Genomic DNA, 144,179 nt, shown 5'->3' with positions numbered 1-144,179 from the left:
TGGGCTTCCCCTTTCAGCGCTGTTGTCATATTCCCTCTCACCATCTACCACGCGTTCCCCAGCAGGAAGAACCATGTGGCCCAATGTGCCTTCTAAACCTGGGCAGGTGGGGACTTTGCTCCACCCCACCTGTCTTCAGATTGGGGCTGCCACAGTGCCTGAGTGCCCACAGCCCAGAGAGGCCGACCCCACACACAGCATGCTGTAGGACACCTGCGCTCTCCACAGGAGAATCTGGGGACCACAGAGCAGGCTTGAAGCCAAAGCCAAGCTGGGGATGTGGACTTGGCCCCCCGCCTGGGATCTGTGTGGGATTTGTACAATAAAGCATTTTTATTCAAAAAAAAGAAAAAATCAAAAGAAGCAGAGTAGAATGATGGTTGCCAGGTGTTGGGGTGGTGGGGGGGGGTGAGGGAAATGAGAAGAGACCGGTGAAGAGTACAAACTTGGTTATAAAGTGAATAAGTTCTGTGGGTCTAATGTATAGCGTGGTGACTATAGTTGATCAGACTGTACTGTATATTTTGAAATTTGCTAAGAGAGTAGATCTTAAGTGTTCTCACAAGCACACACAAAAAAGATAAATATATAACGTGATGGAGGTGATGGACATGTTAACTTGATTGTGGGAATTCTTTCACGATGTATATGGATATGAAATCATCACATTGTACCCTTTAAATATATTACAATTTTATTTGTCCATTATACCTCAGTAAAGCTGAAAACAAAAAGGAATGAAATATGATACATGCTATAGTGTGGATGAACCTTGAATACGTAACACTGAGTGAAAGAAATCAGACACAGAGGGTCACATATTGTATGATTCCATTTATATGAAATATCCAGAAGAATTAAATCCAGAGATAGAACACAATGGTGGTTGACAGAGGCTGGGGAGAGGAAGGAATGGGGAGAAGCTGTTTAATGGACAGGGGTTTTACTCTGGAGTGATGGAAATGTTTTGGAACTAGATAGAGGTGGTGGTTTCACAACATTGTGATTGTGCTGAATGCCACCAAATTGTTCACTTTAAAATGATTCTTTTTATGTTATGTGAATTTGACGTTCATAACTTATTTTTAAAGAGCACTTATTAGACAAAAATAGTAGATGGCATATGTAATCAAGCTTTAGATGTGAATTGCCAATTAGTTGAGCTCTAATTAAGCTTTGTAATAACTAACACAATTTATTTTCTCCAGAAATCTTGATGGAAAGACTTTCAAAAGATTAGATCCACAGTGAATGACAGTCATCATTGCCAAAATATTAACATAACAAGAAAAGTTGCTAATTTGTTTGCAATTTACTGAAGAAACCAACATTGTCAAGATAGTGGGGAGGATTTGTTGATGCTGAATCTCTGCCACATTTGTACAGGGAAGCCTTAAAGCACCTTTATCTTTTAAACAAAATAAAAATTGCTTTTTGATTCAACACTGCTAGCCTAACAAGTGGGAAATTTCTATTTTAAATTCAGCTGAAGATGAGAATTATATCTAAGTGTATAATGAATGAGAGCTATTTAGAAACATGAATGTAAATGTTCTGTGGCTTATGGTCAGTCCTTTGTTTTCAACAGCTGATGCATTTGGCTTCTCTAGCTTGTATTTGTATTCTGATTGTGAAGATTATTTCTGAATCTTTGTTTCACATATTGCAATGCCATTTGACCTTGGAAAACCTGGAAGATAAGATTACTTTGGGTTTGGTTTTCTTTTGTTTGAATGCAAATCAAAATGACATGGAAACATCACAAGCATTTTTGCAATTTGCACTTTAACAGGAAAAAATCAAACATTAGTTTCTTCCTTTGGATTTCAATAGGAGGCAACGTGATATGGAGTTAGGGAGTCAGGACGACTTAGATTTGAACCCGGGTCCTGCCCTTAAAAACTTACATTGCAGTGCCCATAATAGGTAGCTATAATTATTACCATTATCCAAAAAAGCAGAGGTTTGAAAGAGAAGAAAAGGGAAGTATATGAGAAAGGAAGGAGAAGAGAAGATTAGGAAAAGGAAGAGGAAAGTGAGGAAAGAATAAATTAGAATTTCAAGAGAATCTAATTGGTGATTTATGCTGAAATGGAAAGCAAGAATCCTGAATCTTTGCCCTGGTTATTCCTCTGATTTTACTATTTGTTCTTCCTTTTCTTTGCTTTCCTCTCTTTGGGGTTGTTACTTAAAATGTCTCATCAGTTTCCATCTCCTCTTGGGTAATACTCTATGAATACACAGAATTCATTAATGGGATAAAGGAATAACAAAGCAGTGAGATAAACAAGATTTGTGAGGTCAAATTTTAACTTGATCTGAACATAATGGAAATCTAGTGTTTCAAGCCCAAAGACTTGACAACTTTACTTTTCCTAATGCATCCTTTTTCTGACTATTAAAGTCACTATTAATACATGATCCCCACAGAAAGTTTAGAAACACAAGAAAGTGCTAGGAAAAAAATAAAATCACAGTAAACATCCCCACCCTGAGATAACACCGGTAGTATTTTATTTTTTTCTTTCCAGTCTTTTTTTTCTAGTCTGTGGTCTCAGTCTGTAATGTAATATTGTCCTCTGATGTTTTAGTTTTCATTACATCATGAGCACTTTCCATGTCATTTTTTCCAAAAATACCGTTTCTATTGTGTAGATGTATCTTAGTTCCATTTAACATTAATAAAACACTAATGTTAAACCTTCTGCCCCAACGAGCACCCTGACCCCAAACACTTCCCCTCAGAATCATAGCGGAGCTGTAAAAGAAAGGTAACCTGGGCCTTAAGATTTAAGTGTTGTCCTGTGTATCTTAGTTTTACAAGTAAAAATTCAAGGTGTATCTGAAAAATCTAAAAACTTGGAAAAGATTGAGAAATAAGACAGTCTTTTTCCCAAGTATTTTTTTACTCTTCATATTGTATTACACCTCTCATTTCCACATCAACTTCCATACAAGTGTAAAGAAAGCTTTTCCCCTCAAGTTCTTTTTCGACTTGAATTTGTTGCTTGCTTTAGCAAAGGCAAGGCCATGCCCTCCAGGAGACAAAGAGATCATTCTGGCCACAGACATGCTCAGGCCTTGACTTTTCCTTAGTCAGAAAGGCAATTTGCCCACAAAATTAACTAAGTCATGTCTCAGCTGACTGCAAGTCAATGGTTTTCCCTCAAATTTGGTCCAACTTACCCCAGACCTGACATAAAAATTAAAAAAGAAAATGAAAACCAATTCAGGTGCTACCCTGAGCATTTGGGGTTTTATTTATTTCAAAAAAGAAAGTATGAAATGCACAGTTTCTTTTTAATTTTCTGGAGACAAGAATTAGGGAGAGGCATCTTAAATATTTCAACTCCCTTAAATATTTTAACCTCCTCATAAATGCTATGCACTAAATAAATATTTGTTGATATGAGCGAATGAATGAATAAATTTTAGCATTTAATAATGTAGACTTCAGAAACCAGGGAACAGGAGTCAACTCTTGTGAGCCTCAGTGCTGCGGAAAGAGGTGGCAATAGAAACATGTTGGAGTCCTGCCGTCTCTGTTTTCTAGTTTTGTTTTGTGCAGGTCACTCAGACATTTTTTTTTCCTGCATGAGAAGTAAAAATCTGGCTGAGCCTTAGTTTCCCCATCTGTTTACAAAATTACATTGTAACCATTTGTCTTCACAGATGGGGGTGATGAGTTGAGATAATCGTGATTATTCATGTATGCTGTAAACAGCAGAGTAAATGGAGAGCAACAGACCTCAGACCACATTTAGCCACGCCAGTTTGGGCAAGTGACTCAAATTCAATAAGCCTGTTTTCTTACCAGTGAAATGCGGATAATACAAACTTAGGAAACAGCAGCTTTAAAATGTGATAATATGTGTAACATGCGTTGCAGAGGCCTGGCTTCTAACAGTAGAAGCCAGGCCTCTGCAACGCATGTTACACATATTATCCCCTTCTGCTTCACAACAGAAGCTTATTTGGGGACTGTCCTTCAGGCTCATCATGGTACATGTAGCCCAAGACAGGAAGTATCGAACCAAAAATCTGGCCTCTTCAGAGTTCTTCCGGTTTCCGGGCTCCAGCACTTCTTCCAGTGCTGTGCCCTCTGATCTTTTCCAGCCATTAAATACTCTTTTCCTGGGGAATTAAAATTGTTTAAACTTGTCAAGAATTTTTAGATGTAGATTAAGTTGTAATTATGTTTCAGGAACTCTTGATGCTACAATTTAAAAAGTTAAGGGAAAATACTTGTTTGTATTTCATTTTTTTCCCTTTTTTTCCCCTCCGCTGATTTCTTAAAAATAGAACAACTTTCACTATTCATGACATAGATATCAGGCAGAATGATATTGGGAAACCCCTAGTATTTAACAGCAGACATTTAGCAGGTGTTAATGATGAACTTTTGTGTTCAAACATTAATAGTTTTAATAAGTAGTTTAAGGAGTCAACTTCACAATTAGTTTTGCTTTGTTAATTAAATGATTACCACCCGATAATATAATTTTAAGAACATATTTTATTAATGAAAGTGTAATGAACAAAAACCAATTATGCTGAAGTTGCTACAGTGATTTAAGTTTATTTGAAATATTTTTGCTTCCATTTACATCCTTGCAAAGTGAATTTTTATGTTTTTCAAAATAAAGTGGAATTGAGCCCCTAGACACACCCTCCCCCAAGGAGCTCACCCATTTTGAAGCCATGTAAATTGTTTAATATATAGTGAGAGACTATGGCCCCCAAAGTCTTGCAACAGTTAATTCATGTACCATACAAAGAATAGTCTTTGTGATAGTTTATTTCCAGCTAGCAGCCATTAATTTTTCCCCTCCTGGTACCATTCCCCCATCATACAGTGAAATCTATTTTTTATGTCATTCCCCCATGTAAAAGTAGAATCTATTCCCTTCCTCCCCTTGAAACTGTGCTGGATTGAGAGACCTGATTGACCAATAGAATGCAGAGGAATGATGCTCTGGGACTTTTGAAGCTAAGTAATTGGAAGCCTTACAGCTTGGTATATACTTTTGCTTTCTCTTAAAATGCTCTGTAGGTAGCCAGCTACCACTTGAGAAGTTTCACTCCTGTGGCACCACTAATGTAATAAGCCCAAGCAACTTGGAGAGGCCCTGGAGTGTGAGAAGCTATATGGAGAATGAGAGGTACCCAGGAGCACTGAGAAGCCAATTATGTGAGTGAAAAAGCCATGTTGGGAACAGGTCTTCAAGCCACAGCCACCCCAGTTGATGCCACAGGGAAGAGAGGAACTGCCCAATGAAGCCTTTCCCAAAATCCTAACTTACAAAATTTTGAACAAAATAAAATGGTTGTTTAAGCTAATAAATTTTGGCATTGTTTGTTACTCAGTGATAACTGCAATACAAAAAACTAATCTTCTCTTAGAAATCTGGTGTCATTGATCCATCGACAGTTCACAAATACTTTTTTTCCCATTGTGTGACATTGGTATGAGCTGATCTACTTACACTCACGTAGTTTCGATTGTGATCAGTCACAAACATTTATGAGACAACTGGGCAGAGTTCAAGATGCAGATTCTGGATGGGGAAGATGGAGAAATTAAACAACTCATATAGTAGTAAAACCTCCAACCCTGGCTTCATGTAGCTCAATAAACTTCCAAGGAATAATGGAAAAAATGTGCAGGATTCAGCCTGTTGGGTCAATTTCATAAGGATATATTTCTTATATTAACATTAGAACTAGATTAACATTAATGTTAATCTAATTAACATTAGATTCCTTCCTTCCACCAACTTGCAGGAAGAAATCGAGTGGAACAGTTAAGAAAATGTTGCCTTAAATAAGGTGAATAATACAAATGCAGTCTAACTAAGCATAAGCTCTATCTATGATTATTTGGGTTATTAAATAATTTGCCCTACAATCACCTTTAGCAAGATAACTGAAAATTTTTAATTACAAGCCCTGAACTTAAAAACTCAATAGTTGTAAAACACAGGGACTTGTGACAAAGACTTGACAATGGAAAATAAAGTCTGAAATAATTTCCTTCTAAAAGTGAAAATTTTTGATACATCACATTGTGGTGATGAATAAAAATGTAGGTTTTTGTTTAAGAAACCAACATGAACAAGCTAGAGGAATTCAAATTATTTTAATAAAATATATGTTCTTCACTGTAGTTTTTAGAAATGAAAGATGAGAGGATTGAAACCAAAAATACGACCACAGAGAAAATATAAAAACTCTGCTCCCAGGTAATGCTCAGATGAAAATAACATACATGCTCATGTCTCATAAATGTATCTTTTTATCCCAATTTAATATTAAATTATTTATGCTTTTCTATTTCCTTTGTATTGAATTTTTTAGCCCTAGTTGGAGACAATAAATCAGAAATTAAAAGACATTGAGTTTTAGACTTTTTACAGACTGACATGTCATTGATTAATGTAAATATTTAGTTTAGAAAGCTCTAAAAAGTTACAACTTTATTTAGAAAACAAGGGAAACTGTGCACAGTTACAATTTGTACCTTTTATTACTACTGTCTTGCGATCAATTATCCTGTCAATATTTTTGCTTTTTTTCATAAGGGAACTAGATATGGTGTTTTTATTTTATTTTTCTGATAATCTCTTTTCATTATTCTATTATACTTCAAAGGGCATTTGACAGCATTTCAGAGACATATTCAGAATAGATAAGCCTGTGTCATTAGCACCAAGACATGGCCCACCCAAGAGCCTGTAGGCCCCAGTGCTGGGACACAGCAGGCTAAACAACAAACAAGGTGGAACACAGTCCCTCCCATCAACAGACAGGCTGCCTAAAGACTTCCTGAGCCCACAGTACCTCCAGACATACCCCTAGACACAGCCCTGCCCACAAGAGGGCCAAGATCCAGCTCCACCCACCAATGGGAAGGCACCAGCCCCTCTCACTAGGAAGCTTGCATAAGCCTGTGAGCCAACCTCACCCACCAGGGGACAGACACCAAGAGCAAGAAAACTAAAATCCCACATCCTGTGTAACCGAGTCCACAAACACAGGTCAGAACCTACTTTGTGACCAGCTGGTCCCTGGCCCTTGGGTGACAGAAGAGGAGTGTATTGCTGGGACACGTAGGACACCCCTACAGAGGGCCACTTCTCCAATGTCAAGAAACATAATTAACTTTCCACATACATAAAAGTACAAATAGAAATTTAGACAAAATGGGACATCAGGGGAACATGTTCAAGACAAAGGAACAATATAAAACCCCAGAAGAAGAACTAAGTGACATGGAGATAGGCAATCGACCTGAGAAAGAGTTCAGAGTAATGATTGTAAAGATAACCCAAGAACTCGTGAAAAGAATGGATGCACAGGGTGAGAAGTTACAAGAAGTTTTTAACAAAGAGTTAGAAAATATAAAGAACATCCAAACACAGTTGAAGAATACAATAAATGAAATGAAAAAATACACTAGAAGGAATCAATTGCAGAATAAATGAGGCAGAAGAACAGATAAGTGAGCTAGAAGACAGAGTGGTGGAAATCACTGCCACAGAACAGAAGAAAGAAAAAAGAATGAAAGAAACAAGGACAGTTTTAGAGACCACTGGGACAAAGTCAGACACACAAATATTCACATTATAGGGGTCCCAGAAAGAGAAGAGAGAAGGAAAGAGCCTGAGAAAATATTTGAAGACACAATACCTGAAAACTTCCATAACATGGGAAAGAAAACAGTTACCCAAGTCCAGGAAGCTCAGAGTCCCATACAGGATTAACCCAAGGAGGAACATGCTGAGGCACATACTACTCAAACAGACAAAAATTAAAGATATAGAAAAAATATTAAAAGCAATGAGGGAAAAGTAACAAATAACATACCAGGGAATCCCCATAAGGGTATCAGCTGATTTTTCATCAGAAACTCTTCAGGCCAGAAGGGAGTGGCATGATATATTTAAAGTGATGAAAGGGAAAAACCTACAACCAAGAATACTCTACCCAACAAGGCTCTTATTCAGATTCAACAGAGAAATCAAAAGCTTTAGATACAAGCAAAAGGTAAAACAATTCAGTATCACTAAATCAGCTTTACAACAAATGCTAAAGGAACTGCTCTAGGCAGAAAGAAAAAGCCACAACTAGAAAAAAGAATTACAACCTGGGAAACCTCACTGGTAAAGCAAACATACAGTAAAGGTAAGAAATAATCCACACACAAATATGATATCTAAACCAGTAATCGTGAGAGGAGGAGAGTACAAATGCAGGATATTTGAAATGCATTTGAAATTAAGAGATCAGCAACTTAATCATACAATCATGTATCTGTGTGTATATGTGTGTATGTGTGTGTGTGTGTGTGTATATATATATATACACACACATATATATACAGTTTGTGTACATATATATATATATATATATATATATATGTACACACACACACTGCTATATCCAAATCTCATGGTAACTGCAAACCAAAAATCTGTAATAGATATATACACAAAAAAGAAAAAGGAATCCAAACACAACACTAAAGAAAGTCATCAAATCACAAGAGAAGAGAACAAAAGAGGAAAGGAAAACCTACAAAAACAAATCCAAAACAATTAACAAGATGGCAATAAGGACATACATATCAATAATTACCTTAAGTAGAAATGGATTAAATGCTCCAACCAAAAGACATACATTGGCTGAATGGGTACAAAAACATATATGCTGTCTACAAGTGACTCACTTCAGATCTAAAGACACATAAGACTGAGAGTGAGTGGATGGAAAAAGGTATTCCATGCAAACGGAAATCAAAAGAAGTTGAAGTAGCAATACTCATATCAGACAGATAGACTTTAAAACAAATACTGTTACAAGAAACAAAGAAGGGAACTACATAATGACAAAGGGATCTATCCAATAAGAAGATATAACAATTTAAATATATATGCACCCAACATAGGAGCACCTCAATATATAAGGCAAATGTTAACTGACATAAAAGAAGAAATCAACACTAACACAATAATAGTGGGGGACTTTAACACCCCACTTACATCAATGGACAGATCATCCAGACAGAAAATCAATAAGTAAACACGGTCCTTAAATGACACGTTAGACCAGAAGGACTTAATTGACATTTAGAGAGCATTCCACCTAAAAGCAGCAGAATACACATTCCTTCTCAAGTGCACATGGACCATTCTCCAGAATAAATCAAATGTTGGACCACAAAGCAAGCCTTGATAACTTTTAAAAAATGGAAATCCTATCAAGCATCATTTCCAACTACAACATTATGAGATTAGAAATCAACTACAGGAAAAAACTGCAAAAGACACAAACATATGGAGGCTAAACAATATGCTAACTAAACAACAAATGGGTCACTGAAGAAATCAAAGAAATGAAAAAAAAAACCTAGAAACAAATGAAAACAAAAATATGAAGATCCAAAACCTATGGGACACAGCAAAAGCAGTTCTAAAAGGGAAGTTTATAGCAATGCAATCTTACCTCAGGAAATAAGAATATCTCAAATAAACAACCTAACCTTACACCTAAAGGAACTAGAGAAAGAAGAACAAAACACAAAGGTAGTAGAAGGAAAGAAATAATAAAGATCAGAGCAGAAATAAATGAAATAGAGATGAAGAAAATAGAAAAGATCAATGAAACTAAAAGCTGGTTCTTTGAGAAGATAACCAAAATTGATAAACCTTTAGGCAGACTCATCAAGGAAAAGAAAAAGGGAGAGGACCCAAATCAATAAAATTAGAAATAAAAAAGGAGAAGTTACAACTGACACCACAGAAATACAAAGGGCCATAAGAGACTACTACAAGCAACTATATGCCAACAAAATGGACAACCTAGAAGAAACAGAAAAATTCTTAGAAAGATACAATCTCCCAAGATTGAACCAGGAAGAAATAGAAAATATGAACAGACCAACTACGAGTACTGAAATTGGATCTGTGTTTTAAAAACTCCCAACAAACAAAAGTCCAGGACCAAATGGCTTCACAGGAGAATTATATCAAACATTTAGAGAAGAGTTAACACCCATCCTTCTCAAACTATTACAAAAAAAATTGCAGGGGAAGAACTTCCAAACTCATTCCATGAGGCTGCCATCACCCTGATACCAAAACCAGATAAAGATACCACAAAAAAAAAAAAAAGAAAAGAAAATTACAGGCCAGTATCACTAATGAATATAAACACAAAAATCCTCAACAAAATACTAGCAAACCAAATCCAACAGTACGATAAAAGGATTATACACCATGATCAAGTGGGATTTATCCCAGAGATGCAAGGATTTTTCAATGTCCACAAGTCAATCAGTGTGATACATCACATTAACAAATTGAAGAATAAAAACATATGATCATCTCAATAGGTGCAGAAAAAGCTTTTGGTAAAATTCAACATCTATTTATGATAAAAACTCTCCAGAACGTAGGCATAGCAAGAACCTACCTCAACATAATAAAGGTCATATATGACAAACCCACAGCTAACATCATACTCAGATGTGAAAAGCCGAAAACATTTCCTCTAAGATCAGGAACAAGACGAGGATGTCCACTCACACCACTTTTATTCAACATTGTTTTGGAAGTGCTAGCCACAGCAATCAGCGAAGAAAAAGAAATAAAAGGAATCCAACTTGGAAAAGAAGAAGTAAAACTGTCACTCTTTGAAGATGACATGATACTACGCATAGAAAATGTATTTAAAGATGCTGCCGGAAAACTACTATAGCTTATCAATGAATTTGGTAAAGTAGCAGGATAGAAAATTAGTGCACAGAAATCTGCTGCATTTGTATACACTAACAACGAAAGATCAGACGGAGAAATTAAGGAAACAGTCCCATTTACCATTGCATCAAAAAGGATAAAACATTGAGGAAAAAACCTACCTAAAGAAAAAGACCTGTACTCCAAAAACTATAAGACAATGACAAAAGAAATCGAAGATGACACAAACAGATGGAAAGATATACCATGTTCTTGGATAGGAAGATACAATATTGTGAATATGACTATACTACCCAAGGCAATCTACAGATTCAATGCAATCCCTATCAAATTACCAATGGCATTTTTCATGGAACTAGAACAAAAAATTTTACAATTTGTATGGAAACACAAAAGACCACAAATAGACAAAGCAATCTGGAGAAAGAAAAATGGAGCTGAAGGAATCAGGCTCCCTGAATTCAGACTATACTACAAAGCTACAGTAATCAAGACAGTATGGTACTGGCACAAAAACAGAAATATAAATCAATGGAACAAGGTAGAAAGTCCAGAGATAAACCCATGCCCCTATGGTCACCTAATCTATGACAAAGGAGGCAGGAATCTATAATGGAGAAAAGACAGTCTCTTCAATAAATTGTGTTGGGAAAACTGGACAGCTACATGTAAAAAAATGAAATTAGAACACTCCCTAACACCATACACAAAAATAAATTCAAAATGGATTAAAGACCTAAATGTAAGGCCAGACACTATAAAACTCTTAGGAGGAAAACACTATAAAACTCTTAGAGGAAAACTCTTAGAGGAAAACATAGGCAGAACACTCTCTGATATAAATCACAGCAAGATCTTTTTTGATCCACCTCCTAGAGTAAAGGAAATAAAAGTAAAAACAAACAAATGTGACCTAATTAAACTTAAAAGCTTTTGCACAGCAAAGGAAATCATAAATAAAATGAAAAGACAACCCACAGAATGGGAGAAAATATTTGCCAATGAAGTGACCAGCAAGGGATTAATCTCCAAAATATACAAACTGCTCATGTAATTCAATATCAAAAAAAAAAACAACAACCCAATCAACAAATGGACAGAAGATCTAAATAGACATTTCTGCAAAGAAGACATACAGATGGCCAAAAAGCACATGAAAAGATCATCAACATCACTAATTATTAGAGAAATGCAAATCAAGACTACAATGGTCAGAATGGCCATCATCAAAAAGTCTACAAACAATAAATGCTAGAGAAGGTGTGGAGAAAAGGGAACCCTCCTACACTGTTGTTGGGAATGTAAACTGGTGCAGCCACTATGGAGAACAGTATGGAGCTACCATATGATAGAGCTACCATATGATCCAGCAATCCTACTCCTGGGCATATATCCAGAGAAAACCATAATTTGAAAAGTTATGTGCACACCAATGTTCATTGCAGCACTACTTACAATAGCCAGGACGTGGAAGTAACCTAAATATCCATCAATGGATGAATGGATAAAGAAAATGTGGTATATATATACAATGGAATATTACTCAGCCATAAAGAAGAACAAAATAATGCCATTTGAGGCAACATGGATGGACTTAGTGATTGTCATACTGAGTGAAGTAAGTCAGACAAAGACAAATATCATATCACTTATATGTGGAATCTAAAAACATGATACAAATAAGCTTATTTACAAAATAGAAATAGACTCATAGGCATAGAACGCAGACTTATGTTTACCAAAGGGGAAGAGAGGGGGGTTATATTAGGAGTTTGGGATTAAAATATATACACCACATATAAAATAGATAACCAACAGGACCTACCATATACTCAATATCTTGTAATAACCTATAATACAAGAGAATGTAAAGAAAGAATATATATATTCTTATATATATATATGAGTTCACATATGTATATATATGTAATTGAATCACTTTGCTGTACACCTTTAACACAACATTGTACATCAATTATATTTCAATAAAATTTTTTTAATTAAAAAAAATGAAAGCTGAATCCTTAGGTGCCAAAACTTCCCTATGAGTTTGAACTTTCAAAATAAAGAAAAAAGAGAATAGATAAGCCTGGGCTTGATGAGATGGGTTAATTTAAATATCTGAAATTTGCCTTTTTCTAGTCACCTCACAGTCATTCTTACATCTTCCAACCAAGCTTGAAAATTAAACAATTGTTTTAATCCACTGTGTTTGCAGATAGTAAAGAGATCCTCCAAGCTTCCTTTTATACTTTTAAACATATTTTTTACTTCTGCCTCCAAAATCTTAAGTTAAACCATTTGGACACTGTGCTTATTGGTTTAAATACTTTAGGACTTGGTATAGGTGCTGTTTGTCACTACAGATACCTTCTCTGTCATGTGTGAAGCACAAGGGAGAATGAGCATATAACTTGTTTTGAAAATCGTTCTGAGGGTAGCTCCACTTCAAAAGCTTCGGGTCCAACTTTGAAGTTTGCTCCACTTCAAAAGCTTTGCCTTGAAGTGTGTTATGGAGAGAAATACACACCAAGACATCCTGAATTTTAAGGTTTATTGAGAATTACTTCCTGTGGAGAAAAATAAAAGCAAGATAATAAATGAGGGGAAATCAATCTGAAAAAAAACTTGAAGAGATGTAGAAATAGAATTTTTATTTATAAAAAAAGCTTTATTTTGCAAAAGTTTTAGCACACTTTTTCTTCTTGGTTTATTCTATTAGAAACTTTAAAAGATTGTTCATTCCAAATAAAATAATATTGTAAATATTTGACTATTTTTAAATCCAATAAAATTTAAAATAGCATTAAATAGAGACCACCATATAGAGTCAAGGGTAACAAAGAATAATGCTATTTGTCTTTGTCATGTAAAAACAGTTTAAAGTATCACTTCCTGAAAAGAGGAACAGAAGAAATGTAGTATAAAAGATACATGTTGTTTGCATTTATTTAGAAGTTACAATTAAACTATGATAGTCCCTTAAGGACAGGGGTGTTTTGTTCACTGATGTGTCACTTTCACTAGGTTAATGCCAGCCACATTATGAGTACTCAAAAATCATTTACTAAGTAAATGAATCAATTACTAATAAACCAGAGAGGATACAGAGAAAAGATAGCAGTGTTCTCAGGAATAGAATGTGAATGTTTACTGCTCACAGATTATTAAAATCAGAAATTATCTAAACCTTTGCTCCTCAAAGTGTGGTCCACAGACCAGCAGCATCAGCATCACCTGAGAGTTTGTTAAGATGTGCAGATTCTTAGAGCCCATCCAGATGTATTGAATGAGATCTGCATTTAAGAAAACTGCAGGTGATCCACATGCACAATAAAGTTGAAAAAGCCCAGACTTAGATGACTTTGGTGTCCACAGCAGAGTCATATCTCAGGACACAGGGAGCAAGTGTGCTAACTTACCACAGGATGGGACTGAAATAAGAGGCCTTGGGGAAATGCTTCGCACAGCTGATATGACAAAGAAGAGTCGACCTGAGGAATAGGCACAGCATCCAAAAGGAAATAGAAGTCTCTGAGCATAAACTTCAACAAAGTATGGTTGAAGACCATACTTCCAAATAAGTGGGGGTGGTAGGAGTGGGGGAAGCAGTGGTCCATTCAGACAGGTTTCTTGGAAGTCCAAAAAGGCAGTAAGCACCTTTTGGTTCCTTGGATGGCCCATGTAGGTTACAGAGCCTCAGACACTGGGCTGGAATATAAGAGAAGGACTCTGAGGTTGGAATGAAAAAAGGAAGGAAGGAAGAAAGGAGTAAAGGTGGGAGGGAAAGAAGGAAGGATCCAGAAATGTGTGAGAAGACCAGAAGATAATCTCAGAACAGAAGAAAAGAAGGGGAAAAAACTGTTTCTATAAAGATCTACTATGTGACAGACACTGACCAGATGCTTTGCATAGAGTATATGGTTAAATTCCATTAGATATGTATTATTATCTGAATTTGCAGATGAAAGGAAAAGAAATACTGAGGCTCAGAGAATAGAAAACCATAAATAGTCATTTCAGAGGAATCACATATGACCAAAACATATGAAAAGCTCAGCTTCGTGAGAAATCAGGGAAATGCAAATCAAGACCATTTTATAACTATAGATTTCTAAAAATGAAGAGGCCTGACAGCACCAAGTTTTGTAGCCCATGTGGATTAATAGGTTCTTTTATACATTACTGGTGGGAGTATAAATTGGTATAATCACTTTGGAAAAAATTTCAGCATCATCTCATAAAACTGAAGACATGCATACCCTTCAAACTAGCAATTCCATTCTTAGACATATACTCTTAACTACAGACAATCTTGTGCATGTGAACAAAAAGACTTTTTGCAGCAGCATGAGATAATAATAGCCAAACTGGAAATAATTAAACATACATTGACTGAAGAGTAGATAGATGAATTGTGGTATAGTCATACAGTGGAATAATTTACAGCAATGAAAATTAATGAATTAAATCTGCATCCAGTAATATGGCTAAATCTTTGTAATATTTTATTTAGGGAAATAAGCAAGTTCTAAAAGACTACATATAATATGAAATCTTTAAGCAAATTAAACTAAAAATATTGAAGCATATGTGGTATTAAAACTAAAAAAATAAGTCAAAGGACTGATAAGCACAAAATTCAAGATAGTGACAACAGGAAGGGAAGAAGTAGATGGAGGAAACAGAGAGGAGCATAAATATGAAAGTTGCACCATAGTTCTTGAATTGGATCATGGATTGAAGGGTACAAATTATATTATTAAATAAATGAATCCAAAGGCCAATGATTAAACTATATAATAAACAAGGATGATCATTAACTCAGTGCTGTACACTGACCATCCTAATTTGGAAAAGAAAAAGAAAAGAAGAAAATAATCAAAGAAGGATTAAATTTTTTTGATCAGATTGCAAAAGTCAAGTTTGTTGTGAAGATTACCAAATCATACAATCATATAATATAATCAGAAGTATTTTATTAAAAATCATTTATTTTTACTCGAAAATACATATGTGCATTTAAAAGCATTTTAAAGCATCTTGTTAACTCTAAGATGAAATCAATTTATTTTCAAAATTTTAGCTTCAAGTTAAAGTCTCAAACTTTTTTTTTGCTGTTTACTATGTTTTTTGTTCAAAGTGGTAAACTTTAATTGGTCCTTTCCTAGAACCAATAATCTTAAATTAATATGTATCTTCCATATTGGAAAGAGCTTCCTTATATTTGTCCCAAAATCTGCCCTTTGTAATTTCTCTGTTGGCTCAAGTTCTGTCTTCTGGTATGCTTCTCTACTTATTTGAAACCACCTTGCTTCCAGAGTTCTACCTCCTCCTTTATAAATCTCACTCTGAGTACCCCAACACTCAGTGATTCCTGTCTTTTATGAATCCCTGTCTGCATCAGTAAGTTGATACTCTAAATTTTTTTGATACTTTAAATTTTTAATTGAACTTTATATGCTCGTTCCTGGCCTTCTCAACTACATTATAAGCTACTTGAGGGCTGCAGACTTACATGTTTTATATCTCATAATATTAGAGATTTGGAGTGTCAAACACACACCTTTCCTCCCATCCAAGTCTTCCCAGTAGAGAATGGATGCTGGGAGATGTATAGAGATCTGAAAATCAATTTTGTTAGTGATGACCTAGACTGATAAAGCTGGGTTGGGGAATGTAATTGGAACATGAGGCCACACTGGGAGCTCTTCAAAACAGTTGAGACTGCAAAGCATTTGCAGCCAGAGAAAATGGAAAATGTCAGACTTTCCCTTCTCTGTCCTTCGTCCCTTAAAAAGCCCCTCACAAGGGTCCTATGATGTGGAGAATAGTCATGTAGGACCATCCTGCATGAACACAGGCCACAGGCATTTCCCACGAGAGAGATTTCCCATTGTCAGGCAATAGCACTAACCAGTAAAATTGATTAGTCCATCTAATTACGTGAAAAGAGAAAAAAACTGAAGCATTCACTCCACTAGTCCCCCACCCAGTGGGAAAGGAGTAGCACTCTTCTCTGGTAGAAATACAAGGGAGAACATGGGCATCCTCTGTTGAATGAATGAATGAACTGAAAATGTTCATGGGACAAAAAGCAAATTGTTTGTGATAAGGCATGCCCCTGTGAAAAAGAAATAAGCACAGATATTCAGATGCAAATGATCCCTAAACTACAACCTTATTGGTCCTTTGGACAACAGCTACAAGTCAAGATATTGTACACTGGGCTGTTATTCTACATATGTACAATAATATAAACTGAGTTTTCATGTCTGGAAACATATTTCATACCCAAAGAAATGAATATAAAGCACAAACATGTTTTTACAAACAACTAAATATAAAGCTACATATAAATATTGTGTGGGGGAGGGTTCTCTGACTTGGACTAGGTGAGGCTTTCTCAAATATGTGTCCAAGGATGTGTCTCTTTGCTGATCAATCTCCCTACATGAAACAAAGGCATTCTTCTTTCCTCCAAGGAACTTTGATCTGCATTCAAAATTAAGGTCATCTTTTCTACAATTATCATTGCCCATGCGATGTGCATGAATGCATCCAGAAGCTTTTGAACAGTAATGATAAAAGGGTGAGGGAGTGGAGGAGACGAGATGGCAGTTTCCATATTGACTTCTTTACTGTGACCAATAGAGACAGCAGAACAGCTGTTCATTCTGGGTCACAGTCTTTAGGCTGTCATCCATGAATAAGAGTTAGGATCAGGATTATAAACAGCATAAAAGCAGAAGTGGAGGGACTGTTATGTCGAACTATTTATGAATGCCCTGTGCCAGTAAGTTACTTAAGATGTACTTGTTTGTTCATATCTTAGTCTCTGGGGGTTTTTTAATTAACTAAAATTTAAAATGGTAATTTATACATATTTATGCCTTTCAGTCACCCAGAAATAATGACTCTTAGTTCATCATTTCTAGCAAAGTAATAAACCCCACAATCTATTTGAGGTGGAGAGAGAGGAGTTTCAAATATCTTCAGCAGACAGTGAAGTAGCCATACATATGAAGCCATGGGATGTAAAAATAAGAAATGGTAGCATCTATAGTTCCTTCTAAGTCATTTAGCTTCACTGGGTTAAGCAAACAAATAAATACAGAGCTAGAATCAGAGTTGTATCATTAAGTTTCCCACCCTTCACAGCTTTATGGCCGGCATCTACCATAACGAAAGGAAGAGGAAATTTGCTCAATGACTAAAGTCAACATATAGCTGCATCGAAAGTAAGAATATAGTCACCTATTTGCAGTTCTTAAGCTTTTTGTTTGTTCAATAGATCTCTTCAGCTGGGCTATTTATAGGGTATGCCTCTCCTGAGAGGACAATTCTTTACAGTCTGGCAAAAAGAAAAGCAATCATTATAACCAGCAGTGACAAAATGCTATGTAAACATCAATTTAGTAATTTTCTCCTGTAGATTACCAATTTTATCATAGAAGTCCATTAAGCACTTATGGAAGTAAAAAATATCTGTGTTGCATATTGTAAGGAAAGACAGTGAGGAAAATCACACAGTGTCTCCCTCGAGGAGCTTACAGACTGGTCCAGAAGTGACAGTACAAAAGTAAGACAGCTGGCCTGTCTGGAAACAGAAAGATATTCTAAGAAATAATACCTGGGTTATAGAAGAAATTATACCTGGGTTAAAGAAGAAATTATAAGGGAAATTTTTAAATGCTAAGAACTGAGTAACAATGAAAACACTGCATGTCAGTATCTGTGGGACACCACTAAAGTAGTACTCAAAGAAACTTTATAGTTTAAATAAGAAAATTTTTAAATAAATAAGCTACATGTCCAACTTGCGAAGGTAGAGCAATGGAATAAGCCCAAAAGAACAAGAAGGAAGAAACTGACAGCTATAAGGGATCAATGAATTAGAAAACAAAAGAATCAAGACATGATAAACTACACGAAAATTAGATTCTTTGAAAGGTTTAATAAGACGGAAAAAGTTCTGAAAACTAGATGGGGAAAAAAAGGATTTAAATAAGATACATAATGAATGGGGAAAATGACACTATATATCAAAATGTCAAAAGATACTTTAAAATAATAAAGAGATAACATGAAAAAGTATACATTGATAATCTAGAAGAAAGAGACATAATTTTGGAAAAAACATAAAATGCTCAACTTAGAAGAAATAGAAAACTTGAACAGATCCAGAAGATTGTACAAGTGAATTCCACCCAACATTAAAGTAACAGATGACCTACTACAGGGAAAAAAGCTGTTTCGAAAAACAGTAAGTAAAGTAGTCCACTTTATCTTATGAGGTTAAAATAATCTTGATTCCAAAATTGAAATATAAAGACAAGAAGAAATTAAGAATATAGGACTATTTCATGTAAGAATGTAGGTGCAAAAACATACTAAATAAAATATTAACTGAATACAATGGTTTGTTTTAAAATACAGTAATACATCATAATCAAATGAAGTTCAGCACAAGAACACAGATAGTTAATGTGATTCAGCACATTAATCAATGTGATTCACCACATTAATAAATTATGGAAGAAAATTCACATGATCATCACAATCAATCCAGAAAAGTTTCTGATATAATTTTTAAAATTAATTTTTAATCATCAGAAATTAGTAATAGAATAGAACTCCCTTGACCTTATAAAGACTATTTACCAAAAACCTCAGTAAATATCATGGTTAAAAAGAAACTTTAGATGAATTTTTAAGATAAAGAACTAGACAGGAATGTCCTTAGTATAGTAGAGGAGTTTTGTTAGCCACAGTGGCTAGTACAGCATCTGGCGTAAAATACATGCTTAATAAATATTTGTAGAATGAATGACCATTGGTACTCCAAAGTCTTGGCCAGCACACTAAAACAAGAAAAAAAGAGTTCTTATAAGGACTGGGAGAAATGATACAGTTTAGCATTATTTGCATATGGTTTCATCTTTTTTTTTTTTTTTTTTTTTTTTTTGCCTTACACGGGCCTCTCACTGTTGTGGCCTCTCCCGTTGCGGAGCACAGGCTCCGGACGCGCAGGCTCAGCGGCCATGGCTCACGGGCCTAGCTGTTCCGCGGCATGTGGGATCTTCCCAGACCGGGGCACGAACCCGTGTCCCCTGCATCGGCAGGCAGACTCCCAACCACTGCACCAGCAGGGAAGCCCTGGTTTCATCTTTTACAAAGAAATCTCAAGCAAATCAATGTAACACACCAACTAATTGTTTAATAGAACTAATAAAAATTCAGCAACATCAATCTATACAAATTGTGTTCTCCTATGCCAGCAGTATCAAATTATGAAATACAGTGGAAAATAAGCTACATATCAGTTAGCCTTTGTTCAGGTACGTATACCAAAAAAACCCACTTATAACAATTAGGAGTTGATTTTTCTCACAAATTTGGTGGTAGATGGATGCTTGTATTTGTTTCAGGGATGCAGTAATATCAGGGAGAATGTCTCTGCAACACTCTTGTATTTTCCCTCATGGGTGCAAGAGGGCTGCTGAGGCTTCAGGCATTGTACCCACATTTAAGGCAGACTGAAAGGGGAAACGCTGTGCATCCACCTCTTTTTTCATGAAAGCAAATTCTTTCACAGGAACCCTCCCTACAACAGACTCCAACTTACACTTCATTAGCAGAACAGTGTCACAGGACCACCATTTTTTTTTTAATTGAAGTACAGTTGATTTATAATGTTGCATTAGTTTTAAGTGTACAGCAAAGTGATTCAGTTATATATATACACACATATATATTCTTTTTCAGATTCTTTTCCATTATGGGTTATTACAAAATATTGACTATAGTTCCCTGTGCTATACAGTAGGTCTTTGTTGGTTATCTATTTTATATATAATAGTGTGTATATGTTAGTCCAAAGCTCCTAATTTATCCCTCCCCCCTTTCCCCTTTGGTAACCATAAGTTTGCTTTCTATGTTTGTGGGTCTATTCCTGTTTTGTAAATAAGTTCATTTACATCATTTTCTTACGTTCCACATATAAACAATTATCATACGATATTTGTCTTTGTCTGGCTTACTTAATATGATAATCTCAGGTCCATCCATGTTGCTGCAGATGGAATTATTTCATTCTTTTTTATGGCTGTGTAATATTCCATTCTTCTGCCCATTCATCTGTCAGTGGATATTTAGGTTGCTTCCATGTCTTAGCTATTGTAAATAGTGCTGCAGTGAACAATAGGGTGCATGTATCTTTTTGAATTATTATAGTTTTCTCCAGATATATGCCCAGGAGTGGAATTGCTGGATCATATGAAGAACATTCTCTAACATCATATACAAAAATAAACTCAAAATGGATTAAAGACCTACCAGATACTATAAAAATCCTAGAGGAAAACATAGAACACACTTTGACATAAATCACAGCAATATCTTTTTGGATCTGTCTCCTAGAGTAGTAGAAATGAAAACAAAAATAAACAAATGGGCTCTAATTAAAGTTAAAAGCTTTTGCACAGCAAAGGAAACCATAAACAAAACAAAAAGACAACCTACAGAATGGGATAAAATATTTGCAAACAATGCAATGAAAAAGGGATTAATCTCCAAAATATACAAACAGCTCATACAGCTCAATATCAAAAAAATAATAATAATAACAACCCCCTCAAAAAAGTGGGCAGAAGATCTAAATAGACATTTCTCCAAAGAAGACATAAAAATGGCCTAAAGGCACATGAAAAGATTCTCAACATCAGTAATTATTACAGAAATGCAAATCAAAACTACAATGAGATATCACCTCTCTCACTTGATATAAAAAATTATATCAATCATTTTTTCCAAACACAACAGTATGAAACTAGAAATCAACCACAGGATGAAAAGTGGGAAAAACAAAAACACATGGAAACTAAACAACATGCTACTTAAAAACCAATGGTTAATGAAGAAATCAAAGGTGAAATCAGGAAAAATCTCAAGACAAATGAAAGTAAAAATACAACTTTCCAAAATCTATGGGATAAAGCAAAAGCAGTTCAAAGTCTACTTTAAGATATAAGAAAAATCTCAAACAACCTAATCTACCATCTAAAGGAATTAGAAAAAGAAGAACAAACAAGGCTCAAAGCAGAAAGAAGGAAATAATAAAATCAGAGAGGAAATAAATAGAGACAAAAAAGAAAACTAGAAAAGATCAGTGAAGCTAAGAGCTGGTTTTTTAAAAGATAAACAAAATTGATAAGCATTTAGCCATGCTCATTAAGAAAAAAAAAAGAGAGAGAGGATCCAAATAAAATGTTTAAAAGATGAAGGAAGAGAAATTACAACCAGTATCCCAGAGATACAAACAATAATAAGAGAATATTACAGTTATATGCCAACAAATTGCACAACCTAGAAGAAATGCATAAATTTTTAGAAACATACAATCTTTCAAGACTAAATCAGGAAGAAATAGACAATCTGAACAGACTTATCACTAATAATGATATTGAATTAGTAATCAAAAAACTCCCAGCAAACAAAAGTCAGAACCAGACAGCTTCACAGAGGAATTCTACCAAACATATAAAGAAGGGCTAACACCTATCCTTCTTAAATTATTCCAAAATACTGAAGAGGAGGGAACACTCCCAAATTTATTCTATAAGGCCACAATTACCCTGATGTTGAAACCAAAGGCATTACAAAAAAATTACAAATCAACATTTCTGATGAATATAGATGTAAAAATCCATAACAAAATATTAGCAAACTGAATTCAACAATATATAAAAAGGACTGTACAGTATGATCAAGTGGCATTTATTCCAGGCATGCAAGAATGTTTCAGTATCAGCAAGTCAATCAACTGATACACCACATTAACAAAATGAAGGGGGAAAATTACATGATCATCTCAATAGATGCAGAAAAAAGCAATTGACAAAATTCAACATCCATTCATGACAAAATCTCTCATCAAAGTTTTTATGGAGGGAACATATCTTAACATAATAGAGACCATTTATGACAAAACCACAACTAACCTCATACTCAATATTGAAAACCTGAAAGCTTTTCCTCTAAAGTAAGGAACAAGAAAAGGACGCCCACTCTCACCACTTCTATTTAATATAATATTGGGAGTCCTAGCCACAGCAATCAGACAAGAAAAAAAATAAAAAGCATCCAAATTGGAAGGGAAGATGTAAAACTATCACTGTTTGCAGATGACATGATACTATATATAGAAGACCCTAACATCTCCATCAGAAAACTCTTAGAACTAATAAATAAATTCAGTAAAGTTGCAGAAACAAGGTTAATATACAGAAATCTATGGCTTTTCTATACACTAATATTGAACAATCAGAAAGAGAAAGCCAGAAAACAATCCCATTTAAAATTGCATCAAAAAGAATAAAATACTTAGGAATAAACTTAACCAAGGAGATGTAAGACCTATACTCTGATAACTATAAAACATAGATGAAGGAAATTGAAGATGATACAAAGAAATGGAAAGATACCCTTTGTTCATGAATTGGAAGAATTAATATTGTTAAAATGTCCATACAAACCAAAGAAATCTACAGATTTAATGCAATCCCTATCAAAATACCCATGACATTTTTTTGCAGAACTAGAGCAAAAAATCCTAAAATTTATATGGAACCATAAAAGACCCTGAATAGCCAAAACAATCCTTAGAGAAAAAGAACAAAGCTGGAGGGACTTCCTTGGTGGCACAGTGGTTAAGAATCTGCCTGCCAATGCAGGGGACACCAGTTCGAGCCCTGGTCCAGGAAGATCCCACATGCCGCGGAGCAACTAAGCCCATGCACCACAACTACTGAGCCTGTGCTCTAGAGCCCGCAAGCCAAAACTACTGAGCTTGTGTGCTGCAACCACTGAAGCCCGCGCACCTAGAGCCCATGCTCTGCAACAAGAGAAGCCACCGCAATAAGAAGCCCACACACCACAATTAAGAGTAGCCCCCACTTGCTGCAACTAGAGAAAGCCCATGCACAGCAACGAAGACCCAACACAGCCACAAATAAATAAATAAATACATTTATTAAAAAAAAAAAGAATAAAGCTGGAGTTATCACAGTCCCTGACTTCAGACTATACTACATAGCTACAGTCATCAAAACAGCATGGTACTGGCACAAAAACAGACACATAGATCAATGGAACAGAATAGAGAGTGCAGAAATAAACCCACACACTTAAGGTCAATTAACCTACAGCAAAGGAGATAAGAATATACAATGGAGAAAAGACAGTCTCTTCAAAAAGTGGTGCTGGGAAAACTGGACAGCTACATGTAAAACAATGAAATTAGAACACTTTCTCACACATATACAAAAATAAACTCAGGAACTTCCCTGGTGGTGCGGTGGTTGAGAATCCGCCTGCCAATGCAGGGGACACAGGTTCGCTCCCTGGTCCGGGAAGATCCCACATGCCGCGGAGAAACTAAGCCCATGCACCACAACTACTGAGCCTGCGCTCTAGAGCCTGCGTGCTGCAACTCCTCTGAACCCGTGTGCTGCAACTACTGAAGCCCGCGTGCCTAGAGCCTGTGCTCTGCAGCAAGAGAAGCCACCGCAGTGTGAAGCCTATGCACTGCAATGAAGAGTAGCCCCCGCTCCCTGCAACTAGAGAAAGCCCACGAGCAGCAATGAAGACCTAACGTAGCCAAAAAAAAAGAAAGAAAACCTCAAAATGGATTAAAGACTTAAATGTAAGACCGGAAACTATAAAACTCCTAGGAGAAAACATAGACAGAACACGTTTTGACATAAATCATGAAAATATTATTCTGGATCAGTCTCCTAAGGCAAAGGAAACAAAAGCAAAAACAAATAAGTGGGGCTTAACTAAACTTAAAAGCTTTTGTACAGCAAAGGAAATCATCGACAAAATGAAAAGGCAACCTACTGAACGGAAGAAAATATTTGCAAATTATATGATCAGTAAGGGGATAATATCCATACAACTCAATATCAGAAAAACAAACAACCCAATTAAAAATGGGCAGAACACCTGAGTAGATATTTTTCCAAAGACATACAGATGGTCAGTAGGCACATGAAAAGATGCTCAATATCATAAAATACTTACAACTTGAGATGGTGGCAGGATCAAGGGAAAATATAACAGAAAACTTGACATGTTTAGAGGCAGAGGAGGTGGGACAAGCAGAGAAGGTAAAAGTGAAGACCTAAAAGAGACTGGGGATTACACACTGTGTAATCAAGTGGGAGGACACACAAAATGGAATCATGAGCTCAGATATCAGTTTGGACTTAGCAAGGACAAGGGACAATTTTTACCTAGAAAAGAAGTGCACAAAGGTCTAATATCTATACATAGGGATTTTAGAGGTGGCAAGGAGGAAAACTAAGACGTGTAAGTGATACAGAGCTCAATTTTATCTATAAAATTGAAGCCAAGGTTATTTGTCAAGAAAGAGATGGGCAGAGATTAGTTGAAAACATTAAAAAAGCAGAAAATCTTTTTGAAATCTTACTGTCTACTGAGAATATTTCATCAGCCCTGTCTTGATATTTGAAAATGATTATTATATATGGAAAAATATTGAGAGGCTGAAATCCCTCACCATGGTTAGTAAACTGCAGTTTGCCAAGCTGACTTTGCAAACAACCACTTCATTCATTCAATCTGCATCATATGTACTGCAATTTGCATAACTGCTATCTGGCCAGTAGAGTTGGATGCCCATGTCAGACAGTGGGGAAGAAGCTGTCTTTCTTTATTTTACTGAGTTTGTGTTTGCCTATGGAGAGGAATGATTAGGAAAATATGTTCAGTAGGATGATGAATGTTTGCACTTTTGACAACATGGTTGAGACCTCTAAGAAATAAATCAGAAATCTGCTCTCAAAGAAATGTATTTGCAACCAATTTGATTTTATCTAAAATAATTATAATAATGTATTTGAATCTTAGTAGTGATAGCTTCCTCAAGATTTCCTAATAATATTCATGTGCATTTAACCATTTTCCAATAACCAAATCAGTAGCAGAGGACCTCTCTGAAATGCATGTGATGTGGTTGTAAAGTTATTCAAATTGTGGTGGAATCAGGCTGACTACTTTTTTGAAGATTTGCCATAACTTTTTTTCTAGTATTATCTTTTTATACATAGACAATATCAGCATCCTGATGTTTGGTTTTGCATTATTTTACATGATAGGTTTGTGGTAGTGAAATGTGTACGGTGTATGAAAATGGAATCACAATCGACATACTTTGAAAGTGCACTAAATCCAAAAAATAATCTTGGATTCTTTGCGAAGTCTCAATTAGTATAGAATTGATCTTTCCAGTGGTTGTTCAAATTTAATTTGAATGATATACGGTAGGCAGTGAATAGTCTCTTAAGGAAAAATAAGTTGAAATCTTTTAAATCAGTTAATCTTTTTGACAGAAAGGAACTTTGTAGAAAGAAATGAGTGCCTGTAATGATCCATGCTCCCTCCCCACCCCAGACTCACTTCAGAATTGTTTTCCTTTTTAATACCTTCTCTTCCATATTAGTGTTGCTTTTCAACTGGTTGTTGCTATCTGGGTGTTCTCTTAAAAGTCAGCTCCAGGCATTATTTTAGAGTCACTCAGAGACAGCCAAAGGTATAAATTCAACCCCTTTCTACTGGACATTGTGACACATTTCTTTGAGATTTTATAACTGTATGTTAACATTTTATTTTATTTACTGTGTGCAGTAGTTGCTCTCCATGTATGTTTCCTAGTGAACAAGGGAAGCTCCTTGAGAATAACTCCAAAATTCTATCCGGTTTCATGTCTTTCATGCATTCCCTCTTTAACTAGAGTGAACATGCACAGAGACAATTAACTGCACACAGTAAAAGAAACAAATGACTGTGTTTTGTGCTACTTTTCCTTTTATCTCCCTATTGTGTATAGTCAGTGCTCCATATTCAGGAGCACTTTGTAGTCTGTGATGCACTTCTTCTTAATAATACACCAAAGATATTATATTTGGCAAAAAACAACTAACAGAAATTTAGGTCCAGAAGGTTGTATAATTTTTAAAACTTACATGGGCTGCTTGTGCCAGCAACTAGAACAGCTAATTCTAGAAACCCAGCTACATTTCAAATAGAGAACTGTGGTTTTGTCCCTTGCTGATCTATGTTAGTTCATAAATCCAAACCAGTTCTCAAGTGATACAGTAAGTACAGCACATAGATCTGTCTATGAAAAAAAAAATCAGAGCTTTCTGGGAATTATTAAAGTGCCAAATAAATATAAACAGTCATACACCAGAATAGGAATAGATACGATGCACTGCTCCTTTTATTGTAGTTCTGTATCTTTCCATGATTACTTTTTCTGTTTTCCATGCTATGTTTTCATGCTGTTTCAGCACCATTTGTAGATCCCTATCATGCTAGGAATGACTGGTTCTTCTTCATCTGGGCTGATTGACTCTCACACCTCTGAACACATCTGCACACAGTTGCTGGTGAGGGTGGAGTGGAGGTGAAGGTTTGAGAGTTGGCCTAGAAGTAAAGTTCAACATTTTAAAATTTTCTCTCCTGTGGTTCAGAAGAGTTGAATTTGTGTTTCCTGTATCATGTGATCCAGCACACTACACCTACTTTCCCCAACCTCACCCCTACTCACCCATCACAATCTAGGATTTTGCTATTCTAAAATGTTTTGCCTAATATATGTGGTCACATTAGGCAATTTGTGTTGATTGAGTCATATGAAATTGTTAATATTTTACCAATAAAAATGGCCAAATGGTTCCAAACTAAAAATCTCTATTCAAATACCATATTCCAGTACAGTGAGACATACTGTTTGTTTAAGAAATGTTCCCTTTCAGCTATATCACCACTTTTCCACAATTCAGTAATTATCATTACTTTTATTTTATACCACATCATGACATAAAGATATTTGATTGGTATTTCAGATTCTATAACTTGAGATGAAAACTTTCCAGCCAACTGTGGCTAATCCAGTCATCTGCTTGTCTTTATTAGTCCTACCCATCTTTCATCTTGCACTAGCAACTGTTTCAGAAAATAGACAGGTAGATGCAAACATGAATCAAGGTAGTCTTCCTGATAGTTTATAGTTTGAGTAACTTTTTATTATGAACAATGCTGAAATTAGGTTTAGAGGTTAATCCAGTGCCTATGTCCCCTTTCCTTGGAGAAATTGAATGCCAACTGCAGATATAATGGTGAAATAGATATCTACATTACCATCCATAAAATTTCCCAAACCTTCCACAGTTATTTTCATCCAGTCAAATAATACAGTATATGTGATTATGTGAGGCCAGTAACACAAAACCAAGCAATGTAATCCTCTAAAATACTTTTCTGGGGAAACTAGATATGCTACGAATTCTCAAGAGCATTGTGTTGCAAAATTAATACTACATAATAAAAGCACATAAGCAGCTGAAGGCATCTTGGGAAACAGGAAAAGTAAGCCATTACCCTAAAAGGAAACCTATATTTAGAAAATATTTCTTTCTTTATTGGGGCCTAGTAATTTGATGCATTTAGTAAATTTGATGCCTAGTAATTTGATGCATTTAGGGTTCTATTATACCCTAAAAAGACCATTTAGCTCTCACAGAGACTACTTATCTTACTTAGAGTACTAAGAATTCTACATCTAAAAAAAGGAATTCTTATCTAAGTACTTTCGGTGTTTTAATTTTGTGTCTCTTTTGTGAATTGCACAAAAATAGCAAAAATGTAATAGAACAGATTTTGTACATCTCTAGTTTTAAAAGAATCTCTAACATCTCCATGATATTCCTTGTAAAATTTGATTTATAATTTTTTTTAACAATTAGAGACGTCACAGTAGGATGAAAAAATTTCCAGAATTGCATATACTTTTAAAGTTCCTTATTAGCACAGGAAACCATTGACTGACTGATATTTCACTAAATTTTTTTCATCAGGGCTTTTACATTTTGAACCTTAACACTCGTAGCATCCCTATAATTCCATCATTTTTCTTCAAATTGAACTCATTGTTATCAAATTTCATATACCAGTTGTTAGCCAGTCATATTTCTTTCTATTTTAATTGTCTACTTTTCTCTCACCCATTTTAAAAAAAAACAGTCTCCTTAAAAATTCCTGTGGACAATATGGTCAAAGACTTCAAAAGCAAAATTAAAAGAAAAGTTACATCTGAGAGAAAATACATGCAATCCAAGTAAGAGAAAAAGTGTAAATATTTGGATATTAGAAGAAATCCTAAAAATCGATGAGGAATGCTTCCACATCTGGACAGATGGAATGGATGTACTTTTCCTTATTTCTCTCGCCAAGAAAAACTAAAAACCCTGGACATTATATATAAAACAAACATATATAAATATGAATATATGTTTATATAAGCTATATAAATATGAACATATTTAAACATATATTTATATTATATATAAAACAAACATAAGAAAACTCTGAAAGATGGAGAGAAGATGGCAGATTGGCTAAGGACCTTGGGACCCAAGGAACAACCCATTGATGAGTTCTGTGGGTTTTCTTTTTGCCTCAGATATACCAGACTTTGAGCTGAAGAAGCTACCAACTCAGAAATGACAACAGGCACAGACCAAAGAAGTCTCAACAAAAGTCTGCTGTCTCTAGTCAAAGAATCAGGAGAGGGGAAAGCCTAGCAATAGAGAAACATTTTAGATAATAAACATTCTACTCTACCAAACAACACAGAAAACACTATAACCCCACTCCTACCCATGCCAGCAAAGGGTAAAGGGGGAGCCCAGAATTCCACCTTAGCAAGGCTGTAACAAGGCACCCAAACATTTCTCCACTGGGATGGCATCAAAGGAGGTCCAGTAGAGACCCAGGACTTTCACTATCACCCAGTGTTAATAAGACCACCACACCATGGTGTCAATGGAGACCATGTGGAGAGGAAGAACTTTCATTCTCACCCAACAGTAATGAGGAGGCAGCTCCCTCACATGTCAATGGAGGCTGAGTGGGAAAACTGGACTTTCACTTCCAACTGGCAACAACAAGGCAAATTTCTCCTTTCCCTACCAGAATAGCATCAGGCAAAACCAGTGAAAACAAAATATTTAAATAAGATCCAGAGTCTCATAACATAATACAAAAATGTCTAAGTTTCAATTGAAAAATCACTTGAGGAATATCTCAAACTGAATAAGAAAAAGAAAATCAACAGATGTCATCACCAAGATGACAGAGAGGTTAAAAGTATCTGAAAAAAAATTTAAAACATTCATGATAAAGATGCTACAATAAGCAATTATAAACACACTTGAAACAAATGAAAAAAGAAAACCTCAGCAAATAAATAGAACATCTCATCAATGGAATATAAAGATGATATAAAGAAGAGCTGTGTGGAAATTTTAGAACTGAAGAATACAAATAACAAAATTAAAAGTTCAGCTGGATAAACAACAAGGTACTACTGTACAGCACAGGGAACTATATTCAATATCCTGAGATTAAACAATAATGGAAAAGAATATGAAAAAGAATGTATATATATGTATAACTGAATCACTTTGCTGTACAGCAGAAATTAACACAACATTGTAAATCAACTGTAAATCAACTATACTTCATTAATTTTTTTTTTTTTTTTTTGCGGTATGCGGGCCTCTCACTGCTGTGGCCTCTCCCATTGTGGAGCACAGGCTCTGGACACACAGGCTCAGCGGCCATGGCCCACAGGCCCAGCCGCTCCGTGGCATGTGGGATCCTCCCAGACCAGGGCACGAACCCGTGTCCCCTGCATCGGCAGGCGGACTCTCAACCACTGTGCCACCAGGGAAGCCCCTCATTAAATTTTTTAATTCAATAAATAAAATCAACAGCAGAATGTTGAAGACAGAAAGGATACAGTGAATTGGAAGATAGAACAATATAAATTACTCAATCTGAAAAAAGAAAGAGAAAATAGGCTAAACAATGAACAATGCTTGAGGGACTTGTGAGACTATAACAAAATATCCAATATCCATGTCCTTGTAGTCCTAGATGGAGAGTAAAAAGAGGATGAGGCTGAAAAGTATGGGGAAAAAAAATAGCTGAAAACTTCTTATTTGGCAAGAGACATAAACTGACAGAATCAAGAATCTGAATGAAACTCAAACAAGATAAGTCCCCCCCAAAATTCACACCAAACCACATCATTATTAAAATTCTTAAAACAAAAGACAGAGAAAATATCTCAAGAGCAGCCAAAGAAAACAATACCTATCTATAGAAGAAAAACAATTAGAAGGAGATCTGATTTCTTATCAGAAACCATGAAAAACAGAAGGAAGTTGTACGATATTTTTCGGGTGCTGAAAAAACCCTATCACCAAGAATCCCATACTCAATTAAATATTCTTCAAGAATGAAGGGAAAACCAAGACATTCTCAGACAAAGGGACACTTAAGATAATTTGTCGTCAGCAGAAGTACCCTAAAAGAATGGCTAAAAGAAATCCTTAAGCAAAAAGGAAACAATACAAGAAGAAACCTTGGTAGGTCATAAAGAAGGAAAGAGCACAATAAGTAAAAATATGAGTAAATACAGTAGGCTTTCCTTCTCTTCTTCAATTTTTAAAATTTGGTTAACAATTGAAGCAAAAATTGTAACATTGTCTTATGTGGTACTACCTGTAATACGGCAGTCCCCAACCTTTTCGGCACCAGGGACTGGTTTCATGGAAGACAGTTTTTCCATGGACCCAGGGGGCGCGGGATGGTTCAGGTGGTAATGTGAGTGGGGGGAATGGTTCAGGCAATAACGTGAGTGATGGGGAGTGGTGGGGAGTGGCAGATGAAGTTTCACTCACTCACCCGCTGCTCACCTCCTGCTGTGCAGCCCAGTTCCTAACAGGCCGTGGCCGGGAATTGGGGAGCCCTGCTGTAATAGAAGAAATATTTAAGGCAATTATATTACAAATGAGGAGGATAAAAGGACATAAAAGGGAACACGTTCTCATATTTCACTCAAACTAGTAAAATGATGACACCAGTCAATGAAGTAAGTTATGTATATACAATGCAATACCTAGAGCAACCAGTGAAAAAGGTCTATGAAAAGATACACTCAAGAATGTTACAGATAAGTTAAAATGAATTCTAGAAAATGTTCAAGTAAACCACAGGAAGTCAGGAAAAAGAAAACACAGAAGTGAAAAATGTAAAGAACAAACAGGAAAAAAATGGCAGACAAACCCTAAAATATCAATAATTATATTAAACATAAATGGTCTAAACATTCTTAAATAGACTGGCTGAGCAGATTAACAGACTCACAGACTTAGAGAACAAACTTATTATTACCAGGCAGGATGGGTGGGGGTAGGGATAAATTGAGAGTTTGGGCTTGACAGGTACACACTGCTATATTTAAAATAGATAACCAACAAGTACCTACTGTATAGCACAGGGAAATCTGCTCAATATTCTGTAATAACCTAAATGGGAAAAGAATTTGAAAAAGAATAGATACTTATATATGTATAACTGAATTTCTTTGCTGTACACTCGAAAGTAACACAACATTGTTAATGAATGATACTCCAATATAAAATAAAATTTTTTAATAAATAAAATATTATGGTCTATAGGAAGGTTTAATTGAAGCTGTCAATACTTTAAATTTTGTAACAATAAACTAAATCTTTGACGAGAAAAAAAGACCCAACTCAATGTCATCTAAAAGAAACCTCAAATATAATGTATATAGACTGGTTGAAAGTAAAAGGACAGATAAACATAAATCAAATAAGGGCAGGAATGGCTATATTAATATCATATAAAATATATTTTAGAATGAAGAAAATTACCAGGGACACTGAGAGACATTATATATTGATAAAAGGGTCAATTTACCAAGAAGACATAGCAGTCTTAAATGTGTATGTGACAAACTATAAAAATGCAAAATATGTGAAGCAAAAACTGATAGAACTGAAAGGAAAATAGACAAACCAACAATTATTGTTGGAGATTTCAACACCCCTCTCTCAACAATTGATAGAAGAACTAGACAGAAAATCAGAAAGTATACAGAAGAACTCAATAATACCATCAATGAACAGGATCTAATGACATTTTTACTCCACCCAACAATAGAATATACATTCTTTTCAAGCTTCCATGAAACCAAGATAGACTCAACCCTTAAAGAATTAAAATCATACAGGGTGTGTTCTCTGGCCGCAGTGGAATCAAACTAGAAATCAATAAAAGATAAGACTAAAATCTCTAAACACTTGGAAATTAAACACTTACAAATAATCCATAAGTCAAAAAGGAAATATTAAGGGAAATCAAAAAGTACATTGAACTGAATGAAAAGAAAAATACAATGTATCAAATTGGTGGGTCACAGCTAAAGCAGCACTGAGAGAGAAATTTATAGCACTAAATCATCAATTAGAAAAAAAAGGAAAAACCTCAAATCAATCATCTAAGCCTTGACCTCAACAACCTAGGAAAAGAGCAAAATAAATTCAAAGCAAGAAGAAAAAAGAAAATAATAAAGATAAGAGGAGAAATCAATAAAATTGAAATTACAAAAACAACAGAGAAAAGCAGTTAACCAAAGAGCTGATTCTTTGAGAAGATCAGTAAAATTGACAATCCTCTAATAAGATAGACAAAGAGAAAAAGAAAGAAAACACAAACTACCAATCATAAATAAAGCAGGAGATATCACTGCAGACTGTGCAGACATCAAAAATGTAATAGGGGAATACTATGGACAACTCTCAACACCTAAATCTGACAATTTAGATGAAATGAAATAATTCCTCAAAAATCACTAGCTAGCACAACTCACTCAATATGAGATAGACTATTTTAATAGCCCTGTAATTATTAAGGAAATTGAATTTGTAACTTAAAAACTCCACAAAAAGAAATCTCTAGGCCCACATTGTTTCACTGGAGAATCCTATCAAGTGTATAAAGTAAAATATAACACCAATTCTCCCGAAGGTCTTCTAGAAGATAGAAGAGGAAAGAATGCTTCTCAATTCATTTTATGAAGCTAGTATTACCCCAATAACAAAACCAGACAACAGAGCAAAGAAAGGAAAACTACAGACCAATATCCCTCATGAATACAGATACAAAAATCTTTAACAAAACATTATCAAGTAAAATTCAGCAATATATAAAAAGAATTATAAAACATGGCCAAACGAAATTAATTCTAGGGATACAAGGCAGATTCAAATATTCAAAAATCAATCAGTGCAATCTACCATATTAGTAGGCTAAGAAGTCAATAATTATATCATTTGATATAGAAAAAGCATTTGACAAAATGCAACACTCACTTATGATAAAAATTATCAAAAATAGAACTAGAGGGAAACTTCCCTAACTTGACAAGAGCATCTATAAAGAAACCTATTGTTAACATTATACTTAACAGTGAAAGACTGAATATTTCCCCTAAGATTGGGAACAAGGCAAGAATGTCTGCTGTCACCATTGTTTTCAACATAGCACTTGGGAGTTCTAGCCAGCTCAATAAGACAAGAAAAGGAAACTAAAAGTGTGTATATCAGAAAGTAAGAAGTAAAACTCTCCCTTTTTGCAAATGACATAGCTTTCTACATAGTACACCCCAAGGGATCTACAAAACAAGCAAACAAACAAAACAAAACTAGAAATAATAAGTTAATTTAACCAGGTCACAGGATACAAGATAAATGTACAAAAATTGATTATGTTTCTATACACTAGTAATGAATCCAGAGACACTAAAATTAAAATGTAATACCATTTACTGTCACTCCAAGAAACTTAAATACATAGGTGTAAATCTAAGAAAACAGGCTTTGAAAACTACAAAACACTGATGATTGAAATCAAAGAACTAAGTAAATGAACACACTGTGTTCATGGATTAGAAGACTCAAAGATGTCAGTTCCCCTTCAAATTGATCTACAGGTTTAAAGCAATTTCTACCAAAATCCCAACAATATTTTTGTAGCCATAGAAGTTATTCTAAAATTTACAGGGACACAGCAAAGGAAACCATAAACAAAATGAAAAGACAACCTACAGAATGGGAGAAAATATTTGCAAATGACATGACCAACATGGGATTAATCTCTAAAATATACAAACAGCTCATACAGCTCAATATCAAAAAAACAAACAACCCTATCAAAAACTGGGCAGAAGACCTAAATAGACATTTCTCCAAAGGAAACATACAAATGGCCAACAAGCACGTGAAAAGATGCTCCACATCACTAATTATTAGAGAAATGCAAATCAAAACTATAATGGGGTATCACCTTACACCAGTCAGAACGGCCATCATCAAAAAGTCTACACATAATAAATGCTGAGAGGGTGTGGAGAAAAAGGAACAGTCCTACACTGTTGGAATGTAAAGTGGTGCAGCCACTATGGAGAACATTATAGAGGTTCCTTCAAAAGCTAAAAATAGAACTACCATATGATCCAGCAATCCCACTCCTGGGCATATATCCAGAAGAGATGAAAAATCTAATTCAAAAAGATACATGCACCCCAATGATCATTGCAGCACTATTTACAATAGCCAACCAATGGAAGCAACCTAAATGTCCATTGACAGATGAATGGATAAAGATGTGGTATATATATGTACAATGGAATATTACTCAGCCATAAAAAAGAATGAAATAGTGTCATTTGCAGCAACATGGATGGACCTAGAGATTATCATATTAAGTGAAGTCAGACAGAGAAAGATGAATAGCATATGGCATCACTTATATGTGGAACCTTAAAAAATTATACAAATGAACTTTTTATAAAACAGAAATAGACTCACAGACATAGAAAACAAACATATGATTATCAAAGGGGAAAGGGGGGAGAGATAACTGGGAATTTGGGATTAACAGGCACACACTACTATATATAAAATAGATAAACGAGGAGCTACTATATATCACAGGGCAATATATATTGATAATTCAGGCTGGTCACCCTTGGGTCCATTCGCTTTCTGCCAGTTTACAACATCCAGGTGCTACAGACCATGGCTCTGCAACAGAAGAAAATTTTGGGTGAAGGGGGGAAGGTTTACTAGGAAAGGCTCGTCAGGAGAGGAGAGTAACTGAGCAGCTGAGCTTTCTTCTCAAACACCTTGACCAGGCATTTCACCATACTGAGATATGGAAAGAAAGCCCCCTTTTCTCTATCACATTCCTCCATCTCCTGAGTTCTGGCTCCCTGAATGTAGAGAACTCCCGGTGACCAAATGTGGAAAGAGAGAAAGGGTCATACAGGAAATGAACCCAGGATGAAGAGGCAACCCAAGGGCTTGCCCTGCCTGAAGCCACGGGACTCCCTGACAGTTGGGATAGTTTCTCTGACACTCTACAGCCCACAGTTCAGAAGTGCATCCTGGGGAGATCAAAGAAAGCACAACAACCCCAGGCTTCTGGTGAGCAGCAGAAACATGTGATTGTCATGAGCAAACTAGTGACCGCAGATTTGGAGTCCTGCTAAATATATTATGTACTTCAATTTCCATAAGCACTAACAAAAAAATCTAAATTCTAGCTTAATTATTTAGCTTCCCTGAGAAAACAAAAAATGACATCACATCAAGTATATATAGTCAAAGAGAATAACTGTCTTTAAAAAATGGACCCAGAGAATGTCCTCAAAATGTTTAATCATGAAGACTGATTATAATGGGGAGTTGCTGAGTGCTACTCTCCCCAGGGCACAGAGTTCCCAGACTATTCTGAATAGAGGCTTAATCTTGTAGGTAGAATGTCTTTATTCAACTTCTTTTGCCCCCTGCTAAAATGAATGGGTACACAATTTAAACAAAGAAATAAATGTCAATGGAAGAAATTCTAAATAAAAAGCTAGCTTTTTATCCAGTTATCATAGAACTAACAAGAAATCTGCATTTCTAAAGTAATCCAAATATCATTTCCAGTAAACCAAACGTTGAGAATCTTATGTTAATGTTTTGCAGATTTAAAACTGAGAGATTTATTTGTGTAAGGAGAGAGTATTCCAGAAGTTGAGTTTGGCTGAAATAACACCAGCACCTTTGATTTTGATGGTGCTGTCAGAACTAAGAGTTCAAAGTGCCCTTCACAGGGAGATGCTTCATGTGCAAGTAAGTCCAGAGATTACTGAGATTCAAACCACTCCTCACGTTTGCAATCTGATTTGTGTTATATACTAGGAACTATTTGCAGTGAGTGCTACTTGAAATAAGCAGGGAATAGAAATATTTTTTATTAATCTAATACTGAGATTTGGGGGGGAGGTATTTATTTCCTCATAATGGGATTACATCCAACAGTTACGTGCTAGTCACAACACTGACTGCAAAAAATACTGTCTTACATGCAATTTCTAAAAGTTTACTTCGAAAGTGCGGAGTCCTTGCCCACTGTTTTTCTATGGCTATAGTTACTGTTACTAGCAACAATATTAATAATGGCTGCCTTTTTGGGCATTTATGATAGCCAAATAATATCACATATCTAAAATCATGTAATCCTCACAACAGCCCTGTGAGGTTGGTATTATGATACCCATTTTAAATATAGAGAAATCAAGCCTTGGAGAAATTGAATAACTCCTCAATATCACAGAGTTTTATAAGTGGAAGAGGCAAGATCTGATCCTGATCTGTCTGCTTCCACAGCCTGTGCTTGAACCGCTAAGCTAGACCACTATTTTGAATGTTCTCTCCCCAGATCTATGTGACGCAGGGACTAGGGAGCACCTCTCAGCACCAGGGCATTAGGGCCTTCGCATTCCCTGAACCACATTACACTGGTGGGTTCTCTCTGGATTGCAGCGGAACGATTCCCCTTTCTTAACTGAATGTTTCCTAAAAACATTTAACTTACCAATTAGATAATGCATCACCTTTATGGAGTTAATAATCACAGCAAACAATTTTAAAGTATCTGCCAGTCCCTTTTCTAAACACTATAAATATTTAAATATCACCTAATAATTGGTACTCTTGTTGTCCCAACTTTACAGCTAAGGAAAAGAACTTTCCTGAGAGCACACGACTAGTAAGCGGCAGAGCCACATTCACCCCAGGCAGCACTGAGCATCCCCTAACATTTCTGAGCAGGAGCTGTATGCTCAGTTCTGTCCTGGGCTCCAAGGAGGCTACTATGAACCAAGCAGAATGACCTCCTGAAGCTAATTAGTCTGGTGTGGGAGACAGAAATGAATCCTGTCAATACATGTATGATTACAAACTGTAATAAATATATGAAGGAAATGAAGCAGGAGCTAAGAGAGCATAACAGGGGCCCATCTGAGGCTGGGCAGGCCGAGCAGGCCTCTGTGGGAAGCTCCATCTAAGCTGAGACCTGAAATGGAAGAGGAGCCAGGCGCGTGAATGCTGCAAGCCCAGAAGGCAGCATGCGGGGGCAAGACCGAAGGAGGGACGACACCCACTCATTTCTTTATCATTTTACAACTGTAAGAACATGCTAAACTATGGCTTGTTCTATCTGTTTGTTCTCTCCATAGGTTGACAGCAAAATAATAGATCCCAGACATCCCCACTGGAATTGCAAAGAGGGTACCCAGCCATCCCTTTGTCAATCCCTAATCTATCACCCATCTTGAGGCTCCAACAGGGTTGGAGCTGAAAAGGTTGAGAGCAAGAATTTCTCTGGAGAAGCTGTCATTTTGCTCTGCAACCACTCCCTTGCCCTCTCTCTTCCACAAAAGGGAAGAAGAGGGATCTTTTACCCCCATGCTTTGAGATCTACTGGGGATATACCAGGAGACTACTCAATGCACTGCTGTCTGACTCAGCTGAAATATCTAAAGTCATGCTAACGAGAAACATTCAGAGGAAGTGGCAGCACTGGAAGCAAACTGCACTTCACACAGGCAAAGATGTAGGAGAGATTCTCTTCAAACATATGTGGGTCTCGTGGGAGCCAGACTGGAGCCATCTTCCAAAAGACCTTGCTCTCAAGAGGTTTACCACAGAGAGTCTTGTAGGGTGGAAGGCCCAACGCTCCAGGTCTGAGAGTTTGTGTTGTTAAGTGGCCAACCACATCCCACATCACAGGACTGGTCATTATCGAAGATTCCCACCAGTGGAGTTTCCTAGAAACCCACAACATGTATCCCAAGGGAAAGATCTAGGTTTACATTTGCCAAACCTCATGAACACCAAGGACAGATTGTAAAAATATCAATCTCTGGATACTGTGTGTTTCCTTAATGCCTTCTTCCCAATTCAGAAGGAGTAAGAAGCCTGGACTAGTGAGCAGGGTTTAGAAAAGGTAAGGATATGGAACAGAGGCATCCATGCTCCCCTCCCCAGCACAGGATTCAGAAACTGGGGATGGGGAAACACTTTAAATATGACTAAAAGTCTGAATCTTAGCTTTTTATGGAACTGGGTCATTTAAAGCATTGAAATAAAACTGTCCCTGTGACAGGAAGTGTCCCACAGCCTTTTCATTATTCAACTCTAACTAGAAAAGCTATGGACCTGGTTAAGACTTTATCTAGGAGAAAGGCAAAAAATGTAGACTTCACTACACAGGGCTGAAGACCCCTGGACGGATTACAAAGAAAATTGTTTTTAATCATTCAGCAAGTATGAGGAATGTTTTCAATGTGCCATGTATGATTCCGTACTTGGAAATAGCAGTGAACAGAGCAAATATCTACATTCTATTGGGGTGGGAGAGGGGAGGTATGATGAGAGACAACAGTAAATGTGATAAATAGGTAAATTATATATTATGTTAGAAGTGGTTAATGTTATGTATAATTTGATTGAGCTAAGGGCATTAAGAATGCTGAGGGAGGGGTAGCTTGTAATTTTAAACTGAGTGTTTATTGTTAAGTCTTATTGAGTGAGCAATACTTGAGAAAGGAGACTTAAAGCAAAAGTCAGATCTTGTCACTCCTCTGGTCAAAACCCTGCAATGGCTCCTACACTTTGGCCACTGGGTCAAGAAACTATAAATGGGAAGAGAGAGCTGCTAGGAGGCCACTGCAGTAATCAAAGTGGGAGATCATGGTGGCTAACAGCAGCAGTGGGAGAGGTGAGAAGTGGTCAGATTCTGGAGATATTTCCAGAGAGAAATCCTAACTGGTAGATGTGAAATGTGGGGAAGGGGGGAGCAGGGGAGAAGGAAAGTTTCGGTTGATTCCAAGGTTTTTGGCCTTAGCAGATGGAATTTTGGAATTACCCAAACCTGACACAGGGAAGACTACTGGTAGAATAGATTTGGGGTTAAAAGACAGTCTTGGGCACTGTTAAGTCTGAGCTGTCCATGGCACCATCAAGTGAAAAGCTGCCTAGATGATTGGGTACATAGATCTGAAGTCCCAGAAAGAGGTGTGGGCTGGAGCTCCAAATCTGGGAGTAGAGACCAAGAATTGTCTATAACTTGTAATAAGGGTCACAGTATAAGAGAAAAAGCAACCCATTGTAAACCAGCATGAGTGAAGTGTCCAGAACCCAAATAGAAAAGAAAAAAAAAAAAATAATGAATTTGCATAAAGCCAGAACAGAGATTTCTGCCAAATCTCATTATTCAAAGAAATCCTGCATAGATATTATTTGGTAATTTGGAAAGTCTTTTTCAATAATTGCTATTTTTCTAAAGATGTTCGGGGTCCCTTTGTCTAGATTTTTATTTGTTGAATTTCTTAAAATGAGAAACACCGTGTATCTTCCATACTTGGGAGAAGGGCACACTGCCTAGGGTAAGGGTGGCTTGAAAATGTGACAGAACCTCTCTACTCTCAATATAGAAAATGCCCTCCTATTAAACTGCCCTCTCTCGTGTCATCTATTCATCTTTCCTCTTAGTCGACATAGTAATCTGTCAATCACATAATCATATGGCTGGCCCTGGAAAGGTAAGCAGCACACTGGCCCAATTCTCTTCCCAAGGAGCACACAGGGCACCAGCTGAGACTCAGCCTGCTTGACCAGGAGAGCCTCTTGATCATACCATCCTGATAAGCCTTCATCAGAGCCCAGTTCGTTCTGTAGCTCTTGGCAACATAACTGGCATGACATTTTTCTGGTGGAAGAAAAGAAATAAATGTCAAAATCACTGTTACCAATAAAGCCAAATCTAGTGACTTTTCTCCCTTAAGAGTTGGGGTGAAGTCCTTCTCCAGCAATTTATTTAAAATTTAGAGTACCATATATCTCTTAAATACAGACAAAATTATTTTTTATAGAAGGGTGTTAATTTCTTTAAGCCAACCAGTCAGTTAAGAATATTTTTGGAGTCCCCTCTGTCTGTAAAGTATTATTTAGTTATCTATGATTTTAGAACTCAGAGCTATCGAATACATTCCTGCCATTGTTCCTTGGTGAACCCTCTAACCACAATAAAAAGGGAAATTTAGTGTCCCTCCCCATAGCCCAGACAAAGAAAATTACAACTAGAGATCAGAGGAGCAGACTAAATGGCACTCTGACCCAAAGGTTTGAAAAGAATGTAAAAATGCTATTATGAAAAATAAGGGGGCAAGAGAAATCACGGTGCAATGTCAAACTGCTAAGTATAGTCCTGGGATGATTATGTTCCCGTGAAGAATGGACCTAGGACACAGAAGTATAGATAGTCAGATCAGTTGAGTTCCGGACTGAAGGCCAGAACCAGACAATTCAGTCTGGTCAGTCTGGACAAACAGTCCTATGGCTCTAACACAGTGAGTAATTAGGGTACAGAAAACAATGGAATGGACACTGAAAAAACAGAAGTGAGAATAAACATAGCCCAACAAAGAAAAACATTTGTAATATACTTAAACTCAGAAGATTTCACTTTGACTTATAAGGCAGTAGAACTAGTTCCAAATCAGGCTGGGAGAGTTGTTTATTTTGCTTTGCTCGAGTCTGATCTAATGATCCTCCTGACTTTAAATGTTCCTAAATTATTCCCCAGACTTGGTTAGATTTTGTACTGTGGCTATAGTTTAGACAGCAGAGGCTGATTTATTTAGAGTTCAATCAACCCAGCTCTCAATTTGCCAGCATCCTGGTCCACTGTCAGTACAGTGAGTATTGAAATTCATACTCCCACCTCTAAAATATTTCAAGGTGATAGCATCCCTTCAGATTTATCAAAGTACATTTTCAGGCCTAAGTTAACTGTATTGACTTCTTTTTCCTTTTTCATTTCTTTCTTTCTTTGATTTTTATTTTTTTAGCCATACATAGTATCTTTCTATTACCCAGAACATTCAACTGACTAGAACACCTCTTTCTCTAGAACTGTGCTGTGCAATAGAGCTTTCTGCAGTGAGGAACATGCTCTGTATCTGTATTGTCCAATACAGTAGCTACTAGCCACATATGACTATTGAGCACTTGACGTATGGCTGGTGTGGCTAAGGAACTAAATTTTTGATTTAATCATTTTAATTACTTTAAATTAAATTTGAGTTTTAAAGAATCACATATAACTAGTGGTAACTATATTATTGGACAGTGCTGCTATAGAATAACAGAGGAGGTGTTATATATTACTAGCTTATAGACAAATACTGCCTCTGTGTGCAAATGCGTCTGCAAAACACAGTGGTTCTTTCCATACTCTAAGCAGAAGAAACCTATCTTTTATTATATGGCCTGTGGTAAGCCATAGGCAGACCTGATGTGGGACTGCTGACAAAGTAAGAAGGAGTATTAGTTGCACCAAAAACTGGATGCCTTGACACAAAGGGAATGTATCGTCTCACAGTTTTGGAGGCAAGAAGTCCAATATCAAGATGTTGGCAGGGCCATGCTGTCTCTTACAGCTCTAGGGGATAATCCTTTCTAGCCTCTTCTGGCTTCTGTCGTTTGCCAGCAATCCTTGATATTCCTTGGCTTGTATATGCATACTTCGCCTTGTGTATCTTCACATTGTTTTCCCTCTGTGTCTGTCTCTATGTCCTAATTCCTCCTTTTTATAAGGATACTAGTCACAGGGATAGAGCCCACCCTAATGACCTCATTCTAACTTGAAAACCTCTGTAAAGACCCTATTTCTAAGTGTGGTCACATTCTGAGGCCTCTGGGGTTAGGACTTCAACATATCTTTTCCAGGGGGACACAGTTGAACACAAAACAGTCAGTAAAGCAATAATTTCCTCGTATGGAAGTAGGCAGATCCCCGAATGCTAACAAGCCCCCTCTTTCATTCTAATCCTTGAAAGACAACAGGAACAGGTCAGAGGTCCAGGCAGCCTCCCATTTCCACATAAACAGTATTGAGCACATGACTCTGAGCAGGAGATATTGAGAAGCCTCATCTGCTCATGTTTAACCTTCCCTAGTGTCTTCTCTGTTTGGCTGTGTGCAAGTTTGGCAGTAGACTGAGGAGAAAGTGACTTTGAATGGAACCCAAGGCATCATTTCCCCAGCCTTCGAACCAGACCAGCTCTGTGGTCTGGCCTGCACAGTGCCGCTCTCAGAACTCACCACTATTCACAGCTTCCAGGAAGTTTACATAAGGAAGGCCTTTCCTTTAAAAAAAAAAAAAAAAGTGTACTTGCCCTTCTCTCCTTTTGTCTTTCTCCTCAGTTCTCTCTGCTAAGTCAGTCTGATGTGTCTACTGCTCTTTTTTTTTAAGCAGCATCCTTCCACTACTGGATGTGGTGTTTCATCTTATACCTGATCCTTTAGGAAAGTTGTTAGGTACCAGCCAAGAGCAAAGGGCACAAATGTCCCCCAGATGAAATTTGATCCAGGCAGCAGCTCAGAGAAAGCCATAGGCCTTCATGAACTGGCCTGGGGAAAATGTTCCTGGTGAAGCTGGAGACCTGTGCATGCTGGGAGGGCTGAGGGGGAAGAGGAGGACGTGCATTGAGCAAGCAAGTCCAAAAGCCACAAAGGGAAGGGAGATAGATATGAAGGTACTGGAGAGACGAGGTTTGCCAAGGTAGCTCAGTAAGGACTTTGAAACACAGAACAAGAACAAGGACCTGAGGTGAGATGCTGAGGAAATCACTATGTTAGCATGAGGAGAGGGAGGTGAAAAGCAAAAAAAGAGAGAAGACCATTCAATCAGCATCTCCAAGGACTGAGTAAGATACTGTCAAGCAGAATTTGATAATACTTCATCAGTGGTTAGTTGAGTTGAGTTAGAGAGTAAGCTCCTTGAGGGCAATAAGAAGAGACTATCTTATGAGTCTTATATCAGCACCTAGTATAGTCCGTGGTACATGGAAGTTGTCCAATAAATATTAAATAAACGAAAAAGCAAATGAATTTTGGAATTACTGTATGATGTCAAAGTGTCGGAAAGACAGGCTCAGATACTATTCTGAGAAGTTAGTTGAGAAGTGGAGATGCATAGCTTAAGAAAGATATTAGGAAGTAAGCGATAAAACATGAAGAACAAAGATACTCCCTAGTAGTATTGAATAAATAAATGAAGAAAATGGAGAAATGAATGAATAGGTCAGAAACAACTGAGGTTTCTTACCCGAGACATTGGTGTTATAATGCACCAGCTATTAAGATAGAAACCTGAGTATAAAGTTTCATATGATGACAAAGGATGGCGTGTGATCACACTGCAGGTGTGTTTTATTTCACCCACACAGGGTTAAAGAATAGTTTTTTAAAAGGAGATTTCCAATGAACACAAAATCCATTGCACTGCAGCTAACAGTGGCGTGGCTGCGCGGGCTTAGCACAGCCTGTACCACTCTCTATTGTAGCTTCATAGAGTCCACTTTACCCATGTGGGAAGGGATGATAATCTACCAGTACAGTTTAGCCCCATGAGTTGTTAGACTATTAAATACACTGGTAAGTCAGCACTATCCTGTGCCTTCTAAACGTATCCCTGCCTCTGCAGCTGTCCCATCACCACTCCCTGAGGATCCTTCAGATCTCCCCAAGATCCAGGAAATAAAGGAGAAAGGCCAGCTGTCACAAGGAACCTACTGCACCCTGCTCCACCTCTGTGGTCAGCGTCTGTTCTGATTGGTAAATGTGGGTACCGTATCCGTGAAACGTTATTAATAGCACCCCTACATGTGGGTCACCTGCCTACCCCCTGCAGACATTCGTTTGCCGCCTCTCTCAAACCTTAGTCACCTCTCCGTCTCATCAACAGGTGCTCATTTGAAGTTCCTGTCTTTCTTCTGCTGCCGAATATATCTTAATATATTCAGCTTGTTGACATCCTTATGTAACCTTTAGAACATGGCTTTTTTAATAGCCTCATTCCCATGGAAAGCCCTAAATAACTTCTATGCTCAACCTCTCAGCTTAGTCACTCTTCTAATCCTCTGCATTGCTCATTGTCAATTTCCATGATCTCTTCCCAGGAAACTCTGCCTTTATTCCTTTCTCTGGGGCTCCACCCACCCCATGGTTGCCGTTTATTACTGGATTTGAATACTAAATGTTTGGGTACTCTTTGTTTACCTAAAATTTAGACAAAATAAAACAAGAAGAGGAAGCTTTTATTACAGAAAAATATTCCATAGATTAAAAAGTTACTGTCACTATCCTAATGAAACTCGAATAATCAGCAGCTAAGAGAGAAAATCAGAAACATAACTTTTCGGTCCAATTTTCTAAGTGTTTCTGCATAAGCCAAGAAAATATCTGAAGTACTAGGAGCTCCATCTTAACACTGGACTCCTGTGGTGGCCAGAATTTGGCTGCCTTTCAAAATAATAAGCATTTGGTTCAGAAAGCTGTTTAAAGGAAATAAAAAGGCATAAAATCTCAATCATCCAATATGGTTTGTATTAGAATAAATTGATTACCCAAAACCTAACGTGATTAGCGCTTTGCCAAGTGGCTGGCAAGCAACCACTGTTGACATAGTCCACATTCTAATCAGTTACTTGTAACAAGTGATTATTTAATAACCATTCACATTCATCTTTGCTCCTTCAGCCAAATGGAGGAGGAGAAGAAAGAGAAGAACCCTCAGAGGGAATGAAAAGAGTTCCAAGCTTTTTTTTTTTTTCTCTTTGTAAGTACAAGAAAATGTATCCATATGCAAAGAAAAATTCAGTGTTGTCAGTCAGACCCCGCACAGTGAAAAATCAAGTCACTCTTTCCATCTCTTTAAGTCTTAAAGAGAAGTTGACTTACTCAGAGGTCCTTTGAGTGGAAATCTTGGATGAGGAGACTTGGTGTCATGATGGTTCTCCTGAAGAGAAAACTTTTTTTCTCTTGTAACATGTATAAAAGTATAAAATTACAAACCAAAAATTCAGTTTAAAAAATGTTCCATTCTTTCTTGTACTTTATTGAGTGATGAATCCATTTCATCAAGCTTCTGAAATTCCAGAGAGGTACTTTTAATCAAGTATGATGAATAATGATAAGCATGGCAAATTTAAAGAGAAAATTCAGAACATGTTTAAGACAGTAATGGTTTACTAATAGACAATAAACTTTAAAAAAGGTTTTTGTTAACCACAGAGCAGCATTTTTTACTCTGAGGTATCATGATAAAGAATATCTCTCCTCATTTTTTCCTTGACCAGTTTTGGTAAAAACATTTGAAGTTAGTTTTTGTCTTTCTAATCTTTTATATACTTCACAAGACACCCATCAACTATCCAAGTTACTATCCTGACATCCTATAGGAAAACAGTGTCTTTTGTAACTGCCTAAAAATGTGATAGAATTGTCAAAGGCATATGGAATTCGTTATATAAATCTTGAAAGTCAGTATTATTTGTTCTCTGATGGCATATGTTTTCAGCCAAAAAGTTAATACAAACAAAGAAAAGTTATAAATGCCATTTGATGGGGAGACCAGACACACCATGCCCGTTTACAGGCACAAGCACCAGTGAGAGCATCAGTGATATTATTATAGCAGTTCCACAGCCACTTGCTTTTGAATTGAACTGAGGGAGGTATCGAGGGCAACATTTCCCACCCACCGTACACACTGCAGAGCTCTGAGAGCAGAGTCAGCTACATCTCACCATTTTTCCACATTTTCCTGGAAGAGCTGGGCTGGGCTGGGCATCTCCAGCTTGGGCCAAGAGAGATCCTCTGAAAAGGACCCTGAGAAGGGTAACTCTCTCCAGGTAATCTCTGGTGCTCCCTGAGAAGAGCCCACGTCTGAGAAAATTGCTTCCACATCTTAGGTACCTCAGGTTCCTAATCTACCAGTATTTGCTTTTTTATGCAGCTAGAAGAAGGCCTTGCTGGGATGTTAAATCCATTCAGCCCCTACCCTCTTAGCCTCTGTTAATTGGCAAGCAAAGGTCACAATGGCCACTTGTCAAGACTGCTGTCAGGACCTTCTGCTGCACACTCCTGCGCTGGCAAGCTTCTCAGCCAGGATATGGAATTTGGAAGGAGAAGAACTCCTTTTCTCTGACCTTTTAATTGAGGCTCCCTTCCTTCAAAGTCCTACTGAGAAACATTCTAACCCATGAAGCCTTCTCCTGGCATCTAATTAATTCCCTTGACTCAATTAGTTCATCTTATTTAGAGACTGTAGTCTTAAAATGTCGCAATGAAAAGAAAAAAATATCCCTGTAGTCTCAAAGGTCATATCTGCCACTACAGGGGTAAGAAATCTTCTAAAGTTTTGTGCCTCAGTGTTCTCAACTGTAAATGGTTATTTGAGTATATTGTTCTTCATTCATTCATTTATTCAGCCTTTGTTTCATGCTTAGGCGCTGAGAATCAATGATGGCTTTTATAAGCTCCTCTTTCCTTGAGAAGCTGATAGTTTACTGGGATTACCCCCAGGGTCCCTATTTCTTTTTCACACTTTTATTCCTCCATTCCATTAAATATTTTATGAGTTCATACTATATTCCAAGCATTATTCTAGGCACCACAGGGGAAAAAAGAGGAAGAGGAGAAGGAAGGGAGAGAAGGAGAGATAAAATTCCATAACCTCATGGAACTTCCTGGGGAGAGACGGATAACTTTTTTGAAAAAGAAGAGCTAAAATACTGAGCAGGTAATAGATACTGATAGCATAGATTGTATCAAGATCTAAAAGAATTGGGGGAGGGGCGCGTATGGACATCTGGCAAGATTTTCCCCGGCAGAGAGCACAGCAAATGCCAGTCCTAAAGCAAGAGCACCTGGCACTTTAACAGAATAGCAAGGAGGCCAGAGAGGCCAGAACAGGAGTGTGAGAAAAGGAAATGAGGGCAGGAACATGATGGGATCCTGCTCATGAAGGCCATGGAGAGGACGTTGACTTTTACTCTAAGGTAGAAGCGAGTCCACTGGAGTCTGTGAGCAGAGCAATGACATAATTCCACTTTCTTTTAAAGGAAAGGCAAGACCAGTATCAGAGAATCTAGTTAGAAGGCAACTTAAAAAATCCAGGTGAAAAATAGTAGTGCCCTGGGCCCAGATGGAAACAGTCATGACAGAGGTGGGAAGAAACGGTTGGATGCCTTATATGTTTGTGTTCTGGGAACTCTTAGTACTTCCACTGTATTCTTTACTAAGCTCTACTGTGAACGATTACTTTATCAGGACTGAGAGCTGCTGGAAGCAGTGGCTTTGTCTTTTCCCTTTGTACCTAAGCAGAATCCTCTTAATTTTATTTGTTAATTGCTTAATAAACATTATGTGAAACTTGAATGAACCTGGATCAGAAGAGCAAGCTCAGGATTAGACCCACATGAATATAGTCAACTGATCCTTGAAAAAGGAGCAAAGGTAATTCAATATAGAAGAGATAGTCTTTTCAACAAATGGTGCTGGAACAATGGATGTTCATATGGGGAAAAACCCAAAAGCTAGACACCTTATACCTTTCACAAAAATTAACTCAAAATGATCATAGACTTAAAGATAAAACATAACATTATAAAACTTCTAGAAGAAAGCATAGGAGAAAATCTATGTGCCTTTGGATTTGATGATACGTTTTTAGACACAACACCAAAACACCCATGAAAGAAAAAACTGTTAAATTAGACTTTGCTGAAGTTAAAAACTTCTGCCCTGCAAAAGATACCAGTCCGTAATGACTAAAATAAACCTGATAGAGAAGCAAATGTAACTAGCAAATGAGTAATGGCACATGAGCACTGCTCTGAGCACAGAAGTTCTCAAGGGAGAAACTTTCCTCTGACCTCAGAATAGCCAACTTCAAGCCAAAGTCTCTGTCCCTAAAACCCATTTGTGCTCCTGCTGAGCAACGTTGAAAGGAATATTTAAATCAATTCTGTTGCTCCCACTGGGGCTTCTCCTCCCCTGCCAAGAGCAAGAAAGACCCAGGATCACTGCTTCCTGGGGGAGATGATGACTATAGTGTCCTGTGTTGCCCCCTCCTGTGATTTGGAAGGTGTCACAAGAGTGGGGCTGACTTGGATACTCCTGTTCCAAGTCATCCCCTCTTTCTGGGGTGTGGGGGGACAGGGAAACAGAACAATATCAACTCTCACTTGCTGGAAATGGAGATCTGTGAATTTTTTTTTGTCTTAAAGTATTAGCATCAAGCCTGGTAAACAGATTACTGCTGAAGGAAAAATATGATTTCTAGAACAGGTTACTAATTCGGACACATTTGATGGAAATTTTAAAAGGTAAAAAACAGATATTAAAGAATTTACAATATTTCTATTACCTCCAAATACACAAGAGAATGTGTGTGCTCTATATCAGTCACGGTCCAACCAAGATGTAGAAATGACACCAGCTATTTAAACAGAGTGAATTTAACAAAGAATTGTTAACTAGATATTGCAGAACTGAAAAAGCAAAACAAAGAATGCAAAGGATTTACAGAGGTTGCAAGTGCCATCAGCAGTAACCATTCCTAAGACCAAAGGAACAAAGGGAAGAGGTGAAAATTATTAAAATAAAAATACCTGGGGCTTCCCTGGTGGCGCAGTGGTTGAGAGTCCGCCTGCTGATGCAGGGGGCGCGGGTTCGTGCCCCGGTCCGGGAGGATCCCACGTGCCGCGGAGCGGCTGGGCCCGTGGGCCATGGCCGCTGAGCCTGTGCGTCCGGAGCCTGTGCGCCGCAACGGGAGAGGCCACAACAGTGAGAGGCCCGCGTACCGCAAAAAAAAAAAAAACCTGGAGGAAGGGCCTTGCAGGTGCTGGTTCTCTAAGGGCGGGCAATGAGGCTGATGAGTGTTGGGAGCATTGTAAATTGAACCCATTTGGAAAGCCTGTTCTCCCCAGATAATGCAAATAGCCATCTAGAGCATATAAGACATTTTCACAAATTCCAAATTGGTAAGGAATGGATACATTAGGTTCTACCACACCTGCAAAGTGATATAAGGTCATCTCATTAAAAGAAAAAAGATAAAGCAGCTACAAACCTTCCGGGCTTCAATTTCTTGACCTTTCTGTGATTAGATCCTTGAACTATACCATCTTGATTTCTCTCAAAGAAAAGAGTGAAATTAGCTATACTGGAGGTAAATAGTTAACAAACTAGTGGGAAGAAAGTGTTCGTCGTGTACCATTCTCCTAGATAATGGGAATAGTTCTGTGGATTCTGGGACAGAGATTAATCACATCAGAACTTTCAGTAAGATGCTCACCCAATTCATCAGTTGAAACAGATGTCAGCAAAGATTTGATTACTTATTAAGAAGGATTTGGTCTGGTTTTATCAAAAACAAGTGCGAGACGATGGCTTTCAGTACCAGCCAGGGTTAAGGCTGAGAAATCAGTACATCTTTGTCAGTCTCTCACCCTTCTATGTCCTGATAAAAAAGAGAAGGCAACTGTCATCCAAGCAATAATCATCAATAAGTATTTACAGGCTGGACCCTGTGCTTGAACTGGGAGTATAAAAATGTATATAGGACATTCTACTGTCCCCAAAGAGTCCTGGAATTCAGATGAGGAAATAGGAATATACGTTAAAAATATAGCATATGTAATGTTGTGATGGAAATGCTAACCAAATGAGGTCATGAACTCACTCCCAGCAGGTGATAATAGAGGGTAATAGAGGTACTTCTTTTAACAGATTAAGTAGGACTAGGGTAGAGGAACACAAACCAGTCCAAGTCAATATAGGATAGCATCACTTGTCAGAAATGTGGTGGCGGAAGCTAAAACTATTAGTTAAATCAGAGTTGGAGTTGAAATCACCTGATTTTAGTTCTATACTAGCTTCTTTAAATAAGCAGAGGCTTTTTGACTATGCCTGAAAAAGTGTGTGTGGGGGGGGAGGTGTTTAAAACAGCAGATAGAGCATTGGAGTGGCTTCCATGAGTTCGTGGTTGTAAAATAAGGACGTTGGCAGGCAATAGCTGTGAGATGGAGTTTCAAGGTCTGCTCAGACCTGGAATTAGCAATCCTCACAAGACAATCGAACTTCCAATTCTTGAATTGTGACTGTAAAACATCTAATGTTCTCTGGGTTGTTCTGATCCCCAAACTTCATTCCTTTCCCACCCATCTCTCTTCCCAGCTGCTCAATGTTCCTCCTTCCCATCTTTTTTCTCCTCCCTCACTGTCCATCTCTCAGCATTTCCTGATCATCACCATCAATAATATATTATCAATTACCGTCAGATGATTATGGTATCTAAGCCAACCAATCTTAAGCCCCAGGGCTCATTTACCTCAATCATTTCAAAAATTATTTTGGAGACTAGAAACCAGTTAAAGGGGACACTTAATGTATGAAACCAGAAAACAAAAGACTTTTTTAAGTGTTTATCTTTTTGAACTTAAAAAATATATAACACAGACTTGAGAAGAAACCCTAATGGATAGCTATCTAACTAGGATGAGTGTGGTTAATACCCCTTCTCTGTTGATGTGTCTTGAAAAGTTACATGAGAAAAAAATGTCTTCTCAATATCTCTATTATTTCTGATAAAAATAATTTTTGAGTTAGGGTGAGTGTATAGATGGTATTTCCTTCTATTCTTGAAATTCTCTTTTACTATCACATTGACTTAAAAGATATTTCACTTTTGCAGTGACCACTGCAGATTCTTCATCTGTATTCCTCCTACTTGATCTTTGGTGGGTGTGACCCTCTAACAAACCTCACTATTAAATCTCTCTCTAAAACTCAGTCTTTCTGTCAAGAGGTTAATTGTCCCCAAAGCAATATGGTAGGGCTCCCATCCACTGTCATTTAAAGGGAATGCTTGGGAATTATTTGGAAAGTATGATATTCATACTCTGATTTTGTTCTGGTTTTCATAAATTGAATCAAACAAGGATGTAGTTTGTACATATGAAGAGAAGGAGTATGGGAGAAGGAGAAGGTCTTAAAATTCTGACAGGTTCTATCTGAGGATTTTTTTTAAATCTAAAGCCCTAATTGTGTAAAAGGTACCCACAGCCATGTTTGGGAGCTACTAAGAGAGAAGTCCTAGAGCACACAGAAGCAGCTCGAGTGTGGGTGTTGGCTTGGGGGAAAAGCCTGGTGAGGAAAGTAGAGAGCTTCTGTGAGCCTGTCACCAGAAACACTGAGTGTTCCTACTCTGTGTGTCTGTCCCCATAACTATTCCATTAACACGTACACACGTATATCTCTCTGCAGCTGGCACCCTAATCATGGCTTCCCTACCGGGTTTTCCTAGTGAAATCCCCTGGTCTTTAAGGCTGGGACAGAATGAAGGGATATTTGACCCTCGTAGAACTCAAGATCCGATTTTCTTGATGTGGTTCAAACTTGCTATTCCTTCCAGTGCTGTGAATGATCATTTCTGGAGAAAAAAAAAACAAAAACTGTAAATATTATTCACATGCTCTATTTTTTAAAAGCACCATTCTGAGTAGCTGGAATGTAGATTTTAGGACAAAGTGTGGGAGGCAGAGAAAACTATTTCTTATTCAGGATCTCAATTTCTTCATCTTCAAAATGATAAGGAAAACCCAGATAATTAAACCATATTATTATAATAGAAGTTATGGATGCCCCAAAAGTCATTTTATTTTTGGACTTGTAGCTATTTTAATGACCTGATGTTAAGAAAAATCACAATAGGCAGAATAATGAATGACTTTCAAGGTGGGCATTAATAGGCATTAGGACATTATGTACTTTCTTCACGTCCTCCCCTGTGTAATTTAGGTTTCAGACAGGTGCCCTGTGCCAATCCAAGCAGAATTGCTTTTCATGACAGACCTGGAGGGAGTAAGACTGTTAAGCATGTGGGTTTCAAAGAGCTCTCTTGCTCAGGTAGCAGGCCAGACTCAAAGAAAAGATAAAGAGTGTAGGGATGGACTAACAAAAAACCAGAAAACGGGCTTTGCAATTATATCAGGAAGCTTGTGGGTGAAGTAACAGAATTTCCTACTGGAAGTTGCTTTAAAAAATCACAGCTTATTTTTGACAAGAAACCCAAGGTTGGTTCAGAGGCTTAACGTAGTTATCAGTGACCGACCCTTCTGACCTGGCATCTGTGTTTTGGAAATGTTTTATTTCTGGTCTCAGAATTGGTTACTGCAGGGTGGTCATCGTAACCAATCACTGGCAAAAGAGAATGGAATGACCAAAACTGGCTTATCCTAATTTCGTTCCTTCCCTGTGAGCGGGGCCACATTTCCTGAGCAAATGCTGCCCAGCATCTGAACAAAAGCGAGTTCTATTGGCAGGAAAGGAAGTGGCAGTGACAGTTGAGTAGGCAATCAACCATCTTTTCTGTCTGGGGATAATTTTATTTTTAACTGGCTGAATTTGGTTTTAAAAAAAGAATTCTTCATTGACTACAACGCATGCCACATTTGGAAGATCAGTGTGAGACTCTTTGCAAACCAATATATTCTCTTCTTCAATGAGTTTATGACAACCTCATGGAGGAAAAAATTCTAAAAATTCTAATTTTGTTATACATGTTGGAATGAGATTTAGGATGCTAATTTGGGCTTCTGGTTTTTATAACAGCATATTGGTAAATGGAATCTGCAGTAAATCTTCTCAGTGAGAACTTGTTTTAACTTCTAGGAATGATGGGTATCTTCCATTCATTAGCTCTGCCCTTAAAATCTGTTATATGCAAGTCCATGAACGTCTGGTATTTCAACTTGTCTCATAAGCCGAATACCCAAACCTCTGAAAGAACCTAACTGGGCAAAGCCAAGATGTAACTCACTTAACCTGCTCCAAGTCGTGGCTATTTTCAAAGGAAAATAGTCACCTGTTTACAAATCAGCAGTAACACTTTCCTTCCCCACATGGCTATGATTTGGAGGGAAATGACCACCAGCCTGCTGTGAAGGCATAAGCTATGGGCTGACCATAAATAATAGCGTAGGGGAGACAAAGCATTGTGGGCTGACACAGGGCGCCCTCATGACCCTCTGCTGGCCCATGTCCAAGAAGATGACCATTAAAACAACAGGCAGATGGCATCCAGGACAAGTTAAACCCTCGTGCGGACTGCCCAAGGTCTAGCAGGAAGGAGTGGGCTCTCAGCCAGCACACGTTGTTAGATAACACAGCTGTGATTTCAACACCCAGTGGATCGGCTCACATTTAAAACTCAGAAATATCTCAATGTTTCCCTAAAAAGTCTGTAACTGTGGAATGCTGCCATTTTCCTGCCTCCTTGGGGGAAGGAAGCAGCATTGGGGAAAAATTCGAAGCGGGAAGAAGTGGAATTCCCTATGATTACAACAGTGTAACTTTTGCTGGAAACCATCTCTAACTAAGGGTTAAGTAAAGCACATTTTCCTTAGGTGCGGAGTTGTCCTAAGCCCTAAAAAAAAGGAAACTCCCCCCACTGGGTTCAGAATAGGAACCTAAAAAGAACTTATCAGGCTGGTAGTTAGCTTCTTGGCCTCTTTCCTCTCTACTGGGGGGTGTAAGGTAATATATGAGGAGCCTTGGACTGGAGATTGAGTCTAGAACCTCAGTTTTGTTTTGCCACAAACTTAATAACCTTTTTGGGTGTCTTCTTGAGTGGCAAAATAGGACCCACTTTACAAGATTATTAAATATCAAATAAGACAAAGCATTTGAAACTGCAAGGATTCGGCTTGACAAATCTGGTATTTTTATGCATGTAAACATTACCCTATGATCATCCTCAAGGCGTCCTAGAGGAGAGGAACAACAAAGAACTGTCATCTTATTCACCTCCCACATTCTTTACTTTGAGGGGATGAGGGCTGGTGGCATTTTCTGTGCTGGAACTCAATCTGGAAGTCAACAAAAATGTATGAACTTTGGGGATATGCGTGTTTCCTCGTGATTTTCTAAAACATCAATAGAACATGCCACTGATATCTACACACATAAATACATCAGCATTACACAGGACAGACCTTACCTGCAGCATCAGAACCAACATAAAAGCCGTCCCTTTCCCTTTCATACCGGGACAGGCTGCTGCTAGAAATGTGGCAGACAGGAATCTGCGCACCTATTACTCTCCAGAAACCACTAGAAAATTCCTGTCCAACACCACAGGATGGGAAGGGTGTAGTAAAAATGGTTGAGGGGTAGAAAAATGAGTTTCTGGTAACTCAATGCTTAAAATATATTTTTCCAGTAAAACAATGCTATAAGTGGAGGTTCTGATAGTTGCAACAAAAGTAATTCCCATTTTTCATATATTATGTGTGAACCCAATTAACTTTCTAAGCTTGAATTAGCCACAATTGGCAATGTTGTTTCTATAAAGAAATGTATTTTGAGTTCCAAATGGTCAGTTTATATGAACTTCAGCAACACAACTCATTTGTAATTAAAATTGCAGCAATTGTTTTCTTTGGGTATTTTTAACGAGCCAACCAAAGAAAAACCAAAACCAGTGGACAGTACATTTGCAAGATCAGTAACTGAATGATATGAACAATTCTACAGTGATTAAACTCATTTGCAAAACAAGCATTAGTGGTTTTGAGAATGGTGAGAATTTTGTAGGACAGAACTTCATCTGAAATTAATGTGTAGTGTTGGATGAAAAGATTTATCTAACAATTGTAAACTGCAATTTTAAAAATTTTCTAATTATATGTATACAGAATAACCAACAGAGTGCAAAATCCTACGTATAGTTAAATAGTAACCGATTAATTTAATTATCATGACAACGTCAGGAGTATTATTATTATTCCCAATTCTACCAGAAGAAACTGGGGCATAGTGAAGGTCAAACTTGGCCCAAGGTCACTTGGGGAGCCCAGGCATTCTGACACCTGACTTTTAACGTCTACATTATACTAAACTTGCATATTCAAAGCCTTACAAATCTTTAGATTTTTCAAGTTTTCCAACAGACTCTTTAAAAAGATTTGCTTTTATTTGAATAAATAGTGCTTATGCACTGAGTTAGTAGTTACAATTTTTAGAAGCTGAAATTTATAGCTTGTCTCATTTTATGATTTTGAAAATTCAATAGGTAACACAAGTCAGATGCCATCATCCTAGACTGAAGGACATCTCCATTGCACAGAGAGGAAAAGCTACTTCTATCACAGGAATATTTGTGCTATCAGAATTATTCTGGAACAGACTGCTCCTAGAGAGGCACAATATAAACAAGAAATAGAGTGGGCTCTATGTTCACGAACACCATGGTTGAAATACTTCAACTGTCTGAGCCTACATCATCTTTTATCCAATAAGTATAATCCCCGTTTTGCAAGCTTGTTGTGAGACACACTGTTATTATTAACAAGCTCTCTCCAGACATGAGTTAGAAGCTCCGTGTCTCTTACTTAATGTTAGCCTATGAAATGGAGATCCTAATGTCTACCTCACAAAGGTGTAAGGTTTGAGCAAACACGTGAAATGACTATAATTTTCCACACTGTGTTTTAAGTAGCTGAGCCACAGCTCATGTGAATAGTGCCATTAGATACATAGCTCTACCTGGAGGTAGGATGCTAGTTTCAGGTCCTCAGTCTTTTCTAATTAGAACGAACGGCCTGGTTCTTCTGAAGCTACCCAAGTTCTATTCCCTCAGTGTTCTCTCTAGTCAGTGAACTTAGCGTGAAGCCCCTTCCTCTAAAGGGAAGGCAGCTTATGTGAGTAGAAGTGGGAGGGAGAGCATAGTCCCTTTGGACTCCTGATAACTCCCAACAACACAAAGGGCCATCTCAATTCCTACAGAATATTCAAGAGGGAAAAATCATCTCAACCAAGCCCCTCTTTGAACAGATGAGAATCAAATCCCTAGATCTCTGGACTTGGTTATTTCCCCATATGATTTTTCAGCTGGGATCTTATTTGTGACTCACCTGGCTTATTAGGTACTTCAGAGTTGGGACTGTAGTGTATTTAGTTTTCATCCTACATGCAGCTCAGCTCCTAGGGTAACAAGTATTATTAGCTCAAGGAAAAGAATATTTAATGTCCTTGCTGTCCATTTATAAGACTGTGAACAATTCTCTACAATTCTGAAAATGGAAGGCATGCTGAGTACTTCCTGTAACAAGGAACAGCAACTACAGTTCACCTAGGAAAAGATGAAGATGCTTTCAAGGACTCACCAAACTGCCCAGCCAGACCTATTGAGTGGAATCTTCCAAAAACTGGAGACAGCCAATAAAGCTGATGGCCTGATCCCAGCAATGTCTACTCTGGGCCATGCCCTTGAGCACATGGCAGCCTTGGGATGATTTATGATAAGGATATTGCACCAGACCACAACCTCGAGCAACAGAAAAAACAGGAGGAAAGTCAGGATACCACTTTCAGTGGATGAATACTAAGTAGCTTAATATTATTGAAGCATTATCCAGCCATAGAGGCCATCTGGCAAAGGACAATTTTAAAATATAAATGATAGTATTTGTCAAGGTTTACACATCAATCTGAACTGGAAGTCAAGAGCAAATTATCTTTTACTAGCTCATGTCCTGGAAAACATCTTTACCCCGATTCAAGGACACAAGGACTTGTTCCAAAGTTTTTGGAATTGATATGGCTCATAATGCCTGCATATTTTCAAAACCCTGTCATCCGTAAATGAGCTGGAAAATACCACATACTTGTATCCTTGCTGATGGGATTTAATGGGTACACACAATGTGCTAAGCACTGGCTGGACATATTATATGCCTACATAACCTTCATGACCCATATTCCAAATCATGTCTTTTAATATAACTGAATACATTCACTAAATATAGTAATATCGGTTGTTAAAACATTTTTACTATTATAAGAGGCTGGTGAAGTTAGCAAGAAATGGTACCAATGTTCATAGTATATTTATATTTAGGAATCATTTTTACAGAAAACAAAGGTGAATTTTTTAATAGAAAATATGCCATATTTTAATAGAAGATCACCATTTATCAGAATGCATACCAAAATACTACAACAAATTGGTCTTCAACAGAAACAGCACAATGACAGAAAACTCGATATGCTACACCTCTGAGGAGTCTGCAACCAGGCTAATTGGAAATCAACACACAACTCCCACTACCCCACACACAAATATGTACAGGTTATATAAGCCAAGATTTAGAAAACACATTGGAAGAGGAGGGACACACCCACATATGTATTTGTGCGCATGTTTTCCTTGAACACATATAACATTGTTTTCTTTTGTTTTACTCAACTCAAAGAAATTCTTGATCTAAAATTATTTTATGCTTAACACTATACCAAGGAAATACCATAAAGCAAGTTTTACATTTTCCTGGGAGCTGTTTGTTGCAAGTAAAAAATGTTTTGCAATTTTTTAGTGTAAAAATCCGTATAAAAACAGGAGTTGTTATATAGTGCTTGCCATTTGTGTTAACATTACCAAAAAGCTTTATACAGGACTATTATACATTACAGAAGAGGAATATCAATGAAGAGGTAATCAGTGCTTCCAAACTTTTCTAACTGTTATACAGGGGAGATCTAAAGAGTCCAATATATTTAGATTTATAAGGAATTGTTTTCTTCCCTCTGATAATGTGCTCCCTGAATAAAGGAGCACAGACAGACACACTGCCTTCTATTCAACTACAGCCACCTTCCAGGGGTGCTGACACACAAGGGCTCTTCTACTGGACCCTACAGTTCTCACTGCCCTTGGACTCGGGGCCAGCTTCTGGGCTGGGAGCCAGCCGGCCTTGCTTGGCCCTCAGGCCCTCCCTGGGGCTGTCAGCCGAACTTCTCTCAGGAAGGTTACTGATGGAGAGAGATCTGGTGGTGGGTTCTCGGAGGGCAGCGCCTGAATCCACTGGGCTCTGTTGAGTAACCTTGACCTGCAACACAAGCGTCATTGTTAGAGGTTTAAATCACATTCACATTTCTACAACATGAAAAATCAAGCACTTAGATCACCAAATTTGAAGTTAAATTCTTCTTCTAGGAGTTGTACACAGTTTTACTATTTCTTCTTCCCCGAAAACAGGCCCCCATCTAACAGAGAAGCTAGAGAGAAGAGTCGGACACAACCTCTGACCAGCCAGCCGCCTTGCAAGCTTCCCTTGACACCTCTGACGGCCGCAAACTCACTCCCAAGGCCAGTATGACATTCTCAGGTCAGAAGGTACGCTCTTTGAGGGCAAAGACTATGTCCTCTTTACCTTTGCATGCATAGTGCCCAGAATATGCCTACCTGGCAAACATTCAATATTTGCCTAAATAAGAACCCAAAGCAGCTTCCATTTATCTTAACTGAGCCCCTGCTGTCATTCAAATGAACGTATTACAAATGAGTAATACCACCTTCATAGAGTGGAAGCTTTACTTACAACATTTAAAAGACCTAGAACCTCTTCCTCACATACCAGCATTTTAATCATTCCCCTTACATTGTTGTTTTATTCCCATATTTGGTTTATGGCAGAAGGGCAGCTATCTAATAATAAAGTCCAGAAAAAAGTAAATTCCCTTTCTGATGTCCTGCCTTTTAAGAGAAAGAGGGAATCTCAAAAATGCGAGACTTTAAGAAGTAGATGAAAGGGCAGGGTAGCTGGTAAAGTCGAGATATTTTTGAGGTTTCCATGGTAGCGAAAAAAGATATGGGGTCGGGAAAGAGAAAGAAGAGCACGACAGACGAAGCACAGAGAAAACGTCACTTAACCAAAGTGAAAGGCAAGAGTAGACAATTCAGGTAGGAAGATTTGTAAAAGAGAAAGAGGAAGGACTCTTAACAAGGGTGCTCAGCACAAACATGCTCAGCACTAAGCCTGAGAAGCGGCTATGGGACACGTCACTCCCTGTGCAACTGCCGGTGACCTCCTTCTGAAGCAGTAAGAAGAAAGAATGGAAATTATTTCCCCGTTTATATTCTTTCCATAGGAAGTACGTGGTCTTAAAAGGCAGCTAAATACTCTTCATTACAGAAAACACAGTAAATCTGGCCGACAGATCAGATCCCTGGAAAGCTTGCCTCTACCTCAGAGGATGTGCAGGACATTTAAAAGGAGCAGCCTTGAAGGATTAGGACTTAATGGAAAATTACTGTCCATGGAAAGTTGAAGGAAAAAAACCCAGAGTTTTACTGGCACTCCTTTTTCTTTTCCTCTTTTTTTTTTAAAGTAGAAAGTGATACAAAAACACACTTCCCTTGAACCCAACAGCTGCAGGAGAATCAAACCTTTAGATTCACCATTAAAAGCAGGGGGATGGAGAGATCAAGCTGGGGAAAGAGAATTTAAGCTACTCAATTCCTGAAACCCAATTAAATAGCCAAAGCCCACCCTTTGGCCTCCCCCTCTAGACTCAATTTCTTTGATTCTGAATTGACGAAACTGTAGCTGGTGATCAGAGTTTACACTATGGATTTCATCCTCATGTTGGTTAGTTAGCCTCAGACTCACCCATAACTAGGTGAGGTCGGACTTACCAGGTACTTAAGCTATTAAGTGCACCCATACCCTGACTGTCTTACAAACTGTGTCTGCAGCCACAGTGGGGAGAGGGCAGGTATGCAAATGGCTCATTGGAAATGAATCTCATTAGTAGGAAAAATAGCTAAGACCCCACGAAACTGCTGACTGACTCTGTGGTGACGGCCTCACCATCATCTTCTACAATTAGTGGACGGTCCTCTGGAGCTGACTACCAACCCTAGATTCAGATCAAGTTTACACACAATCACAACTCCCTTGTTCCCAGCAAACTGGGAGCTCTGGGCTTATTCATCCCAGAGACATAACAGAGAGTGATCCTCACCTAATCTGCATTTTACCCATGTTCCCCTTTGAACTTGTCAGATGTCACTAAAGGTTCCGTTAAACGATCTAGGAAATCTCTCAACACTCAGCCAGTGACTTCAGGCAAAGGCTCATAATCCCAAATTTCTAAGCAACTGCTTTAGGAAACGACACCTTGCTCTCTCTTTTTTCAAACTGAATGATGAAATATGCTCAACAGATGAGGCAAGCATTTTATAAGGTGATTCAGAAAATGCTGAATTAAATTAAAAATCAATAGGCTGGGGCTTCTCTGGTGGCGCGGTGGTTGAGAATCTGCCTGCCAACGCAGGGGGCACGGGTTCGATCCCTGGTCCAGGAAGATCCCACATGCCACGGAGCAACAAAGCCTATACACCACAACCACTGAGCCTGTGCTCTAGAGCCCGTGAGCCACAACTACTGAGCCCGCGTGCCGCAACTACTGAAGCCCATGCACCTAGAGCCTGTGCTCCACAGCAAGAGAAGCCACTGCAATGAGAAGCCTGCGCACCGCAACGAAGAGTAGCCCCCGCTCGCCGCAACTAGAGAAAGCCCGCATGCAGCAACGAAGACCCAACACAGCCAAAAATAAATAAAATAAATAAATTTATATATATTAAAAAAAAAAATCAATAGGCCGGGTTTCAAAGGCTTACATCTAATCATGAAGTCCCCTATAACCTTCTTTCAAGAGGAACCACCCTCCATTGTGCACAAGTGCACAAAATTGCTTAGCAATGCATAACCACTGGTGCCTACGGCAGCCTGTAGCTAAAGCAAGCACACAGGTCTGCAGCAACCATGGTTATTGCTCCGTCCTCAGCAGGTGCGACAGCAGCGTGGAGAGCAGGCCCCCTAGCGTGCAAAGCTCTCTTTCTTAGATAGTAAGTCTAAACTCCACATGGAAACTGCTTTAAATAACATCAATTCCTCATAAAAGGGAAAAATGACCCATGTGATGATTTCATGAGGTGATTTCCTAACACACCTTTAAACATCTATTATTGCAATCACTTCAGAACATTCACAGCTCCATTCATTCAGCAAATATCTCTACTAGACATGAGGACACAGGTAAACTGTAAACATAACCAGGAACATTGCAGAAGTCGTACTGGAACTCAGAAGGCAGACATTTAGGAGAGTAGTTACAGTAAAGTGAGCTGCCGTGAAATAGCAGGACGTACAGGGTACTACCTATGTATCATGATTTCCTGTTTTAAAAGAGCCAAATACTTCATTTCAGGAATTAGCTTGTGGTTAATAGCTTTAGTCAAACCTGGAAGCTTCACTCTTTAAAGGTGCTAGTTACTTTATGGAAAAGAAGCTGTTCTCATTGTCCCTTGGAAAGTCAGGACCTACTCCAGTGTACTCTTCAGTGTTCTATTGCTACCAGCATCCAAGAGTTAAATCCAAATGTGAGTGAGTGAGGAAAAAAAAAAAAAAAAAGATAAAAAGGTGGGTGGAGGGGTGGGGATGGGGAAGAAATTTGCACAAAACAGTAGACTATTTCTAATACAAGTCATGAATGGGCCCATTTTAATAAGTGAAAGAAAACCTCAGACCCTTCTTCCTCACTCCTGAGTTAATCAAAGTTTTATTATAATGTAAGTTATGAACAAACTTAATAGTAGGCATAAATTCCTTAATCCTTAAAGCCCTTATACATCAACATAGCAAACGTGCATATATGTTCTTGCTTTGATGCAACTAATCACCAGTGTCTTTGTATTTGGTGTCTAAAATCCTACTGAGGAGCATGCCTGCCCACTTAAGAATTACTACATTACACAAATAGGGTTACTACACTTTCAAAGCTTTGTTGGCTGGTTCAAGGTAATCATTGAATACTTAAACTCTGACAAGTAAGCAATCAAAGTAAAATCACGACATTAAAAAAAAAAAAAATCTGTGAGCCATTCTAGAAACTTCCAACAAGATTTCTGCAATCCCTAGTTTGAGAAACAATGGGAAAAGATCAAGACTGGAGCTGAGAGAGAGAGTAGGTGTTAAGTCTGGGCAGGTTCAATCTTCGTAAGTCTTACTTTCTTCCTCCTTTTATAATACTACTTCCTAGGAGAGTACAATAAAATAAGAAAATAAAACTTGAGTTCCATAAAATACATATACTTTGCATACATAAGTGGTAGATGCTGGTATGGATTATTGTAATGGGACAAAGATCTGTGAAGCAAATATCCTCTATGCTTTAAATAACGTGACTGGGCTGTTTGCAAGGTGCAGAGAGGTCCCTAAGATCCCAGCCCTCCCTACCCTCAACAATCAAACTAGAGACATCCATAAACAGAGCTACTTCCTCCAGATATCTACTGAAATATATGCTTTCTGTAGAAAGTAAAGGAATAATGAAACACAAAGAGTCAGCAGCTGGGGGGCAGATGGGTGAGAGGGAAAACTGTGAAGCAAGCAATGACCAGTACCCATGCCAGATCCTTCAGTGGTACTGCCCGAAACTTTCTTACAGACCCTCTGAGCTCTGATCTAACAACGCCAATTCCCGCCAAACAATTTATAAGTGGCCCGCTGGGTCAAGGACAAGATTGTGCGGCAGGGTAATGTGATGTTTATCCTCGCATCTGCTCGCTACTTTCCTCACTACTGACTTCTTTATACCCCAGGGGGAAGGTCAGACTTTGAAGAGCTCCTGAGTCAGAGGGCGCAGTGTCAAACCCTTGCCCAGATGATGCTGTCATTTCCTGGATTTCAAACGGTAGATACATGTTGACAGTAGTTTACCTTTTGTGATCTGCTGCCACCAGCTGTTGGTTTGGAGGTCTCAGCGAGATTTTCTTTGTCGAGACTTAGTGGGGATGGTGCTAACTTCTGTGCAGCAAGGCGGGGGCTGGTCCTTGTCACCATGGTTGTTCTCCGCAGGATGTATGGGCTAGTCTTTCCTGTTGGGATGTCGGCAAACCCTAAAGGCAAAAAGCTGCCTGTCAACACTGCTGGCTCCAATTCTATCTACGGTGGGAGTACTACTCACTAGGTAAAGTTTGAACAAGGATAAGGGTGACTCCGAAAACACTTTCTCCTAGCCACAGTGGACAATGGACACAGTTTATTCATAGTTACCCTGGAGTCATCAAATTGAATAAATCACTAACAGGTTTTTTTCTTATTAGAAACGTAAGAAACCACATGGGGAAAATAACATTAAACAGAAAAAATTTTTCCTGCTTCTTTTATGTGGATGTCGTAACTCGCACTTTTCTAAGAAGAACACACCAGCAGGCCTTCCTGTAAGATTTGGATTAGAGGAGGAAACAATGGGTGAAATGGAAAGGAAAGAGATAAAAGAAAAGGTCTGCTCTTGTTGAAAGGAGGAAAATGTGAAATGGTAGCAGCTACTTGAGGTAATTACTCTCAGGCAGAAAAACTATGTGGGAGGAGAGATTTCACCTTGCTCTGCACTCATCATCTCCTTCCACAGAGGGAACTGACAGGATCTGTGATGACTGAGAGGTGAAGGGCAATGCCAAGGATACTTAAAGAAAGCATGTCACACACAGCATTAAAGTAACTACAGTAACTACAGCAGCATGTGGTTTTGCTTTGTTTTTAACCCTTTAACTACAAATAAAAAACAGAAACGAGAAAGAGATAGCTAACTATTTAGGGGTTAGATTTCCTAAAGCCTAGAGTTATTCAGAGCAGTGCTTCTCAAACTATCTATGGCAAAAAATTGGTTTTGATATTTTGCGGGGGAGGGGTGGGAAGTAATTTCCCATCTGCTGTGGAATGATACTTTTGTATAGTACAATAAGAATGAATCTAATAGAGAACTGATTATGTGCTTGAATGTTGCAACAATAGCAAAGGGCTATGAAAATTTCAAACTCTTACTCTTGATTTCTATACATTGTTTTGATCATGGAGCAGTAACAAAAGTTCCTAGACTGGCCCCAATCTCTGGGCCGCACTTGGAGCACCAGTGGGTTTCAAAAAAAAAAAGTGGTAAGTGGCTTCAGCCAGGGGTCCAGCATCATCAGGCCCATCCTCTAGCTCACCCACTACCTGGGGGTCACAAAGGACTGTAGGTGGGAAAGCTCGAAGGGTGTCTTTGACTTGGGGATTTTTCAACACAGAAATGCCAATTTCTAAACAGGTTTTTGACAGCCATTTTTCAAATCTCCTAGTACTTTTGGTGCTGTGACATGAGTAATTAGATCTTAGCCATTCTCTCATGACAGAAAAGAAAGTATATACCTTACCAATTTAACAGTGGACTATTGCTTCTGAAGGTCAACGAGTACTGTTACGCAATAACCTAAAATATAAATGCTTCTGCCTTTTTGTATGTGAATTTTTATGAGCGCTTTCAAAAGAACACAAATCCTTTTTGAATTATGAGTACCTTTCTTTACAACTTCTGGAAGTCCCTCTGGCTCAGGCTCAGCGTCTTCTGCATCCTCTGCAGGGTGAATACCACTTTTGACTGCTTTCCTGCTTTTTTTAGAAAATTTCTCTGGTGTAGAAGGTGTGGTTTCTCCCCCATCCTCCCGAATCCCACCGGACCTTTGCCTCTTGCCTGAAGCTTTATTTTGGCCAGATGATAACTTCTTTTCAGTAGCAGAAGGGACTGGGGATGGTCCTGGAACAATTGAATTCAGCGAAGGAGAACTTCGAAGATTAAGTTTAGATTGTTGTGAACTCAGACGGGCAACCTGTGTTTCTAACATCTCTTTGGCTTTCTCTAATTTCTCGTGGCTTATAAGCAGGGAACAGTATTTATCCAGGTATTCGTCTGCCTCCTTGGTTTTTTCTTCAAGGGTTTCTTTCAGTTCTTTCATCTCGGTCATTAATTCAGCAACATTAGCATCCACAACAGTACCTGTCAAAAATAAAGCGACACATCATTTGTAACTTGACGCTTCTCTGATTAACACTGGGCATCAGCAAGCAGATAACCTTAGACTTGCTTCTTGATTTTTATTTTTGGGAAGAGTGGCAGAAGGTCTATCTGTATATGTTCTTATAGTTCTTGTTTGGGAGGGATCATATCAACATACATATTCTAGTGAGTTACATACTTATTGGGATAGCTTAAACATAACCCACCAAAATCGCAAACTCATTATTTCAGCCAATCCATCAAACCTTCTTGTAGTTATCATGTGACATCAAATGAATTAATTTATTACATCCCCGATTTTCCCGTCCGTCCTTTCTATTGTAAGGGAATGAACAGTAAAAGTCGAAAGAGAATATAAAGTCACTGCTGTAATGGCTTTGGGAGACAGGAAAGGGCCAGTGACGAGACAAGGCCAAAGAAGTTCTGAAAACCATTTGGAGGCAATGGAGGATCTGATGGACAAGGGCTTGAGGGATACTATAAGGGAAGAGGTCTCAGTAACTTATAGCTGCCTGGTTGGCACTGATTCCATTAGAGACACTCCCTGGAGCCCCAATCTATTCTGAGTACTCTTCTCAGGAGGCAAGACTGTTGACCTCCCACCCGTGCCTATTTATGTATGGTCCAAAAGAGGCACTTATACTATGCTTGCCATCATCTATCCACACAGAAAAAGCATTCCACTCTGGGGGCATACGTGGAGAAAAGTGGCAGGAAGAGTTGTCATTTCTTTTTTATTTCACCTCCATACCCAAAAATATAGCCCCCAACCCTTCCATTTAGTTGACCCACCAGGATGGGCCAAGGACAACCAGAATCAGCTGTTTATAAATTACCAATGCCAGCTCACATGCCAGTGTTCCTTTACATTAGAACTACATCATGGACATCCACATGAAAAATGCTTCTTGGAAAGGCTCATTAGCAGAAAGGGCTACCAGTTTTTTGTATGTTTTATAGAACAGAAGATGCAATAATTCTGTTTTGAAAATGCAGGCTTCATTCTGAATCCTATTAATGACTCCAAGCTAAGCACAAAATTCTGAAATTGGAAAATGCTGAAAACGGCTAACTGCTGAAAATCAGCATGCAGTCATAGAACAGAGCACTAACGACACTTCCCATGCAGACACACCGTAAGTGTATGATTCACTAGTGGAAAACAGTCTGGGTTCACTGATGTACCCAGTTAACACCGACCTGCTTTCTGTTTCTCTTGCACAGCTTCAAGACGAGATACCTCTTTCTGCAACGTCTCCTTTTCTTCTTCCAGCTGTTTACAGGATTTGATCAACAACTTTATTTTCCCCTGGGCACGATCGTTTTCCTTCTTCAACTTATCTGCATATTTTAGATTTTCCATCTACAAAACAGAAGTAATTCCACTTAAAACCTTGAATTGCTTTTCATAAGCATATGGAAAAATAATAAGATATAATTAAGAATCATATGCTGTAAATTTAAGAACTATTATTTTCAAAACAATTCATCTTCTCTGCTCAGTGTCCTAAGTCCCCCCAGTAGACACTGTGGTTTTGTCACTCCCTTTCTTAGTATCAGCAAGCATCAGTCACAGTTCTTAATATAATGTCCTATTAAGTAGCCCACTATGTCTGTGTTTATCCAATAGGAATCACACCGGGAGGTAGGGGCCAAGGGTCCGTGCACATATTCTCGGTAGGCCAAACACTCTAGATGACAGAATTGTTCCCTTTTGTGATCTGTGCTGTTGCACAATTTCAATACCTAAGATGGCATTTGTTTCGTCACACCAAGTGATACTACGGCTCACAACACAAATTTAAGGCCAAATGATGTTATGGTTTACAATACAAATTTAAATTTTATAGCAGCTCAAACAAAAAGTGAATAGAATGGTGGCAGAATTATGTCATCAAGCACTTCTCAGTAGAACATGTTCACAGTTCCTTAAGCACAATTGCAAAATCAAAAAAAAAAAGCTCTGAAAATGATTTCTAGGCAAAACTTGACTTGAACAGATATGAAGGAATTTATTCCTTTATTTATCCCACCTTGTAAAAATATTCATACATTTTGCTGTAGAAATATAAATTTGATTATGAAGTATTACCCCAAGATTCTGATGGGACATTATGTAATATGTGGCATATGCATGGTATTATGCAATATCTAAGAAATGCAGAATTGTAAAACAATCTAGCTCTAAGAGTTTCTGATAAGAGATCATGAACATATAAAGGCAGACCAAACTATTAAAAAAAAAAAAGAACCTGAGCATCGCATTCATGTTACAAGTAGATTTCATTCTTCGCACATTTCACCTTGAAATAATTTATTAGCAATGTTGCAGTAAATCTGCACTTTCAGAACTTTCTATTTCTGATTCCAACAGTAATTGGATTAGAGATAGATTTAATTCAATTTCAACAATGCTGCGACTTCCCTGGTGGTCCAGTGGGTAGCCCTCCATGCTCCCAATGCAGGGGGCCTGGGTTCGATCCCTGGTCAGGGAACTAGATTCCACATGCATGCCACAACTAAGAAGCCCGCATGCCGCAACTAAGAAGTCCACATGCCACACCTAAAGATCTTGCATGTTGCCACGAAGATCCCACATGCCATAACTAAGACCCAGCGCAGCCAAAATAAATAAATAAATAAATAAATAAAGCAATGCTTATCAACTTCTACTTCATTAAAATTATATAAGATTTGTATATTCTCAACTAACAATGTACCATTTTGTGCATGGCATATATATAAATAGACATTCCCCACAGTACAACTGTCGAAGATTAAAAAAAAGGAGAAAGTGAGTAAATTAAAACTTAGACCTGAAGCTACTTCTGTCTTGTTATTAAACCTAACATCTCTCATTTTGTAGCAACAGGACATTATTGATCATTAATGTTATTTTTCACTTAGTTTGTATTTTACTGGTATATTTCCTTCACCTTGATCATTGTATAAGAGCTGTAAACATAAGAAATCTATACCTAGTTTTCTGACCTTTACTGAAAAATATTTATTTTCCAGGTTCATATTGTACATTCTGGATGGTATTCGTTTTATGAAAAGAATTTTGTGGGTATCAAAACAGCCTCCCTCTCCAGGTAGAATTGCTGTAGCACCTTCTACAGTCTCACAATACTGAGATGAGGGCTCACCTCCTTTTTTTTAATAAAGAAAAAAGTTTTATGGTCCTTGCATGGAAAAGAAAAGGAGAACATACACATACGTGTACCTGACCAAGTGCTTGATCTCCCCATAAGCCATGGTAAAGTGGGTTTGGTGACAGCAGTGAACCTGAAGACCAGTCATGCAAGACTTTCACCACCAAATTATTATTATCCACACCTGGAGGGGCCTGCCCTGATCTGTTATTGGCTCGCTCTTCATATCCATCTCAAGAAGTCTCTGACATCCTCTACTCTGAAAGGATTCACTGAGCAATGAATGAAGTTATTCAAGCTATGGAACTGCAGGCTATCCTCTAATTTTTAAAAACAACTCAGCAGACAAGTGATGAATGGTATTATTTATGATTACAAAAAACTTTTTTCATGAAAATTAAAATGAAAGCACTTAATTTCATACTGTTAAAACCACTGTTAGACGTATGAACCATTCTAAGTCATGAAGTAATGATAAGTGAACATACCTTGGTTTTCTTCAATTCTTCTAAAATCTCAGTGGTCACTTTCAGAGAATTATTGAGTTCTTCTTTACTGGACTTTAAGAGGTCTATCTCCACCTTCTGGGAGCTGAGACATTCTTCCTTAGAAGTTAATTTCTCTCGATATGTCTGTATTTCCATTTCATACTAGGGCAGAAAAATGTTACTTTAGCCAGGAGGCTCAGGTGAAAATATTGTAAAGAAAACAAACAAAAAAGAAAACTGCTGATCCGGGGACCATTTCAAATGGTCTTTGCAAATCCCTTACTATTCTACTCCAAGACGGAAATGTATTTTTAAAAAAATCAAGTCATAAAATAAGACATGTGCAAGTAACTGGTGGAAAGATAGGGAACTTAATAGGATGGGATGTTCACAGGATTATACATCATAATAATAATGCAGAACACTGACCTTCTTGGAAAAAATGCCTCATCACCATGGTCAACACACTCTCTCCAGTTCCCCCAGTCACCAGACCACACATTTTTACCTGTTTGTTTATATCCAGAAGCAAAGCCTGGTGTTTCTTTTCAGCTTCCTGAAGCCGTAGCTGATATTCAGCTATTTCTTCTCTCATCTTCCCTTGCTTTTCCATCTGGTCTTTGTGTACACAATCCAAACTCTTCTTCAGTTCACTGTTTTCTAGAATGAGCTCCTTCAGTTGACCCTGATGAGAAAAATAATAAAATCATGGGAAGATAATTAAGAGCCTGGATATATATATCAACATCTAGAAAATACTGAGTACTGGATATATATATCTATATCTAGAAAATACTGAGTACTGTCTTGCCTGTAATAGTTTACAGGCAAGACAATCTATAGAGAATTAGTGCTATAAATCCCTAGCAATGTACAGTCAACACTGTTTCCCCAGATTTCACATTCACTGATTCAACCAACTACAGAACAAAAATATTCCAAAACACAAATTCCAGAAATTTCCAAAAAGCCAAACTTGAATTTGCTGTGTACCAGCAACTTTTTACACAGCATTAACATTGTATTTACAACTATTTAGGTAGTATTAGGCATTTTAAGTAATGTAGAGATGACTTAAAGTATACCGGAGGATGTGTGCAGGTGATATGCAAACACTATGCCATTTTATATAAGGGACTTGAGCATCTGCGGATTTTGGAATCTGGGGAGGGCCTGGAACCAATGCCCGGTGGATACCAAGGGATGACTGTATTCACTTTAAATGGCGATTTCACCTCCAGTGGCAATTTCCTTTGCTCCAGCCCAAGGTTACATCCACGGGGAACACAGAGTCTCTGAAACCTGGACTTCGCTACTAAAACACTCTGGACCAAACCCTCCTAGGCTCCCAGGCTCACTTATTTAAGTACTTCTAGTGCAGTAATTTCTTGACCTCATTAGCAGCATCAAAACTACCTTCACACTCAAGCCCCTCCAGACTTATGTTTTCTTCCTTGGCCAGCTTAGATTCCATCTTCTATCAGTTTAAGAATTTCCTTCCAAAGGCCCCCCACTCTTCTGCCCTTCTCTCCCTTCACTGTGCAGGACTATCAAAACTGCAGCCCTAGGGCTTCCCTGGTGGCGCAGTGGTTGAGAGTCCGCCTGCCGATGCAGGGGACGCGGGTTCGTGCCCCGGTCCAGGAGGATCCCACATGCCGCGGAGCGGCTGCGCCCGTGAGCCATGGCCGCTGAGCCTGCGTGTCCGGAGCCTGTGCTCCGCAACGGGAGAGGCCACAACAGTGAGAGGCCCGTGTACCGCAAACAAAACAAAAGAAAACAAAACTGCAGCCCTAGAGGTATCTGGCTTCTCCGTGCCTGACCCCAAATAGCTGTTTCTATACGTGTTTATATACATGCTGTGTCCACTTCCTCAGCAACCGTTCACCCTCAACCCACTCCAACCTGCTTTCATCCCAGCTCCTCCTGAAATGGCTTTTCACGGCATCGTTAAGCTCCATGTTGCAAATTCCAGGAGGACTCCTCAGCCCTCATCTCATTCGACCTCCAGGAAGTATGTGCTGCCACTGACCACTCCTTCGGTCTTGAGACACCCTCCATGCGTGGCTTCTAGAACATGACACTCTCCTGGTTTGCCTCATCTTGTCTTCTCAGTTTCTTTGCTGGTTCTTCCTCACCCTACATGCTGCAGGGCATCTGGGCTAGGCCCTGAGCCATCTTCTCTTCTCCATCTATGTTTTCTACCATTCCCATAATTTTTTAAGCACTACCTATATTCTGAACTAGCCCAATTCATGTATCCACCCTAAACGTTTCCTTCAATCTCCAAGCTCATGTATTTGGTGTCACTTTAGATTCTACTCTGGTTCTTTACCATGCCTTCCTACTGCTCCAACCTTCTTTCCTATTATTTTCCATCTGACTCCAGACACAATGGCTTCCTTTCCATTTCTAAAATGTACAAAGATTTTTCTAATTTCAGAGATTCCACCACTCTGCTCTCTAGACCTAGAAGGCTCCTTCGTCTGCCCTGTTCTCCACGTGGCTGACTCCTTGCCTTGCACGTGACATTCTCTGGCCACGCCATCTAAATTAGGTTCTTCCTTACCCCACACTCCACTTCCCAAATATTCTGCAGTGAAGAATCTTGCTTCCTTTATAGCACTTAACAGTTTATGATTATTCGATATACTTCCTATTTAATGATTTATTGTATGTCAAGATGGTAAGTTCTATGGGTGCAGGAAGAACCACAGGACAGCTATCGCCCTCCATTCTATCCTCTGACCTTAGCCGTGTTTATAGAATGAATAAAGCCATTGCAGACTAACAAACTCATATGTATGGCCTTGAGGCTGAACACCTAGCTTTCCTTTTTAGTAGAGCCTATAAATGAAAGACAAATAACAATATACTTGGGATACTCCCAAGCTGCTCAGTACCAAAGGAGATTTTAGCAGATGCAGGACTCAAATATCATCCATAGGAACTCCTTCCACACAGCATTGCCAGAAAATTCCATGAGCCAATTGCTGAGATTAAATGCCAAAGCTTTTCAATGTTCATTAGATTAAATACCACATTTAAAGAAAAGCACTAACTTCCCCAACTCCTTATACAGGCCATTACAAATATCGTTTCAACTTTTTGTGATTACTCTGGGTCATAATCACAATTATATTTTGCTGTCCTTTTCTGAGAATTACTTAGGGATGAAGTTGCACAGGGACTACATGAATATAGGAGTGTTTACCATTTGCATGCATGGTAGCTGCTACCTAAGACTTGGTGTTAAAGAGATTCAGGAGAAAGCGTATGAATCAGCAATGTCTATTACGGGACCAGCAGTGGGAGTGGCAGCCCAAACGCTATAGTTCTGCCACAACCTGCCCTAAAATAGCACCCCAAGACTGCTCCAACTTTACATCTTACTATGACTTTCTTTCTGTTACTTTGTTAGTTCTTTGCAAGATCAGTGCATTTGTCTCTAGCAAGTTCTGGCTTGTAATCTGTGGCAGGCTAGGACAACAGCCTACTGAAAGCAGCATGAAATCCATTTCTGGTATGCATTAATGTAGTTACAAGGGTCATCTTCTATGAAAAAAATATTTGGGCTCCATGACAGGTATTTTCATGTGTTCAGGGGCCTCGCCTGACTCCTTCCGGGCTCATGACAGTGCTGGATGGCGAAAATTACTGCAGGTCTGATCGTGACATGAGCTTGGGTTACTCTCTTCAAAAGCTAAAAAAAAAGTTTAGTACATTACAGAAGGTCTTAACAAAAACAAACAAGGAGAGAGTGCACAAGAATTATCAGAGTGTAATGAATCTGTCACAGAGAAACTTACTTTTCTGCTCTTCATTTCTTCCGACACTAATTTTAAATCTTCAGTTAGCCTGTTTTTCTCCCTACTAAACTCTTCTTTCAGCTCCGTCGTTTTCTGTACCATTGCAAGCATTTCCTTCTGCAGCTCAGTTTCCTTCACAGTCATTGTGTTTACCTGAAATTTCCTCTTCGTTAGGATCTGCTTATGGTTGTCTGTTTGATCAAATTAATCACTCTTATATGGCATATTCACGACATTCGCCTTAGCCTCCAATAATAAAATAAAACCCAGCTAATTCTCCCTTTACTAATCCACTCAACTAATATTCTCAAAACCTACTGGTAAGCTTACCTTTTCTTCTCTGCAAGATTTAATAAAAGACAACAATAAGGAAAGGAATGACAAAGAAAGATAATATTACCAAGTCTTAAAATCCTTCATAGAAGTAAAGATTTGAATTAAACTTAAATATCAGAGATTGTATGAGGCAGTGACTTAATCTATCAGCTCTTGGATCTCTTACTAATTCTCTAAATGCCATGCTAAAAATGCAAGAAACATGACTATGATTCATTAAAACCAGTGAAAGCAGTATTGTTTACATTCGTCCCTATATCAGATTGAAACAGCCTGGTATAGTTTGTCTGTCTCCACCCATAACTGCCATACAAAAACTTGAAATTCTTGGAAAATACAGAGGTATGATTGATTGTATTTTCTGGACAGTCTCTTAATATTTGTCCAGTAAAAACTTAATTTGAAGGAATCACTTTCCTAGGTCAGTAAGTATAGGGCAAAAACTTAATTTTTCTTTAATAATTGAGCTTCCAGATGGCAGATTTTCCCCTTTAAACATCAGCTAACAGAACAGGAGACTGCCCGAGGAGAAGGTACAAAAGAGGGGCTGAAAGCACAAAATCCCCAGGACATGCCCCGGGAGCCACGAGGGTTCTATCAGTTACAATTGTATCAGTATCTTTAATAGTTCTTTCTCCTAAAGGCAAAAAAAAGGCAGGGCAGCAGCAAAGGGGATCCCTACTGATTCTAACTGATATCTGTTATACTCTCTACAGCAATGGTTCTCAACTGGGTATGGGTATGGGGGCTACTATTCTGATGTACTGTGAGAAGGGAGCCATGCACAACCCAAAAGCTTCTGCCCTGTCCAGGTGCCACAGTGAAAACCATGCCAATCCATACAAGTGCCCCATGGAAGTGTGTGCCAAAGCCAAGGGTCACCACTGCTGGAGCCAACTCAATGTCCCCACAGTTCAAGACCCCAAAAGCCTTTACAAAGTTTGGTCCAATACTGCAAAAGCTGTCCAGAAGGAAAGAGAATTCACACAGTGGCTGACCCTCCCGCATGACAACACATTCAAATGTACAGAGATAAAGCCACTTACTTTTTCAACAAAGGACAGTTTTTCCATTTTTGTCAATTGAAGCTCTTTCTCCAGATCCTTGGAAGAATTCTGCAGAGCTTCTAAGGTGTCCTGCAAAGTGTCATTTTTGGATTGCAGCACCTGGGTCTTCTGCTCCAATTCCACCATCAGATTTTCCAGTTTTGTTCTTTGCTCCTCCCAAAGTTGCTGTTCTCCTTCCATCTGGGACAGTTTAGAGACCAGCTGCTCTTGGTCTTGAATATGATTTTTTAGTATCCTGATTTCTTCATCCTTTTTCTCTAGTTTCTGTTTGCCATCTTCTACTTCTTGAATGAGGCCATTCACAGAAGACTGCAAAAGCATGTAATTACTTTTGGCCTCGTCAAGGCCCTGTAGCAGTTGAGCCTTCTCACGTTCAAGGGAATCTACTTGACTACTCAGGCTCTGTTCTTCTACCTTCCAGGTCTCCTGGTCATCACACAAGGCTGCTACTTCCTCACTTAGCTCTTTCAATTGTGTCTGCAGTATCTCCACCACAGCTTTAGATTCTTCTTTCATCTGTTCTTTTTCTTGCTCTTTTTCTTGCAATAGATTTTCAAATGAAGAGTTTAATGTTTCTAATTCAGACACTCGACCTTGCTCTTTTTGTAATTCTTTTGTCAGATCTTCTTTTTCTGACCTTGTATTGACAAGATCTAACTCCAAAGCTCTCAGATTTGGGGCCATCTCCTCTATTTTTGCTTTCAGGGTCTCTACCTCTGCTTTGGACTTCTCAGCCTCAAGAATCACATGCTCTTGGTTTTTTCCTGATACCTCTAGTTCTCTTTCAAGGTTCTCAACTGTATCCTTCAGCAAAGCTGCCTGATGCTCACTTTCCTTCAGTTTTTCTAAGATATGGAGCCGCTTCCTTTCATTAGTATCTAGGTGGACTTTCAGCTTTCCAGTGTTATTTCTCAGCTGATGTACTTCCTGCACTGGGGAGTCCAGACTCTGTTCTTCCGCCTTCCAGGTCTCCTGGTCATCACACAAGGCTGCTACTTCCTCACTTAGCTCTTTCAATTGTGTTTGCAGTATCTCCACCACAGCTTTAGATTCTTCTTTCATCTGTATTTTCTCTCGCTCCTTTTCTTCTAATACATTTTTCAATGAAGAGAGTAACGTGTGTAATTCAGACACCTGACCTTGTTTTTCTTGTAGTTGTTTCACCAGATTTTCTTTTTCGGACCGTATGGTGACAAGGTCTAAATCTAAAGCGTTCAGCCTTTCAGTCATCAATTCCATTTGTGTTTTTAGGGTCTCCACCTCTGCTTTGGAATTCTCAGCATCAAGAATCACCAGCTCTTGGTTTTCTTCTGCCATATGCAATTCCCTTTCAAGGGTCTCAACTTTATCCTGAAGCGAGTCGTTCCTACGCTCGCTTTCTTTCAGTTTCTCTGAGATGTGGAGCTGCTTCTTTTCATCGGCCTCAATGCGGACCCTAAGCTTCTCAATGCCTTTTCTCAGCTGGTGCACTTCCTCCTGCGTTGAGCTCAGCCTCACCGCGACCTCGCCTTTCTCCATCAGTGCAGCCTCCAAGGCCTTGGTGACGGTCAGCTTTTCATGCTCCAATTCACTCAGTTTGGTCTGCAGGCTCTCGGATTCCCTTACGAGTGATTTCGTCTCTTTATTCAGTTGTCTGATTTGGTTTTCCAGCTCACTTCTTACCAGAGACAGTGCCTGAGAGTCCTTTTCCAAACTCTGCAGCTGCTCTTGGAGATGTAGATACTCATCTTGATGAGATTCGAGCTCTTGTATTTTCTCCTTCATCTTTTCAGACATCTGATCCAGCTCTTGATTTTCTTTTGACAAAGTATCTAATTCTCCACGAAGCTGGTCTCTCTCACTTGTGACCACCAAGAGTTCTTCCTCAAGACAGTTTATAACTTTCTGCTTATTTTCATTGTCTTTTTCTAAAAGCAGCTTCTCTGTTTGAACTACCTCTAAGTTGGCTTCCACAGAGAGGGCGTGATGCTCTGTGCTACCTCTCTCAGCTTTCATCCTCTGCAGCTCATTTTCCACATTGAGACATCTCTCTCTCCAGTTGTCGGTCACCTTGGCTACCTCATCTTCGATACCTTCATGTGACAATTTATCTGTGCCCATTTCTAAGTTAGAAGTGAGGCCTCTCGAACTTTCTACTCTCTGGTTATCACGAGAAAAGGATTCCAATTTTTCACTGAAATCTGACTTTTCTTTCTTAAGTTCCTCAACTATTTTTTCCAATTCTATACATGCTTCAATCTTGGTGGTTAGTTGTACTTCCTGTAAATTGAGTTTTGAGTCTAACTCTTTGATTTCATTTAGCAAGCTTTCAACTTTTTGGTCACGTTCCTTTATGCCATGAAGTAATCTCAAATTCTCAGTTGATGTCTCTTTTACCTGCAGTTGGAGATTCTGAATGGTTACCTGATTCTCTAGAAAATCCATAGGTACCGAAGCATCAGGACCAGAAAGTGACAATTCGGAAATGCATTCTGAACAGCCCTGGGTTGTGTCTTCCACTGGGGTCCCGTGACTGGTTTCTGGGGACTGCTCCCCGGACCACTCTCCTATAAGCTTGATTGCACTCGTCTTAGTTATTTTCTCCATCTCTAGACTGAGGTCCTGCTGGACATCTTTTTCACAAATCTGATGGATCTCGTGCTCTGGTGTCCTCTCTTTAGTTTCTGAAGTATAGTCTTCCGATTCTCTTATGTCACAGCTATCGTTTCCACCCCGAATAGCCTGTAGTTGTAACATATAATGAGAAGGCACTTTATTTTTCAAGAAGAATCAAAATAGAATAAATAGGCTGAATTATAGTATTATTTTTGAGAAACTGGCTACTTGCTTCTGCTAAACACATCTCTTCAAAGGGCATTCTTCCCACCAAATTCACCTCTCTCCATCCAAATATTCAACACAATTAAACAAACATTCAGTAAGTGTTCTCTGTGGGCAAGGTACTGGGTATTTATCATGAACACAAACCCTTCAGGGTCAGTTACGTGATCATCTAAATTGTGATGTAGTTACACTTCAAAATTTTTTTCTTGCTAGCAATATTGTAGGTAACCTAAATATGAAATTTTCTTTGGGATTATCAAATAAGAGGCTAACAAATTCCACATAAAATGGTCGGCTTCCATCTTCAGCATTTATGATATTCTTCGATAAGAGAAGGCAGTAGGCTTTCATGACCAGATTCCCAGCCCAAGGACTTAATCACAGATCCAGCACTTACTATATTCTTGGATAAATCACATGTTTGAACCTCACTTTCTCTTCTCTGTAAAATAGGGATCTGCTACTTTGACTACAACTGCTGTCACCTCTCACCTGCCCTCCCTACCTTACAGAGGTAGAGGGAGGGAATTAAGTGAGTCTCATTGTCTGTACGCCATTACTAGTTTAGCTGGTAGACTAGAAAAGAGAAAGGTGTAAGTAACCGAACAATTTCATATTCTGTAAAGAAAGAAATGTCTCTTTGAATGACTGATATCAAATCAGAGATTTGATATCCAAATTTGTACCAAGCAAATTGTCAGAAAAGTATTCAGAAATACATAATAAACTCCAATATTTAGGTTCATGACTATAACTCTAACATTAAAAACAGTCTGAAAGGGCTTCCCTGGTGGCGCAGTGCTTGGGAGTCCGCCTGCTGATGCAGGGGACACGGGTTCGTGCCCCGGTCCGGGAGGATCCCACATGCCGCGGAGCGGCTGGGCCCGCGAGCCATGGCCGCTGAGCCTGCGCGTCCGGAGCCTGGAGAGGCCACAACAGTGAGAGGCCCGCGTACCACAAAAAAAAAAAAAAAAAAAAAAAAAACAGTCTGAAAAAGGCAAAAGAGGTTAAAATTCATATCACCTTACCATTCCTAAGTTCCAATTTGATATTTAATGTGCTTTATTAACTCACAAAGAGTGAAAACACACAGACGTCCTGAAGAACATGTTCTGACACTGTAACATGATTTTCTCCAGGAGTCTTCAAAAAACATCTTTAGTAATGTCCAATATAATAGTGTTTAAAGATAATCATGATAGAAATTTACTCCTCAAATAAAGTTGACTCAGTTTCCTAAAGTTCTGGTTTATTTTTTCAAAACTTTGGTATATTCTGTTCTTATGTCCTTGAATCCTAAAAATATTTTAGTTTAGATTTAATTTCGATTTCAATTCAACAAACATTGATTGCGTGCCTACTAGGCACTCGATTAGAGAAATAGCATGTCAGTCCCACATACTTACATCGTCTATGTCGGTGCCAAGCAGAGACCGAGAGCTTAAGTCCAGACCTTGAAGCTGGAGTCGTGCTACTTCAAGCTCAAGTGTAAGGTGTTCCGTGTGTTTCTTTTCTGCCGCCAACTTGGACTCCATCTCTGCTGTCACACTTGTCAGCTTCTGCTGCCACTGTTCATTTTCTGACAAATACTGCTTCCTGAGACAGTCAAGCTCTTCCCTTGCAGAACTTAGTAACCGTTCGAGTTCTTCGATTTCCTTATTTTTCGTAATCCCTTGACTTTCAATTTTCTCTTCTAGCTTCTTGAAGGACTGCAGGTACATCTGACAGACGGTCTCAAGTTCTTCAACGCTCCTCACCGGGGCAGAGGGGATTTCTTTCTCAGTCAGATTCTCCTCCTCCAGACTACTGCAAGAGACCTTCTCTACACTGGACTGGTTTGCCAAAACAGTCCTGTCTAAATTATTCAAAAGGGATGTTTCTCCCATATGCTCTAAAAGATCTTTGTAAAAAGAGGATTCTATTGCATTACCAGGGCTGTCAGTCACACCAGAGAGTGACAAGGACAGAAAATGCTTCTCCCCGGATCCTGGCATCACCTCCTTTACCAAGTCACCTTGAGAGTTTCTCAGACTCATGGACAAGACTGAATTTTCAGCCTTTAACGTGTCAATGTAGGACTGTAGCTCTGACATCTTAGAGCTCATCTGGCAGTGCTGATCGTGCAAAATTTTGTGTTCACTCTGTAAAGATGAGAATTTCTCCTGTAATTCAGCAAAGTGCATGCGAACTTCTTTGTTTGACACTGTCAAGTGCTCATAGGAATTACTGTCGTCCAAAGGATTTAAGGACACAGACGTCTGCTCATCTTGCTGTTCACCAAATTCACTTTCTGGCGTTTCTTTCACGAACTCACCTTGGAGAAGTCCATTTTCGTCATTTAATATTTTAACCTCATTTACTAGTTTCCCTACCTCTTCTGCCATTTTGCTAGTTGCTGTGACACATTCTGATCTTGAGTCGTTCAGCTCAGATATGAGTTCAAGCTTTTCCACCTGCAATGCCTCACACATCTTCTCTAACTCGTCCAGCTTGTTCATTGCCGTCTGTAGAGAGCACTGCAGGTGGGCATTGTCCTGCTGACTTGTTGACAACTCGTGAAGCACCGAAATGTATTTTTCCTCTGGATCTATTTCAAAGTTTCCAAGGCCGCTAATATCTTGTGACTGAGTGCCTCGTTGCACATCTCCAGTTTCTAATTCTCCTCCAATTTGTAATTCGTGCTGTAGGTACTCCTCCTTCTCACTCTCCTGAAGTTTTAATTCCATGTTTCTCACTTTAGTTTCTACTTGTGCCAGTTGCGCATTGTAACTGTCTAGAGAAGCATCTTTAACTTCAAGGTCCATCGGAAGTTGAACGTGACGTGTATTTATTATCTTCCTCTCTGCTACTTTCACAGAGTCTTGAATTGGTTCCAATTCTAGATGCTGATGCTCATGTTTCGTCTTCATTAATTCCATCAGGTGCTCCTTCTCTTGTAATAAGGCATTAACTTCCTGTTGCATCTTACTTTGTTCTTCCTTTAAAGTCATGATTTCTTGCTTTAAGCTGTCAGCCTCCCTCTTGGAATTGCTTTGGATATCTGTAACCTCAGATCTCAGGGCTTGCTGCACTGTCTCCAACTCTAGTATTAAACTCTGGTTTCTTTCCTCAGCTAATGCTAATTGTGATACAAATGCTTGGTGTTCCCTTGCAAATGTTTCCTTTAGCTGTCCCAATTCATTTTTTCTATCTTCACAAACACTCGTGCATTCATTCAGCAAGCATTCTAATTTAGAGTTCTTTTCCTGCTCTGCTTTATATTTTTCACTAAGATCCCGAAATGCATTTCCTGTTTCTTCACATCTTTGGAGCAAAGTAAGTCTTTCTTGTTTGTACTGGTCAGATAACTCTGAAATGCTTTTGTCTCTTTCATCTATACAGTTTGAAAAACTCTCAGTTTTCTGGAGCAAGTTCATCTTCTCTTGGGTTAAGGTTGCATTAATTTCCTTGAGAGTCCCATTCTCTTGGGTCAGCTCTTCAATGTCCTTTTTATCAAGAGAAATGATGGAACTCATTTCCTTTTTCTCCAAGCTCAGAGTTTCAGACAAAAGTTGTAGCTCCTTTAGAGATTCCTGAAGTAAATGGTTGCTCTTTTTTAATTCTTGAATCTCTGCCTGCTCAGTTTCTAACTTTTCATTCAAAAGTTGCAACTCTCTTTCCTTGCTCTCCAAGGCAGCTAAAGTTTCAACAACAACATTCTGATGAACAGAAGTATCTTCTTGTAACTTACTAATTCGTTGACTTGTTTCAGCCACAAAACTTTGATGCATCTGTTCTGCTTTCATGAGATTTTCTTCAATTTCTCCTTTGATTTGCACCAATTCTTCACACTGCTTTTGCAGATCTGAGTTCATCTGCTTTTGAGACTCTAATGAAAATTCAAGAGAAACGACTCTGTTTTGTAACATGGATGAGCTTTTAGGACTTTGGTCTGTTTCTAAATGGCATTCGCTCCTTTCTGAAGGCACGCTTTCTTGTTCTTCAATTATATTTGCAAAGGTATTATTCACTGCAGACTGCTGTTCAAATGCCAAAAGACTTCTCTGATGAGACTCATTTGTCACCGCAGAGGAATCTCTGGATTTTAGCAGACCCCTGAGGCTCTCAGATTCAGCATGCAAGTCTTGGTAACGCTGGTTTTTGTCCATTATTTCACTTGACAGTGACTGAAGCTTATCTTCTAGATCTTCAACTTGCCCAGTAAGCTGAGAAATTTTCAAACACATATTTTCTATTTCCTTCTCATGTTTCTGATCTGAGAACTCGGCTTTCTGTTGTAGTTCTCCATACGCTTGCTTCTGTGTCTCTGCCTCTGCAGTCTTGCTGTCTATCACATTGTGAAGGTTCCTGATCTCGACATTTAGATTTTCTCTTTCCATCTCCAATGTTCTTACCCTCTCATTGTATTCGTGACTTTTTATTTGTTGTGTCTTAAGACAGGTTTCCAAGTGATTAATTTTACTCTGCAAGCTTTCCTTTTCTGATTCCATCTGATTTAAAAGTTGTTCATTTTCACTTTTCCAGCGAGAAAACAGAGTTTTCTCTTCTTTCAGTTCTTCATATTCTTTCTTCTTTAATTCCAAAGCACTCAATAAAGCTTCGGACTCTCTCTCTGTTTGGCTTAACTTTTCATTCAGTTGTTCGATGTGATGTTCCCTTTTCTTCAAAAGGTCTTGAGAACAATCTCGCTGCTTTTCCAGATCAGCCAGGGCAAGCTTCAGTTTCTCTAAAGTCAAGGAATTCTCTTGCTGATTTATTTTTTCTTGAAGATCTCTTAACATGGTTTCCTGAGAAGTATTCTTAGCTATTAAAAAAGATACTTTTTTAAGTTGTCATGATTTTAATAAATATTTATTCTACAAGAATTCTAAACTCTCAAAAAAAAAACCCAAACAAACTAACAGCTTCTCAAGTCCTGTACAAACTGGCATTATTGCCTGCATACCTCCTTGAAAATAGATCGCCTGGTAATTATCTAAGCTTATATAAAGACAATGGAAAATGGTCCCTTTCAGGATGGCAGTACATTTGTTTATCTCCTTTCTCAGCAGCTTAAGAAAGTGTTGTTGTATAAAATACCAAGGGATTATTTTCCTAAGCACATGAAACTTTCTTTTATTCTTTTTCCTTGTATGTGTTTATGCCCTTTGGAAATACTTATTCAAGGAGAGAAAAGTGTGACAAGAGCAGCACTAAAATGGAAATATCTCAGGAATACTATGGAGTATTCCAGATTTCTCAAAAAAGTAAATAACTTCTTCGCCACTTTAGCCAAAAAATCCATAGGATCAGGCATAAGTACTAGAGTATAAAGTGCTACAGGGAATTATACTCAATATTTTGTAATAACTTATAAGGGGAAAAAATCTGAAAAAGTATATGTGTGTGTGTGTGTGTGTGTGTGTGTATGTGTGTGTGTATAAAACACAGTCACTGGGCTTCCCTGGTGGCACAATGGTTGAGAGTCTGCCTGCGGATGCAGGGGACGCGGGTTCGTGCCCCAGTCCGGGAAGATCCCGCATGCCGCGGAGTGGCTGGGCCCGTGAGCCATGGCTGCTGAGCTTGTGTGTCCAGAGCCTGTGCTCCACAACGGGAGAGGCCACAACAGTGAGAGGCCCGCGTACAGCAAAAAAAAAAAAAACAAAAAAAACCCAAAAAAAAAACAGTCACTGTGCTGTACCACCTGAAACTGACATGTAAATCAACTATACTTCAACTAATATATATATATATATATATCTTAATAGTATATGATGCTATATGTTAGTAACTCTCGAGGCCTACGTGTGAGTATCACTGGGAAGCAATATCCCCCCACATCCCGGCCCCTCACAGTGAGGGTGGTGCCTGTGAAGATGAGAATCATCAGGAAGATGTCACAAACTCCATTACCACCTGTCCTCTGCCTAAAAACTCCCCTCTGCCCACTGGCCCCTGCTAGTTGAGAATAACCACACTGCTTTCATTCAACAATGATAGGAAGGCTTCCCAAGTATGTTGAGGAAGAATAAAAGTTGTGAATCTCAATAGTAGATGAAAAAGGTAGCATGTATTATAAACTCAGATGTAACTAGAAATCATTCCTATTTTTAGCCCCCTAATCTCAGTCTACATACTGAGAGTGGAAGGCTGGTGGAGATAGCGCCACAAGGGATATCAGTCCACTTCGCGTGTGAGGACCTCAAATAATGATACTGGTGACCAACACTGAAAAACGCCCTAACCCTTTCTTTTCCTATAGTTTTCTTTAAAAAAAGCTGAAGATTGACATTTCTACCTCCTGCCATGGAAAAATTGAAAGCTGTCTTAGGGAGACTGGAATTTAAAAAAGAAAACAGTCACAGAGAAGTGTGACACCCATTACACAAGTCAGGTTAAAAGAAATCCAAGATGTGCAAATACCTCAGGGGAGAACATAAATGTAAGGAAAGACTCATTCACATTTATATATACATAAATGTGAAACGAACAGTGGATTCATTTGGTGTATACAGCATCATTCTATGGCTATACAGAGAATAAGGAAATAAAATCATTCAGTCAAGTAAGCCATCCCAAAACAATGGTCACTAAGGGCTGGGAAAACATGCATTTAACATAGGATTTTCCATTATAAGGGAAATGGTGATGGGTGAGAAGATGCGCCGTCTGGATGTAACTAACAAACACACTTGAGACACAAAATAGCACTCTGAGGCGAGAGACAGCCCCAACAATTTACTTTTGTCTGGAAAATATTTACCCTTCTGGTTTCAAAGTGCTGAAAACCAGGCATCTGGGGACTCAGTGTGTTCCAATAAAAAAAAAAAAAAGTCCAACTATCACTCTGGAAACGAAAAAGTGGAAAAGCAAAAACTTTTTCCACATCAACTGCAGACATCTCTCTGGGAGAAGATATGGAAAAATTCAAAGAAGCTTCTAATGATATCCATCCTCCCTCATGGGAACATTAGCCTAGAGAAAGAACTCAAAAACGCTACATTTACTCACCCCTCATTTCTTCTGCAAAGTTCTGGCTCTGACTCAAACGCTGCTTGGCCTTCTTCAGTTCTTCCTCCAGGTGGCAAACTTCTCTGGCCCTTTGCTCAGACTGACTCTTAAGGAGGCTGTTTTCCCTCTTCATTTCCTAAAGCACAGGTTTAGTTAGTTATCACCCAAGCAGATGCTCAAGCAACTTAGGACTTCTGCCTTGGTGAGGATCCCTAATGGGACTGTGTGTGTATCTCACTAGGGGAGGAATCACACTTTCCCTTTGAGCAATGAAGTTACATAGTTTTACTTCAATAAAATGATTTTATAAATAGAAGTCAAAAGCACAGAATCCAAAACGGATGATAATCTTTTTACTTCGAGAAATATATTTTTTGAACTTTCTGGATGTCCCTGTGGTTGTGAAAGTGTTCGTTCATAAGGAAAAGCCTATTTACAAGCTCCCCCAAAACACAAATGCTCCAAGTCCCCATCACACCTGAATGATCAAATATATCTTTGCGGGCTTCCCTGGTGGCGCAGTGGTTGAGAGTCCGCCTGCCGATGCAGGGGACGCGGGTTCGTGCCCTGGTCCGAGAGGATCCCACATGCCGCGGAGCGGCTCGGCCCGTGAACCATGGCCGCTGAGCCTGCGCGTCCGGAGCCTGTGCTCCGCAGCGGGAGAGGCCACAACAGTGAGAGGCCCGCGTACCGCAAAAACCAACAAACAAAAACAAACAAACAAAAAAAACCAAAAAAAGTATATATATATATATATATATATATACACACACACACACACACATATATATTTGCAAAGTTCTTGAGGTGCTAACGAACCAAAAAATTCACGTGACAAATTTTGATGTTTCGTTATAAAACCATCTTAAGGTTCACTGTTATGGGAATGTCTTTATGAGTAAAATTACCTTTAATAAATGTTCATTAAGAAAGTCTGCAATGTAAAGATGTTGGAATGGGCATTATGAAAGATGCAGCTACAAGTTAAGAGAGTCTCTGCCCCCAGGACCAGGTACCCGCCAGTGGGGGACGATGCAATACCAATCACTTAATACACACCAAGATGCACTACATCCTCAAGAGAGATGAAGTGTCCTATGGGAAATCAGAGGGCTGGAGCATGGAAGAATTAATTCTAGGTGGACGAATCTGAGATTTCACAGTGAAGAAAGGTCCTTTGGGTACCTGATTAAATGAAGGACCCATGCATCGATGTGCCAGAGTAGCAGAGACACATACGCAGCCCCATACTATTTTCTAGGGAGATCTGTCTATTTTTCTGAGTCTTAAAATGAAGCAATATTTTCATGCTGAATAAAAATGCTTCTTATTAACCACATGACTTGCATAATAAATATTATAAATCCTCTATCCATATTCCTCAACCTGCTGTTCAACCTTCAATGATATTACAGCTGATAAGTATTTCAACCTATATTATATGCCACCCTCTGGACCACTGGGAATTGGCATATATCATTACAAACTGACAGAATCAAGCAACTCCCATCCTTGGTGGTGGTGGGTGGGGGGGGGTGTGATTCATAAGCCTGACTTTAAAACACACACACACACACTTAAAAAATATCCCTCTGAAAAGCTGAAAAGTAGGGGAAATTTTTTAATCTTAAAGAAACAATTAAGACCTATCCTCCAAAACCCTACTGCACTGTTGGAAAACAGATGGCCCTGGCAATTCAGTGCTGGAAGTCTGCCTTCAATTATCAGTCTGGTTACTACCAGCAGATGGGTACCAACGTAGCAAAGCCAAATTCAAGAAGAGGGAGAATCTGGCTGGTAGAAAGTACTTGAAAACTTGCTGCCAGCTGCTGTGCTCATGTATATATGTTCATTTCATCATCAAAATAAGACAGAGTCCGTTGTAGTTATATTTCTGTCTCCTTTGTCCTGATCCTACCTCCCTTCCGTGAGCTCAACTGACAAGCTATCAAATTAAGAGGTCAACCAGAACTAAAAGCCCGCTCCGGGCTTCCCTGGTGGCGCAGTGGTTGGGAGTCCGCCTGCCAGTGCAGGGGACAAGGGTTCGAGCCCTGGTCCGGGAGGATCCCACATGCCGCAGAGCGGCTGGGCCCATGTGCCGCAACTACTGAGCCTGCGCTCTGGAGCCCATGAGCCACAACTAGTGAGGCCCGCGCGTCTGGAGCCTGTGTTCCGCAGCAGGAGAGGCCACGGCAATGGGAGGCCCACGCACCGCAACAAAGAGTAGCCCCTGCTCTCTGCAACTAGAGAGGGCCCGTGGGCAGCAACGGGGACCCAACGCAGCCAAAAATAAATAAATAAATAAATAAAATTAAAAAAAAAAAAAAAAAGCCCGCTCCAACTCATCTCAAGACTGACATTCATACCAGTCATTGTGAAATTCTGCAAAGAATGATCACTGAAGTGCAATGATGTTACTGACTTAAACTAGCATCATTCAACTAGAGAATCTATAATCGCTTGTTTGCTCTTCAGACTCCAAAATAATCCCCACTCAAATGAGATCACAGATGTGAAAGGAAAAATACCTTAACGTACTTTAACAAGGGTAATGGAGCATTGTCAGTAGTGTTTCTTCCTAAAATTTAACAGCAGCTAGATGTGTGTGATCAATGCTAAGATCAGCTAAGTGAGCTCAACATAAGAGAGTAACTAGAATGCAACCATCTGAGTTGACTTAGCATTTTTATTTTGCAACTTATGTTTTTTACCCTAAAAAAAAATCATCAAATCAAATGGCACCTACATCTAGAGGCGTGACAAGAAAGCTGACAAGACACTGTATGCAAAGCTGGGTGCATCCCAGTAGGAGGAAGGAAGGTGAAAAGGAGGAGAAGAGGTAGGGAGGGACCCCAGGAGGGAGGGTGCAACTTATGTTTATGCGTCTGTTCGTCTCTATCCATGTCTGTGTATAACTGGAGACATTTAAATGAATACTAAGCTCAATGAAAAGATTAACAAGTCTTTGTCTATTCTGGCAGTAGTTCCATAAATACTTCTTTCAAATGAAGGAATGTTCAGCCAGTCCTGAGACCCAGCAGGCTTATCATGCTATGGCTATGGCCAACCCAAGAATTTTAAAAAGCCAGAATTCAGAAAATGAACATCTGAAAATGGAGCTGTAGGCTGCCACCCATCAGCAATTCGTTTTCTGCACAGCTTACAGCCACTTAGGACTTGACTGGGTGGCTCACTGCCAACGATGCGTTAAGCATACAAGGATATATTCTCCTAGGCAGCTCTTGCAACCTCACATGATTTGCAGAGTTGGGCACTCGTCTGGAAAAACACAAGAAAAAACCCTATAACCACAAGCCAGCCTTAGAGCTTAGCGAGCAATTCCAGCCAGATCAACTTTGGTTTAGGAGCAACCAGGGAAGCATCATTTCCTAGGACCAGACAAAACAAATTTCAGTTAGTGTGTGGCATTTCATGATCCCATCCATGAATGAAGCTTAATACGTCCCCTGCTGGGTGAAGTCTATATGGCGAACCAGGGATGGATGCAAAGGATGTGTTTTTCCCCTTCCACCTCATCATTCTTGCCTGCCAGACCAGGCCCCTTAGCGGACCCTGTTGTAATACAGGTCCCCACGCTCAGGAAGGTCCCCAAGCAAGTGTTCCCTCATCTTGGCTGTCAAATGATGGTATATGATCGCCTAACCCCAATGCTATGGAGCTGGCACTGGATGCTGGGTGAGCAGCTTATCTAAACCTTCCATTCACTTTGATACTAAATGCTAACTTTACCCTTGATTGGGCCATTACATCACATTTCCACTACTGATAATTTCTCACTGTGAGCAGCATATTAGTTTGCTAAACATGGACAAGGAAAATTTCAGTACAACTGTCTCATTTTTTTGGCATCCAAAACCTATAAGCGTGCTAAACTTGTTTGTACTTATAATTAGGTACAGAAAGATACCCAGCACGATAAGACTAGAATGGGCTGCAATTTTATATGTGAAAAATCTCAAATGCTCTTTCCTTTGCCCATCCTTTCTGTGCCTATGGGTGAGAGCAAACAGTGGTAGCATCAAAAAGTTACAACAGTTGTGAAGACCAAAGAGCCCTTATGTGCTTGCTGGGCACGGATCTAAACATCTGACACACAATATTTAAGTTAATCATTAATGCAGCTCTGGAAGGTTAGTATTAGTCCCCATATGCAGATGAGGAAAGTCAGACTCAGAAATGGTAATCACTGTCCCCAGGTCACACAGCAGGGAGGTGGCAGAAAAGTGATGCAATTTCAGATCTCGTTCACTTTAAAGTCACCAAAATTTTACCTCGAAGCTATACCACCAGTCTAACTGGGTAAATTGCTTTTCTGATTCCAATCCCAATTCAAACTGCAAGAGCCAGCTACACCCTTTGAATTCTTGATATCATCCTCAAAAGAAGGCACACACACAAAAACGTAAGTTAAAGACAAATACTAAATGAATCCCCTGGCCCTGAGCTACACACCTCCAATGACTGCCCTCACTGGACACAGAAATCAATGAAATATTAAGTGCAACATGACGGGCATTTAGCTAGATTTCGTGGTGGACAGCTCCACAGCTGACAAACCAGGCCCTGCAGGGATGCATGCGTCTTCAGAAACACCTGCGAGAAATGTCCAGCCCACTATGGAGCCTTCGCCAAGCAAACCGTTTGCAAAGTGTTTGGACCCTCTTAACCAGTCGATCGATTTTACAAAATGTTTCCACCAGGCAGCCAGTGGAGTCGCGGGAGAGTTCCTGGCTGAAAGGGAAGCTCACAGAGGGAAGAGTTCAGTGCCAGTCTGCCTGTGGAAATGTTAGCAGAAGCATCTGTTGGTTGGTCCCCACTGGCCAAACGGCGAACATTTGTTTTGCTGAAACAAACGCTTTCATTTAAAAACGTTTGCTGATGAAACCGTCATCTGATATGAAGTTTTCTTCCACTCAGGTTTCTGGGGCTGTGGCCTCCTCTCTCCAGCAGTATTACCCCTCTGAGGCTATAGCTGCTTTAACAACCTCTTCTTTGCTACTGACAGACGTTCTGATTTTATAACCATAATACACTCCTTGAAGCTGAGGGGATAAATATATTTAGACTTGCCTCACCTGGATAAATCACTGTTCTTTACAGAGAACTTAAAAAACAAACAAACAAAAAAAACCGTACAATCTAAAAAGTAATTGCAGAATAGTTAAAAGATTAGTGAAAACAAATTCTTTCCTGTAACATTTGCTGGAAAAGAAACCTCCAATGTTCTGCGGTGCTTTTCCATAAAACTACAATGTAGATTTATGACTCTATTCATATTGTTTCAGTCTATTAACTGCCCCTAAATGGTTCTTAATTAAGCCCTTTAAAATAAACTCCAAGCAACTAAATATATTCAGAGAGAAGCAAATTAAAGTAAGTACGGGGACCTCCCTGTTGGCGCAGTGGTTGAGAATCCGCCTGCCAATGCAGGGGACACGGGTTCGAGCCCTGGTCCGGGAAGATCCCACATGCTGCGGAACAACTAAGCCCGTGTGCCACAACTCCTGAGCCTGCACTCTAGGGCCCACGAGCCACAACTACTGAGCCCGTGTGCCACAACTACCAAAGCCCGTGTGCTAGAGCCCATACTCCGCAACAAGAGAAGCCACCAAAATGAGAAGCCCGAGCAACGCGACGAAGAGTAGCCCCCGCTTGCCACAACTAGAGAAGGCCCGTATGCAGCAACAAAGACCCAACACAGCCATAAATAAATAAATAAATAAATAAAGTTAAGTACAGATAAAATCCTATCGGTAGAAGCAACATCAGGGTACGCCCAGTACTCCGTGCCATTGGGAAACCTCATCCACAATTTTGTATCGTTACCATGACTCTCCAGAGACACCGTCATGGGAATTTTCTGGTGATCAAGTGGTTAAGACTCCGTGCTTCCACTGCAGGAGGCGCGGGTTCGATCCCTGGTGGGGGAAGTAAGATCCCATATACCACGCAGCATGGTCAAAAAAAAAAACCAAAAAAACCCAGCAAAGACACCATCACCCATGCCTTGCACACACTCAACATGAAAGTTAATGTTGACTGCTGAAGCCAGAGTAATACAATTTACAATTACTTGAGGTTTTTATAACAATATTAAATCTAGAAACTCTTTATCTGTAAAAAATTTTATATTTAAGTCTATCACTTTGCACAAGGTTTTTAATATTTGATGATGCAAAAGCCAACCCTTGGAAAAGGGATTTAAATTATACCTCCCATCACCAGTTTTGTTTCTTTCCATTTAGAAAATCCCTTGCTTTCTTCCATCCTTCCACCTCACAGGTAGTCTAAAACAATCTTAAGAAAAAACAAAAGAGTAGTACATGGTCTTAATATAAGTCATGCTTTCCTATAATTGCTAGATGTATATTAGTAAGTTATATCAGAATAGAAAGTGAAAAAGAAAACCCCACATGTTCTATGTCATAGATTTTATACAAAACACTGTAATATATACTTCTGGCAAATTAAAAACAAAAATGTAGCTATAATAAACTACTAGAAAATGGTATAGAAATTCTTTAACCCTCCCACTTCCTCCTGTACAGAAGCTGACAAATACTCTTCTCTACCCCTCACTTACCTCACTGCTTCTCCTCAGCTCATTTTCCTTGGTCTGACTCGCCTGTAAGGTCTGTTCAGTTCTACTGAACTTTTCCTTAAACTCTTCCAATTTTTTTTCCAGCTGGTGCTTTACAGATGTGGCCTACAAGTAGAAAACAAAGCAAAGCTTCATTTTTCTTTACTTTTTAAATAACTATGTATTCTTAAAGAATAAAAAGGTCATGGAATATAATAATTGATATCATCTATTTTGGTTGAGACCCACTATACATATCAGCTTAATAAGGCCCTAGAAGTTGAACTTAAAATACCGTCATGTCAACCTGTGACATTACTTGGCAGCAGCATATGTTGATGGAAAAGGCTGGGTTTGAGGAGGAAGCCACAAGGAAAACAATTAACCACAAAAAAATAAAACAACTAAATAGTAATAAACTAATTTTAAAAAATGAGATAAGAAATAACAAAAATTGAGAAAACAAACTGGGAGAACACATTTGCAATAAATACAACAGAATAAAAACGATATTTCCAAAATACAACACATAAAGCATATCTATGGTTCAATATACAAAGAGGCAAGCCCATTTATAAAAAGACCAAAGGACAGAAACAGAAATGACAAAAGATACAAATGGCAAATCACCTTCTGAAAGAAATAACCTCAATGGTAATCAAGAAAGTGTGAATTGGGACTTCCCTGGTGGTCCAGTGGTAAAGAATCCGCCTTACAATGCAGAGGATGCGGGTTCGATCCCAGGTCAGGGAACTAAGATCCCACATGCTGCGGGGCAACTAAGCCCATGTGCCGCAACTACTGAGCTCGCGCCTCTCAACTAGAGCCCACGTGCCACAAACCACAGAGCCTACGTGCTTTGGAGCCCACGCGCCACAACTAGAGAAGAGAAAACCCGCGCTCCACAACTAGAGAGAAGCCCGTGCACCACAACGAAGAGCCCTCACGCCGCAATAAAGACCTGAGGCAGCCAAATAAATAAATATATATATTTTAAAAGTGTGAATTAAAACAATGATAAGATAACATTTTTCACTCCTTAGTTGGCAAAACTTTAAAAACCTGGACTACCTCCTATTAGGAGGATGGGAGGAAACAGGCCTCTCACAGCTGGTGTCAGGTGAACTGCTACGACTTTTCTGGAGGGCAATTTGGAAGTACCTATCACACGTGAGAACACATATGCCCTCGAGGCCATCAATGTCACATGTAGGAAGCTGTCCTACAGAAGCACCAGCAACACACATCTTCACCTGCCCAATGATACCACCAATGGTGCTACATGAACCTAAATACCCATCAGTAGGGGAATGACTAAATAAACTACAAAACATCCGATATAAACAAGGCTCAGACACTACCAACAGAATGCTTCCTTTTAAACCAAAAAAAAAAAAAAATTATACATTTGCGAATGTATATTTTTAAAAGTCTTGGAGGACATCCAATAAATAGTGCATAACAATTTATCCTGGCACAGGAAGATTTTTTTTCTTTTTTCCAAACTTGGACAGATGGATAGATAAAGGAATGACTCTATTAGAACTTCAGATGATCCCTTGTATGTAAGAGATATCAATAAATGTTGGCTGTCCGCATTTCACCTGCATTCCCCCATCCCCAGCTCCTCTGCTACTAGAAATCAACATGTCCTAGGCTGCTATATCTTACATTTGGGAATTAACCTGTATTTTTCATATGAGAACCTAATTGGTAAACCCTCACTTTTAGAAAATAAACAAACACTAAGAAAATAAGTATAACTCTGACAACAGGTGAATACCTGACATATTCAGCATAAAACTCTAAAATGTGTCACCCTCTCAGGGAAAATGGGTGAAGTCAAGAAAAGAATGAATTGGGAATTCCCTGGCGGTCCAGCAGTTAGGACTCTGCGCTTTCACTGCTGAGGGCCCATGTTCAATCCCCGGTTGGGGAACTAAAATCCCACAAGCCTCAGGGCGCAGCCAAAAAAAAAAAAAAGAAGAAAAGAATGAATGACCACATTCCACATTGCTTCTTCTGAGAGCATAAAGCTCTGGATATTTAGTGCTTCCGCATTGCAGATGGAGCAGGAAACTAAACAGACGAGACCCTGTCCTCATGGAAAGATCTGAGTGATGGAAGGAAGATAATATCTTTTTAAATTAATTAATTTATTTATTTTTGGCTGCATTGGGTCTTCGTTGCTGCACGCGGGCTTTCTTTTTAGTTGCGGTGAGCGGGGGGACTACTCTTCGTCGCAGTGCGTGGGCTTCTCATTGCGGTGGCTTCTCTTGTTGCGGAGCACAGGCTCTAGGCGCACGGGCTGCAGTAGTTGTAGCATGCGGACTCAGTAGTTGTGGCTCGCGGGCTGTAGAGCGCAGGCTCAGTAGTCGTGGTGCACGGGCTTAGTTGCTCCACGGCATGTGAGATCTTCCCCAGACCAGGGCTCGAACCCGTGTCCCCTGTATTGGCAGGCGGATTCTTAACCACTGCACCACCAGGGAAGCCCCAGAAGATAATATTTAAATAAACAAATAACTCTATTGTATGTCAGGTGATAGACTTTATGGAGAAAAATAAAGCAAGGTAAAGAAACAGAAAGTACCTGAGGGCAAGGGTCTATGTAGTGACCACGGGAAGATGTCATTCATAAGGTGACACTGGAGCAGCAAGTCTTCAGATAGTGAAGGCTCACACCCTACAGATCTGTCTGGGGATGGAGCACCCCCAAGAGCAAAGCCCAAAGCTGCCACTTGCTGGGTGTGTCCCCCCATGGCAAGGAGGCCACGTGGACAGGTAAGCAAAGGGAGAGTAGGAGATGGGGTGAGTGGGTAAGGTGGTGGGAAGGCCACCTAGGCTCCTGCATACATTTGGAATGACCTGACTCTTACTCTGAGAAATGGGGAGTAACTGCAGACTTCTGAGCAGAGGAGTGACATGATCTGACCTATACTTGAAAAGACTCCCTCTGGCTGCTGATTGAAAACACACTGTGAGGAGGAAGGGTGGAAGCAGGGAGACCAGTTAGGATGCTGGTACAGAAACCCAGGTGAGAGATGATGTGTCTTAGACCACATATAGAGCTGGAGATGGTGAAAGCAGTCAGATCCAGTATAAAACATAAAGACAGAGCAGTCAGGTTTATTCTTAGCAGGGAGGTATGTGGCACATGAAAGGTTTCTGGGGTAGCCAACAAGATTCTATCCTCTGACATATATAATGGTCACAAGAGAGGCATGCCTTATAGTAATTTATTGTTGTACATTTGTTCTATATAGATTTTGTGTTCTAACCCACAAAAAAGTTTATACTATTCATATAATACACACATATACTCATGCATGAAAATATACATATGCACAGATATACACAAATACACATGCACACACGTGTGTGTGTGTGTGTGTGTGTGAATAAATAAAGGTAGCGCCAGCAGAGTTTTAATGGATTACTTTGAGGTGTTGAGAGGAAAAGAGGAGGTGAAGATGACACTGAGGTTTTAGCCTGAGCGATGTGAAGAATGGAATTGCTATTTACTGGGACAAGGAAGACTAAGCAAAGAACAAGTCTGAAAAAAGTTGGAGTTCCATTAATAACATGTTTCAAGTGTGAGATGCCTATTACGTGTGTGACTGGAAATATCAGATGCACACCCACAAGTCTGAAATTCAGACCAGACATCCAGGCTGGAGATATAAACATGGATGTCATCGTCACATGGATGACACAGAAAGCCATAAAAGCAGATGAGATCATTTGTGCAGGGAGTGTTAAATAAGTAAATTATAATTTTCAGTGCTTTGACTATTTGGAAGCATAAATACTTGGGATAGCTCCCAGCTGGTGGCATGACCAAGAACCACTGGAATATCAGAGACGCCCACAGACCTTCAGATCTGAGATCCTCACTCACTGCACTCCTTCTCTAAACAAGAAAACCCAGACCCAGAAAGGTTCAGTTTGCTCTCCACTTTGATACGTAAGGAAAGTGAGGATAGAGCTTTTTTTTTCTTTCTTTAAAGGTATCATATGTCCGCTGTGGTACAGAAATGACATGTATTAAAAAGGGGATGGGGAGGTTAAGGAGGAGGGAGAAATCAGTTAGCACCCTACTTTATCCAGTTCAGCCTGGAGGATGTTGTGCATGTTCTTGGCTTGCTGTAGCTCCTGGGTGAGCTTGGCTTTCATCTGAGTGAACTCTTGGTCCAGGGTTTGGAAGGAACGCTGTTGACGGGAGAGCTCCTAAAAAGCAAAAGACAAATGCATCAAACTGATGCTGGTTAACAAGGGAGATCCTAGGGCGAGACCCATTCTTCCCCCAAGCAATGCTCTTCTGTAAGAGCAGAAGATTATGGGAGCCGGTCTGCGACTACCTGATGATTGATATAGGCAGCCTTAGCACGGGTCCCAGGCATCAGATCCGGGTCTCTGAGCGGAAGAGGAAGGAGTCTGCCAGGAGAACACATGGAAACTGGCCTGTTCCCGCCTCATCCCCGACTTAAATGAATCACCTCTGTTCTGAATTATCCAGGGGCAAAAGAGTAGAGCCGAGCTGTAGCCGGTCACAACTCGGTTGAGAAATCAACACACTCAAAAATGGAGTTTAAAATGTCAAATAGCTTATGCCACTGACCATTGAGAATGACAGGAAGGAAATGCCACCAATTAACTTGGATAATCACACAGGGACACCAGGTTAACATTCCCAGTCACTCTCATTGAAAGACTATAGACCCATTTCAAGGCTAACTCACCTGAAACTGATACCAAGCCTTATGCAAGGGCATCTTCAGCCCTAATTTGTCTGCCAACTTCATTCCCCTCCCCATCAATTACCTTCCTAATGTATTTGCCAACCCACAGCCTTTAAATACACCTGCTGAATGTAATACAATTTCCTTTAGAACACAGAGTGTTTGAAATAAGAAATACAATCCTTTCCTACTTGGTGTCAAATTTCAAACAAATCAGAAAATGTGGATAAAAAAGAACATTCTAAGTCCCTTCTCCAGTCAAAAACTAAAAGATGGAAAAGTGTGAAGGAAAATATAGTGCCTTTTCCGCACAAAGCATTTCCCGTCTAGTGGAACATCCCAAATAATGACAGACACTCCTCTTTTCAAATGATCAAACTAGGAAATGCCGACAAGAGCCTTCTGGACAAACTCCTCATGAATCCATTTACCTTACCTCTTGGAACTCTTTTTCTTTTTCCTTGATTTTCTGTTCCAGAGAACATCTGGCACTTTCTGCATTTTGACGCTGACAACTCAAATCTTCAGTCAATTTTTTCAGTTTTTGCTCCAAAGCAATACACTAACAACAAATTAAGACACTCAGTACAAAACAAAAATTCTTGGAAAGAAGCAAACATTCTGAATTTTAGAAAAATTAGTCCCATGATCTGGTTCAAGTTTAACATAGTGTTTTGACATTTTTATTTCATAAAAAGTTGGGTTTAAAACAATTAGTCAAGTACCAAAACCACTACAATTATTTTAGCACACATAAAATTATATTTGGGAAATATTAGCAAGGATGTAAAGCATTAGACCATTTAAATAAATACTTCATAACTTGTGCCATGAAAAAAGAAATCAGCATGTCTGAATAATGATTTTTTGTTTTTGCTTTTTTTTTTAGAAGATGTTGGGGGTAGGAGTTTATTTATTTATTTTTGCTGTGTTGGGCCTTCATTTCTGTGCGAGGGCTTTCTCTGGTTGTGACAAGTGGGGGCCACTCTTCATGGCGGTGCACGGGCCTCTCACTATCGCGGGCTCTCTTGCTGCGGAGCACAGGCTCCAGACGCGCAGGCTCAGTACTTGTGGCTCACGGGCCTAGGTGCTCCGCGGCATGTGGCATCCTCCCAGACCAGGCTCGAACCCATGTCCCCTAGCATTAGCAGGCAGACTCTCAACCACTGTGCCACCAGGGAAGCCCTCACCTAATGTTTTGTTGCACGGGAATGAGAGGTTAAAATGCAGTGATGTTGGGCTTCCCTGGTGGCGCAGTGGTTGAGAGTCTGCCTGCCGATACAGGGCACACGGGTTTGTGCCCCGGTCCGGGAGGATCCCACATGCCGCGGAGCACCTGCGCCCGTGAGCCATGGCCGCTGGGCCTGCGCGTCCGGAGCCTGTTGCTCCGCAACGGGAGAGGCCACAACAGTGAGAGGCCCGCGTACCGCAAAAAAAAAAAAAAAAAAAAAAAAAGCAGTGATGTTGCCCTGCGTAATTTAGAGGCTATAAAATAACCAGAGGGTACCCATTATCCTCATGTGATAGTGTTTTTCAAGCACAACAGATTTTGTGGGAAACTTAAATATTAATATGCATCTTTCCACAATGCTCCTACTATGCCATTTTAAATATCTGGAGGTTCACAGCACTCCAAAGAATATCACAATGGGTTTTAACCAAGCTGCCAAAGGCAACACGAAGAACATGCATTTGCCCTTTTACATAGCCATTTATCTTTTTTTTTAATTGAAGTATAGTTGATTTACAATGTTGTGTTAGTTTCAGGTGTACAGCAAAGTGATTCGGTTACACACACATATGTTCTTTTTCAGATTCTTTTTCATTATAGGTTATTACAAGATATTGAATATAGTTCCCTGTGCCTTACAGTAGGTCCTTACTGTTTACCTATTTTATATATAGTAGTGTATATCTGTTAATCGCAGTTTATCCCTCCTCCCACTCTCCCCTTTATAACCATAAATTTGTTTTCTATGTCTGTGAGTCTGTTTCTGTTTTGTAAGCAGGTTCATTTGTATCATTTTTTAGATTCCACATATAAGTGATATCAGGTGATATTTGTCTTTCACTGTCTGATTTACTTCACTTAGTATGATAAGCCCTAGGTCCATCTATGTGGCTGCAAATGGCAGTATTTCATTCTTTTCTATGCATAGCCAGTTATCTCTAAAATAATTTTTAAAACATGAACTACATCAAAATTTAGGATGCTCTTCTAAAATTAAATCTTCAAGTGTTAAAACCCATTCCTCTGATGCTTGCCTGTGGTGTTCAAATCCTTGAACTGCCCTACAAAGCAACTCTAACTTCCCAGGAAAGAATGAGAACAACTCACATTAGTGGGGGAGAAGTCCTGTTCCAAAAGAAATGTGCCCCAGTTTGGCAAATCTCTCCACTAATGTATTTCTCTGAGACTCATTATAGTCCGATTTAGAACTATTAGAACTATTAGAAATTTAACAGAAAATTCAGAGGAAAAGAAAACATTATGTAAGACTTTCCTGGAAGACCAGACACCAACTATTAACTAACCAAAGATGAAAAGATAAAGCTGGTCTGATTTTGCAAATATCATAACTTTAAAATACTGGATTCAAAAAGTAAAATATTGAGCAGTTGTTCAAATTAATCCACTGCTTTGAACATTAAGACACCTTTGTCATTAACCTTATTGTTCTTGAATTTTTAAATCCCTAAGGAAAAGTATGAAAGAAATTATTTCTAATAATAATAAATATGAACTCAACAAATATGTCTAGCACCATGCTAGGCACTGGGGATATAGCAGTAAACAACTCAGACAAAAATCATTGTTGCCTAAATGATGGTCTAAAATTTTGACAGGGACTTCCCCAGTGGCACAGTGGTTAAGACTCTGTGCTCCAAATGCAGGGTGCCCAGGTTCAATCCCTGGTCAGGGAACTAGATCCCACATGCATGCCGCAACTAAGAGTTCACATGCCACAACTAAGGAGCCTGTGTGCCACAACTATGGAGCCCCTGAGCCGCAACTAAGGAGCCTGCCTGCCACAACTAAGACCCATCGCAACCAAATAAATAAATAAATATAAAAAATAAAATAAAATAAAATTCTGACAATTTTCAGGGGGGAAAAAAAACATGCATGGCAGAGTAGATGAATGAACCCTTGGCACCCTCTGCTGGCACTCCGTCAAACTGCAACATATTCCACTATAGGATCTCAGGATCAATCAATTTTTTCTTATTAGAAACAGTAGCTTAAAAAAGAGCCTTTAAGAGTAATTTATATTTTATTTAGATTATTTTTTATGCTGATATTTATGATGCACAATCCATGTGCAAGTACCTGGCCACTAGGTGTCATGAATGCTCCATAATACTCTAAAAAAGGGTCCAGAGCTCAAGTCCTTTAAAAATATACAGCATATGACCCTGGAGACTCAGTGCTCTGAACCAATGAGCTTTTCGCTGTAAAATACGGGTGCTGAAGTCTAGCTTTGCTGCCAGTCCCAGCACTCTGTTTCTACATGAGTTCAAACCTTGCATCCCACACGGTTTGTAAATACTTGGAAAAGAAGCATACGAGAAACAGCGTATGTTCACTAAAGCACACGGTATTGATTTTGGCTAAATTAGCTCCATTTTATTTAATAGGTAGTTCTAATGGTACATCAGGGAATAGCATAAACAAAGCATAATCTGATTTCAGCAACATATTGGACAAGGTCATATTATCTTTAGAGACAAGATGGAGAAAGGTGGACTGAATTTTCAGTTAGGTGGGTTTGTAATTTACAGGAAAAAAATGGAATACAAAAAGCATTGAACGAATGAGTCTTAAGAACTTGGAGAGGAGTCTCCAACAGAAAGAAAGCCAGAGCTATATTCTCAGCACTGTCCTAGTCAAAAATCCTAATTCATGATCTGGTAAGAAGAGACTTCATCAAATATGCTAGCCAGTACAAGGATTCGGTGACCTTGTCACACCAAAACCAACAAGACAAAATGTAAAAGGATAAGTATAATTCTCTTATATGAGAAGGCGTGACTTGGCAGAAGTGCAACTGAAAATGAGCTTCACTGACAAGGAACTTTATTGATATAATAATAACAATTATTATTATAAGTTCACCATGTGCCAGGCACTATATGCCAAAACCTTTATAAAAATTATCACAGGTACTTCCCTGGTAGTCCAGTGGTAAAGAATCTGCCTTCCAACGCAGGGGACGCGGGTTCAATCCCTGGTCAGGGAACTAAAATCCCACATGCCGTGGGGCAACTAAGCCCACGTGCCACAACTATTGAGCTTGCGTACCTCAAAGAGAGAGCCCACATGCCACAACTAGAGAGAGAAAACCCATACACCACAACTAGAGAGAAGCCTGTGCACCACAACAAGAGAGAAACCCGAGCAGACCACACGCCGTAACGAAAAGATCCCACATGCGTCAACAAAGACCCCGTGTGCTGCAACTAACATCCGATGCAGCCAGAAAAAACAAGGAAAATAAATAAATAAAATAAATAAATATTTTTTAAAAATTATCACAAACTTTACAGCAATCCTATGACAAAGGCATTATTATTAACACCATTTTATTGATTAGGACACTGAAGTTCAGAAGTTAATTAAATAGCTCCAAAGCAACACAACCGGGATGTAGTAGAGCCAGGGTTTGAATCCAAGTCTTTCCAACTTAGAAAACCAAATTACAAACCCAGACTGCACAAAGAGAATAAATATATGGATCAAGGGAGATCATGTTCCTTCATACATCTAAGCCACAGTTACCAAGAATTTCTCGGTGCAAAGCACTGCACTAGAAGAATTCTAAAAATGAACCTGGACTACCACTTCCAGGTAGATGGAAGAGATGAACATTTCCCTCTACCTCCCACCAAGAATAATCCAAAACCTTGCACATTACATTAAAACAAACATTAAAAAGCTCTGAAAAAAAGAGAAGAAAGATTAACAAGAGACTTTGGAGCCCAAGGAAAAACAAGACAGTGCTGAAAGAAAAAAACTGTTAACCTTTAGAATCCTATACCCTGCAGAAATATCTTCCAGGAATGAAGAGGAAATCAAAACATTCCCAGACAAAAGAAAATTTAGAGGATTTGTAACTACACTAAAAGAATGGTTAAAGGATGTTCTCTAAACAGAAAGGAAATAATGAAAGAAGGAAATATGGAAGGAATCATGAAGGAAGGAACAATAAGTTAATGAACAATAAACATATATACAATAGGCTTTCCATCTCTTCTTCAGTTTTCTAAATTATGTTTGACAAGTGAAGCAAAAATTATAACACTGTCTGATGTGGTTCTAAATGTATGTAGAGAAAACACCGAAGGAAATTATACTATAAATGGGGGAGGGTATAAGGGCAAAAAGAGAAGTAAATTTTCGATAATTTATTAGCGTTGATAGAATGACAATACCAATAAACTGTGATAAATTGTATGTATATATACATTATCTAAAACAATCATTATAAAAGCTCTACCAAGAAATACACTCAGAAACACTATCAATAATTCAAAAGGGAATTCTAAAAAGTGTTCAAGTAACCTACAGGAAGGCAGGAAAAATGAAAGAGAAATGAAAAATGAAAGAAATAAAAAACAAAAAAAAGATGGAAGACTTAAGCCATGACATATCAATAATTACATTGAATATCAGTGATCTAAATATACTAATTAAAAGACAGATAGTGTTTCTAAAAGGGAATAGTGTTTTAAAAGAGTGGATTAAAAAATATGACCCAACTATACGCTGTCCACACAAAACTCACATTAGGCCTATTTTCTAATTTATAGTTAGGTCATACTTTTTAATTTAATAGCATAGATAGGCTGAAATTAAAAAGACAGAAAGAAATACATCATGAAACATAAACCAAAGGAAAGCTACAGTGGCTATATTACTACCAGATAAAGTAGACTTCAGAATAAAAAAAATTACCAGAGACACTGAGGGCTATTGCATAATGATAAGGGTCAATCCACCAAGAAGACATAGCAATCCTAAACGTGTATGGACCGAACTACAGAACTGCAAAATAAGTGAAGCAAAAACTGATAGAACAGAAAGGAGAAATAGACAAATCAACAATTATGGGAGACTTCAATATCCCTCTCTCAACAATTGCTAGAGCAACTAGACAAGAAATCAGCAAAGATACAGAGGAATTCAACAAAGAACGTTAACCAACAGGAGCTAATGACACTTTTAGAACATTCCATCCAACAAGAGAATATACATTTTTTTCCAAGTGCCTATGAAACATATACCAAGATAGACCATATACTAGGCCAGAAAACCCCCACAAATTTAAAAGACCTGAAATCATAAAGTATATTCTCTGAACACAGTGGAATCAAACTAGAAATCAATAACAAAAAGAGAAAAAGCTCCAAACACTTGGAAACTAAACAAGGTATTTCTGAATAATCAATGAGCCAAAAAGGAAGTTCCAAGAAAAAAAAATTTTTTTAGTACATTAAAGAATAAAAATTAAAATACAATATATCAGGGACTTCCCTGGTGGTGCAGTGGTTAAGAATCCGCCTGCCAATGCAGGGAACACGGGTTCAAGCCCTCGTCTGGGAAGATCCCACATGCCGCAGAGCAACTAAGCCCATGCACCACAACTACTGAGCTTGTGCTCTAGAACCCACGAGCCACAACTACTGAGCCCGCATGCCACAACTAGTGAAGCCCATGCGCCTAGAGCCTGTGCTCTGCAACAAGAGAAGCCACCACAATGAGAAGCCCACGCACTACAACAAAGAGTAGGCCCTGCTCCCCGCAACTAGAGAAAGCCTGTGCACAGCAACGAAGACCCAATGCAGCCAAAAATAAATAAATAAATGTTTTTAAAAATTATTTAAAAAAATACAATATATCAAAATTTGCAGAGCACAGTTAAAGCAGTACTGAGAGGGAAATTTATAGCATTAAATGTCTGCATTAGAAAAGAAGAAGTCTCAAGTCAGTAAGCTAAGCTCCCCACCTCAACAACCTAGAAAAAGAGGAGCAAAATAAACCTAAAGCAAGCAGAAGGAAATAACAGAGAGGAAAAAAAATTTAAAAATCAATGAAATTGAAAATAGGAAATAGAGAAAAATCAATGAATTAAAAAGCTGACTCTTTGGTAAGATCAATAAAAGAGCAACAAAACTGTCAAGTTCCTAGCAGTACTGACAAAGAGAAAAATAGAGAAGACACAAATATCAGAAATGAACAGGGAATAAACCTGACCTACAGACATCAAAAGAATAAGGAAATACTATGAACTCCACATGCACAAATTTGACAATTTAGATGAAATTTCCTCTAAAATCACAAAATAACCCAACTCATCCAATGTGAAATAAATAATTTTAATAGCTGTGTAACTATTTAAAAATTGAATTTATAATTTTAAATCTCCCAAAAAAGAAATCTCCAGGCCCAGATAGTTTCATGGAGAATTCTACCAAATGTATAAAGATGAAATAACACCAATTCTGCACAATCTCTTCCGAGAAGAGAAGGGAATGCTTCCCAATGCATTTTATGAAGCTAGTATTACCTCTGATACAAATACCAGACAAAGACAGTACAAAAAGAGAAAACAGCTGAACAACATCCCTCACAAATATAGACACGAGAATCCTTAACAAATTATTAGCAAATAAAAGTCAGAAATATATAAAATGAATTATACACCAAGACCAAGTATGGTCTACTCCAAGGATGAAAGACATTCAAATATCTGAAAAGCAATCATTGTAACCCATCATATTAACAAGCTATTATTTTATATAACTACACGAATCTATAATTATCTTAAAATAAAAAGGATTAATTTGAAAAAAAAGAAAGAAAGAGCCTGTTCCCAGGAAGCAAATAGAAGATACAGGTCTACCTACTACAGTGGTTTTTACCTAGAGATTTTATTAAAGGTAAATTCCATAGGCCCACTTCAGACATGAGTCTAAGAAGATTAATTCTGCAAGGTTCTCAGTGATTCTGACAATTAGCCAAGTGTGGGAACTACAAGAGCTAGAACATAAATAACGACAATAAAAGGGTCATAATGGGGATGGAAGCCAGGAGAAAAGACCTCACCACACTAAGAAATGAGAGGAGCTCACGGGATGGGGAGCAAGTCAAGAGTATTCCAAGAGGCGGGTATGCGGAGCAGAAAGGCAAATGTGAGCAGAACACTGACCCAGACACAGATTAGGTTCAAGAAACACCAAATAACTGCAGTTGGTCCTAGAAGATAATTCGTTTTGCTCTACACTTTTCTCCATATAACACACTATCTACGTGACTGGTACATCTACGTTACGTCCCCCATTATGATGACGCTCCACAAGGGCCATTCTTTTTGTCTATTTACTCACTGCTGCATCCCCAGGTCTAGAACAGTGGCTGACATACAGTAGATGGTCAATAAATATTTGTCAAATGAGTCAGTGAATGAATGAATAATAGAAAAAAGAGAAGAAAAGACTAGAGAGGTAGGTTGGGGGCAAAGCAACAACAACAAAGACAACCCCCAAATAACGGGCTATGAAGCTTGGCCTTAATTAGAGCCTTAGATTAAATGGTAGGAGTGTATACACTGGATCCCAGGAGTAGGTCTATTCAATTCTATCGTATGTCCTAAACCTCTTTTAAAGCTCCATGACTTTAAGTGCCTCTTTTATATATTAGGCACCTGCCAGGCACTGTACATACATAATCTTTATTCTTCACCACCCTCTGAGATATAAAAGAGATCAGTGACTTGCCCAGGTCCCTTGGCTGGGAAAATGTGCAGTCCGGATTTGACCCCAGATCTACCCAACTCTAAAAGAACTTACTGTTCAACTGCATCAATACCGCCTAGTATATAATAAGGTTCATTACTAATATTTATTTCACAAGTCTAAGTGCAGAGTACTCTTTCCAAAGAATGATATGAAAAAAATGGAGATTTATCAATAACTCATGAAAAGTCAAGTACCTTGGTTGATGCCTGGTCATACTGTGCAGTTGTTCTCACCAGTTCATCCCTGCTTTTGTTCAAAACTTTCTCTTTTTCGTTTAATTCCACTTTTGCTTTCTCCACTTGGAGTTGGAGTTCTTGAAGCTTGTTCACTTGGCCTTTCATTTCTCTTTCTTGTCCTTGCAGACGTAGTTCCAACTCACTAATCTTGCTCCTTAGCTCTTAAATCACAAACAAAACCCACACTTCAATTAACATATATTTTTCACAAAGACATTTACAACTAAACTCAGAATGTATCAACGTTACTCTGCTCTGAAATCTTTGGTGAGTCAAACATAAATCAATTCACATTAAACAAAGAAGCTACTTTAATTGGATTTAATTTCAATGTTTAGTCTTTATTGTTATTTGTATTCAAAAACCCTACAGAAAGCAGGAGAAACAAATTTTCGTAAGTTTTCACAGAGAAACTTGGGGGGGCAGAAATGTTTTTCTAAAATCGTGAATAGTATCTTATCGAGACTGCAAAAAGTGTACCACATATAACAGCCTGCACTAAAATTACCACTTGGTTTTATACACCCACAAACTAATATATTTTTTGTGCCCATATCAATGCAAATGAGTGCTAAGCAGTGAAAAATTCACCCTCCCACATTCTCTAGTAGCTTGTCCTCCAGTAAAGAGCAAGACAGTGTGAACCTCCTCTATTGCCAAAATTAACAACAATGTTTTTTTTCATTTTTTTCCTCACATATACACAATATTGGTTCCAATGGCACTGGCCATGGGACAGGTCTCACCAGTGCACACAGATGGTGATTTTCAATCTACCATAGCACTGGAAATTATCACAGTCTGCATACTAGATTCCAGAACACCACCTGGCACCCTTGGCTGTCAGCAGCAGCGTGGCGCAGCAGCCAAGGTTACAGGTTTCTCCCATACACACAACCTGGCAGCACACAGCAAAGCTCTCCTACAGACACATGCCGCACCTCTGGCCAAAACTGGCTTGTTTCATGGGCCACAAAAGGAGCCAGGGGAGAGCTGTGGGGAGTGTCAACTGTAACCCACCTACTTGCCCCGCTCTGGAAAGTCAAAGCCACTCACCCTACTTTTCAAGTCTTCATGGCACCAGCTCTATAGTACAAATAAAGGTACCTTTCTAAATGGTGATATCTTTTCTCATTATCCCAAAGACAGTATTTCACATCACCAGGCTGGGATGTTGATCACTGATGGGTCTAACAAAACACATGAGCACTTTCTAGGGCTAAAAATGTCCAGAAATTTCTAGACTTCTAAAATTATCTCAGGAAAATTTAATTTAGCTCAAGCAGTTACCTTGATTCTGGGCTTTGAATTGATCCAAAAGATGAGAATTGCTAGAATTATCACAGAAACTGCTATTAGCATCTCTATTCCCTATTTGCAAAGTTGATCTACTAAGAGTCACTTCTTGTTCCGCAGAAAAACTAGATGCAGAGAAATCCCTCCTAATTGGAGTTTTTAGAGCATTGGATGAAAGACGACTTGGGGTCTTTTCTTGTTGCCATGAGAACACAGATGATGAAGCCTGATGTCGGGCAATGTCCCGGTGATTCATGGTGCTTTGGGGAGTAGCCTGGCTTGCTTTCTGTAAAAACAGAAACTCTTTAGAGCCCTTTAGAAGTCAAAATATTTAAGACTATGTAGTAGACTCACAGACATAAAAAAGCAAACTTATGGTTACCAAAGGGGAAAGCAGCGGGGGTGGGAGGGCGGGTAAATGAGGAGTTTGGGATTAGCAGGTACAAACTACTACATATAATATAGATAAACAACAAGGTCTTACACACAGGGGACTACATTCAATGTTTTGCAATAAATTATAATGGAAAAGAATATGAAAAAGTATATATGTATATATAATGTATATAACTGAATCACCTTGCTATATACACCTGAAACTAATACAACATTGGAAATCAGTAATACTGCAATAAAAAAAAAAAGATTATGTGCTTATTTTCAAATAGAACATAAAGCCATGCCAAGAAGGTAACACTTCCACTGTGTACCAAGAAAGAACATTCATCAAGTCAAGGGGACCACTGGGTCCCAATAACCAGTGAGGAAATGTTCTAACGGTCAGACTTGGCACTGAAGGGTGAAATCAGTACCATCTGAGGCCCAATCTATTTTAAATGGGCTCAGTTTTTGTATTTATTCTGCATCCCTCATATACTTCATAAAAACACATGTGAGTACTCACTGCCATTTTGAATTCTGAAATTTGATTTTACTTTGCCCCTCCTTGGTCACCTCCCCCTGTAGCTTTGCACACTGAGACTCAAAATTCAATACTAACCTAAAGAACTCTTTCAAGAATCTCACATTCCACCATAACACTCTCCCCCCAAAAATGTCGTATGAGGTATTTTGTATCATATAATACACATTTGTGGATTTTCTGCTGTTTTGAATTCTTCTTTTTGTTCTTCTCTCTGCCTGCATTCTGAAAACTATCAAGGTGTGGCTATAGAAGCTGAGTTAATTTTGTTTGTTTGTTTGTTGTTGGTACGCGGGCCTCTCACTGTTGTGGCCTCTCCCGTTGCGGAGCACAGGCTCCGGACGCACAGGCTCAGCGGCCATGGCTCACGGGCCCAGCCGCTCCGCGGCATGTGGGATCTTCCCGGACCGGGGCACGAACCCGTGTCCCCTGCATCGGCAGGCGGACTCCCAACCACTGCGCCACCAGGGAAGCCCAAGTTAAATTTTTGATAGCAAGGGCTTTTCTTCCCACAGGGAAAGGTTTAAGGCTTCTGGAGACTCACAGTCCTCCACAAAATAACTCTGGGAACAGATGTCAGGGCCAGAATTGATACCAATGACTGAACTGGATAACAAAGCACATATTTCCAAGTCAGACCAGAGAATTATTATTTAATTTTATTCATCTTGTAAGCAATGCCTTTGCTACATATCAAAACCCTGGTGATCTCAAAACAAGGGTTAAAGATGTAAAAAGAATTTAAATTGTTAGAGCTCTAACAGGTATTTTTTTGATCCTCAGTATTTAAGGCATCTACGTATAAATTCAGCCTTAAACTGTTTGCTAAGTTGTGCCATCTCACCAAGTTCATATGTTTAGAATTGTGCCATTAAGTTCCAAACTGGAATTTTTTAAAAAACAAATAACAGCGGGCTTCCCTGGTGGCGCAGTGGTTGAGAGTCCGCCTGCCGATGTGGGGGACACGGGTTCGTGCCCTGGTCCAGGAAGATCCCACATGCCGCGGAGCGGCTGGGCCCGTGAGCCATGGCAGCTGAGCCTGCGGTTCCGGAGCCTATGCACCGCAACGGGAGAGGCCACGGCAGTGAGAGGCCCGCGTACCGCAAAAAAAAATAATAAAATAAATAATAAATAAATAACATCGTGCACAGAAATGGGAAAGGTATATTCTATAGACACCAGGTATTTTCTGGGTCAGTCCTGAAACTAAAAGCTGGGGTTTCCAAAATACGCATTTTGTTTATTTTATTGATGTTAAACAAATCTTTTCACCCACCTCTCTCTGCTTTTTTTACCCCTATCAAAATGTAATTTAAAACACTTGTCAGCAACTTATTTAAAAGAACTGGGGAGATTACGTTGATAACATTCTCACCTGAAATAAACAGTTCATTAATAATGACCCCCAAACCTCACGTCCCTGGTAGCAATCACCACATTCCATCAGAAGGCCTGAACAGGAAGCAATCGCCTCCAGGTTCCAAAGCTAGTGAGTGTCAGTTATGACTCTGGTCCCACCCTCTTGAAACTTCTTCTTTATCATTAGATCTTAACAGAGAAATAATTACATTACCACAGTTTCCACGGAATTCGGTGAACATTTAATATTTAGGGATAAAGTCATCTCCCCAATCTATTTTACTCTACTCTTGCCTATTTTAAAATTTAAAAATACCATAACCAATGAGCCAGGAACTTTATTTTCTCAGTGTAATAAAAATGTGCCAGCCCTACGTGAAGCAGATTTTTCTCTATCCTTGTTGCATCCTATATCAAAGTACTTCTTCAACTGCATACTCTATTAAAAGGCCCATAATTAATTTACCTTTGCCTGCAAGGCTTTCACCTCTGCCTCTAATCTTTTTCGTTCTTCAACTTCTTTATTATATTTTTCTTTTAGATCTTCATATTTGGAACCTAAACACAGACATTGAGATACAGTTTTACTTCGATCACTGATTTTGCAAAGAATCATTATGATAGATCGCCTAGAAGTGAGTATCTTAGTACATCAGATAGAAAGAATATTTTGGTTAAGGCAACGGATAGTGATCCAATTACTCAAATATCAAAATACATGGAAACATAGGTGTTTTAAATATTCCCAAACTGAATTATGTTTTAAAATACCATAGGATAAAGTGAAAAGTTTAAAGGCTTACTGATGGCTCAACATAGTTCAACAGATACACAAATGTATATGTAACTAATGGCTGCTTTTTTTTTAATGCTAAAATTAGAAGTTGAATTCAAAGTTGAATGAATTCATTTCTTTGGCAGAATTAAAATCTCAATAAAAGAGCTATTTATACAAAGGGAAAATATCCTTACCGCTATAATACTGGCTTGGTGTGAGTGGAGTTGCAAAAATTTTTTGTGGTGTAGTGCATGGACTCATAGAGACATCTGCAGACTGTGCAGCTTGTTGGCTTCTTTCAAGTTCAGATTTACACCTATGAGAAAAGGACCCGAGAGGATGGCAAATCAGAGCAACAGCTGTAGAATACCAACACCATACGTTCTCAGAAAGCGATAAACTTACAAAAAAACCAACCCTCTAAGAATTCTTACCACTTCATTTATCCAACAGACATTTAATAAGAACTAATTTATGAGACAGTCCTTTGTCTTCAAAGGAACTCAGTCTAGTTAGGAAAACAGAACTATAGACCAGTAATTACAACGTGATAAAGACGATAATGAAGATCTGTAATAACCACCACAGTAGCAAAGAAGAGTTGAGAGGGTTGGGACACATTCCAATGAAATTTTATATTCTAGGCCAAAGAAAGACACAGTGCTACAAAATACCAGCATTTCAGAAACACAGGAGGAAATTGGAGCATGGGCTCAAATCATAAAACCGGATGGCATTACTTATAATATTGTCATTATAAAAACAGAGATTTGGGGCTTCCCTGGTGGCGCAATGGTTGAGAGTCCACCTGCCGATGCAGGGGACACGGGTTCGTGCCCCAGTCCGGGAAGATCCCACATGCTGCGAAGCGGCTGGGCCCGTGAGCCATGGCCGCTGAGCCTGCGCATCCGGAGCCTGTGCTCCGCAACGGGAGAGGCCACAACACTGAGAGGCCCGCGTACCGCAAAAAAACCAAAAACAAACAGAGATTTGATATACATATCACGTCTTTTGTGATATTTTTAAAACACATTTTAAAAATCAAGTTAACGTAATGCATCTAGAAAAGATACTGACAGGAAACAGATCCAAAGAACTGGAGAAAGTGAGCTATATACAGTCGTCCTTGGGATCTGTGGGTTGTTGGTCCCAGGACACCTTCAGATAACAAAATCCAGGGATGCTCAAGTCCCTTATATAAAACAGCAGTCGTACACTCAGCCCTCCATATCTGTGGGTGCAGAACCTGTGGATACGAGGGCTGACTGTATTGTATATGTGTACAGAGTATCCCTACCATTTCAGTTGTAACACCCTTCAGAAGCAAACCTAAGAGAGGACTCAATTCCTGCAAGTCTCCAATGTCTCTGAGTTTAACTTAACACAAGAAATAAAATGAACACCCTAGTAGAATGGCTAATGATGTGCACCATTCTCTTTGCCAAGGACACATTACTCAAAGCAGGGAGTGAAGAAAGTAGTGAAGAAAGTGCCTCAGTGCCCTAGCTCTGCCTGCTCCAAATTCAATCCGGGAAGGAAGCAGCAATGTATGAGCTGAAAATGGCTGCTCAGCAAATCAAATTGTCACATTCGAATTTATAACAGGTAAGAGTCCTCCAACAGAAATGTTGTATTAGCATGAAAAAAGTAACAAGAAATAAATGAATTTAATCTTAATATTTAACTCAATATTTTCCATATTGTAATTTCAACTTATAATCATTACAAAAATCATTAATAAGATATTTTACATGTTTTTGTACTAAATCTTCAGAATTTGGACTGGGTTGTGTCCTTCCAGCACACCTCAATTGACACTAGCCACATTTCAAGTGTTCAACAGCCACATGTAACCAGTGGCTACCATATTGGACACTGCAGGTCTATAGACTTCCAAAGGTGTAAAAAGGTTGGTAAAACTCCAGAGATGAATTTTGAAGAACTTTGCAAAACTGATGTTTCTTTGCCCTCTCAAATTCACATCTTTTCAGTAAAAAAAAAAAAAAAAAAAGTTTATTAATTTTAACTATTAAATAAAAGTATACCCTATTATTTTTATAAACCTTTGTATCTCCTGTCTCCTAGGGAGAGAAAAAACACAAATCACCACCACCAAAACAAAACAAAGCAAAACACAAAATTAAGCTGTTTTCTCCTAGGTCTAATTTAACTATATGAGATTGCTAATCACCAGTTTTTATTTGTTTGTTTTTGTTTGTTCATTTTTTGTTTTGTTTTAAAAAATAATTTATTGAGGTGAAATTCACATAACATAAAATTAACCAGATTAAGTGAACAATGCAGTGGCATTAATTACACTCACAGTGTTGTACAACTACCATCTCTATCTACTTAAAAGCCATTTCTATCATTCCATAGTAAAGCTCTTTAACCATTAAGGAATTTCTCCCCAGTGCCATCTTCCCCCAGTCCCTGACAACAACCAGTCTGTGTTCTGTGTCTATTATTCACCAGTTTTTGACCAACATTTCAAATGTTCAACCTAACTCGTTCAAGATGTACCTGAAATCGGTGGCCATTGATGGAAAAAATAAGTTCCTGCCCTGTACCTGAAGGTTACCAGTGAAAAATTTTAAACTACACTCGGGGCTTCCCTGGTGGTGCAGTGGTTAAGAATCCGCCTGCCAATACAGGGGACACGGGTTCGAGCCCTGACCCGGGAAGATCATACACGTTGTGGAGCAACTAAGCCCGTGTGCCACAACTACTGAGCCTGTGCTTTAGAGCCTGCGAGCCACAACTACTGAAGCCCACGTGCCACAACTACTGAAGCCTGCATGCCTAGAGCTCGTGCTCTGCAAAAAGAAGCCACGATAATGAGAAGCCTGCGCACCGCAACAAAGACCCAACACTGCCCCAAAAATTAAATAATTAAAACTATACTCAATAGTTATTGTAATCTATAGGTCTTATACCCTTAACAATTTTTATACTATAGAAGAGTATACTCAATAGTTTTTATAGTCTAAAGTCTATACAGTTTGTAAACTTTTATAAACATCTATATCTATCAACATCATAGATAATAAAAATATTTTTAAACTAAATGTGCTATGAGGGTATCCTAATCCCATGATGACGATAATAACTAACAACTGATAATATTAATGCTAACATTTAACCATTGCTACATGTCAGATACAACCATGAACTATATCTGCAGGCACTGCTACCAAATGGCACTTTTCAATGAAATAGGGAAATGTATACAAAAGCATTTTTTCTCAAATGTTAAAAAATACTAACATTTCTGTCTAAATTAAATTATTAAAACCAATTAATAAAGTAAATTATTAAAACCAATATTTCTAACATTGGCAGCCAAAATGTTCTTTTCAAAGAAATGATTATTCTAGCATACTGAAGTGAGCTTCCTACTTCCCGAGCACCTGCTTTCCAAAACAAATGCCTCTCTTTCATTCATTCATTCAACAAATATTTGAGGACCTACAATTGCCAGGTGCTAGGAATAGTGATGAACACAGACCAGGATAGAGTTTAGGAAAACAAAGAACTCAACAAGACAGAAATTTATTTATCATTCTAACATGGCAAATTATAGATAGCCACCTTCCCACACGGATAGGAAACAAAATTAGAAAAAGATTTCTGTGCACTTAAATTATCAGCTTCACCAAAAGACAAGCATATAGTTGTCCCTAACAATCTACCTGCAGAAGATTGGTTCTAGGACCCCCTTGAATACTAAAATGTGCAAATGCTCAACTCTCATATAAAATCACATAGGTAGTATTTACGTATAACCTATGTATATCCTCCTGTATACTTTAAATCATCTCTAGGTTACTTATAATACCTAATACGATGTATATGCTATGTAAATAGTTGCCTGCACGCAGCAAACTTAAGTTTTGCTTTTGGAACTCTCTGGAATTTTTTTCAAATATTTTTGACCCTTGGTTGGTTGAATCTGTGGATGCAGAACTCATGGATATGGAGGGCAAACTGTAATTTTTAAACGTTTTAACTTTCAAAAGTATGTTTCCTTTGTAGGTAGAATTAAGATTATTGTAGCTATGCCAGGAAAAAAAATTCTTGGCATCAAAATATTTATTAATTACAAATGGAAAAACAGTAACTTTATAATGCAGAAACCCAGATAAACACCCTAACAAGCGATCAGTTTAAAAGTCAAATTAAATCATGTACACTCTGATATGATGCACGTCACTACTATACACGTCACTATAAAGGTGTGTCACTACCTCTGTGGTATTCTTACCAAAAATTCATAACCTCAATCTGACCCAGTGATTCTCCATCCGGGATGAATTTGCCCTCCCAAAGGACATTTGGCAATGCCTGGCAACATTTTTGACTGTCAAAATTTGGAGGTGGTGTAAGTGCTACTGGCATCTAGTGGGTAGAGGCCAGGAATTCTAAGTATCCTACAATGCAGCCTACAGGGCAGCCTTCCACAACAAAGAATAATCCAGTCCAAAATGTCAATTCTGCCATTGTTGAAAAACAGCAGACGAACCCAAATTGAGGACTATTCTACAATAAAGGAGACTAGTGCTCTTTAAAAATGTCCAGGTCACAAAAGACAAGAAACCATCAGAGCTTATAAAAAAAAGTAACTAAGACCCAGCGCAGCCAAAAAAAAACAAAAAAAAAAAAAAAAAAAGTAAGAAAACATCAACTAAACGCAGTGTGGAATCCTGGATCAGATCCTGGAACAGAAAAAGGCCATTACTGGAAAAATGAGTGAAATTCCAATAAAGTCTGTAGTTTAGTTAATAGTATTGAATTAATGTTTATTTCTGATTTGGTCATTGTACTCTGGTTATGTAAGATGTTAACAATTGTTTCTGGAAGTCTAAAGTTATTTCAAAACAAAATTTTTTCTTAAAATTTTTGGGTGTATATTCATGGAATTAACAATAGGGCAATTTGCTAAAGTCTTTTTTGCTTTTAGTGTTTATCACTCCTTGTTATTCTGACAAAATTCCACTACTAGAACAAGAAGATTCCATTTATAAGCCAGCAGTGCTCAAGTCCCATTAAATTTATTTTGAATAATGCCTCTAGTTGTTTGGGGGATTTTTTTTTTAATGGAAAAGTAGTAATAAGCACCTTTTTTTATTGCCTAAATATGGAATTGATATTGGTGAATTGATTATGTAATACTTAAGATGGAAGATGGGTCTCTTGGATGGGGACCTCAGTAGGAAAGTCTTCTAGACCTTCACTTCCCTCCTCTCCAGCTGAGATTCCATGGCACCCAACTTCAATCACTCTCTTCCAATATCCTCAATTATTCCACTGTCTTCTATCCCATCACCCTCGCCCAAAAACCCTAAATCGATCCTCCTGTATACCTTCTCAGCATTTATATGCTAAAGAAAGGAAAAAAAAAAAAAACTCATTAAACGCTATAGATTGGTCCCACTATAAATTCCTGGCCTCCAATCTCAACTGAGCCCTCAGTGCTCCTCAGTCCTTTTGAAGTTCCCTAGTTCTCTGGTTCTCTACAACAGCTTTTCCACACAGAGAAAACAGAAGCCATCAATATAAGCCATGCTTTAACTTCCCTCCATTTTTTCAGTAACCACTGTTGATAGTTTTGGTATTATTTATTATTGCATACCCTAGTAACAAACACAGTGCCTGGCACATGAAGCAACTTAATAAACATATACTGAATAAGTAAATGAATAAGCTAGCAACCATTTAATAAATTTATATAGTACTGAGCCATGCAACAATAGGACTGAAGCATATAAGAAAAGAATTAATCTTCCTCAAATCATTGCTCATTCCACTGGAAAGAAAAAAATGTCAATGTGTAATAATTACACCATAAAAGGAAAAGATAGCTGCATCTGATGAATATATACAAAGACATCTATAATAAATACCATTCCCAAAAAAGTTACCTTTTAAGTTCCTGTTCCAGTTTTTCTATTTGCTTTTTGCTTGTGTTCAGTTGTCCTTCTTGGAAATTCACTTGTGACTCCTTGACTTGAAGTTCGTGAGAAATCTTCTGCTTAGTCTTCTCCAGATTTTCACATATTTCCATCAAGCTTTGGTTCTCCCTTTTCAGGTTTGCACCCTCAGCTTTTTCATTCTCAACCTAATGCAGATTATTCAAAAGGAACTAGGTCTCTTACTCATGAATTTACCAAATAGTATCTGTTAATCTAACACTGATGACTAATTTTCTGAGATATGTTTGAAAAAATACAGAAGTCAGTGCTTGATGTACACCGAAATTTTAGGTGATCTCACTTTGAAGCCTACTGATAGAAAAGTTTTGCAAAGTCATGTATTACAGTCTTTGGTTAGGGCTACACAAACCCATCCTAGAAAGAGAGGCTTTAATAGGCTTTCAAGAATTAAAAAATCAAAAATAAATCTTATAAACCCTCCCTTAGCTATTCATTTTCAAGTTCAGCTGCTAAAGCCAGTTACTGTAAGAAACTGAAAAATTCTCCCACTAGCAAAAACATTTTAGGAGCAGTAATTGTATTACTATGGGTTGGCTAATGCAAAGATACGAAAGAAGTACTATTTAAGTTTCCATTTACTAGTCCTGGAGAGAGGTGGGAATACCAAGGTGAAAAGCTCACTCTCAGAAAGTGATATCTATTTGGACTGCAAAGTGCTCTAATATTGATCCCAGATTCGGAGCCAGAGATTTTCGGCCATTTTAGTGCAGAAAGCAAAAGCAATGCCCAATTCTTGGTCCTAAACAGAAGTGAAAATGGAACTCAGCAGCCCTACACATTAGCAGGTAAGCAGAAATGAAAACAAAGAACGGAGAAAATGAGGTAATTAAAATAAAAATGACTCAACAGGGGAGGGGACTTCCCCTGTGGTCCAGCGGTTAAGACTCAGCTTGAGCTTCCACTGCAGGGGGCGCGGTCCCATCCCTGGTCGATGAACTAAGATCCCACATGCCACGTGGTGTGGCCAAAAAAAAAAAGAAAAAAAAGATTCAATAAAGGAGAGGAGGGGGGATTACCACCTGAAGATGGCAAAATCATTTTTCTCTAAATTGAAAAGACCAAGACAAAACCATTCATCCAAATAATGAGAGAACAGTTTTAAATACCAGCATTTCAGTGATACCTTCTGTTTTTGCTTCTGCAACGCAGCCTCCAGAGTTTCAAGTTGAAACTGCCTTTGCTGCCTTTCTTTCTTCAGTTTGTCGAGCTGTCCTTCAAGCTCTTGAATTTTCTGAAGAGCTCTTGTAGGCAGGCCTTCCTTCCATTCTTCCAAAGCCCAGCTCATTTTGCTCTCCTTTATTATTCAAACATTTATAAATAAACTGAAAAGAATAAACAACCTGTTGGTCTTACTATAGTAAAAAGAAACTTACTGTCTCAGAGACTAACTAATCTACATAACCACCTCTAAGAATCAAGTTTCAAAACTTCATGTTTCAAAAGATAACAAAGTATAACATCCATCTTCTCCACCCTCTGCAAGGTGACTACTAATAACTGACTGTGAAGTGTCAATAGTACACAGTATGCTTGTTTGGCTTCCCCTTGCTTTCTGGTTTTCTTATATCTCATTTTTGACTCTTATATGGCTACCTGCTTTCTACCACTCAGTTTGTTTCCATTGTACAAGACATGAATATTTTGCTATAAGGTTTCTGGTGAAATAGGTCTTACAGGACAAATAAAATGCATGATAAGTTACTTTGCAAATGCTCTTCTTTCCTCTCTTCATGTCATTAATTCCCACTCATACTCTGTCCCTCTTCCTCCAGGAAGCCTTCCCTGAGGACAACCATCATAATCTGGTCATATCTCCCCATCAAAGTCTCTCATGGCACAGGTACCTCCTTTTCCTCCCAAGAGGTTATCATTTGTTGAGTCAATGCATGCATGAACAAAGGGTGAATGCCATACTAGCACTAGAATCACTGCAAAATGCAGTAAAGTCATTCTCCAGACAGACCCTGACCAGGAATCAGGTATATGGCCTTAGTGATTCAAATCCCTGCTCAGCAACCTACAAGATGCGTGACCTTGGGCATGTTATTTAACACCTCTGTGCCTTGGTTTCCTCATTTGTAAAATGGGAATAATAATGGTGGTGGTTCCCTAAAGCTTTAGAACAGTATCTCCTGGTAAGCTTTCCATACATATTAGCGATTGTATTAGTCACTGAAAACGCTTTTTCATTTGTATACTGATGCCTGTGGCGCCAAGATAGAAATGGCCTACCTCTTTCTCAGGCATATCTTAGAAAATTTAAATCAGCTGGGAGACAAGTATGGCAATTATTCTTTATTCATTAGCCTTTAGAACTCAAATGAAAGAAAAAGCATTCATTTTCCAGTTCCTTTAGCAACAGGATGAGAATCTGTTTTTTACTAAATGAAGTCCACAACCATTTTTAGCGTTTTGTTTCAGTCGACTTTATCAATGACATTTTTTATCAGATTAATAAATAGTTGATGAAAGTACTAAGTATAATAAAACTTTTTCCAAATATTAAAAGAGAAGGAAGGGTCTCGGAAAACACATACTTTAGTATCAAGCCTTGGAGAGCTGTTTTCTCTGCCATTCTCACCTCCCACCCCACCCTTTTAGTTCTTTGAACACAACATCTTAAACTCCATTCCCATTTACCCAAAAACTACTTAAAGGAGTCTCATGCCACTCCACCAACAAAGGACAATTTACACTGCCCCAATAGGCTACTCCTTCTATTCCAAACTAGCTTGCTCATTCAGGGGTTCATGGGTGGGTATAGCATACCTCAGAGGCACACAACTACAACTCCTAAACAATTCTGCCAGCCACTGAAATCATGACATCCGTACACCATAGCGAACAAAATATTAAAAGGAGCAATTTAAAAAGATGATAGAGATGATGGAAATAAACAGAAGGAAGACTGGCAAGTTAAATGCTTTTCCATTTCCAAAGTCTAAGACACAGCAACAAATAAATGGTTAAAGCAATCACCAGACCCAAGCTAATTTTGATTAGAGGGAACTTTGACAGATTAAGGCATCAACCATTCAACAATCTCTATGGAGCCACTGGGAGAAAAGGACAAAAAATGCAATCCTCAAAGATGTGAGGGGCAAAGGGATGGAAGTGGGGGGCAGGGGTGGGTGATGTAGAAAAGCCCTGGATATCGAGGTTCCTGCAAAAAAGATCTGCAGGACTATCCTCCTTCCAGAAAATGCTGTTTCTGTCTTAACCGTGGGGAGGACACTCTCCATGCCCGAATCACTCAACCCCAGAAAGTGCCCGAGGAAGCTCTTTTGTGACCTTGTGACTCGCCCACCCCCGGCACGGCAGGCCCGTTTTGCGCTTTCCCTTTATCAGAATTCCCCATCTCCACCAAGAAACCCAAGTTCCCGCCTAAAGTGCCACCGCGGAGCCTGTGAATGAAAACTCTGCCTGCTCGTCTAGACCAGGCTCAAAGTCATTTATTTCTGAGTCCTCATCCCATAGCGGAGCCAGGAACACAGGCGCAGCCAAATGAACGTGGAAGGCGTGAGAGAAATGCTCTCGCAACTAACAATAGGCACACCAACCTGCTGCCCGGATCAAAACCCTCAGAACTAAAGTTTGCATTTCCTCCACGCAACAAGGGACCGGTGTCCAAATTTCAAATAGGCGCGGAAGGCTGCTAGTAAATACCTGCTGATCTCCCAAGTCTTTTACCTTACAAAGGAGGAAATTGATCCTCCAAAGGGCAAGCCCGTGACCGAGCAGGGCCTCCGGACACTAGTGCGAGCCCATTTTTACCAGGAGCAGAGGGGGGCCGACACCACAAAGAACTTGGCCCGGGGCCGATTCCCCAGCTCCGTCAGAAGGGAAGAGGCGGCGGCCCGCTGCAACTTCAGTGCCTAGGAGGGCGATTCCACAGGCATCCCCGCCCAGTAACCCCCTGCAGAAGGCCAACAGCTCCCTCACTCTCGCCGCCAGAGCCGGGACCCAAGCAGAACGCTCACCTTGCTGGCAGAGTCGGGAAAAACCCGACTCAGAGAGTCGGGCCCTAGTACAGCCGCCGCGGGCTGGAGCACAGATTCCAACTCAAACTGCCCGCGACCGCCACCCGTTTTCGATTCGCTCGCTTCCGGCCCAGACCAAACTCATCTCAAAGCCTATTGGTCACTGTCATCAGCTGTCAGCCAATCCTCTTCCGCGCACTCGGAATGCCACCTTTGATTGGTCCTTTCGGATGGATTTAAAAATCAAGCCACCAAAAAAAAAATAAAAATCAAGCCACAGGAGCAGAGCGGCGGATGCTGGTGCTACAGGGTGTTTTGTTGTTGTGGGGAGGCGGAGTCCACGTGCTTTAGCTGAGGCTGGGAGGCGTTATGAACCGCTCTTTCCGCAAAAGCCAGGGAATGGGCAGACTGATTAGGAGGGTGAGGCCTATCGGCTACAGCCCGCTGGAGTGTGCTGTCTGGTGAAAACTCAATACTGTACACACATATCTACTTATTTATTAAATATATAACTTAGGACATAAATACTAAGTACTGTGCTGCCATGTGTTCTTCATCCCGTGTCATTCTTAACAATTCTTTGAGGAAAATATTCTTATTTTTATTTAAAAGTTAACTGAAGCACATAGAAGCTAAGTCATTTGAAATTGAATCTAGAACATGCAGGATCTCACTCTTAACTGCTGTTCTCTATTGATCATATTCTAAAGAGGTGATTCTGAACATCTGTTAGCCGGGATTCCAGGGGAGAACACTGTAGCCAGAAAAATCGTCGAAACAGGATGCAACCTCTCCTTTTCTATGAAGCTCACTAGTATTGTGGGTATTTATGTACCCGTTTTATTTCTCTCAACTAAAAATAAGCTTTAAAGGCAGGAGCAAAACAATGAATTGTTAAGTTAATATATCTCTGATGTTGTTGTCTTCCTCAATAGATTCCAATCTTTCTGTCTCCCTCTCTTTATCTTTTATTAGACCGTTCCTGCAGCCCCTTACCTTTCACTGAAATTCTGCTCATCCTTCAGTACACCATTCAAATGCCACTTTCTTCTTAAAATTTCGCTATTCCCACCCACCCCTTAGAAATAATAATTTCCTAGGCCTTTCCTAGAGCTTGGTTTATACTTTTAGGATTTTTGCCATGTCTTATAATAGATGGGTAGATAAATATAGTTATACATATAGATATCTATGTTTACGTCTGGCTCCCCTTCAGACTCAGAAAATCCTGTAGATTAAAATCTTTTTAAATTCATCTTTGCATCCCTAGTAACTCCCTAGTAATTTTACACATAGAACTTAAAAATAAAATTATCTTGGGAAGTAAAACTGCCAGCTGGAGAAAGGCCTTGTTCTCCAGTCTCCTTGAAGCCCCAAGGAGAGAGGAGGGAGCAGGTAAGGGAAGAGAATTTTATGAGACACTCTTCCTTATCAGTCTAGTATCTGGCTGTTTGGGGATTTGAACCAAATTCTGACGCCAACAACAATTCCAACTATGTTGCTTCCCAGGGTAATTATTCGACTATGTATTAGCTGCCTAAGGAAAACAGAACTAGAAAAACGTGTAATAGAGGATTCTCAAGGTTTGAATGAGATATTTGCAGTTACTATTCTTTCATTCATTACTAAGCAGATGTCTATTAGCGACCACTGTATAGCCAAGCTTTGTGCTACACTAGTCTATAATAAATAATAAAGAAATACATTCACTTCTTGGACAAGGGAATTATGTGATGGAGACTATTGTAGCAACTTCAGTGATATTTCTGTGACTTAAATTTTATGATTCCCTTCCCCTGCCTCTATTTTTCCCCAGCTTTGTTTTTGGCTAGCACCATAACTAGAGGAACTGATGAAATAGCAGAGGATACTGAGGCACAATTGTTAGAGAGGATTAATGAGTCACCGTGGTACGCAATCCAGGTTGACAAGTCTACCGATGTTGACAACAAGGCAACAGTGTTTGTTTTTGTGCGATATATTTTTCAGGAGGATGTGCATGAGGATATGTTATGCGCACTTTTGTTGCCAACCAACACCACAGCTGCAGAATTATTCAAGTCCTTGAATGATTACATATCAGGAACACTGAATTGGTCATTTTGTGTCAGTATATGCATGGACGGAGCAGCTGCCATGACTGGACGGCTTTCTGGTTTCACTACTCGGGTCAAAGAGGTCGCCTCTGAATGTGAGTCTACAGACTGTGTCATCCACAGAGAAATGCTGGCTAGCCGAAAAAGTCAACTGAACTTAACAGCGTTTTGCAGGATGTGATTAAGTTGATAATGAACAATTATCAATATTATTATCAATTAATATTATCATGTATTAAAATACATGCCCTTAGCTCACGTCTATCTGCACAACTCTGTGAGGTGACGGACGCAGAGCACACACGTCTTCTCTTAGACACAGAAGTGAGATGGCTTTCTAAGGGTAGATCACTGGCCAGAGTTTTTGAGTTATGAGAGCTGCTCTAGAGATTTCTTTTAGAAAGAGTCACCACTGGCAGCACATTTCAGTGACACAGAATGGGTCGCAAAACTTGCTTACTTGTGTGACATATTCAACCTGCTCAATGAACTCAATCTGTCACTTCAGGGGAGAACGACAACTGTGTTCAAGTCGGCAGATAAAGTGGCTTCATTCAAAGCCAAACTGGAATTCTGGGGGCGATGAGTGCACATTGGGATTTTTGACATGTTTCAAACATTAGCAGAGATTTTGAAAGAGACTGAGCCAGGGCCTTCTTTCTCCCAGCTGGTGCCTGATCAGCTATCTCAGCCTTCAAAAGACTTTGAGCGTTACTTCCCAACCACAAAAGACCCCCGAACTGGGAAGGAATGGATCCGTGACCCATTTGTGAATAAGCCAGGTGAATCGACTTTGTCCGTCCTAGAAGAGGATCAACTGCTTGAGATCGCAAATGACGGTGGCCTTAAAAATATGTTTGAGACAGGGCCTCCCTGGTGGCGCGGTGGTTAAGAATCCGCCTGCCAACGCAGGGGACACAGGTTCAAGCCCTGGTCTGGGAAGATCCCACATGCCGCAGAGCAACTAAGCCCGTGCGCCACAACCACTGAGCCTGTGCTCTAGAGCCCGCGAGCCACAACTACTGAAGCCCGTGCGCTTAGAGCCCGTGATCCATAACAAGAGAAGCCACCGCAATGAGAAGCCCGCGCATCGCGACAAAGTGTAGCCCCTGCTAACCACAACTAAAGAAAGCCCTTGTGCAGCACAAAGACCCAACACAGCCAAATATAAAAATAAATAAAATAAATAAATGTAAAAAAATATATGTTTGAGACAACTTCAAATCTTCATACGTTCTGGATTAAAGTCAAGGCGGAATATCCTGAGATTGCCACAAAAGCACTGAAAAGCCTGCTTCCATTTCCAACATCCTATTTTTGTGAAGCAGTTCCTGTTACACAATGTAGTGATTCGATATTTCTACACATTTCAAAATGATCACCACAGTAAGTCTAGTTACCATGGGTGTTTAACTTTTTAAGAAACATCCTCAGTCTTTTCCGAAGTGGTTGTATACTTCACATTGCCACAATGCATGAGTGTTCTATCTCTGATCCACATCTTCACCAACATGTGGTAGTCAGTCTTTATGTCATTCTAATTGGTGTGTGTATTTCACACTGGATTTAATTTGCATTTCTCTGATGACTAACGACATTGAGCACCTTTTGACATGCTTATTATTTAGTTGTATATCTTGTGAAGTATCTATTAAAATATTTTGCCTATGTTTTTATTAAGTTGGTCTTCGTATGATTTCCCATATATTCTGGATACAAAGCCTTTGTCAGATATATGTCCATTGCTTGTCTTTTCAATTTCTTGATGATGTCTTTTGAAAAGCAGAAACATTTGATTTTGATGGAACCTATTCAATTTTCTCCTTTACACATCATGCTTTTTTTTTGATAAATCCCTTATCCCAAATTTGCAAAGACTGTTTCTTCTGTTTCCTTCTGGAAATTATATAATTTGAGCTTTTACATTTAAGTTCATGATTCATGTTGAGTTTATTTTTGTGTATGGTGTGAAGTTAGGTTTAACATTTATGTTTTCCCATATAGAGATCCAGTTATTCTACCACAATTTGTTGAAAAGGTTATCCTTTCTTCATTGAAAGCACCTTTGTTGAAAATTAGTTGAATATACAAATATGGATATATTTTTGCCTCTCTATTCTGTTCTACTGATCCATATGTCTATCTTTACACCTGTGTCACACTGTCTTGATTACCGTAGGTCTTATAGTAAGTCATGAAATTAGGTAATGTAAACCCTCGATTTACATTATGATCTTTTTAAAATTGTGTCATCTATTCTAGGGCCTTTATCTTTCAAAAAAATTCAGAATAAGAATATTAATTCTTCTAAAAGCCTTCTGGAATTTTGATTGGGATTGTATTCCTAGGTGACAGATAAATGGCCAGCACACTTGGGTTTCACTTGATTTCTATTACCAGAAATATTCAAGCATTGGCCCAGCAGAAAGCTGAGAGCCACTACAGTGCAAAATCAAGGCAGGGCCCGGCGTTTGGCCATATCATCTGCAAACCTAATAATACTAGAGATAACTGTGGCCAATAAGGCCAAGCCTCTGGCAAGGCTCAAGGAGAAATTCATTGCACAGACTCCCCAGCATCCTGGAGCAAAGCCATGTTTCCTCCAGTAGAGAATGACTCACCATTTGAAAAAAGACTCCTGATGTGCTACTGGCTTTATTAAAGACTGAGCACCTGACCTTGGAATATCAGGTATGTCCATCACTAGCTGAGTATTGTCAGATCCACCAAGTCAGGGGTTCTAGTGGGTGCAGCAGCAAGCCATTCTAGGATGGAGCCCAAGCCACAAATAACTTACATAAATAAGTGGCCACAAGTCACCTGTTCTGTTTCACCAATGCTTTGTCTCAATGCACATCTATGGTCTCATTGTGGGTTCCCCAAACAAGCCAAAGAGGAGAAAATGCCTGATTCTCGTTCACAGATGGGTTGGCTTCATATGTTGGGGTGTCCTGAGAACAAATTGCTGCTCCCTACAGCACCACAAGGGGGGATTCCAGTGTGCAGAGCTGTGAGCAGAACAGTTGATTGTCTGCTTCACATGGAAGAAAAGGTAGCCCAAGTTCAGGATATACCTCTGGGCAAATGATTTGGCTGACATGTCAGGGGCCTGGAAGGAGCAGGATGAAATTATTAGAGACATAGTGTTTTAGAGAAGAGGGTTTTGGGTAGACCTTACAGAAAACAGAACAAAGAGTTTGAGTCTTTGGGTCTTATGTCAATGCCCTCTAGAGAGCTTCCACCACAGATAAGACACAACCAGATGGACAGGATGATTGGTCTGGTGGATTGTCCAGTGGATGCCCTCAGCCACCCGAGTGCACAATGGTCCCATCATCAGAATAGCCATGGTGTCAGGGATGTGGCTATAGATGGGCCCAACAGCATGGGCTCCCTCTCAAAAAAGCTGGTCTAACCACTATTTCTGCTGCATAATCAACCCGTCATCATCAGACCGACACTGTGTCCTCAGTATCCCAAGTAAAAACAACCAACCAGCTTCTTGATGGCAAGTCAATTGTATTGGAGCCCTTCCTGTCTGAAGGAATTGATACCTACTCCTGATATGGGTTTATCTTCTTTTTCTGCAGTGCCTCTGCCAGAAATACTCTATGAAGGGCTTATAGAATACCTGATAACAGTCATAGAATCCTGCATAAGATTGCCTTGTGCCAATGGACCTATTTTATTGAGAAATGTGTACATGACCATGGGATTTGCTGGTTCTACCATATGCTACTTTTTTCTGGAAGTAGCTGGTCTAATACTGTTTGAGTTGAATTGTGTCCCCCATAAATTCATATGTTGAAGTCTTAACTCCCAGTACAACAGAATGTGACTTTAATCGGAAACAGGGTCGTTTCAAATATAATCCGTTAAGTTAGATGAGGTCATTAGGATGGGCCCTAATCCAATATGACTATGTCCTTATCAAAAGGAGATATTTGGACACAGAGACAGAGACACAGAGAGAACACCCTGTAAAGAATAGAGTTATGCTGCCACGAGCCAAGGGACACCAAAGATGGCTGCTAAATGACCAGAAGCTAGGAGACAGGCATGGAACAGAGTCTGCCTCACAGCCAACAGAAGGAACCAATCCTGCCAACAGCATCTCAAACTTCTAGAATCTGGAAACGTGAAACAATAAATTTCTGTTGTTCTAAGCCACCACGTTGTTGGTACTTTGTTATATCAGCTTCAGGAAACCAATACAAATACCATATTGGAGGGACTTCCCTGGCGGTCCAGTGGTTAAGACATCACCTTCCAATGCAGGGGGTACAGGTTCGATCCCTGGTCCGGTAGCTAAGATCCCACACACCTCGCGGCCAAAAAAGCAAAACATAAAAACAGAAGCAATATTGTAACAAATTCAACAAAGACTTTAAAATTGTCCACATCAAAAAAATCTTTAAAAAAAATACCATATTGGAATAGCCTATTAACAGTTCAGCTAAGGCAACATCCTATAGAACTGGGGAACTATCCTCCATAACGCACTATCTGTACTGAACCAATATATCAAGCTGTGTCCCTCATAGCTCGAAAATCCAGATCCAGATGCCAGAAAGTGGAACAAGGATTAGCCCTTCTCATTATCACTCATAATAACCCATTTGTGTCTCCCATTCTAGTGTGGGCTCTACTGGGTAAAGTGAGGAGTGGGGAACACTACTCCCAGTGACACAAAAGGATTCCACAAAATCTGAAGCTACAACTCGTCTCTTTGTTTTCCTTATGTGGGTGGAACAGCAGGCAAAGAAAGGAGTTACAATACTGGTGAGGTTACTCAACCTTGATTATCATGAGAAGCTAGAATTGTTACTGTGTTAAGGGGACAGGGAAGAATATGTCTGGAACTCAGGGGGTTCACTGGGGTACCCTTATGTGTTTGTGTATTTGATAATAATAGTGAACAAGCAATTGCAGCCACCGCAGCCTGACGAGGGCAAGGCAATCTAAGGCCTGACCACTCAGATGAAGTTCTGGGATCCCCTACCAGCCAAATAAATTAGACCAGCCAATGCTGGCCAAGGATGAGGTAATCTAGAATAAGTGGTAGAGGAGAAAGTTGATGAATCTCAGTCATGGCCTTGGGACCAGCAGGCACTATTAGCTTATTCCACTGTTTCTCCTGCACAAAGTCCTTTCTAGAAATGTGGCCACCGCTTTGAAGGCACAATGACAAAGCGAATTTAATAGGGGGACAGAGGGATCTGACTAGTGTAAGCCATGGTCTATAGCAAGTACTTTATGACATCCCCTTGGCCCAGCTCTGATTTCAGCCACAGTTGTGGTAGACAGTTCTCTGTGGGCTCAGACTCTTTCTACCTCAACAAGCCATAGGTCGCTCCACTTCTCTGCTCCAGAGCTTTCTCTGAAGCTGACGGAGGTCACAGCACAGCTTGGAAATATGGGGACAGTCACTGTATCCAGGAGCAATCCTCAATGAATGGGGTCAGGAGGCAGCAGATAAACACCCAAGGGTTCCATCTTCCCCATGGGCAATTCTGGTAGATGCTGGGAGAATCAAGCCACTGGCATCTACAGTAACAACTGCAATTTGTCACCCTTCTCTTGGCTTCTCCGCTTCCCCCGTCTCACTCTCGCTGCTCCCTACTTCCCTTCCTGGAATCATCACCCAAATAAACTACTTCCATTCAAATCCTTATCATAGTCTCTGCTTTTGGCAGAACTCAACCTAAACAGAAGTTGCCATACATGTACGATTTATTATTTTCAACAGGTGAAAACTCCATCGTGGTCCCAAGTGTTTTAAAGCTTCTATTATGTAGATAGAACCTCAGCTACCTCATCTGTGAAATTAGAAGTGCAATCATAATGCATTTGCCTGGTGTTGATGGTTTTAGACCAGGGGCTTCTGATAGGTAAGGGGCATGCTTTCATGCTTGGTTTTTGCATATCTAAACTTTGTTTGACCATGGAACCGTGAATTAACACATTCTTTGGGACAAGAATTAATTTTCAAAGCTTAATATTAGGGGATTTTTGAACCCTCTAGGAAAGAGAGGTTTCGGGGTAAATATTTAAATATTCAACATATTAGCATGATTTAAATAAAGTTGATAACAAAAAATAAGTGTTCAAAATCTTCATATGTTTTAAATAAATTCATTGCAAACCTTGTGGACACTTGCTCAGTAACATGTACTGAAGCACAAGGAAAAGGATCTTAAGCTTTTGAAAAGCTTTTTCTATTCGCACCACTAGGTGATCCCCTATACTATGCCTTAGAATGTCATTAACCATTACTGCTGTCTCATACATCCTGGTTTACTACATTATCCTTCTACCTCCCACTCCACCTTCCCTTAGTGTATCTAACGTTCTTGTTTACTCTCTTTTTAAAATAACACTTGCTTGTTTAAAGTAGAGGAAAATAAAAGGAAAAAATAATAGCTCATAATCCTACTGCTTATAAAATCTTTCTTATTAACAAAATAATAAAACAATAACACGTGCATCTGATAAGAAATTCCAAACATTCAAAAAAGTGTAAGAGACAAATTCAGGAAACTAGAATGAGCATTGACCATCTACCAGACTAAATCATTTTGTAGTTGAGGTCAGTGAGATCAAGATATTTCTAAAAATTCAGACAACTAGTTACTGACCCAACACCCCACCCCTGCCAAATGCAAATTAAGAAAATGGTGTAAACAGATAAAACATCATCATTCTGGTATCAGCCACCTTACAGAAACTCAAAACACATTCTTACAACCCTTACAATAGTAATTTTTATGAATGAAATGATATAATTTATGTTTTAAAAATTTTAGTAGCATTTTTTTATGGGGAAAAAGGCTCACCTAGTGCTTATTTCTTCCAAAGTATTAAAATCAATGTTCATTATATTATCTATTCCTTAGCTGTAAACCTGAACCTCAAAGAAAGAAAGTGGCTGGTATAGGTCCAAGTTCCCCAAAAGGAGATGAGGGGCTTCCCTGGTGGCGCAGTGGTTGACAGTCCGCCTGCCAATGCAGGGGACACGGGTTCGTGCCCTGGTCCGGGAAGATCCCATATGCCGCAGAGCCGCTGGGCCTGTGAGCCATGGCCGCTGAACCTGCGCGTCCGGAGCCTGTGCTCCGCAACGGGAGAGGCCGCAACAGTGAAAGGCCCGCGTATGGCAAAAAAAAAAAAAAAAAAAAAAGAGATGATATAGCCAAAAATAAATCTTTCAACTTGCAAGACAAGTCTGCTCAAGGACGTAATATTTTTATCACGTGACTGAATTTAAGTTCAATTTGTCTCTAGCTCATTTTCAATAATAGCTTTGATGCAGGTGTTAGATTAGCCATGGAGTAAAGCGCTTGATTCTCCAGGCCTCTCTGACAAGGGGGCTTGACACCTTGGAATAAAAGGTGAAGGAATTCCCTAAACCAGGAGTAAAACTTTAGTGTCCCTAAGAATATCATGGAGGGAACTATCCTCAATATTCCTATAAAAGAATCTGAAAAAAAATAGAAAATATGTATGTATAACTGAATCACTTTGCTGTTCACCTGAAACTAACACAGCATTGTAAATCAACTATACTTCAATTAAAAAATAAAATAAATAAATAAATTTTAAAACAAACAAACAAGAATATCATGGAGAGCTTTTTTTAATGCAAATTTTGAGGCTATACCTTTTTCTGATTTAACAGGTTTGGAGTGGAGTACAGAAATCCATTTTATGAAGCACCCCTGTGGTCAATAGATAAGATGAATATACTTTCTGATTTACTTCAATTGTCCTGGCCTCCCTCTGGTTTAACATGTGTCCCAGAATTGTTGTTGTTGTTGTTGTTTTTAAGAAAACATTATTAAAAATAATTGTATTAAAATAAGCCAGGCTGGCTTTGGTAGATCACTTTGTACTTCCATATTCTACCATGGCCTTATTTAGTAGCATGTGAGCTGCATGTGCAGTAAGCAGAGTCCAGCATTTAACAAGTGGTTATATCTGAACCATGAGTGATAACCCCCCCTCACTTTTTCAAAACCCGTCTTGACACTGGTAACTAACTCCACCACTTTAAGGATAGCATACAGGATGCTGGCTGATAAAGTGTGGCTGCATAAAGGCAGGTGGCTTGGGACAACTAACTTCTGGTCCCCAGTGATGTGGGAGAAGTGTTTGCTTCTGCCCCTGGTGGCCATCTGGTGGATGAGTCGTTGTGCCTTAGTTCAGAGGGAGGCCTGCGAGATGAGGAAGCCAAGTAGGCTGCCAGTCTCCCAGTGGGTGGTATCACTTTGAAACGTGGGAAATCAGAAATTTGGTGCATGAGAAATAAACGTGAGAAGTGGGGGTGAAGCATGCCTGCAGTAGAGCTTGTACAGAGAAGTGTGAGCCATCCTGCTGAAGTGGTTTTGGCTTATACTAGTCAAATTGTTGTAAATCTACAACAATTTATAGCTATCCTCCGCTTTTCGAACGTTCGGTTTACGCCACTTCTAGTACCTTTCTTTGCTAACTGAAACAAATCTGAAGAGGATTTTTGCTTTCACAAAAAAAGGGCAAGAAGCAAAAATAGCATTTTGTGTTTGTTTTGCAGAAGCCCATAGAGAGGCAGTGCATACCTGGAGCGTTGAGTGAGGCACCACCAAGCTCCTTCCCCAGGGACCACACTCAGCATCTCAGCACGAAGCCGCCATAGCTTTGAACTGTGTCTGTGAGCATCTGTGCTTTAGCTGGATCTATCTTCCTACGAAAGATTTCGTAGGAACACTCTACTTTTGTAAAGCAGGGGAAACCTGTATTTACTTTATTGCTGTAACAATTTTTAAAGATTTTACAATGAACCCTCTCAGCAGCAATGAGCTCAAGAAACAAAGCTAAACAAAACAAAAACACATGTTTAGTGAAAATTGAGTACAGAATTTTTATTTTTCAGTAAAGTTGATAATAAATGTACAACATACATAAAATGTTTGCCAACATTTACCATCTACCATGGGACCTGTAGTAACTAAAACTAGAAGGCATAAATATGCTATAAAGACCCCAGGGACTTCCCTGGTGGTGCAGTGGTTAAGAATCCACCTGCCAATGCAGGGGACACGGGTTCGAGCCCTGGTCCGTGAAGATCCCACCTGCCGCGGAGCAACTAAGCCGGTGTGCCACACCTACTGAGCCTGTGCTTGAGAGCCGGCGAGCCACAACTATTGAGCCCGCATGCCTAGAGCCTGTGCTCTGCAACAAGAGAAGCCACTGCAATGAGAAACCCACACACCGCAACGAAGAGTAGCCCCTGCTCGCCGCAACTAGAGAAAGCCCATGCACAGCAACGGAGACCCAACGCAGCCAAAAAAATTTTAAAACCCCCAGAATTTGCTTTAAATCTTAGACGTTATTTTAAGATTATCTTGGATAAGTATGAACGATGAAGAAATAGCTATTAATGTGTTTGGTTTAATTAATAGAAGAACTCTGCAGACAGTTAAATGACTCATTTTTTGTGTCACCAATTATTTCAAATTAAAAAATTAATTCCAATAATTGTTCATTTTTTCATGAAATTCATGGAATCAAAGTAAAAAAAAGTTCTTCAGATCTTATTGTAAATACTATTGTAAATTCAGTTAAAAAGTTTAATTTTAAATATTTATTTATTGGGTTGCACCAGGTCTTAGTTGTGGCAGGTGAGCTCCTTAGTTGTGACTCGCCACCTCCTTAGTTGTGGCATGTGTACTTTCAGTTGCGACATTCATGTGGGATCTATTTCCCTGGCCAGGGATGGAACCCGGGCCCTCAGCATTGGGAGCACGGAGTCTTAACCACTGCACCACCAGGGAAGTCCCAAGAAGTTTAATTTTAAAGATAAAGTTATTTGTTTTGTGAGGATCATATGAGTACAAGTTCTACATACAGTCTGTCTCTTATCAATAAATTTCTTGCTAAATACGAAATAGAGCAGAAATGTTCTTTGAAGCTTTTAGAGAATTGCAGTTCTTAAAAACAAAATTTGGAAAGTGGGAGATATTGAAATTTTTCTTATAAAAGCAAGGAAAATATTGAACAAATTAAACAATGAGAGCATAATCAATTTACAAGTTTTATCTTTGAAATTCTACCATTGTACCTTGGAATACTCAGACTTGTGGAATAGTCTTTTGACAGAGCCTCTTGCTTTCATTTCATAAATGTATACTCTGTCTCAGAGAGAATGAAACTGCAAAAGCTAACAATTTTGAAGCATCTAAATTACACAAAATATTTTAAAGAAGTATAAATAGAGACAAGTTACTGACAAGTTTTGTCTGGAGGCAAACATAAGGCACCTGTGAAAAAAACCTTAGCTGAAAAATTTATGCATTTCAAAATTTAAAAAATAGAATTGAGAATCCCTCCATTTAGCAGAATTTATTCTGAGCTTACCATGAGTCTCACCACATGAAGAATAATTTCTCAGTTGAAAATATTGTGGGCTCCAGAGAAGAGTCAATTGGAAAAGATTGTGGCAATTTAATGAAAAAAAAAAGATCATATTGAAAACAATATATTCTTCAGAAATATGTCAGTAACAGAGTATTAGCAAATGATACAGCTAAGAAATTGAAGAAAGTATATAAGTATAAACCAACAACTATTCTGCTCATATTATTTTTAATATTCAGATAAACAATATAAATGTTTCCAAAAGTTTGCTTTAATATACATGGGTACTTATGTTTTGTTTTGTTTTTTCGGACACGCTGAGTGGCCCACGGGATCTTAGTAACTGATCAGGGATCGAACCCATGTCCCCTGCAGCGGAAGCATGGAGTTTTAACCACTGGACTGCCAGATAAGTCCCTTTTATATACTTTTTTCTTTTTAAAAATTTATTTTATTTATTTATTTTTGGCTGTGTTGGGTCTCCGTTGCTGCACGCGGTCTTTCTCTAGTTGCAGCGAGCAGGGGGCTACTCTTCGTTGCAGTGCGTGGGCCTCTCGTTGCGGTGGCTTCTCTTGTTGCGGGGCATAGGCTCTAGGCACGTGGACTTCAGTAGTTGCAGCACATGGGCTCAGTAGTTGTGGCTCGCGGGCTCTAGAGCACAGGCTCAGCAGTTGTGGTGCACGGGCTTAGTTGCTCTGGGGCACGTGGGATCTTCATGGACCAGGGATCGAACCCGTGTCCCCTGCATTGGCAGGCGGATTCTCAACCACTGAACTACCAGGGAAGCCCCTATATATGTTTTTAAGAGAGAGTTTTTTTGAAAATGGTTTTTAATGAAAGTATTTTATAGATCCAATAATGTAAAAAACCAATTTATTGGTCAATAAATGAATATGCTAAAAATGACACATGCTAAATAATTTTAGTCACCCCTTTTATTCTCAAAAATATTTGTCAGCTAAACTGTATACTCACTCTATTTTAAGCCCAAATTTAAGAAGCAGTTAAATCATTCATGCCCTCTATTGGTTCTAGAATATTTTTAAATGGATTTGGATGGAGGTTCTTTTATTGTTATTTTAGGGTATAGGACATTGACAAAAGACCAGAGAATGTAACATTTTAAAACTGTCTCAGGGCTTCCCTGGTGGCACAGTGGTTGAGAGTCCGCCTGCTAATGCAGGGGACACGGGTTCGTGCCCCGGTCCGGGAAGATCCCACATGCTGCGGAGCGACTGGGCCCGTGAGCCATGGCCGCTGAGCCTGCGCGTCTGGAGCCTGTGCTCCACAACGGGAGAGGCCACAACAGTGAGAGGCCCGCATACCGCAAACAAACAAACAAACAAACAAACAAAAAAAACTGTCTCATTTGATTCTAAGCAAAACATAATCCTACTTATTGAGGTGGTAGGCTTAGCTTGTTAAATTTCAAGGAGCCGTTGAATGACCAACAGGACAAATGCCCAGGAGGGAAGAACGGTTTCCCTGGGACGTGGAACTTTCAATGCTAAAACTGTGACAGTCTCAGACAAGCCAAAATTGATGGTCTCCCTACATCTATTAAGTGAATTCAGACTCCAGTGTGTTTAGGTGAGGCCGGGATCGCATGTGAAGAAAGGAAATCATGAATACTGGGCCTGAGCCACGATTTCAGAAAAGGTACTCTTTACCTTTCCTATATCTCAAAATAAGTAGACATCAAGTTTTATGGCTCCTTTATATTCCAGTCCTCGCTTCTCAAACCAGGAAAACCCAAGACAAATATCGTATGATGATTCACTTCCTTCTCCTTTCTCCCCAGGGGAGCCCTGAGTTCTGCTTCTTCACACCCTTAACCTTAAAACTACTCCCACCTATGAGAGCAGATGCAATATTTGAACAGCATCTGGGGACTGCCTGACTTTATAAGGAATCCATTTCCTCACATACCCACCAAAAAAGCTGAGCATTGAATCCTAATGCCTAGTTCAATGGTGGGCACATAGTAAGTTTCAATGAATATATGTAGAACTTGTGAATGATAGATCAAAGCGCCCCTGAAAGGTGGAAACTCACCCAAATGTACTCACCCAGCTATGTGGTGAAAGAAAGTCCTCAGGAGGGGAGGGGAGAGAAAAAGTTGGGGAATAACCATTTTCCTTTTTGCCCTGCCCAAGAGCTCAGTGGATGGATTGAAGTGCAAGCAAACCACAAATGCATTGAGGACAACCCTTTATTCCTGTCTCCTTTGCCTCTTGGAAATTAAAGGAGGAAGAGCAACTGAAGGAACCTAGCTATCCTCTCTTGGCTGGTATCAGCTAGCCAGGTACCTGAGAGATAAAAGGTATAAAAGTACCCCTTATAGGGGCTTCCCTGGTGGCGCAGTGGTTGAGAGTCCGCCTGCCGATGCAGGAGACACCAATGGGAGAGGTCATAGCAGTGAGAGGCGCACGTACCGCAAAAAAAAAAGAAAAAAGTACCCCTTATATTTTCCTTTTGAGGAGATATTGCTTCTGGGATCCTAGAACCAGGAAATAGGAATACCTGATTATTTAAAAACAGGTAACCAACCCTTTTTAGATTTGCATGTGACTCTTAATTACCAAGAGAAAAGGTATTATTTCATGAAAAGTCAAAGATGACAAAATATGTGTTCAGAACATATAAAGGTGACCTGTTGACCACAGCAACTGAAGAGAGTTTTCCTTGCTTTCTAGATTCCTATCCTGCCTGGTAACCTGGAGGCAGCCCAGTGTAGGGCTGTAGGTATCAAACTGAAGATCACGGCCCAGGGCACCACCTACCAGCTGTGAGACGTTGGGCAGATTATCCACCTAATAGTGTTGTTATGAGGATTAATTGAGATAATGTGTGAAGCTCTTAGCACTGGGCCACATGGTAAGTACTCAAAAGGTACTGATGGTACTTACTGTTCTGGATAGGCTGTGTCATCTAATCACCTGTGATTTCTGCTGGAAGAACTAAGGTGATTTTTACACCTCATAGTAAAATTATAAGTTATATTAATCATAGGAAAGGTTATACCATGAGTTGGTGGTTGCCTAATTTGATGAGTCAGATTGTTTCCTTTTTTCACTTCTTTGTTGAAAATAGAAATTTAGGTCAAATTTTTGCTTGAGGCAGAAAAACCTTTTTATTCAGTTACTTGTCTGAAATGAGAAGGTAACCCGTTTTAATGTCTGGCCACCAACCCAGCCCCACAGCTGATATTAATAGATTTCCTTTGGGAACCACAAGCAGGAGTGTTAGGACAGAGCCTGTGTATGGCTCTTAAGCTAGGAAGCATAGATTAAAATCTAGTTTAGAGTCTTTTATCTCCAAGCCCATCTGAACTGAAACATTTAAAAACTCAGAACCCCAGAATTCTTTGGTTGAATTTAATAGGCAACGTATCCTTGTGAACAGCTTCACCAGATCAGAGCTCATTAGTTCTGTTACCCTGGGGTGCAGTCAGGGAAGGCTACACAGGGGAGAATTTATGTGATGGGAAACTTGAGGATGCCTAGGGACATCCAAGGTGGTCTTCCTCCTAAGAAGAGCTGATCTAACGAATTGCTCTAATAGGCTTCTAGGTTGCTAACAATCAAACGGCCCTAATCAGCAGTAAAGGAGCACCTACTTAATCTACCCCAAGTCCCAAAGTAATGTGATCTAACAAGAAAGGTGAACTGCCTATGTCATTACCACTAAGTGACATAACTTGAACAAAACTGGCAGATTTTCATTTTCCCAGTGTTCTCCTTGGTGCATGAAACTGGGTACTGGCTTAATAACCCTCCGCCATAAAATACTGTAACATGTTAGTTCATGCTGAGTGGCAACAGGTTTGTTTTTCATGATTATGTAATCTGAATTCTTTTTCCAAGAAAGGATTTGGAAATGAGCTATTACATTGGATTGCCAGCAAGTGTTTGGTCTAAATGCACATGTGTAATAGCTGCAGTAAACTCAGACCCTTTCCCTCAAACTGCCCCCTTCCCCTAGACAAAACTGTAAACTATAAGTCAGGTGTGACCCATGAGAAATGTCCAGTAGCTGGCTGAGGTTTACATAAAGCATTGAAACGCCTACTAAGGATTTTTAGGGAGGGTATTTGATCTCCCTCAGTCTTAAATAGCAACCTAATGAGCCAGGCGATCTGGGCCCTCTGTACACTAGTACCCATATTAGATCGGCTTTAAAAACTAATATGGTGTTAAAATAGTGTGTAAAGGGTGCATACTGGAGTTGGTTCAAAGACTTTAGGTGCGAATTTGGTATTTATTGACCAGAATGCTACTTAGAAGAGAGTTCACATTGTTCTTACCTTCCAGGACAAAGCTTAAAACCACAGCAAATAACTGCTTGGGGGTTTGCATTCCATAGTCCTGGACTCAGAGACAAGCTTCCTGTTCCCTCCTGGCTGGAGGACCGAACCTGAAGGCCAGACGGTGAATGGTTTGATTCTTATAGGACAATCCACTCTGGCTTTCAGCCCTCAGGGTTCTGGGTGCCAGACCAGGTGTTTTTGTTGTTGTTGTTGTTGTTTTTAAGTTCCTCCTGGAGACTTGGATTTCACCTGAAGATAACAGGAGGAGAACAGACTGAGTTAGGCATTTGGGCAAAGGCCTAACTAATAGAGATCCACACACCCATGTAGATCCCATAGAGGAGTGTTTCAGAATAACTAAGAACCAAACTTGGAAAACTGTAATCATTCTCTGGGATCTTCTTGGTAGGTTTCAGGAATTAAGAGGGAAAAAAAAGAAGAGAAGAACAATACAAGATTCTTGGGACAACATGATTTTTTTTCTTCTGGGGGAAATGGCAGATTTTTTTTCAAATGGTGTAATTCTGTGCTTTCCTATGCAACATGTATACACAGTCCAATGTTTACTATGAGCTGAAAGTCAAACGTCAAGATTTCCTCTACTGCCTTCACCAACAAGTGCAGTGTTAGTAAACGGGCCCCAGGTCAGAACCTATGGAAACTCTGAGTGAGGGAGAGAGATTGTAACTCTGGCAGTGAGTGTGTGTGTGTGTGTGTGTGTAACAAAGAGAAAAGGAGAGAGAGATACAGGGGGAGAGAGAATTCCAGAACTTGTCCTTGTATGGAATAGTTATGAGTCTGCTTTGAATTTTTAGTGAAAAATAAAGAGAATACTAGAACACTCATTATTCAAATATCATGCCCAAATTAATTGCTTAGGGAAAACCATTAACCTTTTCTTCTCTGCCCCATTACTGCAGCAATTTTAAAAGTCTTATGGCCAAAGGACAGGATCTTGAAGGGTTGGTGGTGGGGTGGGCGAGAGCTGAATTTTTAACTCAGCTGAATTGGGGACTAATTTCCTTGGCAGTTCAAAAGCTCTTAATGAAGGCTTTCTGCCAGACAGAAGCAGCGCAGGCCACTAGGCAGTCATGCTCAGGCGTGTCCCCGACCCTCCTTCAGAGGAGAAGACGCTGGTGTCCTATTCCTCTGAGGCAGCCCCTCCCTTGGGTAAAACAAACAACCTTCCTCAACACCCCCCAACCGCTACCACTGTGCTCATTCCGACCTTTGTGCCCCCTTTCAAACTCTGCTTGGAATTCTCTCTCCCCACCTCTTTAACCCAATCTTTTGCCTCCCTCCAGGTCCATCTCAGAACAGCCTTACCTATAAAGAGCTTCAACGCAAGGGTGCTCTCGTTCCTCTAAGCCATCATGAAGCTGCTGCAGTTTTCACTATTTCTGGTAGATTCTTTGAGCTAGCTAGTCAACTAGGGACAAAAGCCCTTCTCTTTCTTTCCTGGCTGCACTTTTCTTTCTTTTCTTAAAAAAATAAATAGGGGCTTCCCTGGTGGCGCCGTGGTTGAGAGTCCGCCTACCGATGCAGAGGACACGGGTTCGTGCCCCGGTCCGGGAGGATCCCACATGCCGCAGAGCGGCTGGGCCCGTGAGCCATGGCTGCTGAGCCTGCGCGTCCGGAGACCTGTGCTCCGCAACGGGAGAGGCCACAGCAGTGAGAGGCCCGCGTACCGCAAAAAATAATAATAATAATAAAAATAAATAAATAACTTTATGATCTCCCTGCCTGACTTTTATCATTGTTTACTATCTCCACAGAGGTGGAACATAACTGACTTTTCACTGCTGTTGCATCCAGGCATGATATTATTTCAGCTTAATCCACTGCAATCAACCCAAGTGCATATTTGGTTTTTGCCAAAGTTCTCTGACATTAGAATTTAAAAGCATTCTGAAAGAATGGAAGCTGTTTCTCCAGCAAGGAGGAGAGGAACTGAAGAAAAAGTGAGTACGTGGAGGGTATATTATGCTACTTACCTTACTCTACTCTACTCTGGGAGCATATGCAGAGAAGTAACCTAGAGGGACTTTTCAGAGATATGGTCCAAAGATACTACAGAAAACCCTCTCTCTATTTACAAAAATGTCTTAAAGACTTTTTTTGGGGGGGGCCGTGCCACACGGCATATTGGACCTTAGTTCCTCATCAGGGATCGAACCCGTGCTCCCTGCAGTGGAAGCACGGTGTCCTAACCATTGGACCGCCAGGGAAGTCCCTTAAACACTTTTTAGAGACTTCCCTGGTGGCGCAGTGGTTAAGAATCTGCCTGCCAATGCAGAGGACACAGGTTCAATCCCTGGCCCGGGAGGATCCCACATGCCGCAGAGCAACTAAGCCCATGCGCCACAACTACTGAAGCCCGCGTGCCTAGAACCGGTGCTCCGCAACAAGAGAAGCCACCACAATGAGAAGCCCGCGTGCAGCAATGAAGACCCAATGCAGCCAAAAATTAAAAATAAAATAAAAAGATTTTTTAGATGAAGCAAAAAGTAGAAATATTTTTCTACGTGGGTCTCCCTAAGTTTTTAGATCTCCCTTAAAAGTAATAAAGGTGGATACAGGGAATAGAGATTCCATGAGAGAGAAATAATTCTTTCTCATGAGTCTAAACTTCCCTACCTAGGGAAACCTAAAGGAAATTGAGTGCAGTCAACCTGCAAGGGTGAGCAGAGATCATTGAAATGCACTGATAATTCAGAATCTCATTTCCACCTCATTAATTTCAACCTCTGTTCCCTTCTACTGGTACTTCTACAAGGTAGACTAAGTTGAAGATAATATCCTGTCCCCACTCCTGCCTTCCGCCTCCCCCAGGGTGCTGTCAGTTGGGTGGAAGATCATTCTGAGGAAAAAAAGGCAAAGTAAGTTGCCTACAAGGTTCACAACCCAGCTAGCCTCCTCTTCATCACTTAATTATGCAAAGATTACAGGTGAGTATCACTTTAATATTGATGAGATTTTTTAATTTGAAAATTATTTCTGGTCTTGATCTGTTTCCAATTTGTCAATACCCTAGATTTTGCCAAGTTTGGGAACCTTAGCGTAATTATGGCTAAAGTCATTTGACTACAGTTAGTGAACTTCTGTGTTTTTACTCTCTCTCCCATTCTTTGGGAAGGGGGGAATTTTGCATTGTTTTCAATAGGACATGATTATTAATTATTGCCTATACTGGAAAGTGATTGAGGTGCTGCCTCTCCTTAATATTTTCCTCTGTCATTTTACAATGTGTACTCATCCTATTATTGTATAAGAATATGTACTGTATATACCCTGTTATAAATCATTATAAGAAAAAAAAACCCTATCTTCTTGCAAGGAAAATTTCAAGATTTACAAATACTAGATAACACATCTGGATGATAATCTGGGGAACATCAGACATTAAGTATTCTAGAATAATCAGGTTTAAGTACAAAAAAGAATGTTCAGGGCCTCCCTGGTGGCGCAGTGGTTGAGAGTCCGCCTGCCGATGCAGGGGACGCGGGTTCATGCCCCGGTCCGGGAAGATCCCACGTGCCGCGGAGCGGCTGGGCCCGTGAGCCATGGCCGCTGAGCCTGCGCGTCCGGAGCCTGTGCTCCACAGCGGGAGAGGCCGCAACGGTGAGAGATCCGCGTACCGCAAAAAAAAAAAAAAAAAAAAAAAAAAAAAGAATGTTCAGCGTCATAGGAAGCCATTGTAAAGAGAGAGGAGGAAATTCAAGCAGGTGTAAACAGCAGGGACTAGGTGGAAAAAGGGTCAGAGAAGGTTGTTTCCTATGAGAGTCAGAGTGAGTCCTACTCAAAACCGTGCTATAGACAAACTTAACTTTCCCCTTTCCTTTTCTTTACTAAGAGCAGCTTAGAATTTCCAATAACAGGATAATTATTACTACCACTTGTAGAGTTTACATTTTGACAGTGTTTGACACAAATTATCTCTAACCCGCAAAATTTTAGACTGGAAAAATACGGCTGAAGGGAAATTTGTGGAAGAAATTCCCTAGCCCAGAAATTCTATTGCACATCAAGGGTGCCTCAGTCCAGCCTTGAGCAGTAATGAGGAAAAAATTCTAGGCTCTGATCAAGGTACCTGGTGTGAGGGAATAAAATGTGTATGCCAACCGCATAAAAATAAAGATTTAAAGAGTCCAATCCTTCTAGCAGGGTGTGCTGGTTAGCTATATGTGTCAACGTGGCCAGGCTATAGTATCCAGTTTTTCAATCAAATACTAATCTGGATGTTGCTATAGAGGTATTCTACAGATGGGCTTAACATCTACAATTAAGTTGACTTCATTTTTTATTTTTTCAGTTGACTTTAAATAAAGGAGATAATCCTACATAATGAGGCTGGGCCTCATCCAATCAGTTGAAAGGCCTTAAGAGCAAAACTGAGATCTCCCTGAGGAAGATAAGAAATTCTGCCCCATGACTGCAGTACCAGCTCCTGCTTGGGAGTTTCCAGCCTGCTGGGCTGACCTACAGATTTCAGATTTGCCACCCCCATGCCCCACCCCCCATAAAATATCTGTCTATTTACCTAGTTCCACCTATCTGTCTGTCTGTCCATCTATCTATCTTTCTCACTGGTTCTGTTTCTCTGGAGGACCTTGATACAGACAGTCACCAGGAGAGAACTCAGGAGGTGATAGTAAACTGACCCTCAATGAATAACGAACCAACTATATGAAAAGTAGAGTTTAATTATGTTCCTTTCAGAGGGAAGAGCATACCCAAAGGCCCAGAGATAGGAAATAGCTTGGGATAAATAAGGGTGTGAAAAAGAAATCAGGATATTTTAGCCACAGTGAGCAAAAGAGAGATGGTCCAAGATAAGGTTGGGGAGGTTTGCAGAGGTCAGATCATACAAGACGCTTAGTAAAATACTTGAACTTATTTTTCAAACTATTGTAGGAGGTCATTTAAGGTTTTTAACCTGGAGAAAGATGGCTGCCTGTGGAGAAGAGAATGGAGACCAACAAACACATAGAAGGTTACTATAGTGGTCCGGGTGGGTAATGGTAATAGCCTGGCCCAGTGTGATGGCGGAGGAGATGGAAAAATGTGGGTTGATTCAAGGTTATATGATGGAATGAATGAAGAAGGTAGGAGGTCAGGGCATCACAGATGCTCCTATGTTTCTGCCTCATACAATTGGGTGGATGGTGATGTTACTATATCCAATGGGGTAGACTGCTAGAGGAACAGGATTAAAGAATGTGAATTAAGAGTTTAGTTTTGACTGGAGTTCAGAAGAAAGATTTCAGCATTAGATATAAATTTGGGAGGCGTCTCTTACAAATGGCATTTGAAGTCACATGAATAAACATGATTAATCAAGGAGAGAAGGAGATGAGACAGGGTAGAGAAAGAGTGGCTAGAGAGTTTCGAAGGGGGCGAGGGCGGAGAGAGTAAGAGTGTGCCCAGAGGTGTTGAGTTTCAGGAAAGAGGTAGTAGTCGACTCAGTGAAATACTGCCAAGAAGCCAAGCACAACTAGGACAGAAAAATGAACATAGGGCTTGATACCATGGCCTTGCTCTGTGAGTTCTGATGTCTGGTGTGCTTGCGTACTTACTTAACGTGTTCTCATTTACCATTCACCATTTATCATGGTGACCACTATCATGGCTAAGTCCAGGTGATTACTGGATCTCCTAGGTATTGGTTTTCATAATTGAATGTACATGGATGCCTAATTTTTTGTTTGTTTGTTTCTGAAAGAGAAGGAAGGAAAGAAGTTGGTTTCTGGGAACCTGGGGATGAAGAAGGAAGAGAAAAGAGAGGGGTAAAGAAAGGAAGGATGTTCTGCATCTCCCAAACTGACCTTAGAGATAACATCTGCTTTTTATATAAGATGAATTGTTTTAGGGAATTCCCTGATGGTCCAATGGTTAGGACTCGGCGTTTTCACTGCTGTGCATCTGGGGTTCGATCCCTGGTCAGGAACTAAGATTCCTCAAGCCGTGCAATGTGGCCAAAAATAAATAAAATAAAATAAATTTTTTTTAAAAAAGATGAATTGTTTTGAAGATTCAAATATCCCAAGTTCTAGGTTACTCTCTCCCTTAATACTGTTTTTCACTTTTTCTTCATAGTATTTGAAGGTTAATTTTATGTGTTGACTTGACTGGGCTAAGGGATGCCCGGATAGCTGGTAAAACATTATTTCTGACTGTGTCTGTGAGGGTGTTTCTGGAAGAGATTAGCATTTAAATGAATAAACTGAGTAAAGTTACTCCACTCTCACCAATGGGGGGCAGGGAGGGGGGGCATTTTCCAAACCACTGAGAGCATGAATAGAACAAAAAGGCAGAGGAAGGGGGGATTTGCTCCTTCTGCCTGAGCTGCCCTTGGATGTCTGCTCTCCTGGTTCTCAGGCCTTCAGATCTGACCCGGACTTACGCCACTGGCTCCCCTATTACTGGGCCCTTGGAATTGGACTGAACTACACCCCCAGCTTTCTTGGTTCTCCAGCTTGCAAATGGCAGAGCGTGAGACTTCTTGGCCTCCATAATCATGTGAATCAATCCTAGGATAAATCTCTCTCTCTCTCTCTCTCCATATATATAATATATATAGCTTCTATTGGTTTTGCTTCTCTGGAGACCCCTGACTAGTACACTCAGCCTGGTCTCAGAGATCACATCTGATCTATAGGAGACGCCTTACATAAAAGATAAATTGTTTTGAAGATTCAGGTATCCCAAATTCTAAGTTAGGAGATTCATTCTCTCTCTGAATATTGTCTTCTTCCCCCTTCATTACATTTAGCACAATTTGTAATTACAAATATATTTGGTATAACAATTTATTTAATGTTTAGACCTGTACTAGCTGTAACTTTCATGAGGCCAAAGCCTGTCTGGTTCTATCTACTTGTACCTAGTGTCCAGCACAAAGCCTGGCACGTAGTAAGAGTTCAAGATATAGTTGTTGAGTTAATAAATGATGATAGTTTATGTAGGAATAGAAAATTAAAGCCATAAGTTTATAGGCATAAATAAATTTGTGAACTAAAAATCAGTAGTCTTCTATTTCTCCATATACATTAATTTGCTACCTTTTTATATTGCTCTCCACCACTAATAGACAAGCAGGGGCAGCCCCTGGAAATTTTAAGAGACTATTTGGAGAAACACAGCAAACTGAGAAAATTTTACATATTAACTTACTTTTCCAGAGATTTTTAGAAAAGACAACCGTTATTTTATTTTACCTGTAGAAAATCTCAGTACTTATGGAGAATTCTGTACTGGTATTTGGGAATTAAAAACTTATTTTTTATTGACATGTCCAGAAAAACCCAGATGTACAGTAGCCATAGGAACCACAGGAAGTCCACTACTTGTGTAGTTCCTAGAGCATTAGCAAAATCACCACTTTTCAGAATAAGAAGTTTGGGGAAGAGGCATATAAGGGAACTATGAACTTATGCCACCGACGTAGTAGAAGATTTCTCTTAGAGAAATCAGAGAATCATACAATTTTAGAGTTAAAGGAGGCTTTAGGCCAGTTTTCCTTACTGTATAGTTTGGGAAACAAGGGCCTATAAGTGAATTGTAGACTCACACGGCCAGTTGTTACAACTTGTAATAATCTCATGTCTGAGCTCAAGTCCAAATACTACATCGTGTGTGTGTGTGTGTTTAATTTGTGTAAATATTGAATTCTGACGTATAATCAATACTGGTGCACATAATATAAATGAGCTTATGGTTAGAGCCTTGGCTATTTACCTTGAATGAGAAACAATCCCCCAATATATTTATTTCATAAGTTTGGAATTTTTATATTAGGTTTTCTCCAAAGTGAGGCACTGCTGAACTATTCTGATGAGATCTCAATTTTAGTAGGAGCGAAAATGTCACTTTCTCCCCTTGCAAACTCTTGCGAAGACGTCGGTGAGCTCAGCAGGGGTCATCGAGTGAGGCCAGTGCCCTGTGCTCCAGTGGCCCAGGCATGGCCATCAATAGCTCTAGTGGAGGATCTCATACATGAATCGCATCCCTCTCCTGCCAACTTTTTATAACTCACTTATTTCTGTGCATTTTTGAGGAAATTGATAGTTTTATATGGCCACGTATTAATATTTTCTTTCTTGGTTACAGAGTTTGGTTAAGAAATGACTACTCCTCCACAAATACAGGGAGTTTTCTTGAATGTTTCTTCTAGAGTCCTTGCTTTCTACACTAAAATGGGTACCAATGGCTTTGCTGGTTGCAAATCAATAAAAACGTGTATTCAGTCAGATATAAAACACACATAAAGATGTAACTCACTTTGCAGAACAGCTATTATTTAGGCTAAAATTTTTCATTCCTTATTTTAACATGGTTTTCTTCCGTTGTATGATTTTCAAACATTAGGAA

At 39.2% G+C, this 144,179-nt stretch overlaps 1 protein-coding gene and 1 pseudogene across 4 annotated transcripts; one reads left to right on the top strand and one right to left on the bottom strand.

Annotated features, from left to right (window-relative positions):
- Nucleotides 1–96, top strand: part of LOC113607383 (solute carrier family 52, riboflavin transporter, member 2 pseudogene) — an 894-nt pseudogene extending 798 nt beyond the window's left edge.
- Nucleotides 97–57,891: 57,795 nt separating this feature from the next.
- Nucleotides 57,892–119,132, bottom strand: CENPF (centromere protein F). Of its 4 annotated transcripts, XM_027082982.1 has the most exons (21): nt 119,016–119,131; nt 116,159–116,357; nt 114,964–115,160; nt 109,237–109,358; nt 108,731–108,822; nt 105,978–106,269; nt 104,646–104,848; nt 96,089–96,214; nt 95,012–95,140; nt 90,917–91,039; nt 84,313–84,448; nt 78,729–82,126; nt 75,460–77,220; nt 74,479–74,913; nt 73,097–73,249; nt 69,799–69,975; nt 69,291–69,452; nt 66,848–67,010; nt 65,150–65,626; nt 63,532–63,710; nt 57,892–58,854 (listed from the first exon to the last, which is right to left on the bottom strand). In XM_027082982.1, the coding sequence occupies exons 2-21, from the start codon at nt 116,318–116,320 to the stop codon at nt 58,651–58,653; spliced, it is 8,691 nt and encodes a 2,896-aa protein (XP_026938783.1). In that variant the 5' UTR covers nt 116,321–116,357; nt 119,016–119,131; the 3' UTR covers nt 57,892–58,650. The 4 variants fall into 4 exon arrangements, with proteins under 4 accessions (XP_026938783.1, XP_026938781.1, XP_026938782.1 ...); XM_027082980.1 differs by having other exon boundaries at nt 74,479–77,220; XM_027082981.1 differs by lacking the exon at nt 73,097–73,249 and having other exon boundaries at nt 74,479–77,220.
- Between the last annotated feature and the right edge of the window lie 25,047 nt (nt 119,133–144,179).

This window comes from Aethalodelphis obliquidens, unplaced genomic scaffold (genome assembly GCF_003676395.1).
Source record: "Aethalodelphis obliquidens isolate GAN/ISIS:26980383/991018 unplaced genomic scaffold, ASM367639v1 scaffold48, whole genome shotgun sequence".
NCBI lineage: Eukaryota > Metazoa > Chordata > Mammalia > Artiodactyla > Delphinidae > Aethalodelphis > Aethalodelphis obliquidens.
Note: the sequence above shows the minus strand (reverse complement) of the source record. Positions and strands in the feature narration are given on the sequence as shown.

Excerpts from the sequence above, each read along its gene's own strand:
- CENPF (XM_027082980.1), bottom strand. The coding sequence starts at position 116,320 with ATGAGCTGGGCTTTGGAAGAATGGAAGGAAGGCCTGCCTACAAGAGCT. Across the intron at positions 96,215-104,645 it reads ATGACCAGGCATCAACCAAG|TGTATTGCTTTGGAGCAAAA; the intron begins GTACTTGACTTT and ends ATTTGTTGTTAG. Across the intron at positions 69,453-69,798 it reads TTCTGGATATAAACAAACAG|TATGAAATGGAAATACAGAC; the intron begins GTAAAAATGTGT and ends TTTCTGCCCTAG.